Source organism: Orbicella faveolata, unplaced genomic scaffold (assembly GCF_042242905.1).
Source record: "Orbicella faveolata isolate gen_17 unplaced genomic scaffold, um_ofav_v1 contig_15, whole genome shotgun sequence".
Lineage (NCBI taxonomy): Eukaryota > Metazoa > Cnidaria > Anthozoa > Scleractinia > Merulinidae > Orbicella > Orbicella faveolata.
The window spans coordinates 10193009-10336807 of record NW_028301542.1 but is presented as its reverse complement, the minus strand read 5'-3'; the positions used below and the strand labels follow the sequence as shown (position 1 = coordinate 10336807).

General features: G+C 40.6%; 6 protein-coding genes and 1 pseudogene across 9 annotated transcripts in view; 5 read left to right on the top strand and 2 right to left on the bottom strand.

Moving 5' to 3' along the window:
- LOC110051317 (dynein axonemal heavy chain 7-like) overlaps positions 1–1451 on the bottom strand; it is a 72306-nt gene extending 70855 nt beyond the window's left edge. Inside the window, exons 1-2 of the mRNA XM_089288381.1 lie at positions 1240–1451; positions 518–586 (exon numbers count right to left, since the gene is read on the bottom strand). Coding sequence (XP_089144507.1) covers positions 518–586; positions 1240–1257 — 87 coding nt within the window. The 5' untranslated portion in view covers positions 1258–1451. The remainder of the gene's footprint in view (positions 1–517; positions 587–1239) is intronic.
- A 499-nt stretch (positions 1452–1950) lies between these two features.
- LOC110051334 (D-serine dehydratase-like) lies at positions 1951–17845 on the top strand. Of its 4 annotated transcripts, none has more exons than XM_089288376.1 (7): positions 1951–2537; positions 5755–6032; positions 9077–9257; positions 10317–10438; positions 12177–12366; positions 14543–14573; positions 14754–14865. In XM_089288376.1, the coding sequence occupies exons 1-7, from the start codon at positions 2389–2391 to the stop codon at positions 14760–14762; spliced, it is 960 nt and encodes a 319-aa protein (XP_089144502.1). In that variant the 5' UTR covers positions 1951–2388; the 3' UTR covers positions 14763–14865. The 4 variants fall into 4 exon arrangements, with proteins under 4 accessions (XP_089144502.1, XP_020613028.2, XP_020613027.2 ...); XM_020757369.2 differs by having other exon boundaries at positions 14540–14573; XM_020757368.2 differs by lacking the exon at positions 14543–14573 and adding an exon at positions 17245–17845 and having other exon boundaries at positions 1956–2537; positions 14754–14859.
- A 2093-nt stretch (positions 17846–19938) lies between these two features.
- LOC110051332 (AP-2 complex subunit sigma) lies at positions 19939–34639 on the top strand. The gene is made up of 5 exons (XM_020757363.2): positions 19939–20024; positions 20103–20252; positions 24061–24174; positions 26481–26540; positions 33947–34639. The coding sequence occupies exons 1-5, from the start codon at positions 20022–20024 to the stop codon at positions 34046–34048; spliced, it is 429 nt and encodes a 142-aa protein (XP_020613022.1). The 5' UTR covers positions 19939–20021; the 3' UTR covers positions 34049–34639.
- Positions 34640–39672: 5033 nt separating this feature from the next.
- LOC110051272 (uncharacterized) lies at positions 39673–60213 on the top strand. The gene is made up of 7 exons (XM_020757302.2): positions 39673–40639; positions 42825–42919; positions 44100–44256; positions 45810–45873; positions 55761–56053; positions 56615–56789; positions 59065–60213. Exons 1-7 carry the CDS (start codon positions 39974–39976, stop codon positions 59322–59324), a joined length of 1710 nt encoding a protein of 569 aa, XP_020612961.2. The 5' UTR covers positions 39673–39973; the 3' UTR covers positions 59325–60213.
- Positions 49188–52049, top strand: LOC149113485 (protein CFDP2-like). Its single transcript, XM_089288375.1, has one exon. It carries the CDS (start codon positions 49188–49190, stop codon positions 50478–50480), a length of 1293 nt encoding a protein of 430 aa, XP_089144501.1. The 3' UTR covers positions 50481–52049.
- A 2086-nt stretch (positions 60214–62299) lies between the features above and the next one.
- Positions 62300–141906, top strand: LOC110051316 (alsin-like). Its single transcript, XM_089288374.1, has 32 exons — positions 62300–64200; positions 66662–66758; positions 66908–66985; positions 69644–69756; positions 78441–78648; positions 82063–82121; positions 83449–83561; positions 83724–83913; positions 85265–85330; positions 86663–86720; positions 88082–88195; positions 90408–90542; positions 92271–92399; positions 92922–92995; positions 93523–93589; positions 94314–94378; positions 95248–95391; positions 96217–96282; positions 97420–97521; positions 101003–101155; positions 102486–102597; positions 105148–105225; positions 105399–105526; positions 105831–106110; positions 106812–106969; positions 108166–108426; positions 110905–110953; positions 112319–112383; positions 112468–112531; positions 112707–112795; positions 139494–139590; positions 140045–141906. The coding sequence occupies exons 1-32, from the start codon at positions 62411–62413 to the stop codon at positions 140078–140080; spliced, it is 5238 nt and encodes a 1745-aa protein (XP_089144500.1). The 5' UTR covers positions 62300–62410; the 3' UTR covers positions 140081–141906.
- LOC149113484 (uncharacterized) lies at positions 74426–74961 on the bottom strand (annotated as a pseudogene).
- Positions 141907–143799: the final 1893 nt, after the last annotated feature.

The following is a 143799-nucleotide window of genomic DNA, read 5'->3' as shown; positions in this document are numbered from 1 at the left end:
TTGAAAATTCTTTCAAATTGTAGTCACCTAAAGGCTCATGCAATTCTGAGAAAATTTTAGAGTATCACTCATAGTGTAAATCCCTAATTGCACTCACATTCATACGAATACCTAATTGAAAGTATACTAATAGTTTCTAATACACTGTACATGTACATGTATATAATTAACAAATAAAGAAGTCTAAGCCATGTAGTACAGTGTGATAAAACACAATGGGCATTGGAGAACACAAGGGAAATGTAGAAAACACAAGCCACAGGCGAGTGTTTTCTACATTTCTCGAGTGTTCTCAAACGTCCGAAGTGTTCTATCACAGTGTAATACAAGGCTTAGGCTTCTTCAATTGCTTTATGACATAGATTTTACACATAAAAAACAATAAAACATGCTTTTTCTATGTTTTATACTCTTATGAAACATGGGTTTTTGACCAATCAGAGCATGCGCAGGGTCCTAGCCATATTATAATAATTATTTTCAATAAAGCTTAATAAATATTGATCAGACGACTTACCTCCGGCAACTGAGGGAGGAACCTGACTGGCAAATGTGGATTTCGGCCTTTATTTTGACCTGATGAAAACTGAATAATGCAGATCGAAGTTTCAGTTATTGTGACAAGAATTAAGCTTAAGCTTATCTGAGGTTATTTTGACGTTCTCTTAATTTTTAATTGGTATATTTCTGAAACAATAAATACTATACTGGAAGTATAGACAACCTCTTAACCATCTGCAGTTATCTGGCAAGTGACAGTACTACAGTGACGACAAAAATTCATTTACTTTACCACTCTGTTACTCAAGAATGTTACACGACCTATGAAAGCTTGTGATGATAACTAACTGAGCGGGAAAATTAAACAAAGCTCAGTTCAACGTCATAATCATAATGGTATCCGGTCACTTCGCTCCATGGTTAGATCGCTCCAAGTCTGTTCGCTCCAACGCAAATTTTTTTATTCCTCGTTTTTTCATCCACAGTCAAGCCAAACTCGGTTAGAAGTAGCGGACTCGGCCTGTGTGGAGCGATCTAACCATGGAGCGAAATGACTGTAATCCATCATAAGCTTATATAAGCATATTCCGTACCTCTGTAAACTTAATGCTACTTTGTACATATCCGATGAAATGACCTGCACAAGCCAATTGCTTTATTCACAAAAGAGTTTTAAGTGTGAATGCCTAAGTGTGAATGCCTAATTGTGACAAACAACAGTGCAAGGAAACTCCGTACCTGAGGTTGAACATCCATAGGCTTACTGATAAACAGCCCGCGCTCAACTTAAACTTTTCTGTTAGAGTGCGATGATATCGGTAAAGGATTCAACTGCAATAATTCTAAAAACATAATGTTCGTCGACAACAAATCTCGAGAGAGATTGGACTAACCCTTCAAGCGAGCAACTTCGCCATTTTCTGGGTAACTGTAACTATGACAACAAATCCATCATGCATCGTAATCAAAACCTCAATCTCGTCCCCAGGGCCTTCTCCACTTTTCAAAATCGTCGAGGAGAAGACCCTATAGCCTGCGAACGATTTCCGGCTGTCGCTCGTCTCCGCCGACAAATAACGTCTGCGAACCCGAGCCAGGAAACGATTTCTTTGACGTAGAAATTTTAAGCCAATCAGAGTTTAGCTCAAGTAGCCCCAGAACTACTGCGCGAGGTATGCATGGAATCTGATTGGCCAAGGAGAAACAAAAGTTATTACGTTACAGAAATCATTTCCTGGCTCGGGTTCGCAGACGTTATTTTCGGCGGAGACAAGCGACACCCGGAAATACGTCTGCGTTCGCAGGTTAAAGATCCTGAGGATGAGGTTGAACGCAACCTGGTTCCCAGGCTCTCTCTCTCCTCTACCTGCTGCGGCAGGCTGCGCAGTTTTCTGCGCATCTCTAGCCCTGCTTGCGGGCTCAGGTAAAGCCTGGGGCGACAGATCAGTGGAACGACATTTTCAGATTAAACCGGGGCAGGCAATAGGAATGGCTCTTGCCATTTTTTAATTCCTTTTCCGAATTCCCTAATTAAGGCAAAGAACCGGTTTGTCAGAAATGGAACGGTGAATTTCGGTCGGAATATTCCGACGGAAATAAGTGGACCACCTCCAGAGGTGATCCCAAATATTCCGGTCGGAAGAAACCGAAACAGCTCTTTCCATTTGAATTCCGACCGAAATTTCAGGATTCTTTGGCATGATGGAAAGCACCCCCATGGTTCTCATATGCTGCCGACCCTCCGCCGGCAGGTGACCGGCAGGTGACCGTTTCTGACCTCTTCTAGCGCTCGGACCCGGACACGAGTATCGCGCCGTCTTCTGCAGGCTGGAGTGAAAGAGACACTCGAGTCCACAATATATGAAGCGGTAACTGAATGCATCAAAAATGGCGGCGAAAGAACATGTCAGCGATTTGCGAACTCCAGCCTTTCTAATTGACTTAGGCACGGTAGAAAACAATTGTAAGGCCATGATAGAAAGATGCAGAAGCCTTGGCGTCGAGTTGCGGACAAATATGAAGACTCACAGAACATTGTAAGTATCCGAAGATTCGACGGTGTGTTAACAAGGTCTATCGCATATCGCGTGATGGTTGACAAGGGCGCATTCCTTGTCAACTATCACGCATAGAAATCGAAATCGAGAACGAATAATCTCATTGTTTTAGTGTAATTCTACCAGTCGTTCAAAACTAAATCTAAATTCTCTTCAAAGACACCTCGAAAACGCAAAGACGCGGCCGTCATTTTGTCAACAAACGCACACTGATATGCTACTGACTATCTATTCTGTTGTTAGAAGTATCACATGCGATAACATCACAATAATTATACTACGAAATTATACATTACGCAATAATATCATAATTATACTACCATATAATTATGATATTAAAAGCTATAACATATACATTTAGAACATAAACCACTACAATACTTATTTGATTAAAAACACAGAAATGGCTACCAGCTGAGCGCTGATGATGTACGTTGACAGAAACATATTGTCATAACGGATGTAAATAATCAGTAGTAATCAATGATAATCAATATAAAATCGGTACTAACTCAGCTTTCAGTTATTGATTTTCATTGATTACAATATCAATCAATTAATTGCCATTGATGGATATTGATTATCATTGAATTATTGATTTATTGATTTTCATTGATATTGTCAGGAACTATCTCATTCGACTAGACTTGGAAAGTTGAAAAAAAAGTAAAAATTCACCACAAGAACAAATACTTCTTCTAAAAAACAAAAACCATGCAGGAGAAAATGTTGTTTCTTGTAACTATGTAAACACCAAATCATATGGTACAGACTAAAGTTACACTTGGGAGACTAGAATCCCATCCAGGGGGGAGTAGAAATACTCCTAGTTGCTTCATGCTCTAGAAACCAGGATAAGCTCCGGCCTGATGGGCCACTTGGCTCGCATGCAGACTTTACCTTTACTGTTAAAGTTACACTTGCAACTGAGGGGTAAATTGGAACTGGGATTGGCCTGTTAAGAGTCACTACCTGTAAATATGGAGAATCCGATGACCGGTCGGAAAATTCGGATTTTCTTTTATTGTGTCAAAAAGACCCTTTTGGTGAAGTATTTTCAGAAATACACTTTCAAAGTTCCAGCGACTTCACATTTTGTGAAATCTAGGAAAGTTTGAAATACTGCTCAATCAACCAAGATGGCCGATGGAATTTATGCAAAATTGCACATTTTCAACAGGCTAGTACAGAAAGAAGGGAACTTGCATGGATTTCATATTCACACACTTTGTAATTTACACTTTGATCATTTCTCTGGGCTAAGAGTCATCTTGAAGTAAATATGTTTTGTCTACCTCTTAGCCATTTGAAAAATACAACTATCACAATTTAATCTACGTGTAAAATTTCAAGTGATTTTAGAGGGTCATAACTCTTCTAATATACAAATCTCTCAACAAATAAAGGGTTCTAAAGGAAGAGCTATGCCATAGGTATACCATATCTAAATGGCTAGTTTGACCCGTGAAAATTAAGTGCGCTAGACGAAAAACTATGAAGGGTATTTTGACCAATTGCGTCTTTTTTAGACAAGAGAGCAAGAACTTCAATTTGGCAGTCATCTTTATGAACATAGTTTGACATGTTTCATAACACAAATTATTCGTAGACATCGTGTATTGTAGACTTAAGCAATGCTTTAAATAATACCTCAGAATAAGCCTTGGTTATAGATGACACAGTCTTCTAGAAATCAACTGGCGCCCAAGCAGACAATTTTGGCAAAATGTGGGCCCTCAAGGTAGTATGGTAATCCTGCATTCAAAACTTGAGTACCTTTGGCAAATAAATGGAGAAAAGGCACCACTACTTCTTCCTTGGTTTTGTTAGTTCTCTCTTTTTACTTAAAAAAAGGGGAACCAATCCCGACTGCAGCAATTAATAGAACGTTTGCTCGGAATGAAACGCAAGTGTTTATGTAATGTTTGTATACACAACATGAATATGTAAATTGTTCTCCTTGTCACAGTGTCACACCATGCAATTCACCACGACAGCATACCTGAGAACGCTGGCTGGCCAGTCACAGTTTTAAACCGCTGCATTTGAACTTTTCCCTTTACATTGTTTAGACAAAGATACATATGGAAAATGGCCAAAAAGGAAGTAGCGAACGTTTCTCGGTTTTATCTGTCAAATTTACAGCGATTTTGGATTGTGAAACTCCCGTTCATGACTTTCTGAGTCTTTATGGCCTGTCACAAGAGTCACGTCGTCTTCTCTCGTAGAATTCTACAGGACTTTGCCATCTATAACCAAGGCCATTAATTAGGTATGATTTAAATCATTGCTTACATGTGTGATACACAATGTCAAAGAACAATTTGTGTGATGAAACATGTCGAATTATGTTCATAAAGGTGACTGCGGAATCAAAGTTCTTGCTAGCTCATCCAAAAAAGACGCAATTGGTCAAAATACCCTTTAGAGTTTTTCATCTAGCGTGCTTAATTTTCACGGGCCAAACTAGCCATATAGATATGGTATACCTATGGCATAGCTCTTCCTTTAGAACCTTTTATTTGTTGAGAGATTCATATACCAGAAGAGTTATGACCCTCTAAAATCAGTTGAAATTTTAGATGTAGATTAAATTGCAATAGTTGTATTTTTCAAATGGCCAAGAAGTAGACAAAACATATTTACTTCAAGATGACTTTTAGCTCAGAGAAATGGTCAAAGTGTAAATTACAAACTGTGTGAATATGAAATCCAGGCAAGTTCCCTTCTTTCCGTACTGGTCTGTTGAAAATGTGCAATTTTGCATAAATTCCATCGGCCATCTTGGTTGATTGAGCAGTATTTTGAACTTTCCTAGATTTCACAAAAATGTGAAGTCGCTGGAACTTTGAAAGTGTATTTCTGAAAATACTTCACCAAAAGGGTCTTTTTGACGCAATAAAAGAAAATCTGAATTTTCCAACCTGTCGTTGGATTCTCCATATTTATAGGCAGTGGCTCTTAATGCCCTGGGAAAATAAGAATCATTTTGATCACTGAAACTAGGATTTTTTTTTCACTAGAAGCTAATATTATTATTAGTTCTTTAATTGTCTAACTAACTTGCAGATCATTATTACAGTGTATGTAAGAGGTTTCAACTTGGCTCAAATGATCCCATTTTAATATTGAACATAGTTAATGGTACATGTAACTTGTTATCAAGCATTTCTAACAATGTTTTTTGTTTCCTAAGAGAAGCTGGCAAGTACATGACTGGAGGCACAAAACGATGTATATCGGTGTCAACTTTAGCTGAGGCAGAGTTTTATGCCAGTGGAGGCTATGATGACATCACTTATGCTTATCCACTTTCACCTGACAAGGTTCCACAGGCTTCCCAGCTTTTAGTAAGACTTGAGAAGTTTCATGTGTTGGTAGATAACTATGTTATTCTTGATGCACTGACTGCCTCTCCTCCTAAAGGGAAAAAGTGGTCCATTTTTCTCAAAGTTAACTGTGGTTACAACCGAGGTAAGTTGTGGTTTTAAATGCTGACCAAGTGCAGATATTTTGAAAAACAGATGAACTTATTAATAAAGCTAAGTAATTTCAGAGGTTTCAGCCTATCAGATTACTCCATTACAATCTGTGCAATATGGTTCAATGCTCGGAGAATATTGGAGGTGGCACAGTCCTGAAAAATCCAGCATGATCACTCTTGAAGATCTTTCATATCTAAAAAGAACTTGCTTTTACTCTTTTTTTTGTGTAAGTTTAGCATCAGTCAAAAGAATATGGCTATTTGGCAGCTGTCAATCAGAGTAACTAGACTCTTGTGACTCTCAGAGTGGTGCAAATATAGTTGCTATAATAATTACAATTAGTTATATTGTAAGGAAAGTTTCCTGCTGAGTTACATAAAGGCATTTTATTTAGCAGAAAAAGTTGTATTGGATGGACAGTGTAATAGTAAATAGATTTAGCCAAGCCTAAAAGTGGAGCTCCTGATTGCAATAACTAACCATAAAGAAAAAAGAGGATATTTTGTTTTTCTTGGATCGGAAACTCAAAAAATTATCAATTGTGAGCATGTAATTGTTCAGCATGTGGTTTTGCTATTTTCCCAGTTAAATTTTAACAAACTGATGAGATGATTGTGCAAGGAATATGTAAGAAGAAAAGTCAAAAATGCACCAGGGGTAACTTTGCACCGAAATTTTGCCTTTGCACGTACTCCCTTCTCCTCCAAAGTAATAACCTGTCTTGAGCCTGTGATCCAATCAAAAAAACCAGTCCCTGGTCAGCGGTCAACTTCAAAAAAACCATATGAGCAATAAACCTGAGCCCACAGTATGGTCATATGATACTGGTCAGTGGATAGCTTGTTTTGACAGCTGTCAATTAACCATAACATGGATACCCACAATCAAAGAGATAGCTGTGATAATGGTGCTACTCTCAGTTTTCAAGGTATTAGTGTATGTATGGACGGACGTACGGACAAGGTGATGGCATACGGATGGATGTACGGACATACTTACGTACAGACAGTCACATGACTACCACAGTTTTTTAGATCAGTGGGTTCCCAAATTTTCTAAGGTATGGGACTCCGCTCATGCGCCTTCGGCACACAGGAGCTCCACTATAAACAGATGAAGCCATATCCAAAGACCTATTTCTCTGAACTACTTTTACGGTGGTCTTTTGAACATTGTATTCTCTGCAACAAATTTAGCGACCCCAAGTTCTTTGCATTATAATTTGCATTTGAGTAACTAATATTTATTATCTTACTGTGCCATCAGAATTGTAGAAAAAAAATCAATGTTAGAAGATTTTTGCATGAGTGTCTGTTGTGTAATTTTCTCTTTGTCATTGTGCATGAAATGCTCCTAGAACACCAAGATGAAGACATCAAGGAAATGTTTGAAGGGAGAGTAAACATAACAACATAAATTGGAAACATCTGCCAGAATCACAGCCTTGTGCATGTGTAACCCATTAAATCACCCCCTTAATACATGTAGCTCTGCTTACATAGCAATATTTACTTTTAACAAAACTAGAGCATTATGTTTACTTTGTAGCTTTTGTCCAATTATAAAGACATATATCTTCAAGGTTTGGACTTTTTAAGGTCATGCTCATGATAGAGTCCTTTTAAACACGGAGCGATCTTATATAACAAGGCTGAGGTGTTCAGCCTGCCAATCACAAATCCCAACAGATGACCAACACTCCCGTTTGATTGGCTTATTCACTCAGGTCTAATTTTTGCACATTGCCACAAAATTCTGGAGAGCGATGGGTGTAATTTTCTGTTTTATTTTACAAGTAAGCAATGCCTTTTGAACTAAATGAACAATAGCTTCAGGAGAAGAGTTAACAAAGAAAATTGACTTTTTTAATTTCAACTTCATAATTTTGTTCCTCCACTAGCAAAAGCCTATCATATGAATTCGAGCTGTTCACTCAAATTTATAAAATGCTGGGTCTAGTTCTTTTGATGCCAGACTGTCTTTGCTCCTTCGATGATTAACGTGGTTGAGAAATAAGTTTGGAAACTAAAACTCGTGAAAGAACCCAGATACAAGCAGACTGTGAAAGTGAAAATCTATGGTAATATGGTTATTCCTCAGTAAGTTATCTAAAAGAGATTCCATAAGGTGAACATTGGCTGCTGTTGTACTCTTGCTGCTAAAATTCAGTCGGCCTTTTATGAACGCAATTTTTGTTTTTATTGCATTCAGCCATCAGTCTTCCGTCTCCTTTCTAACATCAATATTCAGGCGAATCTCACTTTGCCATTTTTCAAGTTCTCTTGTTTCTTCATGGTACTTTTTGTTCCAAATTTCTTTGCTCTGAATTTAGAACAGTTTGAGGAATAACTCAGCGCTGTTCAATTTGCATTTTGTTTGCACCATCATAACGCTCATAAATCTGAATAATTTTAAATATCCTTTCAAAATCCGTCTGTGTTCACCAGCTAACCAAAATCACCTCAAGTTTACGAGATTTGTTTTTGTTCTTGGCATGCTGAGATAAATGGGAACAGATAGCTCATTGATCGCAGGGCTCAGCTTTGCTATTTCAGTTAGCGGTGAAATTTGAATGTTCCGTGAAGTGACGAAGATAATTCATCGTTTTTGTTCTTCCAAAGGCATCTTCTAAAGTGTTAATTTAACTTTTACTTTCACTGTATTTTTATTATTTATCTAACTTATTTTATTCTACGTAAATGACTCCGTTCTTTTAACGAAAAAAATGCAGTTAATGTTATTTCTCCACGACTTCTATGTTATGCAACTGTTATTTTGGCTTTCAACCATTGCACAGAAAAGCCAACAAAGTGCTTCAAAGGTGGTGTGTCCTTGCCTTTTATAGGATCGCTCCGTGTTTAACCTGAATTAATTACTTTCAAAGACTGTAAAATGATCATATGATTATGTCAACAATGTTGCATGTAACTGTCGGATGTATCATGTTAATATGTCAAGCTGTCACAATTAACCCAGGAATTATAATGGCATTAGATCATAAAGTTTTAATGTTGTCCCATATTAATGTTTCAGCTGGTGTGTGGTATGATGATCTGCAAAGTGTGAACTTGGCCAAGGAAATAGCTTCTAGGAGTTGTTTGACTTTTAAAGGTCTCTACATACATGAGGGAGATTCATACAAATGTCGTGGTGAAGATGAAATCAAACAAAGTGCCTCTGAAACGTTCAAGAGGCTTAACATATTTTCAAGCAGGTGAGAATTTAATCTATTTTCATGTTCTGCATTCCATTTGATTCTTTATAATTTTATACTCAGTTCAAACCCATGATAGTCTGAAATTTTTTTCTGTTAAGCATGACATGTGGCCATATTAGACAAAGAATGTGTTTTTCTACAATAATATTATATAGCTGCAGGTAATATCCTCAATGTGTTGGTTTGTTCCGGGTGGAAGTTAACAAAATGAAATAGTTGCCGTTCTCAGGCTCTGTTTGGACAATATTTGAAGAAAGGGCATGATCTGCTAACTATAGCTTGGCAGGCACACCAGGTTAAATGCTGAGGAAAGAATTGGTACAGCAAGGGCGGAGATTCTGGCAAATATGAGTAATAGGGTCTCAACAGCAGTGGTTGCTCTAGCTAGACAAGGCAGGAGTGAAGATAGTGGGCTGACAAGGTTGAAACAAATGTATGGATATCAAGCAATTAGTCAGACTTACCATGAGCCACATCCTTACAAGCTTGGACTACCCAGCCTTGGAACTCAGCAGATGGCTGACCTGGCAATAAGGGATCGGAGTTAATGGAAACTGGTATTAAAGGAGTGCTAGTGCATGGGATGTTCACATATGTCACCAGCAGATCAAGCAGGATGACGTGGTGACACATGTACAGCCATGCCACCTAGCAGTTACCGGTACCAGCCAGTCAATGTGTGCAGACATCATGAGGAAAGTACATGTAAAGGAACACAAAGGCGATGCTTCACTAAGACAATGCCACCTATATGGCAGTTTACAAATATTTGAGGTCAAAAATATAACTTACAGGAGATTTAAAATCAACTTACCGGTCCTTGTTTGATGTTGTTACAGTATGATTCAAACACCAATGTGTTTAAAGATTGAACATTGCTTGGGCAAAAAGGGGGTAAAAGCAAAATTCCAAAACAACTTATGTAATTTATAATTAAAATTCTACTTTGAATACAGTGAGGAATGATTCCAAATAAATTTAACTGCACTAAGAGTGACTTAAATGTTTCAAACATTGCATAATTTATTCTCATATCTTAATATTTTTTCCTGCCAGACTTAAAGAAGCTGGTGTAAAATTTTCTGTTGTGGCTATTGGGGCAACTCCAAGTTGTTCAAAACCTCCAGATGATATTCAAGAGATTAATGAGTTTCATCCAGGGAATTATGTATTTTATGGTAGGTCAGATGAACACTTGGTTAACTTGACATTTTTACCTACGACCTGTCAAATGCAGTGTTCTTACAACTATCATCTACAGAGTACATGTACATTTATGTCTAGTATCGTACTACAATTGGCAGTTGAGTAAGGCATGACGGAAGTTTGGTGACAAAATTTTGGTCTTAATATTACTGTGTTGTCATGGGCAACTTTACTTGTTTCCATTGGTTACAATATCAACAGCCATGGTCACCTGTCACGTTGCCTACAATTTCACACACTTTGCTGGCAATGATGTCGAAGGCCCACAAGTTGCCACTGGAAATGCAGCCAGTTGCCCGTGACAGCAGCACAATTTTCATGTTAAAACATGGTGACCAAACTTTCTTTGTGCCTTACTCGACTGATAATCGTAGTACGCTATTGTACAGTAATCTTACATTGTGACAGCCTTTTATATTATTACTGCACAGTGCAGATCTCGCATTTGACATCCGAAAACCCATCCAATTGATGAAAAAGTTGAAAACACTTGATAGAAGGATGTTAAAGTGGACTCAAATGCCAGAAAGATATAGTCAAGATAACCAAAAGCCAAAGAAACAGCAAATAAAACACACCTTTTACGTGACCTCATTTTCAAAATACTGTCATCATGAAAGCCTTTCTTAACGCAACATTTAACACTGAAGTCAGCAAAGGATGGCTGCAAAAGACAGGCCACCACAACATTTGGAGAAAGGTTACAAAAGGAGTCATCCCCTAATATACTTGTACATGTATACCATAGTGGTAAATACACAGTCAAACCTCCGGTTGCGACCACCTCTCCTTAGTGACCACTTTGCCAAAGTACCAGAAGTTTCCAAGTCAAATCACTATATTTGGAACCTCTTGTAAGAAACCACCTTTCATAAGCAACCATGACCACTTCAGAGCTACAAGTTTGACATTTTCTTTTGTTTTTAACCTCCTGTAAGCAACCACTTGACAGATAATAGAGCATAAGTTGGGTAATGAGGTGTGGTAACATTATCGCATTCCTGCATAGTACAAGAGACAGAAATTTCTCAATGGGAAGTACTAGATGTTTTTCTCCAAAATGACTTATCACATGGATAAAACATTTAAAATATGGCGTTAAGTCTCTGCAGTTACCATATGCTAATGAGGCAAAATTTTGATCCAATATGGTCTAACCTCTCTTAAGTGACCACCTCCCATAAGCGACCACCTAGGCTTGACAATATTTTGGGTGGTCGCTTACGGGAGGTTCAACTAAAGCTGAAAACACTTAATGAATAATTCAAGACGCATCTCAAGAGAAATGAGAGGCATCTCTCAAGATGGTGGTAACTTACTTCTGAGCAGTATAATTGTATATCATAGTGGTAAATATAGCTGATGTTTTTTTTTACGTGGTTATACCCATTTCACTCCTCTGAAGTCCATGCACAGCACATATTTTCTCCAAATAAGGCAAATATGGTATATAAAAAATTCAAAAGCATGCCAATCCTCCATTTCTTCTCTTTTCTTTTATCCTCTTTATTGTGCTCCTTCTTTCTTGTTACTTGATCTGCACTTGGCACAAAAATGGACAAATTTAATAAACCATGTTTTGAAAACTTCAGCCATAAATAAATAAACTTAGGAAGAGTTACAAAATAATTATAAAAGAAAATGAGAAAACTTGTCAATGTTTGTTTTTTCCAGAGGTAATCATTAGTTTTTGTTTTTTTTTATCTTCAGATTATGAACAGTTCCTTATAGGGTCATGCAAAATGAAGGACATTGCAGTAAGAGTCTTAACAAGGGTGATTGGGCAATATCCTGAGAGAGGACAAATTTTGATTGACTGTGGTTGGACTGGATTGTCACATGACAGCCTTGGAAAACTGACAACAGGGTTTTGTTACTTTGAAGGACATCCCAATCTCAAGTGAGTCATGATTGTGGGTTATTCAAGGTTACGGAATTACAAATAAATTTGTCAGTCAACTTCTCCCAAAATGTAAAGAGTTAGTTAAAGTAAGTAATGTCCAATCAAAAATATTGTTTTCCTGCTCTGGAATCATGATTAAAGTATAAAACAATTTCCAGTACTCAGAGCGCAATAATTTTTTTTAAAAGTGGAATATTTCGATTGGCTGATCAACCTAACTTCATCAGCCACGGTAAAAATATAAAAGGTAAGAAGGTTATATCATGTTCATTAGGGTGTCAAGGTGGCTAAAATAGTGTAATTGATGCTAGCTACATGATGACTGAGTGACCCCATGCCCCACTGGAGGCAATGAGGATTGATGTAATCATTGTAATCAGATCTCAATTGCCTCCCTTATGTGACGTTGAATGTGTTGCTTTCTGTGGTAAGAACTGCTGGAATGCACTGAATGTTCTGTGAGCTGGCAATATTCATGAATACATGTAGCTGATGAATTCCTCAAGACATGTACCTTTACCCCAGTTTCTAATAAGCGAGATGTTAATTGCCAACATATTCTTTGGTAATGGTTTAAACAATCATAAATATTATGCTTTCAGTAGTAGAAAAAAGTAACTCAAAATCTTTTTCTTCCCAAAGCAGTTACAATTTGTTTGTGCGATATCTCAATGAGCATCACACAAATTACCCTGGCTATAGGTGTAGGGTGATTTGTCAGCTTTGCTATATAAAAATGTACTAGTACTATGTGCTTTAGTGTCTATTCTCAGTGCTTTATCACAACACAACATTTTGCAAGCAAGCTAATACAGAACTGTAACTCTTCATTTCTTCATTAAACCAATTACCAAAATTAAAAGATTCCATGTTGCCATGCATCTTTTCAGTACTGTTATAGATTACAGCTGAAACCAGCATGTGGTAACAACAAAAAAGTGGCACACAAGACATTAGCCGAGTGTGTCACTGATGTGCTTACCACACAATTTTTAGCAAGTATGAAGAAACCAAAAAATGTTAATGATGCCATCTATATGTCTGTCCTCTAGTAGATCATACATGTAAGTAAGAACCAATCAAAATTTCAGAATGATTTGACATAATGGTATGCATTGGTTTATCAGACTGATGCAGTTCTAATTTATAAAACTGTAGCTCTGGTGTGGGGTGTAAGATTTGCTCTGCATGCTAGTAATATTTTGGAGCATGAGTTTTGTTGCATCAACCTCATTATACTTGCAGCATCACTATTTTATATGGTCTGTGCTATTACTTAGCATAATTTTATGATAGCAAGTAATATAGTCTACTCCTTGCAGAGTTTAATCACATTTTAGCATTGCTGAAGCTCAAGTAACATTCGCAGATTTATTTCGTTCGCTTTAGTTTTCCCTCCTCTCCCTCCCTAGTTACTGTGTACAGACAATTAAAATGACAGCTTTTTTGATTACTATGTATAATTACATATGATTATGTTCTCTTACTCTTCAATGTTATTAGTATGCAAATTATTTCATGTTAGTAACTAGCCAAAAAAAATCTGTGTTATCTTGTATATCTATCAGTTTACTTGTTTCTTATGCTGGAGTATTTTTACTCTATTATATTTAAAGTAGTGAATGTTTCAATACTAGAGAATTATTTAGTAAATTAAAGTATGTAGTTAATTATTAATAAAGGCTGTCTTTCATCCCAAACACTGCCTAGCTTATTGTGTTGTGTAATTTAGATATATAAGACACTGTATATGGCTTATGTGACAGGCTTTAAGAGATTCTAATGAAACAGTCATGGCAACCTGACTTCTTGCTACAGTGTGTATGCACATCTACATGAAAATTGTACATATTTTGTGATAACAACAGGAAAAGTAATGTAGAAATGTAAATAACAGAGTGGATATATCAAGTCAGCAAGGTTGATTTTTGTCACTGTTAAGGGATGTGCGCTATATACCGGTAGCTAGAGAAAATGGTATAAACATCTAATAATCTTCAAATGTAAATACATGCCCAGATGGCAAGTACTATGGCACACAATTTAAAGAGAAAATTTGTTTACTTCAAAACCATTTCACTTAGATTAGCTTAAGTGTTTCCTTGCAACAGTTTACTTATGCATAACAAGTTCCTAAAACATGAGAAGTTACATCAGTTTTGTTTTATAGCAGAACACACTTTACTGAGAAGATAAAAACAGAGGTAATATTATCATTACAATATGCCACTTATGTAATAATATTGCATTCATTTAGCCATTAATTTAAGCCAAAAAAAATACATTTTTTTTACATATTCTTGATTGTAATACCATCAACATTACTAGCAGTAGTGCATATTGAGTACTATTGACTTATTAGTAACAGTAAACTTAAATTGCAGGCTTCTTAAAATGACTCAGGAAGTTGGTACAGTGGAAGCTGTTGAAGGGTCTCTAGATGTATCACTCTACCCAATTGGCTCATTTCTGAAGATAATGCCCTATCACGTAAGTAGAGTATTCTAACTGAGGAGAAATAATATAGCAGAACTCCGACGGCCCAAAGGGCTGCCAAGTGGAGCCCCGTACTCATATAGGAAAGAAAAAGATTTTCTCATGGTCATCATGACTGGTGGCATTGCTTGTGGGTGGGTACGCACAACAGAGGTGATGGCGATGACAGCGTTGCACAAGATGGTGGTCATACTCCAGCTTTTGACAGAGACATGCAGCCTGTTAAAACAAGGTATCCACTGTCCAGCATTATGTGACCATATTGCGGACTCAGGTTTAGAGTTCATCGAGGTTACCTGTTTTCTTTAAGTTGACCGCTGACCAAGTGCTGGTTTTTGATTGGATCGCAGGCTCTCGTCAGGTTAACATGTTGTAAACAGGGTCGGGCTGTTTGGAAGGCAGCTAATGCTAACCCAGGATTAAAAAAGTTAACCAAAGTATAAATTTTTATAGTATACAAATGTTTTTCACTGCTTTTGTTTTTGTATTTTGAGATTATTCAAACTGAAAACAATATAAGAAAACCTGACTGCAAAGTTACAAAACTCAAATCAAAATTCTCGCTTATCCTGGGTTAGCTTAATTGAGCTTTTAACAACCTGGCCCAGGAGCTCTGCTTTAAGGCTTGGCTAAATCTATATGCCGGTATTATTTTACTTTCGCATTAGTATGGTGTTACATAACACATGATTTGAGACGACATACAATACCTATTTTTGCTTTTATATGTACAGTGTCTATGGTTATTAGCGGACACTACAGACAGTCCCCCCAGTGTCTTCTTAATGAAGGTTTCTTTGTAAAATGACCTACACAGTGTAGCTCAACAGTAGTTTTCTGGTCAGAGCATCGGTTTTGCAGGAAGTCATAAGTTTGAATTTAATCAGGGTCTCTGGATGTTTTTTCAGATTGTCTCACACTCATGACAAGCTGATCAACATCTTTTCATGTCAGCTCAACTCGTACACCAGTCCCAGTGGCATATCTAAGGGAGGGGCACGGGTGGCTGGCTCCCCCCTTATTTTGGGTAAAACAAAATCGCAAAAGGAAGGAAAGTGGGCAGGGCAAGCAATAACCCCCCCCCCCCCCCCCCCGCTTAGCTCAAGTGTAGATGGTGTTGGGGGAATTAGCTGACATGTAGACAAAATGTAGAAACACAACTTATATTCTGAACGATAAACAGGAAGTTCTGACAATACTCGATACTCGTAAAACGGATGAAGAAGACCTTGGTTCTCTCGCTCGATCTCAACTTAGTTCCATGTGCTCTGTCACATGACCTTGTTTGTGTCCCATGATTCCACTACACAAGGTCTGGATTTGCCACTGAGTCTACACATTTACATGTACCATCATTTCTTTTCTATCACAAACTTTACTAGTCTCCCTCGCAGCCATTTTTAGTGTCCTCACACAATGCTCCTCCCCACTAACCCTACGTTTGTGGGGAGAAGTGATGACACAAAAAACAGCTGCGAGGGAGACTAAGACTTTACTGATCATAGCAGTAAAGGTGGCATAGTATCATAGTAGTAAGATAACATAACTCGTGTAGAGTTCTCTGTAGCACATTGAATATATGCGGGCGGGTGGTCAAAGGTTTGAGAACCTAACAAGGACTTCTTTTTGTGATCTTTTCACAAACGTTATATTCTTCTACCATTCATTTAGTTATCAGGGAACCCAAGTTATGTTCAGCATTGTCACTGTTTCAACAGAGATTGTGTTCATCCGTTCAAAAGTTGTAGAAAGTAAAGATGTTTATTATATAGACACGAGTGTTTTACTGGAAAATACACCACTCGTAAAATTCATATGAAACTACATCCAGGACTCGAGTGGCGTATTTTCCATATCCTCACTAGTGAAGATATCAATGATTTCACAAATATCAGGTTTGTCTCTTAAATTGAACTTAAATTTGTTGGTGTATGATCGAAACGTCTTCGGGTCTTCCTTGAAAATCTTCGGTAATCTTCGGAAATGGTCGGGAAATGGTCGGTAACGTTCTTGTGACCCTTGGACAAATTTTGGAGAATCTTCGGAAACTTCGGAAAGTGATCGGAAATCTTCGGAAAATCGTCAAAAACGCCGTCATCAGTATGTCTACATGATAAAAAGAACATTACACGTTAGCTCGAAGATATGAATTTTATGTTCTCGTAGCAAGAACAGTATCTCAGATATTGTTCTTGTCACTTGAACATAAAATTCATATCTTCTCACCACCGTGTAATATCCTCTATATATTTTATCCCTGATACTAACGTCTTGGTTAATTTTTATATCAGTACCACGTGAGTGGAGGGTAATGTTGATAGTTGTACTTCTTGTTAAATGTTATTTGGATAGTAACAAGACTGTTTTCAACTCACCCAGGCATGTGCCACTGCTTATATGCATCCTATATACTATGTTGTGAAGGAAGACCTGGTTGTGGACAAGTGGATTCCTAATAGAGGCTGGTGAATTGTTGCCACAAGTTGGCCGATACTGAGTGCAAAGTGTAACGCTTGACTTGTTGGCAGCCAAAATACTGCAAGACATTTATGCACTCACAGTGTATGATATAATTTTATTGATAAGACATATGTTCATAATTTGCATCTGATAAGATTTTCTTGCATTAGCTTCCACTGAAGCTAGCCCCACCTTATTTCTTTAGAGGCAGGGGCTAACTGTTTACATGAATGGCCAATGGGTTCGAATTTAACACGAAAAGTGAATAATAACAGTATGAGTTTCAAATTCCTTTTCAGTTTGTTCGAAGCAAGCATTAATGCAATAACCTAATGGGAACGTCATCCTACCACCGTCAACCTAGCAACTTGGCACTCTGGTAACGTGGGCACATGAAATAGTAAAGGTTTTGGTTTTTTTGAACTAGCGCTATATAAGAATATTAGATTTATTTTTAAATTACATAAATTAGTATCAGTGCAAAATATTAAAATATTAAAGTATACGTTTCAAAAACTGATCGTCTGCTTTTACGTGATGTTTTACGTTGTTTCATGACGTGGCACAACCATGGAGGATGTCAAATGATTTGCAGGGATGGGAAGCTGGAAACACACCCTGTAAAAAATAAAGTACCCACTAAAATTGATTATTTGAAATATGACACCCAGCCTGTGAAAGGCGTGCCCAAAATACATGAAGATTAATTAAACAGGAACCTCTCCTTTGGAATACTTCCATTCAGAGAACACCTCCATTCCGGAGACACAAATTTGGGTCCCGAAAAAGTTCATCTGATCTTTGTTTTTGTATACCTCTATTGAAGAGATATTGGAGCCGGCTACTAAAGTTGTCAGTCTTCTCATAGTGTCTGAGATCGCGTGTGTGCCTCATGCTACTTTGAGCCAGATCAACCCACTCCTACTCTCAATTTCCTGAACACAGCGAGTGCATTTTACTACGAATTATTTTATCTCAGGCCATTCGCATTGTTGTATTGACCGGATGAAATTTTCTAAGAAATAAAAGCTTGGGGTTACTGGTCGTAATATGGGAATTCCAGAAAAGAATTTGAATGACGATTTATTCAGTTCTTTTTTTCTGTGGAAGTAATTAGAACGAGGTAATCAAATGGTGGAATGCCATGGTAGATTCTTGCGATGTTGTTGAATATAACATCAGAAGGTAACGGGTTGATGCTATCACTCGGTCTTCACGGAAAATCTCAGATCTCTCCGTCCAAAACTGCCTTTATTTTGTTAAAACTTGAAATGGAAATCAAAGCTGCTTTTTTTCTGCTTTGGTTTCGACTTGAGAAGATGAAATATAAAATTTCATTAACGTTTTTACTGCGCCTTTCAATAACATGCTGACCTCAACCGTTAAATAACGTCAATCAAATGTTCAGCGGCTCCTCCCAGTTTCTGACTATGCTGTCTGAACAGTGCTCAACGATTTGATTTGATTACCGCGCGCTCGGCAGTAGTCGGAAGCTTGAAAGAACCGCCGAACATTTGATTGACGGTAGCGAAAAACGCATTTCTCGGTTGAGATTTGAATGTTATTGAACAGCGCAGTAAGAATCCAAGGGCCAAAAACTCTTTCTCCCTTTGCAACTGTTGCAGTTTTGATGAAAAAAGCAGTAAGTTTGGATTATCCCCTGCTTTCTTATATTAAGAGTATTGTACAGGCCGGCAAATGATCCCGGGACCGAAACTGATTTCACCGCAAAAAGTATGGAATGGCGTGGACTCCATGAAAAGTCTTTTGATGGATACATATTTTTTTTAATTATCCAAGGTGAAGAAAACACAGGCATAAAAGCAGCAATCAAAAAAGAAACGTTTAACATACTGCGCAAAATTCAAAACTGACATGTGTTGACTGCATAAATTTTTCGTTTGGAAAAAGCACTGCAAAATGAAACATGAATCTTCGAAGATGCCTCTGCCATCTAATTAAGGTGGCTGAACACAGTTTTCGCGCGCTCTTGCCAATGCGATTCATCGCGCGCACAAGGGGAATACAAAACCACGACGGCAACGGGAAGCTAAGCAAAAGGTTTAATGAGCAGAACAATAACTGTGCACGTGCGTTATAATTCTTGGTACATTTCTTTGCCGTCCTCTGCAAAACAACGTGAAATGACCAAATTTTGCGTTGTCTGGAGAACGTGAACCACGACGGGGAACTTTTTTTGTTATTTCAAATGTTTCGCCCTGTCCCAGATTCAGTTTCTTGATAGTTTTGACACTAAGAAACAAAGGATCGCGAGATTCGGAGGTAGAATATAAAATCATTTTTTAATCGACATTGCCCCTCGGCGTTAGAGTCGCGCGTACAACTGTGTATTTATTCTATGATGTGTCCTATTCAAAACTCAACTTGGCACTGAGGAAGTGCTAGGTCCGAAAAGTCTCAGTATAGACATCATTTTTAATTTGGCACTGCGTTATTACTCTACAACTTTTTAACTGTTAACTGTGCCACCCAGCAACTGATCCTTTTGGATTACATACCTCTTACTAACGGAGTTCGAGGTCCGTACTTACGGACCGAGTTTTTTCCCCCATCGATTTATGGCCCAAGCGCGTGAGGGTCTGGGGTCGAGAATAGGCCCACAAAGCCTTGCGGTTACCTTAGCTGCCATCTTGGATCTTTGACAGGTCGCGCGGAGGATAGTTGAGTTTCCGAAAATGGTGGGTTATATATTCGCTCCAAATTTTCTGTCTTTTTTGCGATTGCTAAGGCTAACTATTTGTTTTGTTTCTTTAAAGATTCGGTTTATTCTGATCCAAAATCGGGCAGGAAAAACCAGACTGGCAAAATGGTACATGAATTTTGACGATGATGAGAAGCAGAAGCTTATAGAAGAGGTTCATGCACTGGTTACTGTCAGAGATGCAAAGCACACGAACTTTGTAGAGGTACGTGAAATGTGCTTACACCAACATCTAGAAGCCACTGAGTCGATTCTGTGATATATAGAAAAAATCCAAGATAAGCTCACGCTTTATATATATAAGTTTCAGCCATAGTAAGCTAAGCTAATACTAGTAATAGTTACCCCCCGCTTTCTTTTATTTCTGCTGATTGAAAACAATAATATTGAACATTTTTGTATGACTAAATTTTTTTATATTTTGTAAACTTTATCACTCACTGTTTCAGTAACTTAGGCATCTTTCCATGAATATGATCCAAACAATCAATTAAGTTAACTAAACCAACACATTCTGTTGAACTCATTCTATCACACGATATTCTTTACATAATACTCTCACGAAGCATTTACAGCAGAGCAGTTTACCATATCTTGTCAGAAAGGACGCAAAAAGTACTATTTACATAGAACTTTATAGGGAAAAAAGGTTAAAAAATTACAGCAAAACAAAAAATTAAGTCAAACTACTCTGCTGTTCCAATTTGATGCTGAAACAAGCCATTTGTCTTAATGTACGAGCAAACGCATCTCAAAAGCAGAACGGAAGTCAATTTTTTTTTTCTGAGACGTAAACAGAAGTATCGCATTACAGTCACCATATATGCAAATTAGAGTCAAGCTTTTTGACCTCAACGAAAACGCTGCAAAACATTTACATTTACATTTGGATCCCTGCAAAGTCACCCAGCCCACACATGAGCTCTATGCCACATAGGATTACTCAATACAAATAAGCGATCCGAATAAACAAGATGCCAAAGTTAAAACCGGCGATCGGAAGGGTATTTAGCTATTTAGTTGCAATTGAACCACATTAGCCTTGAATTTCTAGGCGTATACTTCAGAATTTCTTATGATCCCTTCTGAGTTGTTTTTCTCCCAAAATCGATCTTCAGGATCTTTGAAATCGTTTTCAATTTGTCCTAGATGAGAATCTCGGCCATTTCCAAGTAAATTTATTTGATCATGCTAAAATCGTCATGCAGGCCATATTGTAATTGGAATGTATATTTGACCTTGAAAATGCTGCTCGAGGATGGCAAAATGCGAACTCATGGCTAATAGACCTTGAAATGCAGCTTAAATATGGCGAAACGCGAACTCCTGGTTACAAGAATGAAATGCTGCTAGAAGATGGCGAAACGCAAACTCGTGGTTGCAAGAACCTTGAAATCAAGAATTACATGTACCCAACACCACCTAGACTAGGCTCAATTTCCAGCCGTTTTGTGAGCCCGTGTTCCTTGCCCCACATTATCCAGGACCACTGTGTGCGCCTAGTTTTTTTCAAATCAAGAACGCTTCGCATACTACTATACCGTCCAACACAGTTCTTACTTTTTTGAAATTCCTTGTATGTATACGCACGGGGAATCCTAGGGTGCCTCGTCGGGTTTTGGCCTCTGGGCCAAAACTCTACAGGGGCAACTACGGTAGTCTGTCCACAGACCCTCTCAGATGTCTTGAGTTCGTCATGTATTATGTTGATGGTGGGGAATTTGAAAAGCTTGAATGCAAAGGGGTAGCCCTGGGAAAAGAAAAAAAAAGAGGGTCTGTAAACTTCTTTTAAGAAACTGATTCAAAGGCATTGTCGTCATGTCATATAGTGATACTTGCTGCAAAATTTGCATAATGACTGCAATGTTATGCCATCGATAATTGATTTGAAAACAAGCTCTCTTTTCCTGTGGATTCTTTGGATCTCAAGCAGTAATACCTGTAGTCGTGTTATTTAATCATGAAACATTTTAAAACTCTAGTTGATTATCTCATGTTCTGTTCTGCAAACATGAAGATCAAGGGTGATCCTTGCACTTGAAGTGCCCCATGGGTGTGAGGTGAAAAAACGACTGTCAGCTTTTCATACAGCAAATTCATTCTGACCAGGGATTCAAATAACCATGGCAATGCAGCACTGGAATGGGTTCCTCACATATGCTGCAAATTTCAGGATTTAATAGTGATAAATTGCCACTGATCTTTTACTTATTGCCTTTTGCACAGTTCAGACAACTTTCAGTTGGCTTGTATAGGAAAAGAATCCTCAATGAAATCTCTCTTTAGACCTCCTAGAATGCCTCCAATTAAACAGTACTGTTCAGAGGAAAAGTTTGAATCCATAAAAGTGTCCTAGACTTAAACCAGTGGTTGATAAATAACCCTGATGCATTGGAACCTGGTTTTGCATCAATTAACAATGGCTGCTGCTTGACAAAAACAATTCTAATTCTGGCATCCTGTGATCAAAACAAATCATTCTTTTAAAAGCTCTCAATATGATCTGTATTCGTAGTTACATAAGCTAAAGCTACATACATCGCGAAGAAGCCAAATTCATAAAATGTGTATAGTGATTACTTCAAGTTTATTCAAACATCGCAAACAAAAGGATATTTTCACATGTCCTTTGCTCGTGGTTGCTTTTATTCTGTACTCTATTGCTCAAAGGCTTTTGAAGTTGCTTGAGCATTGTTGAGGTTTCCTTCCAAAATATTTTCAAGCTCTATAAAGCTAAACTTATTCGAGATGTTTTCAGATGCCACGAAAAGCAATGCCCAAAGGAGTAATCCGAGCCTTCAGGGTACAGCATCCAGCAGTTTAAGCCATTTCAGCAAGACACTGAAAGGGGCGTGAAGTTGTAATGTAGGGAGTGAGGGCAGAGGTGATAATGACAAGGTGGTGACATAGAAGAGGGGAATAAAAGGCATTCTTTTCCCCAAAGAAGTCCACAGATGTTTCATTTTTTGCATCTGCTTAGTATTGGGATTTTCCATTTTTTTATATGTGCGCTCCCTATGGAGGGAAAGATTGCAACACTGTAGTTTTTTGTTGTTTTCCATCCACAAGGTTCAAAATTTTGCTGGCTTCTTTGAAAAAGTATTTGGGTAGGCCAGTGCAAGAGATTGCCGTCCATAGGGATGGGGCTGGTGCGGATATACTTCTGACAAACGAAATTCAAGATCTGTAATATAGGTTACGGGCCATACATGTTAATCAGAGGGAAAAAAGAAGGATCTGTAAGTTACAGTATGACCAAAGAAGACTAGGTTTGTGTGATATCTCTACTCTATGTCTGACAAGTTTGGAAAATGATTACTAGTCAAGTGGAATACCTTCAAATGACTCAACAGATGCATGTCAAAAGCAAAACAATCTATTCAAAGGAAAACTCAATTGTACTCCAAGCTGCAACCATTTTGGTCACCATGGCAAGTGAAAAACACATTTGGAGACTAAATTGTCCAAACAGGTTGTGAATTTGGCAACTAGTACAGTATGAAAGGATGAATACTTATCAACTAAGTGTTTTGTATTACAACCACTAAGCCAAATGAATTTAACCACAATTTTTTCATGTTTGTCTTCCTCATCTGAATAGTATCTTTATAAGAAGTAATAATTACTATTTATAGAAATAATTATTATTTCTACTCAGTGTCATATTCCTGTATATAGCATATAAGTAACATTAGATATAATTCTGGTTGCCTGAATTTGACTGGTAGAGCCTTTGATTAAAATTGCATACAGACATAGATGTGGTCCATTGCTTTTGTTTGTGACTTTCTTGACTGAAATTTGAGTTCAGCCAGTGAATTTTAGAATTCTTTGTGGTACTTATGGTACTTCCATGAATTTTACCCCCAAAAAACTTCATTTGCTAAGTGAAAGATAGAATCTTCTACCCTGGGACATGATTTTCTTTGGATCACCCAGGCCTTTATTCTGCAGGAATTAAAGTGTATGATTTTTATAGTGTGTTCAATGAGTGGTGTCTTTTCTTGTTTCAGTTTCGCAATTTCAAGATTGTATATCGTCGTTATGCTGGACTGTACTTCTGTTTCTGTGTGGATGTGCATGATAACAACTTGTATTACCTAGAGGCCATTCATAATTTTGTGGAGGTGAGAACCAGGAATATTTCTTCTTCCAGAATGATAATTTATTGTACTTGAAATGTTTACTTTTCTCAAATACCACTGTTAGCCATGCCAGGCTGACTGCCTAAGGTCACATGACCTATTTCCAGGCCCCATTGGTGCATGAGAAAAATATTTTCCCTTATTTTGTTTCACTCAGCAAGTGGAAAATTACACTTAGTACAAGTTTCATTCTGAAGATTATATTTCACCAAAGAAAGTTCTATTGGGATCAAGTCAGGGAGAGAACAGAAATCCAAAAAATCTGTGTTACACAATGCACATATTTCTACACCTTTATCTTTCCAGTGATTGCCTTCTCGCCTGTAGCAATTCAACTCCCAGATACTTACATTTAAAAGCAAACTCCAACCAAATGCAATAACACTAAGCAAAAGCTCAGAAGTACGCATTGTGGACCTTTTTCAGATTTGCTCCCCAACTACTCATGTCACTATTTTCCTTTTGTACATTTCAAGGCTTCAAAGCATTGAAGAAGATCATTCCAAGTTGTTTTTCAGGGTTCAGTCATTCGGGCGTAGTTTCACTGTTTATTTCGCGTTAATTGGCTGAAGTTTTGTTTCTTTAAAGGTGTATGAAACTTGGATTTCAATCACAATTGATAAGTTCATTTTTTTCTGGAATCAACTTGGGTGTGTGTTGTTTATTCGAACAAAAACGCTCTTTCATTGTCAATTGCAACCAAATTATGTGTTAACAGTCTGAGCCAAAGGAGCTCAAATCGAACCAATGCATGTTGTGAGTACATTGTAGAGTTCTGAAATAGAAAGAAACTTCAAACCTAGATATGCGGCAGCTGTGAAGTCTTTTCAAAAAAACTACATACCCGGCAGTCTGAAATTATTATAGATATTCCACTGAACAACTCATTTAATTTTTATTAGAACAGTAGATGTTTGTTTCGCAATGTCACGTGATTCTAAGTGTTATTTTGGCTTTGTAGTTGAGGAAATTTTCAAGCTTGGGCATACTATAAAATCTCAACATTTCAATCAACACTTAAATAATTTTCAAGCTCTGACTCCAGAGTAGCCTGTGAACGTAGACCTATTTCAGCCAGCAATACAACTACGTACATTCGTAGGATAACTCCGAAGTCAAGGCTTAAAGAATAGTATCTTAAAATATTACAATAGAAACCCTCTGAGAGTGCTCAATATTTGCTCAGATATGCGAAGCAATTCTAAATAATGTTTTGGTTTTGTAGTGGACAAATTCTCTCAGCTTCGGCATACTATAAAAATCTTGGCTCAAGGTCATGGGCTTGGTCGTTCAAAAAAACGGCTAGATACCGGTATTAGGAAAAATGCTTTGTAAATGTTTTTTGTTTTGGTTCAGATAATCAGTTGCCTAGATAGTCAAAGTAAGTTCCAGATGTTTACACTATTTTCCGGCTGCCATATTAGAGGACTTAAGAGGTCCTCCAACATGGCGGCCCCATACTAGGCTCTATAATTTTGCATGGAACATTTCAACGAATATCTCAACTTTGGGACAACGCACACACCTTAAACTTGGAGAAATGTCTTCTTTATTTATCATCTATAATATCACAATTTCTTGACTTTATCCACTGAATGGTTTTTGATTTTATGTTTTATTGCGTGACAATGTACACACTCTATAGTCAAGTACTTCATGGTTTAAAATTTTTTGACTGACGGGTATCTAGTTTTTTAAACAACAATGCCTATGAGTCAAGATTTTTATAGTATGCCAAAGCTAAGAGAATTCGTCCACTGCAAAACCGAAAAACATCATTTAGAATTGCGTAGCATTTCTGAACAAATATCTACAACAAGAAAGTTGTGCTGTACTTTTATAAGAAATAGGACTTCCTTCTCAAATTCCCCTAGTTTACAATTTCTCATATTTTAATACATTTCAAACAATTTGTATTCTACAGAAAATCAAATTCCATGTCTGTTCTTTCTGTGGCAACAATTTATTACATCTACAAGTGTATATAAAATACTTGCTAAACAAGATGATTATCCTCATCAACAATGGTTCATTCACTCATTGGCATTTACCCTTAGGTACAACTAGGATGATAATAAAATTAGGCAAGGCTTAATTCTTACAGCTTACATGGTTAACTACAGAGTTTAACACCAAATAAAAACTGGTTTAACCAATGATGCATGCACATGCTTGTGTTTCTTCACCATCATATCCATCTATTATGGTTAGTTGCATTGTTAAATGCGACCACTGAGTGACTTTTGAAGAAGCAGAACTAATTTAACATGTTTCTCTCCCTTTTCCAGGTCTTGAATGAATTTTTTCACAATGTCTGTGAATTGGATTTGGTGTTTAACTTTTACAAGGTAAAACAGATGCTTTTTTCTCCTTAACCTTAACCTGGTCAAGTGATGCATGATGGTTGATGATAGGTGATGGTGGTCAGTGAAAGTTCAAGCTCATGCCCAGGCCTACTGTGTTACCTTGAATTAAATCACCTAAAGATGCCTTAAGGCTTATGCAACTTTATGTGGCCCTAGAAGGATAAACAAAAATATCCTTCTAAGTTGTCTGCCTTGAGATTATAGACCTGTCCTCCATACTCCCACTGTGGTTGTAAAATACATAGCCTGGAGGGCTGAGAACTCTGCACCTCACTTTTGAACACCTCTGGATATGTCACTGATATCTCTCACCACATGTTCATTTCATTCCCCTGTGAAAGAGACAGATGCATGTGATTAAACCTGGAGAATTACATAAGGATTACATGAAGTAGCACTACAAAGATCTTTGTAGCCTCTGAATGGTTAATCTAAACATAGCAGTAAGCAATCATGTACCAGATATAAAATGTATGTATGTAATAATCCATATTGTCACCATGGAATTTTCCACTTTAATCTCAGATATCTCTCTGAGGCTGAACCATCTCCTCAGGCACATGAGTATGTGTGACTCTTATCCAGATCCAGTCACAAAACAAGCGCAACTACCACACAATAACTATGTACATGTACTATAAATTTATTTGTACTGGTATAACTTATACAAATACGCTAAAATGACTAAAAACCTGGATTTTGGATATGAAAAACAACAGTTTACTTTGAAAAGCTGCAAGGTGTCATGAGCAAAAGTTGAATTTTGTTGTAACATACAATCATGACTAATGTCAACATTTTTTATTGATTAAAGCTTATTTAACAAAGCTTGTGGCACCGAAACTTCGTAATATAGACTGAAGTTGGTAATTGAACTGTAGTACTTACTGCACTTCATTTCTACATCTACATCTACATCTACATCTACATCTACATTTAATTGAGTTGGTAAAATCACAAAATATCACCCAAACTTTTCTAAAACATAGCAAGAATTATTTTTTGTGAATTAAAAGCCCCGGAGGTAGCAGCACTCACTCTTAACAGTTATGATGAGGTTAATCCAACAAGTTTGTTTGGTTACGATGTACAGCGCAGAAAGGAAAAAATTAGAATTTTTTTCACTGTAGGTTTAACTTACAAAATGTTCTTTAGTTCATATTGTGTAATCATCGATTGTCTGGGCGAGGGTAGTTCTGAAAAGAACTGTTGTTGGTGACTGACATTTCGACAACTTGAGCAGAAGTCATCTTCAGTCAAGTGAATAGTGTTTGTCAGTCGATGGTGTTACAGATCTGCTCCGTTGAAATTGATTGGTCAGTTTAGCCATGATGGTATTAGCTGTAAGACTCGTGTAAAGTTGTCATCAGTCATTGGTCAGTTTCAAACCATCTATTATTAGTCAAATCAGTCCTCATGTTAGTCAAATTAAGTTGGTCTGTTAGAGGTCCGTTTGTCGGTTTCGTTTATGTCGTCGATAAAGTCATTTGTAAGGTGCCAGTAGCAGACCTGCCAACTCTCCTGGTTTTCCCGGGAGTCTCCAAGTTTTTCATCAAATCTCCCAGTCTCCCGGTTAGAGCACCAAATCTCCCGGGAACTAACTACCATGGCTCTTTTTACATTTTTTTTCATTAATTTTGTTATTTTCAAGATTTCAAAAAGGAAAATAAAACAAGAAGGGAATTTGTTGCTCTTATTTGAGCTGCTCTCGATCGGAAAACGTAAAACAGAACAATCAAATTGATAAATATTTAACGAGTATCCTAACTGGTCAGAAATCAACCAATCAAACTGCACAATACATGGTACAAAATTGGCAAGATTTCTAGCCGTGTCCAGGTTTTTGTACTCTGGGGGTTGGCAGGTATGCAGTAGTTGATGACATCGGCGTTTGTTCCAAGTTAGTGTACCAGCTTTCAGCTTTTCAGCGAGTCAGTCGTTGAAAATAGTTTGTACTGTAGGTTCTCTTCAAAATGCTTCTCAGTTGTATTTATCGATATCATGGTTTATTAATTTGAAGTGATTTTATTGCTTACGGCAAAGGTGGCAACAGGATAAGACCGCACTATTCCGTTACTCATTAGATTAGTTTTTGTTTATCAGGGAAACGATAACTAGCATCTTGGAAAAAAAAATCGTTCTTGTTCCAATTTTCAATAGATATTTAACTTTATACCAGTTTTCTCCAGCAATGAGGAAAAAGCACATCGCCCCTATGTTTTTGAGAAAACAAGAGTTTCGTGTTGTATGCTCTTATGAGGAAAACAAAAGTATCAAGTTACAAACATTGGCATGAAAAGTAAAATTGTCATGTTTGCTGGTCAACGTATTATTAATTTAACTCATTTTTTACCTAATTTAGCTTGGTCTTATTCTGTTGCCAGCAATGATCGTAGTTTTTTCGGTTTCAATATTCAACGAAACCCCTTCAAACAACCAAATGCATGAAAAGCTGTATTAATTTTGTAAGACGCTATGAAATCTACAGAGTTTGGGACGTTTCCTTGTCACATTACCCTTCCCAACGCCTGAGAGTGTTTTTGGTTACAATAAGTCAGTTAGAGAAAGAGTTTTGTCACTTTATAGGAGATGTACAACTGTAAGTTAACCTTTTTGAATAGCGCAAGGAATCTTTTTCAAAACGAAAGAACCACTGTGTCCTCTCAAAGTCTACTCTACTTAATTTGCAGTTCAGCTTACCACCATGGAGTCTTCAGGAATATTTGAAGTGGCTCCATACCACAAACCTTTAAGAAAATCTCTGCTAAAAATTCCTGTTTTTAAGAATTGCCTTTAATGGAAGATATCAAAATGCCGCTGAAGACACTAAGAAAAGACACATCCAAACACTTATATCAAGTTTAAATTTCTGGACGTGCCACTAGATTGGCTTCTTGTTTGTTTATTCTGACCATGCGAACAAGAGTCACTGATTCGTCAATTTTAATTGCAACCACTCATGTGTGAAAAACAAGTGTCAAGTTACCATTTGAGACTAAGAAATAAAAATATCTTGTTACATTTACCTACAGCAAAAACAAATTTCAAAACTCAGCAGCGTTCTCATTCATAACTAGCCGTCTGTAATTTCTTTGGTTTTGCCAGAGAAAACCACTTCAAATGAGTGTCTCAGTATCGACTCCAAGGAACATTTCAACAAGAAGACAGTGTTACTCCGTGAACAGTGTTACTTAATTGAAACTTCCATTCACAAACTGAAAAATTTTGCACAAACATAAATGGTTTGGATTCAATTCTTTTTTCGTGAACTGCACATCATGCAAACAATATTGATGGGAGCCTGGCGAGTACCATCACAGACGATAGCCCCCTCACCATATTTTGCACTAAAAGCAATCGTTGATGTCCTAAAACTCACCAAGTTACCGAGCAGCTAAGACTCATTTCATTCAAAATATCCCGGCACAAAGCCTTGATGACATGTGAGTGTATTCCAAAGACTATGATTCTTCGGCTGATTATCAAATTCTGAACTCCTTTGAAACTGATCCACAAAGTTCTGGGCTCAACCATAGTAAACGAAGCATCAGAAATGTCAGAAGAATACCTGTTTCTGTTTGTAGAAAAACAAAGATGGCTGTTCTAAAATCAGGATGGAAGCTCCTCACACATGATTCACCTTAACAAGCAGCAATTTGATTGGTTGTTTATAGTAGCTCCAATCTGATTGGTGTGACATACATACATCTCTCACTGATCTATTGATCCATGATAACATACCTCAGACCCACTGACTAAGAGTTTTTTTTACAAAACATAATTCAAAAATAGATTACATATACTTAATACTTACTTGTTTGCATGAATCAAAATGAATTCAGTGGTCAGGAGTGTTTTCTGTTGTTAGATGGTCAAAATAGACCATGTTGCTGCTTTGTCTAATGTACACTTTTCTCAGTTCCAGTGTGTAATCTTAAATTGTGTGAAGTGCCGCCTGACATTGCAGAGTTTCTTCTTGGCATAGTAGCTTTTTGTTCAAATCGATCCAAGGGAATCTCTTTCTCTATGACTCTATTTATGTTTACAAAACTGCACATGATGTAAGGACATTATGTTGATATTTACAGAGTTGTTAATTATGGCCCATAGTATGTGCAGTTTCTCTTTCCTGTTTGTAGGCCATTGGCCATTGGCACAAAGCCTTGATGACATGTGAGTGTATTCCAAAGACTATGATTCTTCGGCTGATTATCGAATTCTGAACTCCTTTAAAACTGATCCACAAAGTTCTGGGCTCAACCATAGTAAACGAAGCATCGGAAATGTCAGAAGAATACCTGTTTCTGTTTGTAGAAAAACAAAGATGGCTGTTCTCAAATCAGGATGGAAGCTCCTCACATATGATTCACCTTAACCAGCAGCAATTTGATTGGTTGTTTATAGTAGCTCCAATCTGATTGGTGTGACATACATACATCTCTCAGTGATCTATTGATCCATGATAACATACCTCAGACCCGCCGACTAAGAGTTTTTTTTTTTTTACAAATAATAACTCAAAAATAGATTACATATACTTAATACTTACTTCTTTGCATGAATCAAAATGAATTCAGTGGTCAGAAGTGTTTTCTGTTGTTAGATGGTCAAAATAGACCATGTTGCTGCTTTGTCTAATGTATACTTTTCTCAGTTCCAGTGTGTAATCTTAAATTGTGTGAAGTGCCGCCTGACATTGCAGAGTTTCTTCTTGGCATAGTAGCTTTTTGTTCAAATCGATCCAAGGGAATCTCTTTCTCTATGACTCTATTTATGTTTACAAAACTGCACATGATGTAAGGACATTATGTTGATATTTACAGAGTTGTTGATTATGGCCCATAGTATGTGCAATTTCTCTTTCCCGTTTGTAGGCCATTGGCCATCCACTGCAAAAAACTGTGGAGAAATAACTAAAAAGTAAATAAATTAATTAGATGGGCAGAAAACTACTCTTTTCTGGCTCGCCCCATGGGACTTCAACTAAGGGTGGCATCAGAAATATAAAAGCTAGATTCCTTGCATCAGAACAATATGACATGTGCCACAAAATGTTTAAAGCGTCAAGAGAATTGTTAGTGTGCTTTTGTTTAGACTGAGTTTGTTTTTGTGGCAGACAACTAACTTCAGTCAACAGCTCAGTCCTGAATTTTTTGCAAGATTTGTTTCTGCAACTGATAAAGTGGCATGCACAACAAAAAAAAAAATTGCGATGATCTTTCATGCAATGATACTTCATCACTTTTACTCGAGAGTGCTCTCCTGACTGTTTACAAGAAAGATTTGAAATCATTTGCATTGAAGTAGTAGTTTTAAACCAAAAGGCTCACTATGTATTGCAGTTAGAAGGGTAGATATAAGTAAAAAGAATTGAAGTTCTTTCCATTACGTTTTGTACATGTACATATACATTGACAGCAGCTACACGGTAGATGTGAAACTGGCTCGACTTTTTCCTTTACACTGTGTATGACCTCTTAGTTGTTGCATTGTAAGGTTTTGTTACACCAGGTATCATGAGACTTCACTGACCACGCTTTATTGACCAGGAGAGCCTGGATACTAAGTAATTTATATCTGGTCAGACCAGTTTTAATGCTTCACATTGTCATACAATAATTGAGAAAATGAATGGTCTGTGATAGCTGACATCAACTAATGGCATTAATTGAATGATACAACTCTTGATGAACTCTTAATAGTGTGTGTTTTTGTGACCATTGATACAATTAATGAAATCAATAATTTGTGGGACACATTTATTGTTAATTATTGATTGATCAGTGCAGCGTGTCCAATTCCTATTTTTTAGCAGATTTCTACTTTCTCCTATATTTTAAAAATAAAACCTCCTAGTTTTCCTATTTTTTGCTGATTAACCACTTGTGTTATTTTTGGCTCCTCCATTGTAACTTGATTGTACACTACTTGAAAATGGGGGTGAATTGTTTGAATACTTAAACATGTGTAAAATGAAATCCAAAATATGTTTTGCGATTAATTTTGACTTGGAGCCAATAATGCTGGACCACATCATGTTATGCAAAATGGTATTTTAGAACCTTTGGCCCCAAAATAAAGGGTTTTGTGGGAAGGTTAAACATTCTGTCTCTGGAAATCTTTCTCTGAGTGTATTTGAAACCTATATTCTTGGTATTTAATGTTTTGGTTATATGTGCTTAAGAAAGGAAACTCTAACAACAATTTAAAGTTAAACTTTAGGTTGCTAGAATCCTGTTGTGTCCATACCCTCATGTGATTTAAAGTAACCACTCGACTAAATGTAAAGTAACTCTACATGTTTTTTGCTGTGGTTGGGTAATATACAAATATGGTATTTATGGGGATTTTTAGTTTTAAACTGTTGCAAAATAATGGACACGATGTAGTGCCCATACCCCCTTGTAGTGTCCACACCCCCTACGCCTTTAAGTGCAATTTATGACAGAAAAAGGCCTTTTTTATCTTAAGAAAGTTTTGCCATTAAGATTCTGTAATTTCAGTTAATGGATACCTTCCTGGTATCTAATAACTAGAGATACCTATCATCCCCCATTTTTGTGTAGGTACATTTTTGTACATTTGCATCACTGTTGAAGGACAGCAGATGGAGATAGCTGATGGGTTGCAGGGAGTCTATCTTTGTCCATCAAAGCAGCATTGATTTTCCTATTTTTTTTGAAAGAAAGTTCCTATTTTTCCTATTTTTTTAATCTTGCATGTCCTATTTTCCTATTTTTCTGAACAACCATGTTGTGGACACCATGTCAGTGTCAAACTTCAACGTATGTTATTGATTGATTTTAATTGACTGATTAAGAGTGCTTAATTGATCGGATTGAATTGCTTGTAGTTCTTGTTCATTTTCACTGATAACATTAGTATTGTCCGGGACCACACAAATGATTTTAATATAGCACGTTGATTAATAACCAATGTATTACAATACAAGCTCTGCCATAACCTACAACTGTAGCAACAGCCATAAGCAAATTATTAACTTACTTTGACCACACACAATTTATTAAAATAGTGCACCTGATCATGAAAGACATAATCAATTACCTGAAGATACCAAAGGATATGTTACATTATACTATTGTTTTGCCGGCCCCACTTGTAATAATAATGATAATGATAATGATAACGATAACGATAACGATAACGATAATGATAATGATAACGATAACGATAATGATAATGATGATGATAAGATAATGATAATAATAGTATTAATAATAATAATAGTAGTAATTATAAATGAATAAAACACGTTTTTTTAGTGTCAAAGTGTTTAGAACTACTGCACTAATTGGGGACACTAAAATAAGCAAACACCCATATTGTTGTATTATATTGACTTATTCGTTTTGCAATTCTTCTTTCAGGTATATTCTGTTGTTGATGAGATGTTTTTGGCTGGTGAGATTAGAGAGACAAGTCAGAGCAAAGTATTAAAGCAGCTTCAAATGCTTCAACAATTAGAATGATCTCATTTGGTATCAGTGCGCTCTCTGAGGCAGCACAATTAAACATTAAAGTCGTGACTTACTCCTTTACATATAAGTTTTAGATTAAGAAACATAGCCGGGCTAATGCAAATTTCTGTATTTGACCACCTGTACCATTTAAGACGTGATATTGAATACAAAAGCCAGAATCCTTCTCTTCATCTTTTTCACAGGCTAATTAGGGGATTTCTTAGTCCACTGAGGTTTTGAAATTTAAATCATCGTCAACCTTCTTGAGACGCATTTAAAAGGCCTGTACTGTCTTTTGCCATCTTTCAGCTTTCGCTCCCAAGGCAGGTACATGCACTTACGTTCTTTATCAGCTGAATGAAATGACTTCCTGCAAGTGTCCTGTTGGAGTCGAATTGAAAAAAAAGGAGTCCTTACATTGGTTATTAAGGCTGCTTCCCATCTTCAAGGGCACAAAAAAGTAGTTTTTTTCTTTTGTTTGACAAAATTTAAGTCAATCATTTTATCTAATGTTTACAAAAGAAAAATCTTGAAAATCTTAAAAAGCTGTCGAGTTATTTAGAAAAAACGTATTTTCAAATAAAGTTAATAAACCAGAAAGGTGTCATAATCTCGTAAATGGACGAAACCGCCAGGGGAATTTTCGCGGCAAACGCTCATTTTGGAGCTCGTATTACATGTTATTTGGTATTGTATATATCGTGCATGTGACAAATTTGTAAATAGAAACCCTTTGCGCTTGCTCTCAAGTGGAAAATTCAAAACAGAAAAACAAGAAAAGAAACAAACAAGCCTAAAGAAGAAAGAAAGGACCCATTTCTGTGTGGGAAAGAAAACAAAACCCCCTTCTGAAAGCAACAAGGGCTCTAAGCAGTCTGCCTGGGCTGTCTACTTTTATTCGTTGTCGTGCTCTCCGGTACATTTGCTGGCTTTACTTTTCTTGTCGCACAATTTATTAAAGAGTCCAAGTGGGCAATTTAAGGACTCTTAAAATGCACGATTTAAGGAGTCTTAAAGTGCGCAATTTAAAGACTCTTAAAGTGCGCAATTGAAGGACTCTTAAAGTGCGAAATTTAAGGAGTCGTCTTAAAGTGCGCAATTTAAGTAGTGTTAAAGTGCGCAATTTAAGGAGTCTTAAAGTGCGCAATTTAAGGGCTCTCAAAGTGCGCAATCTAAGGAGACTTAAAATGTGCAATTTAAGGAGTGTTGAAGTGCGCAATTTAAGTAGTGTTAAAGTGCGCGATCTAAAGAGTCTCAAAGTGTGCAATTTAAGGAGTCTTAACACAATTTAATGACTGCTAAAGTGTACAATTTAAGGACTCTCAAAGTACCCAATTTAAGAAGTCTTAAAATGCGCAGTTTGAGGACTCTTAAAGACAAATATAGGGAGCCTTAAGGAGTGTTAAAGTGCGCAATTTAAGAACTCTCAAAGTGCGCAATTTAAGGAGTCTTAAAGTGTGCAATTAAGAACCCTTAAAGTGCACAATAAAGTGTACAATTTAATAGTCTTAAAGTGCGCAATTACGACTCTTAAGGTGCGCCAATTAAGAACCTTAAAGTGCACAATTTAAGACTTGCGGGAAACTTCAAAATATAAAAATTACATAGGGCACTTTTTGGTAATTTTACGGAAATTTTTATAAAGAGCGCTTGGCCCAGATACTGATATTAAAATGATCCCGCATTTCTAAAAACTGAGAGAGCAGGGAAATTGTGTTCAATAATTTGTGTTATTTTCAATTTGTTGTGTGATCAGCTGAGTGATGAAACCTTTTATTCATTCATTAAAAGTGGTAAGGTTGCATCGAGATTGACTTTGGACGTTAATAATAACATCAGCATTCTTGACAAATCATGTGGCGTTGAAAAGTTTACATCTGAATTGAATCTCGCTGTTGAAAATAAATTCTGTAGACTTCTTCGCAAATCACTTACCTTTGCCTTGAACAAGGATATAAAATTTAAATCTAATCTGGTCATTGAATATCACATATGTAGACTTGAGATTCGTGAATCATCATGTGATATTTGTATAGGTAATCAAATGATTTCGAGTGCAATTTGGAATAAATAAGCACAAGTAAATTTTTGTAAGACTACAAAAACTGCACTCGCCCTACGAGCTCGTGCAATTTGTGGTCGTTGAAATACTTACGAGTGCTTATTTATTTCAAATTGCATGAGAAAAATCATTGGATTACTTGTTAATAATATACAAGTGACAATTTCTGTCACGCTTCAGTAATTTACGTGACAAATGAAGGGTCAAGCTACTTCAACTTTATTGGATGAAAATTTGACATGTGAAAAATTCATTCACTCTCTCCAAGTCATGTATGAAAATTGAGCAGTTTCTTTTAACTGTGAAAAGCACTCTTTTTTCACAGATGAATTGAAGAACTTACCCGAAAGCAAAAGAAAACCTCCCTGCGGTTTTGATGCGGCCTTCTTTACAACTGTTTTTCGAGTGGTTGAAAAACTCTTTGCCGTGTTCAAGTTTATCTTCGCCGAGAAGAAACTCTTCAACCCAGCAAGAGTTGCTTTAACCAAAATGCCGAGAAACGAAGCTAAAATCTACTAAGAAACGGATTTTCTTAGCAATGAAGGACATTTATTAACTTCATCTGGTTGCTTCCTGACTTTAACTTCTTCACTGGACGTTGTTCGGGTCAGATTTGCGTTTGTCGCGTTTTGTTTGTGAACTATCTAACCTGATCTCTAAGCTTTGTTCTTTCGCAAAAGTAGAATGGATGCACCTTCGTCTTCAATATTAAGACGTGGCAGGTTCTTAGGACGTCTTGTGGGGTCCTCCTTCGCGTTCTTCTTCGTAGCACTGACGGAATTTTAAAACTGACTTTTTCAACTGGGATTTTGTCATGCCGTCGCGATCGGCTCCGGCATTTCAATTCAGTCAACTCAAGTTTTAACTTATGTTTTTCTCCTCGCGGATTTTGTTTATGTTTCTTATCTGACACACTTCGCGATAACTAGTTTGGTAACTTTTGCTGAGCGTTGTATTTTGCTTTGTTACGAAGTCTTTGTATTAAAATTTAAGTAAAGAGTTTCAATCTTCGTCTCAGTTTTGTCCGCCATTTTGTTTGTCTTAGCTCAATTTTGTCGGAGCTGTCAATCATTTTTAATTTCACCGTTTTGCACTCAATTATTATTTCACTTTTTTGCACTGGTGAAATTGCACTGATCACTGATTTTGGATTAATTGACGCGTCCTCAGCCAATCAGACTGCAGAAATTGTTGCTTGTATATTATTACATTCGAAATTGATACCTTCAGACTTAAATCACGTACGAGTACATTAAAAAACAACTCAAAGATGGCTCGTCGAATGTGCAAGAGAGACAGAGAACCTTCTAGAATTCGCAAAGCTAAATTATGCCGAGTACTACAGAAGAGATCCAAGAGAAAATATTTGAATTTTTACTTGTACACATGTTCCTGTTATTTACTGTTCTTGAACACGTGTTACTGTTTTGTAATTGCGTTTATTTTCAATAAAATTTTCATTCCATTTAAATTGCGTCTTCTTTGCGTCCAAGCCATTTGGGCGTTGAGTCAAGTTTTGGTTCTTGTCCTCCCTCCAAGAGTTTTCCGGCGGTTTTCCCATCTCCCTCAAAGACCTACATTTCCAAATTCGTATTCCATTAGCCACTTGAGGAAGAACAACTTTCTGGATGTTCTACCTCTAAAATACAAAAATAATTATTTCAGTAGCCCTAACAATAATAATAATAATAATAATAATAATAATAATAATAATAACAATAACAATAATAGTAACAACAACAGCAACAATAATAACAGTAATAGTAATAATATTAGCAACAACAACAACTAATAATAATAATGCATTTCATAAACATATTTTTTAAAATAGTAATAATTAAAATTTATAGGGCGCAAATTTGCATGAGAATACCATCAAATACATCTAAGAAGGAACTGAAATACGCAACTGCAAAAATCAACAGCAGGAACCCACAGCCCCGCGCGTCTCCCTCGCTTCTCCCACGCTATCCTCGATGTCTGTTCCATCTCGCAACAGACATAGCCGCCAGCACTTCCTAACTATTGGTTACTGCTAGTCTACAAGATATCCATGCAGGTGGTTCAAAGTGAAAATTCTCAATAAAAATGGCTTACCTTATTCCATACGTGTGTTGTTTGCTCCTGGTGTGGTAATTTTGCCGATTTAACTTGATTTAAGCGACCTTTTTTGAATTCCGTTTTCCCTTTATAAAGAGAGGATTTTAAGAGGAAACCGGAGTTCAAAAAAGTCGCTTAAATCACGTTAAATCGGCAAAATTACCACACCAGAAGCAAACAACGCACGTATGGAATAAGGTAAGCCATTTTTATTGAGTATTTTCACTTTGAACTACCTCCATGGATATCTTGTAGAAAATCCCATATAAACCCTTATAATTCGATGCCATATCGTGTTACTCGTGTGGTTCATAGAAAGAGCTTAGATAGATAGATAGATAGATAGATAGATAGATAGATAGATAGATAGATAGATAGATAGATAGATAGATAACTTTATTTCAACTCGGGTTGATGAGGCTGATTAGGCCTCTAGCAAGATTATGCTAATTTACAGAGAAAAATAACTTTAAACGAAAGAAAATTAAAAGATATAAAAAAAAGATATAAATATATAATAGCTATGACTGGTTTACATATGTAAATTTACAATAGATCTAGCCGCAATCTTAAAATCTTTAAGTGTCTTCATACAACGTAGTGTATCCAGAAGTGAATTCCAGGCTTTTGAAGCAGTGTAGGCCGCGGACTTAGTCCCATAATGGGTGGTGTTAACTTTAGGGATGACAAGCTTGTTGGTGTCCCTTAGATTCTTAATGTTCTCACGAATAGTAAACAAGTCACTTAAATATGTAGGAAGAAGGTTTTTGACAGCTTTAAAAGCTAAGATTAACATATCTTGTATACGTCGATCAGCTAGAGTGTAGCCAGTTCTTTCAGTTAATTCCCCAGCATTTGTAGGCGATCGGCCACTATAAATGTACCTTAGAGCTCTATCATTTATAGTTTATCGAGCTTTTGACTGTCAGATTTCAGACAAGGGCTTCCACTGTATTGGAACCAGAAATAGCGTATGTGGTATAATTTATCATTACTTGTCCTTGTAAGGTAGGCTTTGTCGCAAACGCCAGAAAGTGTAGGGCAATCTCAATCAATCTGTTAATGCTATGTTCAGTTATATTATTCGAAGTAGTTGTTTCGCACACCATTAGTGATTCAGTTACTCATAACACATGATATCAAATCAACCCTTTTGGAATACGATAATATGCCACAAGATAAAGTTTTCACTTGTAGGTTCCAAATGTTATTGGTAATTATATTTTGCAGCTGCTTTCACAGATTAAACAACCAAAAATATTATTCAATGGTCTTTAAAACCAAGGCAGGTGTTTTACCACACAATTGCTTATCTGATAGGCCCTGTGAAAAATTAGGAAAATGATAAAGATAACTTGGACCGTTTTCGAAACAAGCGAATTATTTATTTCTCAGTCTCGATATTATTAATTTTTTTGTTTTATGTCCGTTCGTCTCAGCGCCTTGTTAGAATTTTAGTATTCTGAAAATGGCTTATCTCTGAGCCTGTTTGCACACGTAAATTAATAAGTGACAGACGAACTGGCGCACTTTCAATAGGGATTTTTTGCGCAACGTATTTGACAGTCTCAAATTAAGCCAATAGGAAATTGTTGACACAGACTGAGCTGGTTAAAATGAAAAAACCCTCACAACAGTTAACATTCAATGAAATTATTCTTTTTGTCGATAGCACATTTCGCTTGAAGTTCGTCCAAGTAGTTGAGAGGAAAAAACTTCAAGAGAGAATGAAAGATCGTGGATAGTTTCCAAGCACGAAACCTTACGAAATCATGTCGAGGCTGCAGTTAGCCCTTACCTATTTCTTTTGGTCCTTAGTTGAAGCTGATGTTCAAACAACTTCAGTATCCGTTTCTGCTCGTAACACAGTTTATTCATCAAAAAATGGTCTTTCATCGTCAGTCATTAACCCCTCGCCTGTTGGCCGTCACTACACTTCGACTATCGGTACGACAATTAACCCAACGAAGGCGCCACAGAACGGATGTGCAGGTGAGCAGATTAGCAGCTTTTCTATTTGTTGGGTCGATTATCCGCCGTACCTCATGAAAGACGAAGAAGGAAACATGACAGGCGTTTTTCATGATGCATTTAAAGACATAATCAATAAATGCTGCAGATGCTGCGGAATAAACTCTAGCAATTCGTTAAACTACAGCCGCGAAGCAATGAATTTCACGGAACTAAGTGAATGTATGAAGTCTGATGAAATAGACTTTGTCTTTCCTGTCCTTGGTAAACACGTTAAAAGAAATCCATACAATAAAGCTCGTTTCCAGGAACTTTTTCCATCGCCGGGTATAGCAGTGTCCAAGAACCGAACACACCTTGAACAAGGGGCAAAATGGAATGTTATACATGAATTCTTCCAAACCTGGACGGTGCTTGTGCTTACTCTTCTTTTAAACGCAATATTTGGAATTCTAATCTGGGCACTGGTGAGTCAAACTACATTTTAGGGTAAAATAGTTAATGCCATTTAAGAAACGTTAAGCACGGTTGTGGAGACAACAGAGAGCGATCGGAGTTTAGTTATGAAAAAATTAGGAAAAACCCCCTTCGCAAACAATCAATAAGTTCATCGGTGCGAGAAGTGACGCTAAGCTGTGAACTGTCTGACCTCACAGCTGATGAGCTAGGTTTCTAATACGGAGACACCTCAGAGTCTAGCTTGCTTACGCCTGAGCGTCTTACACCTTCTGGTATTAAGCCTCATCCCAACTTTGGCCGCCTCATACTTTAACCTCTCCGTCCTGTCTTTTCACTCAGATCACTCATAGAAGTCGAGGTTTTCAAGGAAGGTGCTGAAATTCCAGCACCTGATTGTCACTTCGTCTTCTGCTGTTCTCCTAATTATCCAGTCTAAAACAAGTAGGAATAGAAATCCCGACAAAATACATCCTTGTTTAACATCTACTCTAATTTTGAACCACTCACGCTCATCTACAACGGCACATTTTAAATCCTGAAAAATCTCCATGATTGTCCTCATCATCTTCTCAGGTATCCCATAACTTTTCATAATGACGATGATTTTCATACAGGCTGTTCCTCAAAATAATCATCTGTTCTTTTGTACCCCTGTAAGGTCTGAATCAAGCTTGCTCTTTGCGAAACTTGCTACCTCTCTATCAGCATTCTGATTTAAAGACGTGAACAGGTCATGGGTTCCTGCTTTAGCAGGGCGCCTGACTTAACTTATGACTGACAGCAACGTAATTCCTCTCCAGTTGTTTCAATCCCTCATATTGCCTTTCTTGAAAATCTTGCAAAGAAGTCGTTTCTTCTAGACGGATGGCATTTTCTCCTCACACGGGAAGTTAACAATTTTCGTCCACCTTTGGGATGTTTCCTCTATGTCAGCCTATAGGAGCTCAGCTCTCAAGTCATTTCCTGCTCCTTCGTTCTCTTCAGTGTAGTTGTTTTCTTCTTCGCAAACCATAGTCTTAGAGGGACCTCTTATATTTCGTCTAACTGCATGTGTCACATCACTGTCTTCTATATATAATGGTTTGATGGATGTGTCCGGCCACTCGGGCGTTTCTCTTTACCTCTCTGTCCCTGTAATTATAACCGCCGTTCCATCTTTTCTTTCGTTCGTTATAATCCGCGCTCTCAATTAGAGTCTGATCCATGGTTTGTCTGTTGTTTCGTTCTCCCTATGACTAATTTATCCGCCAAGTAGTGTGTCAAGTAGTGAATGACGTTCTCATGCCACATCGTACCATTACATGATCTATCTGGTAGTTTATATCAGTCTATCTTTGTGAACAGCGACCCTGTCACTACCAGCCCGTTTACACGGCAGAAATGTCACATCCTCTCCATTTTCGTTCATTACTACACATCCACACTTCCCTAGTAGTTCGTCTTCCCTTTTGCTGTTCACTTCCAGCTTTTGTGCTGAAATCTCACTTGACAATCTGGCAGCAAGTTATGCATGCTGAATGATGACACATTTTCCTTTAATTCGTCTTTGTCCTACTAAGGCGCATCGCATGTGTAAGCGCTTGCTAATGTTTCCTTGTGCCTCTGTTTCAAAACAAGTCTACGTGCAAAACCTTTCGGCTTAGGAAAATGAGTTTGATTTGCATGAAAATGACCTTGAAGCCGGAACTCATTTCCATATGAGTGGTTCCGCACTTAGACTCGTTTTGACACAGGCAACTCGGAAATGGTCTATTATGAAGATGGGCCAAGATATAATAATGTGAGAAAAATATTCCCCCTTCATAAAAAAGCTAATGATAGCGCTAATAGGATCAAAAACAGTTTGTTAAGGGAGGGATGGTGAGTCACGATATTTGAACTATGGTCGGGGTGTTTTACAGTCGAAAAACCTCGAAATGTGGTGTGATGAGAGACAGCCATGGGGCTGACTTCAAGAGAATTTTTACAGACTTACGTCTCGCATTTCGATTCGTATAAAGTACTCGTAAACTGACTTCGACTATAACCAGATAACTTAAAAGAGTACGAACCTTTGCAAGATACGTTTTTGAAGACTCCGCTCGAATATTAACATTTATTCCTCCTTGTGCCAAAAAATTAATTGTCGTTGTTTTGACGATCTTAACACATTGGTAAATATGTAACTTGCTCGCAATTTGTTGGTGTTGATAGGATTTTAGATCCAACCCAAAGGAATTTCCACCAAGTTTCTGTCGTGGCTCTTTAGAAGGGATATGGTGGGCATTCGTCACTATGACAACCGTTGGGTAAGTCGATGTAGTCAAGATGCTTTACAAAGCGCTTTGATTATCATGGCTATTAACAGATCCCTAAGTTGGTATCCGAACCACATATGCTTCTGTTCATGACTTGTTTTATGTCAATTTATCGGCTTTAGTCAGTTGAATCACAGGCATCGTTTTAATCCATGCAAATGAGCGTTTTGAATGTTTCACCTCCTATTAAACGCGGTAGTGTATAAAACGGTTTTATTACACACACAAACACACACATACACTTTATTTTAATTGCGTTTAAAAAAAAATAAATAAAGATGTAAAACTGATCCGCTGGTAGCATATATAGGTGTATTTTTATTCGCAATTTGTTCTTTGGCGAGCCCGATACTTGGAAAATAGACTTCCAGAAACGTGGTTAACACATTTTAATGGTCATAAGATCTTATAAATTGATCTGAATCTACGTGCAGGATAGATCACCAGTTTTCGGCCTATTTCAATACACTGCGTAGACCAGTGTTCAAAATGTACTAAATGTGATTCACCAGTGTTCGTGGATATCAATAAAAATAGAGACAAGCTATAGTAAGATTGCGGGAATAAAAAAACTAACAGGCTAGCAAGTTTGCCAGTGTTTTATGATCACATGGACGAAAAATTTCAGCCCAACATGATTTGCCCCCTGTCATTCGACCATAATCGGCGACTCAGGCAAGTATACGTACATGAAATTGAATAATGAAGGAGGCAAGTTGTACGTAGAGAGAATACGGAAATGATTAACCAAGCTGCCGGCAAACCTACCAAAGTCTGGTGATTATTTTCATATAACCACGGGCGAATCACGTTTTGCCAATACGGGTCTTCGCACTACAGTCGAACCTCCGGTTGCGACCACCTCTCCTCAGCGACATGTTTTCTAGAATACCAAAACTTTCCTGGTCAAATCACTATATTTGGAATCTCTCGTAAGCGACCACCTCTCGTAATCGACCGTGACCTCTTTTAGAGCTAAAAGTTTGCTAATGAGGCAAAATTTTGACCTAACATGGTCTAAGCTCTCATAAGCGACCACCTAGGCTTGACATTTTGGGTGGTCGCTTACGGAAGGTTCGACTGTACACTGAAATTTTTCCTCCGAAGGAAAATCTAGAATATGTCGCCTGTACTTGAGACCAAAAGTTTCATTTCATTTGAATCTATGTAGGTATGGAGATAAAGCCCCTAAGTTCTTGTTAGCCCGTGTTCTAAGTATAGTGTGGATGTTTATGGGCGTTGCTGTCATGGCCTACCTAACTGCGATAATGACAACCGCTCTGACATCTGGAACTGTTAAAGACCACAAAGTCATCGTCAACAAAAAGGTTAGTCGTTTGAGAGACCTACCATTAACATGCTAATGCTCTTTCAAAAAAAAAAGCTATCGCATATTTCAAGTAATGTCCAACCGCCTTAGTAGCTTTAAAGTGACCAAGCAGCACTCTCCGCATCTCAATACGCTAGTAGAGCCAAGTCCAATTACTTTCGATTTCAAGCCTGCACACCCATGCAAAGCACGGCCTGATCTTTATAAGAGCCGATTACGATTTTCCTAAATGTAACTTCAGAACATAGCCCAGCAGCTCCCCTGTTTGGATTAGCACAAATTGGCTTTAGCTTTTCTCATAACTTGACATAGAGCCGCTTTGCGGCACATCCTGTTGCACTAAACCATAAACCCGCTACGTTTCACAAAAATCAGAATCCGCCCAAACACCATCATCTTGGTTAGTAAATATACGGATATCGTGTCTCCTCTAATGCTTCGTCAGGGCTTTCTAAATTTAAAAAAAAAAAATAGTGACCTTAAAATTCTTACTGGAACCATTGACCAACCAGGAGCAACCAGGGAACTTCGTATGCTGTGGAGAGGTTTCTACATGGTGGCACCCACTGGTGTAATCAACGTAAAGAACCAGTTACTCTGCTGGAAAAAAAATCAGCTGTTTTCTCGGTATCTCTCCACACTATCCATACTAGGGACTTTCTCACCAACGAAGAGCTGAGAGTTGTTATAGAGGAAATGAGTTCTACATGGAGTACCATGGGCGTACCTCAGGGCTCTATATTGGGTCCCTTGCTTTTTGTAATTTTCATTAGTGACCTGCCTGAAGTAGTTATGCCTGGGAATACTGTGTCGATATATGCTGATGACTGCAAAACATCCAGGGTGATAAACTGTCCAGTTAACCATTCTGTATTCCAGTCAGATCTTGATCTCCCCTTTACCAAAATGGGAATCGAAGACTATACAGAAAGACCATTCTACTGTAATTTTGAATTGTCGAGTTATTGTGACTTTAGCTGAGAAAAACGTGTCTTAATGATAACGTTTGAGTTTCGTTTCCAGGCATTTGGTTTGGCTGCCTCGCTCCACACTAAACAAATTCGCATTATTTGTTGCCCTCAAGGCCGTTTTTGCTAATCATGAACTTCAGATATTTCCCAATCTCACGTGTTGTACTACTAAGGGGCTCTGTATAAGATAGCTGTCTACAAAGTAGATCAAGAGTAGTTAAAGTCAATTAGTATGATCGCACAAGGGTTCAAGGGCAGTTCACTTTGTACTGGAACACATTACTTTATTAGTGACCAGCGCAATTATTTCACAATGCAGGTGTATTTTGAGTGAGCGAGCATATTTTAGGAACGGGCGAGAGCTATCTTGTGAAAGTGATCTAGGGGATGGCAGTGACCCTCGTCCTCTCGTATTCTCTAAGTTTTACGAGTCCAAAATGGCACTCGTTTTCACATGCAAAATTATCTAACGCTTTCCCACCAAAAAAAGGCTGCACTGCAGGCTCAAGCAGAATAATTTTGTAGGTGAAGGTGATCAGTCTTGTCATATGATATGAGTTGTATTTGTTTCATCACTCAGCTTGGTGTATTAGCTGGCAGTCAAGGCCATTCAGAAGGGATCAAGCAAGGGGCTATCGTTGAGCGTAAGTAGTCTGATCTATTTTAGAATTTTAAAATGACAAAAGAGAAAATCCTCACCACGGCAATTCCAAATGAAACAGACTCGTTACTAATCTCACGATCTGGGAGGTGGTGGTTGGGGGTGTGCGGCCCGCTTCCCAAAACCCTTGCCCTATTTATGACCTGACCAAAAATTCGATATCGTATTTATGACCGTTGCGGCCGGCACAGTTGCCCTAAACATAATTTATGAAGGGCTTCTGTTGATGGTCCTATCGATGATGATGAAAAAGTATAGCTTCTTCTAAAAAACATACCCAGTTCAAGACTAGAGTGCAAAAACCATACCCTATTTACGACCAAAACCGGCGGCTGAAAAACCATACCCTTTGGGGCCGCACATACCTATATAGCAAGGGAATACCCCCGGCCTCATAATATAGAGGGGATAATATATTACTGAACCGAGACAGGGAAGTTTTAATTTTCTTTTCAAGCGGAGCAAACCCGGCGTTTATTGACTCTTATTTTAGCTTCATATTTACAAAGTAAGGCTTCAGTTCATTATTTTTGACAACCATAGAGTTTGCCATACTTACAGCTCATTATACTTGGAATGTTTCCACTAGAGACATATTTAAGCCTCCACCTTGAGAACAAGCGTTTATTAGCGACTCGGCGTTTAATCGAGAAAACCACGGTACGTTTCGATCAAAGCAAAATAACTAAGACCTTGAATAAATTAAATACATATTTTTCTCTACTCTAATTGATGCACAACCGAATTGAGAGATCGGTTGCAAAGAAACATTTCTAGGTTTTTTTTTTTTTTTTTGAAGCTTTGTGCGAATGTGTACTTGATTGCGGGAAACCATGTTTGTTTAACTCAGAATTATGGGTGATGAACAGAACACTGACCCCCAGTTTATGGACCACCCCAGTGGACTACCCAAATTAATGGACTACCCTAAAACGGACTGAAAAGAAAAAATAACGCCAGACAGTGACATTTTTTTGAACAACTCTATTTCACAAAAATTATCTCTAAATGGACATAGCAGGACATGTGCGGGTTCTGGTGACCGTGCGCTCTGAATTTTCTACTAATCAATAACGAGAAATGTGTTTGTGCGAATCGATTGGACAATATTAGGGAGAAAGTCTGTTTCTGTAAGGCTTTGCGTGGATTTGTGTTTTGTGAGGGCTCAGAATCACAACTTCATATTGTTCCTGCATCCCATACTCTTCTTCCAAATTTAAAATGTTCTCCACGTGCTTTTCTAGTTCTTTCTGTTTTTTTTTTCTTTCATTTCGCGTTTTATTTCTTCTTTGTGGTTTTCCCGATACCGCCTCTTTGCTGCGAATACTTTTTCCCTTGATCGCTCTGGTCTTATTCTTGCTTTTGCTTTGTTCTTTTCTTTCTGTTTTAGTTCTTTTTTTTCCAATTCTCCGAATTCTTTTTTCTTTAATTTCCAACAATTGTTCAATTTCAGCCACTCTACACTTAAGGTACGTATACGATTTCAAATGTGCTGTCCATGTTTTGGTTTCAAGTCAACGTCTGAATGTGTTTTTTTATAGACAATATAATGCAAATATAAGACTTCTGCCAATGTTTTTTAACATTCTTAAAGTTAATCTAGTTGGGACTATTATCAGATTAACACGAATGACGTATGGCGTATAGAAAATCCTCAAACAAAAAGCTTTACTTGGTCACAAAAACCTCCATTTATTTTCTGTAGATTAGACTATTGGCTTATCTCAAATTCACTACAGGATTTAATTAAGGATGTCGATATTATCGCCACTATTAGAACTGACCACTCGGCAATTCTTCTACACTTACAGGAACTTGAGGAATGTAAGCGAGGCACGGGTTTTTGGAAAATGAATACTTCGCTTTTGACTGATGAGATTTTTGGAAAATGGAAAAAGGAGGGTCAGGAGTTCTCAGATATTAGAGTTGCTTGGGACTGGATAAAATATAGTGCGCGCATGTTTTCGATAAACTATTCAAAAGCAAGAGCTAAAACCAAAAGGGAGAAAAAAGAAAAATTGCAAAGAAAGATGCAAATTGCGCAAACACAGTTTGAGCAGAACCCCTGTGAAGAAGTTGAAAATATTCTTAAGGAATGTAAAGCGGAATTGGAGAATTTATATGAGGAAAAAGCTAATGGTTTAATAGTAAGTGCGAGGGCAAGGTGGTATGAATATGGCGAAAAGAGTACAAAATATTTTTTGAGTTTGGAAAAAAGAAATTATACCAGAAAACACATAAGGAAGCTTTGCTTAAGTGGAGTCATTACCAAGAACTATCAAAAGATATTAGATTCCTCCTCGGAGTATTATAAGAAGTTATATAGCAGCAAATTGAATGTAAGTCAATCTGATGTATTAGATCTTTTTCTTGGAAATCCAAACATCCCAGCGTTATCAGAAAAAGAAAGATTAAGTTGTGAAAGTCATATTACCGCAGAGGAGTGTGTTGAAGCACTTGACACATTTGACGCAAGGAAAACTCCTGGAAATGATGGAATTCCTGCTGAATTTTATAAAATCTTCTGGAATCCTGTTGGAGTGTTTATGACAGAGGTCTTCAATCATTCTTTTCTGTTAGGGCAAATGCCAAGCTCCCAACAGCAGGCTGTCATCACCTTGATCGACAAAAAAGGGAAGGATAGAATGTTTTTGGAAAACTGGAGACCAATCTCTTTAATCAATGTCGATTCTAAAATTGTGAGTGGGGTCATCGCAAACAGAATAAATGTTCTCCCAGGTATAATTCATTCAAATCAATCTGGCTTTATGAAGGGTAGGTTTATCGGAGAAACCGCTCGTTCACTCTTAAATATTATCGCCCATACAGAGGCATTAAAGCTTCCAGGTGTTTTACTCTTCATAGATTTTGAAAAAGCCTTTGATTCCATTGAACATAACTTTCTTTATAAAGCACTAGAGCGTTTTGATTTTGGCCCTTCCTTCATAAGGTGGATTCAGACGTTTTGCAATAACCTCTCTAGCTGTTTCCTCAACAATGGTTTTTCTCTCCTCCTTTTCAACTTAAAAGGGGGGTAAGTCAAAGGCTCTGCCACCAAGTCGGCTGTCGCATGTCCTCGTCATAACCCCGGTAATGCAGTTGTGCTGCAGCCGAGCGACAACTGCAAAAGGCGGGTATCCGGCGCCTTTCAAATAACGGGATATTGTGGCTAAGGGAAGGACACCCTGACAGAAAACACAGACCCTCCAGGTTGGGGGTTGGGCATGGGGCCAATCCCCCCATCCCGTAAAAAAATTATCGATTACGGAAACCGGAAATTCTAACAAGCAATGTTACATGGGGAACAGCACAACTACTTGCCTAACTCCAAATGATAATTTTATCACATGGGAGGATGGGTTGATGACGGGAACAGGTGTAAGCCGAAAGGAAGCCTGTTCTCCGATAGAGTTGTTGGCTACACCCAAATCTATTATGGAGATAGGAACGTGGAACGTCCGAACGATGTACCGAATAGGGAAAACAGCAGTTGTAGCAAGAGAGATGAGGAAATACGACATCGATGTACTGGGAATCAGTGAATGCAGATGGGCTGGTTTTGGGCGGATGAGGGTACAAACAGGCGAAACGTTGCTGTACTCAGGAAGGGACGATGATGCACACCTGAGTGGTGTAGCCATGTTGTTGAGTAGGAAGGCAGCCAGCTGTTTAATTTCTTGGTCACCTGTGAATGATCGAATTATCACTGCACGGTTCAACTCGCGTTATATCAGAACTAGCATTGTCCAAGTGTATGCTCCCACAAACGACGCCGAGGAAGAGGAAAAAGATGTCCTCTATGAGCAGGTGCAAAAAGTCCTTGACAAAATCCCAAAACATGATATAGTGATCCTGATGGGGGATTGGAATGCGAAGGTTGGAGATCAACAAGATGGTGAAGAAGGAGTGGTGGGCCACCACGGACTGCATGGGGAGAGATCAGAAAATGGGGAACGCTTCGTCGAACTGTGCGCAAGCAACAATGTGGTCATCACAACCACTTTGTTTCCCCATAAGGATATCCACAAGCACACATGGGTATCACCAGACGCCCGCACCAAGAACCAGATCGATCATGTGGCCGTGTGTGGAAAGTTTAGAAGATCAGTACTAGACACCCGTGCATTTCGTGGAGCCGATACCAACAGCGATCACCACCTAATCATCGCAAAGATCAAGTTGCAGCTGTGTAGAGTTGAGAAGAACAAAAACAGATTAAGGAAGTACAACACGGCCAAGCTCAAAGTGCCTGAAGTGGCGCAGAGTTTTAAAATCGAACTTCGGAGCAGATTTAGCTGCCTAGCAGATGATGAGGCCAATAACAGTGATGATCATGCTCAAGATGTGGAAAATGACTGGAAGAAGATCGAGCAAACTTACCAAAAAACAGCTGAAAAGGTTTTGGGGTTTCAGTCAAGGTCAAACAAACCATGGATCAGTGCTGAAAGCTGGAAGAAAATGGATCACAGGAGAGAGTTGAAAAGGAAAATGGATTCCACCAGATCAAAAAAGGGTCAGGGAGCAGCTCAGAAATGCATATTCAACCAAAAACAAGGAGGTGAAGAAACAGTTCAAGAAAGACAAGAATGACTGGGTAGAGAAGGTCGCCGAGGAAGCACAGAAAGCTGCAGAGCAGGGCCACCTTAAAACAGTTTATTACGCTACCAGGAAACTGTCAACCAAGAAGGGCAAGACCATGGATATGATAAAGAGCAAAGAGGGAGTGCTGCCGACAAAACAAGACGAAATTCAAAAACGATGGAAGGAGCATTTCCTTAAAGTTTTGAATCGTCCAGCACCAGAAGATACAGGAGAGTTTGATGACGAGGATGTAATTCCTGAATCTGAAGCAATTATTGACGTTGATGCACCAACAAAGACTGAAATCTATGCAGCCTTTAAGGAGATGAAGAACGGAACCGCAGATTTGGAAACATCTGTGGATGTCTTACACTACTTCTTGCATAAGGTGTGGGAGCAAGAACAAATACCCAAGGACTGGCAATGGAGATTGATAATGAAACTACCAAAGAAAGGCGATCTCACCGAATGCAACAGTTGGAGAGGCATAACGCTTATGGTGGTTGCAGCAAAAGTTCTAGGCAGAATCATAATTACACGAATGCGGGATGGAATTGATAATAAATTGCGCCAAGAACAGGCAGATTTCAGGAAGGGCCGCGGTACAACGGAACAAATATTTATACTGCGCAATATCATTGAACAGTGTATTGAATAGAACGCCAACCTTTATGTCTGCTTTGTCGACTTCGAGAAAGCATATGATTCTGTACATCGTTCTGTACTATGGAGGATTATGGGAAGTTACAGCATTCCTGAGAAGATTGTGACAATGGTGAAAGTGATGTACAGTCGGAGTGAATGCGCTGTAATTGATGGGTCAGGTGTGCACGATTGGTTCGAGATCAAAATCGGTGTTTTAAAACAGGGTTGTTGTATGTCTGGGTTTCTTTTCCTGCTTGTTGTGGACTGGGTTATGAGAAAGACCACCAAACATGGGAACACAGGCATCAGACGGAAGTTCAACAACTTCCTAGAAGATCTTGACTTTGCTGACGACCTAGCCCTGATCTCTGGTAGTAGAAGTCATATCCAACCTAAAGTCAGCAACCTGGGACGTTAGGCCTCAAGATAAACACAGCAAAGACCATGATGATGTGCTGGGACAACACCGCAGGCAGAAAGGTCCAGGTCGATTGGAAAGAACTGGAAATGGTGTCAAAATTTGTTTATCTAGGAGGAACAGTGACGCAGGAGGGGGGTTCAGATGAAGACATCAAAAGCAGACTTGGAGCAGCATTCAGCAAGCTTAGAAACATATGGAAGAGCAGTCAACTGAAATTGAAAACTAAGCTGAAGATCTTTGAGTCCAACGTTATAGCTAGTCTGTTATACGGTTGTGAAACATGGCGTATGACTAAAAGAGATGAGACCAAGCTAGACGTATTTCTACATAAAAGTCTGAGAAGGCTTATGAAGATCTATTGGCCTATGAAAATATCAAATGAGGAGATTCGAAAGCGGGCAAACATCAGTACCATAAGTGAGCAAATCTTCCGGCGGCGCTGGAAGTTCATCGGCCACGTTCTCAGAATGGATCCAAATAAACATCCCAAGACAGCATTAACATGGGCCCCAGAGGGAAGAAGAAGTCGTGGTAGACCGAAAGAGACTTGGCGGAGAACCACAGAAAAAGAAAGAACAGCATTGGGTTTTGGCTCATGGAGCGAGGCAACAGTGGCTGCTCGTGACCGTGTGACATGGCGAAGGAGAATGCCTGGCCCTATACCCACTTAAGGGTTATGGTCAAAATCTAAATCTAAATTTAAGACGGGATGACCCGTTGTCGCCGTATTTATTCTTAATTGCCATTGAAATAATGGCTATATCTATACGAGCAAATGAACAGATCGAAGGGATTAAAATCGGGGAAGATGAAACTAAGTCTTTGTTGTATGCATATGACATGATAGCCACATTTGCCAATATTTCATCAGTCGAAAAAATAATGCAAACCCTTAACAACTTTGAAAAGTGTTCTAGTTTAAAAATAAATATTTCAAAAACCAAGGCTATGTGGATTGAAAAGAATAGAAATTCTTTAGAGACACCTCTGGGCCTCGAATGGTGTTCTGGCGTTAAGACTTCAGGTATTCATTTCTCCTGTGACCAAGAACAAGTTATACAACAAAACTTCCATGATAGACTAAATGAATGTCAAAAATTGACCAATTTACGGAAATTGAGAGGTCTCTCCCTATTTGGTAAAGTGGCAATCATTAAATCTTTTCTCATCCCAAAACTATTATATCTTTCTTCAATAATAGAAACCCCACCTGAAATTATTAAATGGAGAAAATGATGTTTAAATCTTTATGGAAATGCCCTGATAAAGTCACTAGGTTTTCTGTGATAAACACCTTAGAGAATGGTGGACTGAATCTTACAGACTTCGAAACACATATAAAAGCATTAAGATTGTCCTGGATTCCGCGTCTTTTAGATGAGGGGAAAGGTCCTTGGTTATCTTATCTAAAATACAATTTAAAGAGTTATGGAGGGTGTTTTCTCTTCAGATGCAATTACAATGTAAATGATCTTGATTTAAGTATTAGTAATTTTTACTTAGAGCTTCTTAGATGGTAGGCGGAATTTTGAGCGACCTTTTCTGATGTTAATTATTCTGAACACATTATTTGGAATAATAAGGATATAAGAATAAATAGTCAACCAGTTTTTTACGAAAAGTTCTAAGGGCATAATAAGGGCATAATTTATTTGAATGATTTACAGTTTGATGTTGATAATGTGCGTTCTTACGAGTCCTTAAAACAGAAAGGACTTAGCACTAATTTCCTGACATGGACAGCTTTGAGGTCTTCTATCATAAATATGAGTTCAAAAAGTCCTGGTAATTTTTTTACAGTGGGTAATTTCGACCCAATGAACTTCGAGTATAAAGCTAAAGTTTTTAATGCATATGTATGCAAGTGCAAACAAATTTATTCAATGTTGATATCAACCAAAGCGAAAACTCCGAATAGCTTCAAAAAGCTGACAGCTGATTTTAACTTCTCAAATCCACGAGAACTTTTTTCTATTCCATATCGAATTGCAAGTGAAACGTATGTCTGGTCATTCCAAAATAGAATGTTGAATTTTATTTTGTTTACGAATGATAAATTATTCCAAATAGGTTTAAGTGATTCGGACAGGTGCTCTTTCTGTGGAACCTGCACGGAAGATTTGTACCACCTCTTCTTTAACCGCTCCACTGTGCAGGCGTTCTGGAATAGATTCACAGTCTGGTGGTCTGATCTTGGTGGTGAAAATTTATCTTTGTCCTTAAAGGACATCATAATTGGCCTTCTTCATAGGACAGATGTACTAAATTATTTGATAATTCTCGGTAAGATAACTATTTGGGAGAGTAGAAAGAACAAGATCTCTCCAAACTTTAGACTATTTCTGCACAAGGTCGAAGCTAAACAAGAAGTTGAAAAAATAATTGCTATAAAGAACCCAAAGCTTCGCGATTTTTATAAAAGGTGGGAGCTTCTGTTATAATTTGTATAGGTTTAATTCAAGGGAAGTCATGGAAGTCCGTGGGATAATTGTTAAGTTAAATAATTTTTCTATCATTTAGTTTGGTATTTAAACTTGTAAGGGAGTTAATTGGGCATCTGCACGTCTGTATGTGACGTTTTAATGTAATTATTGTATACTTCTAGTGTAATTAGTCCAAGCACCTTATTGTAAGTAGGGTAATGTAACTGTTGTAAGTGTTGCATTGTAAGTAGCGTCCTTTTTTGTAAGTGCTGTAATGTAAGCAAATTAAAAAAAAAAAGATTAACACGAATGAAAGGACACCCCCGCTCTTTCCACACCTTTTTCTCTTTCTTTGGTTTATTAATCCCCTTCTTAAACAAACGAGACTCCTAATTTGTCTTATTTACATTTCACTGCGTGAAATATAATAAGCCGTATGCCTCGTTCATTATTACTACGCCAAACCGGTCAAGTGATTGTGTTTGAGGTCATTTAAAACAATCAACAAAAATTAAAATACGAGAGACATTACACGGCTTCTATAACACACACACAAAACACAAACAGAAAAAAAGATTATTTTAGAAGGATCACCGATATCCCTTTTATAACATTTATTTATGTGGAATGAATAAACCAGACGCTTGGCTTTATTCTCAGAGTTTTAAACTTACCCGCTACGTAATCAAAGTAAACCGCACGCAAAAAAAGAAGAAACGATCCAAGGAAAAGAATTCACAGTATATTTTTTATTTTGTTTTCCGAGGCAGTTACGGAACATAATTATAACTTTCTTGATATTCCTCAAAGTGTAACCGCTTGTTCGCTGGGAACTAGACTCTTTTCCACTCGCACTCCCTCAGACCCTTGGTTCCAGGCCCAAGAACGCGTGATATTCTTTCCTATTTCTGTTCGTTTTTTACCACGAAGTCTTTGCTTGATCCGTTCGTTGTTCTTGGCATAATAACCTCTCCAATATCTCTTTAACCGTTCCCTCTTGTTATTGCAGTATTTTCCTCGGTAATTTCTGACATACTCCTTGTTCTTTTGACTATATGTTCTCCGGCTCCTGGTGATCTATTCCACGTTGTGTTCATACTATCTTTTACGACGGGTTTTTGAGAATCTCGGCGTTCTCTGTGCGCCAGTTTTTTTGCCGAGCCAGGATTCGCTTCCTATTCTCAGCATGATATATTTTATGGTAAGCACTCCTACAAACAACCTTCTTGTCACTCTCCGGTGATTGATTATGATTGGAGCAGTTTATCTTGTGTGCCGTCTGACAAAACATGAGTAAAACCTTATAATCGCACTCTCTTAAACGAGTCACATGGCAAATTCAGGGTGTCACACTGAGGCTTCAACCTCTTTTTCTACTTCTTCTTGTTCTTCGTCATCATCCGACTCTTCGGGGAGTAACTTCTTCTACATGACTCTGATTAACAGAAATTTCCGTTTTGCCACTGCTGACTCAGCCGCTTCGTCAAAATCCATGTCGTCTTCGTCAATACAACGTTGAAGAGTCCAGTTTCATAACTTTACGGTGTATTGCGTCGTGTCTGATACAGGGAGTCCATTTTAGACGTGAAGTCGTCGAAACGTCATGTTACTTTACTTACGTTAACTTTCTTGCTCAAATGTTTTTCGAAATCGTTTGTTATCTCCTTTGCAAATGATTTTACTGCCCGCTTTGCTCCAGAGGTTGGGATATTTTTTACACTACTTTGTTTCATCCCAGGAACTTAAACATGTATTTAAATTAACCACATTAAAATAGCACCTAATGTTATCTGTTACTAGAGTACAACGATCTTGAAGCACTTTCTGCGGGTCTCTCTAACAATGAAGTTGAGGGTATACTGTTGGATGTGTTTACTACCAACTACCTTTCCAACAAACACCCAAAGTACTCAGATATTTTGGAACAAGTCAGAATTCTCGAATTTCCTTTCTCAATCGGAATCTACATGGTGCACCTGTTGGACGAAGGCCACATCCCGCTACACTACTGCATCAAAACAGAAAGTGAAACAAAGATTGAACTGGACATTTACCCGGCTGTGTTAAAATATATCAGAGCTTCAACAATTCAAGTATGTATCGTTTTTGGTTGACATGATATGAAGAATTACATTTTTTACGATAACTGCAGAAATTCTCGCGCGCTCAATGGCTAATTTTCATTGTCAATATGCGGACAAACGCATGAATTCATAATTTATGCGATGCGTCAACTAGCGAGAGCGGACATTTGACAATTTGTTATCGTAAAAAACAAATTGACGTCAGTTTTTAATGCGTCTGTCCTATTATTGACAATGAATTTCGTCATAACATTGTCAAATTAAAGTAGTCTACAGATCCACAGCTACTTTGACAATGTTATGACGAAATTTATGATCAATAACAGGACAGACCCATGAAAAACTGACGTCAATTTGTTAATTCGCAACTCTTGTAATACAATAATATCAAATGTCTATGTTGACTGCCCTCCAGTGCCGATATTTGTGGGTTTTTGTGAGACTCCCGTCATTTTCGCCTCTGAGCTCAGCTTTTTCCATAACTTATTCCAGCTGGGGGCGCTTGGAGTAAGGTCTCCTGGTGAGAAAACATAACTGTCTTTAATGTGATAATTTCTTCTATAACTGTAGGACACTGAATCGACCTGGTGGGGTACACGTTTAAACCTGTTTGGCGCAAGCCAAGTGGCTTTCCAGAAGACTCTGTATATCTTGTTGAGTATCCTAGCTGCGTTGATTGCCATGGGCTTGTTATGGGAACTGTTTTCCAGACAGAAAAGGCGTACACTCAAGTTGCGCGAAAAAGGTAAAAAGAGTCCCGCTCCTCTTATTGATTCCTGCAGTCCAGATTCCAAGAGTCACTTTATTGCTCGCTTCTGCCTGTTCACTATTTTTTATATAGTAGTTGGACAACTGTCCTTGGGGGACTGCAGACGAAGCTGAACACCTCCTAAAATTCAAGGTTAAATATGAAACTGAACAAATAAACAAGAAAGACTTATTTTAAAAAACTGGGCACTCACCCCAATATAACTACTTATGCCTCTGTTATTTTGCTGCACATTATTGTAATATGAATGAATGATGATTTGTTTGTTTTCTATCTTGAAAAATTGCCTTCTATACTGTTGACCATGTTATTTTACTTACAAAACTTAGATTCTGAGGAGTAGAAACAAGAACAATTAATTGGTTGTCTACTTACTGTATTAAGGAAATTGACAACAAGAATGTTATGCTAATGGTATCACCTCCTCTATAGTTTACATAACATGTGGTGGTCCTCAAGGTTCAATTTTAGGCCCCTTACTTTTTCTTTTTTCCTTTTTTCTAAAGTGTTTTTTTATTATCATTATTTTTTATTTTTATTTTTTATCAGAGCACTTACACTACTTAAAATGGTACAGCTACTTACAATACAAAACAAAACGTACACTACTTACAAGCTACTGCTACTTAAGATTCAATTTCGATATTACTCACAAGTTACAGCTACAGCTGCTTATAAAAACCATATCATATATACGGCTACAAACTACTTACTAACACAACTTACTTACAATATCGCAACATAACTAAACAAGCACGACGTTTGAAACCTTGCATTCACTTCGGTATGAATAGCACGGCAGGCCTTGCCTGGTGCCGCACGGTAGTAGCGCGACCTGGCTTCGAACGGCGTGCTCTTACCGTGCCGAACTGAATTCATGACCTGCTGCATCATCTGCTGTTGCTTTCTAGCATTTTATTATGTTCTTCAGCAAAGCAAACTATTTCTGATCTTCTGCGCGACTGAATAAAATTCGACGTTTGAAGTCACCGTTGTTCTTTTGCCGTGCCATTGCCAGGTCAAATTCATTCAGTTGAGTTCGGCACGGCAGAAGCACGACGTTTGGACCAGGCCGAATTCCAACCGAGGTCAGATCGCGGGATAGACAGCAAACAGTCTTACTCTATTTTTCAAAAACCTGCTTGCTTGGTCCAGCTGGACCACGTTAATAAAACCTCTTCGTGTCATTTACTGCATTTTATTAATTCGTTTTCCATCAAGATCAAAATCGAGACACATGCTAAAATTTTCTTTAAAAGACCAGTCTCCCTTCGAATATTTGCAGACTAATTGAGTGTTTATAAATGGGAAAGACTAACCCCTATATGTTTCTATTATAAACAAGTGTCTAAACCGCAACGATCATGAAATTGCAATTGGAGCTGATACATGTAGCTTGTTTAGTCTATGTAACTTGGAACTTATATTTTGGGCTTTTTCTTTAGTTTTATGTACCTTGCGTGAAATAACAAAACGATTTTGGAATGAAGACACGAATTAACTCTCTTCTTGTATCTTTCCTACGAAGATCTACCTGACCTCGCATAAGGTCTAAACCTGAAGCCACGATATGGTCACGTGATACTGGTCAGCGGATACCTTGGTTTGACGGGTGTCAATTGACCATAATATGGATGTCCAATATCAAACATGTACGCTGTAAACCAACGCTGCATATCTCGGTCGACCTATTAGCTGGAGTGTGGCCGCCAATGTTACGCGACGTCACCGTCGTCGTCGTAAGAGATCCATGCCGCTCGCCATGTTGACCATGAAAAAAAAAAAAAAAACAGTTGCATGGTTTTCCATTTCTATGCATGCAAGTGGTTCTATTCCTATAGTTATGGTGTTGCGCTTCGCGGCCATTAGGGCCGCCGGGACTCCGCTAAAATCAAGGGGGAAGGAAACTGGCCAATACAAATACAATAGTTTTACGCCCAAGCATGAAGGGGCGATGATAAACTGTCAGAAGAGGAAGCCCCAAAAGATGATGGGTTTTTTAACAGGCCCTCAGTGACGAGGAAAACCTAAGCCTGATAAAAATGCCAAATATATTCCCTCATCGGTCTTAACACTCGACAATGTCGTTAACTGTTCTTAATTTGTTGACTTATGTGTTTGGCCACTAATCGATGCACTGTGCACAATTTCATTCCTAAGTAATTTCTGCACCCTCCTTCATTCCTCACTACAAATGTAACATAATACGCACAGCAAACACATGATGATATAAACGTTTTGTTTCTCGTAGTAAATAAAGAAGATGCTAAGGAAGAAAACTGGAAACAAGATACGTTGATGAAGAGCGGTGACTTTCAACGCATGATGGACCGAATCTCTGATGTTGAAAAATGTCTTGCAAAGATTTCTGAGTTAAAAGCGGCTTACAACAGAATGGATGGCTATTCAAGTTACAAGGAGAAATATAAAGCAACGCGAGAAATTAGCACCTACGAAAATTCTGCATACAAAACTTCGCTAGAAATGACCACCCCGGGCCCGAAACACTGACACTGGAGTAAATGATTGTATTGTGTTCCGTCAAGATATAAATTGTAGCCAATCGGTAATGTGACATGCTGCGCAATAGACTCTTAACAACTGTTTTCTTCAAAAAAAAATGTGATATGTTGTAGTGGTACGGCGGTGGCGGCGGCGGCGGCGACGACGACGACGATGCTGCTGCTGCTGCTGCTGCTGATGATGATGATGATGATGACTGTATTGGATGGGCTTGAAAAGGATTAGTGAATTATACATAAAGAAGAAGAGGCAGAGAGAAAAGCCAAGACAAGAGTATAAATAAGTGAATTGTGTTATAAAGAAGTAGTATGTTCCATGCTTCTACATAGTTTCGAGTTACCTGAAAGCACGAATAAAGCTTCTGCAAGTTGTGGAGAATTCAACACGAGTCGACTTGATATAAAAGCGTATTATTGACTTAAATCTCAAATTCGAGTCCGTGTTCTCAGGTTTAGCCAACTGTAAAGTTTTCCGCTCGTACAAGCTGTCAGGAGTGCTGTGCGTAAAATTGCGCTATTGTTCACAGATGTCGATCTACAAAACACTGTTTAAGGTGGTCTTATACCCTAAAAAATTATCTTTTTATATAAAACAACTCTGTAGGGCAGTTTCGGTACAGCGTTAAAGAACTTCGCAGTCTGACTACAAAGATGAACTTTTCGAGGTCACATGCCACAATAGTCAATGAATAACTACTCCCTAAGTGTTAAAAAGTTTGGTTCATTATAAGCGCGATAGTGATTGGTTCGAGAAGCATGGAATTCAGTTCATCTTGTCCACAAGCAACTTGTCCAGGTGACAAACCTCTGAAAACAGGCTGAAGACGCTAAACAGTATTTTATGGGTTCTTTCTTGAAAATGGGAAAACGTTTACAAATAGTTAACGAATATTAACCACATTAGTAAAGGTAATCATACGGTTTCGAGTTATTTGGAATTAATTCGCACGAGAGAGTTTTTTAAAAAGTTGAAATCGCACGAACCGCTCGCATGAAAAAATTCGCCTGGAGCCGGGATCGTTCTTGAAGCCATTTTTTTTCATTCGGGAAAACTTTTTTCAAAGTTTCCGCACATTTTCGTCATCATTTTACGCGATATCATTGGCCTAGAATATTTCCTAATGTCTCTCAGCCAATCATAATCCAGAATTACGACGTGCAATTTGCAATGGTGTTACACTTTTTGCACTGGTGTTACACTTGAGCTGCACTGCTCTCAGCCAATCAGAATAGGGTATTTTTTTCATGTATATAATTAACTGAATAACAGGGAAAACATATTGTCGCGTTCAATGAGTCTTTTCTGTGCAGTTGGAGGAGGGAAGTGTTGGTGACTGAGTAGTGTATTGCAAATTGTTTTGCACGTGAGCTTTTCAATTGCATCTGGTACGTATTCAGTGACTTCAGTTGAGGGTAAACGACATTCCGGCTTCAGCATAGTTTTCCATTTCTGTGGTATTGCAAATAGAAAGCTGTAATACAGTAGAACATTACTCTTGACGTTGTATTTCTACATTTCTACATGAAAGTTTTAAAAGGCGTCAAGTCGTTACTTTCGTTGTCGAAAAGGTACGAGAGTTTTTCAATGCCGACTTTTTCCAGCTAGTGAAAAAAAGACGACTTGCATTTGTTTACTCAAATAAACTGATTATTATCGCGTTAGTGCTATTAATTTTCTGCCTGTGGGAAATTATATCTCGATAGAGTTTCGGTAAGTTTTCATTTAGGGGTAGATATTGGATGTCACAGTTGCACCGGAAAAGAATGTTGCCGCCAACATTGAAAGTAAGGACATTGGGATAAGTTTCCATGGTCTTTTATCGTTAGGCCACAAGCGCTTTGCCCATACTATCTTTAATGCTTTATCAAATAATGTACAATCTAACGTATTAAGTCTCCCCTCGTTGTTAGTTTTAATTATAGTCGTTTTTCTGAGTTTTGGATTCTTGTACCTCCATATGTAATCAAATATTATGTTGTTTACTTCAACAGTAAACCCATTTGGAGTGTCTAAAACACACTGAAAATAAAAGTTAGTTTGACCATTGCCAAAGTTTTGACTATATTTACCCTTCCACATGTAGATACATCTCGAGACGACCAAATGTTAAGTGTCTTTATAAGTTAGGCAATTTTTTAAAGAACTTTTTTTAGTGGCAAGTTCTTCATCGTATGAAAAATATTCACTCAAGGCGTAGATAGGCTCAGCGCTTAATTTTAGATTCAAAATTAAGTCCTTTCTCTGAATTAAAGATCCTAGCCAAAGTATTTCTGATTTAGACTGATTTATTCGGAGACCAGTTTTAGAATTATTGCGGTAGATCAAAAAGCCTATGAACAGACCGAATATCTTTAACAAAAACAGTTGCGTCATCGGCGTACTGAATTAATACCGATCAGCACAAAATGCTGACTGCAGACTGCAGACCGGGTACAACATGCACACTAGGTACAAAATGCAGACTGCAGTCTAGGTACAAAACGCAGACTGAGAATAAAGACTTTTTTAGTCAAATACGTTTTATATCTTACCCCGCATGTCACGCAGTCGCTTTTCCGCAGTCATCGTCGACGAAAATTTGGCCCGTTTCTTCATATACAGTATTTTGTTTTTAACAAAGTATCAAGGTCATGCTAGTTCTTAACTAGAATCTGAAGCTGTCTTCGTCTTCTCCACCGCACGCAAGGTCAATAGTCAACCCAAATAACACGCAATATTCAAGAAACAATGATGGTCAATGATCAATCAGCGTTCATTTTGTAGCTAGCCCTAATCATAACCCTAACCATTACCCTAACCCTAACCCTAACCCCAATGAGCTTTCGCGTCGTGCAAAATCAACAATTTGAATCGCGGACTTCCGGTGTTGGACCAGCCCTCTCGATCCCCGCCGCAGGCCAGAAGGATCGTGGGCTCTGGGGACGAGAATGCTACGTTTCTCGTTCCGCTGGAGATCTTGCACATGCGCAGACATTTTTCAGTCATGTTCAGGGAGACGACAGGGAGACTATATTGCATGTTACCATGAAGTGTAAACTAAACCTGTAGGCAACTGGTGGTGTAAATGTCGATAAATGAATCCGTCAAAGGAAGAAAAAGATGGCAAGGATGATTTTGCCAAGGGAATTGCATATTTCTGGAGGTCGACGAACTTAGAACCTCGCATAAGGAGCGTCGCATTAAGTACTGGAATATCAAAGGTAGCCTTAGGAAATAGCCACACTTTGCTTCTTACGTTTGATTCCCAGTTGCTTTCCGTCGGGGATAATTCTTTTGGCCAGCTCGGTCTTGGTGACCTTAAGCCTCGTCGGGAACCGGCAGTTATTCATTATTTTCGTGAGAAACGTGTGCTTGAGATTTCTTGCGGTGGTCAGCACAGTGGTGTCGTTTGTGCAAGTAATGAAATCTTCTTCTGGGGAGATTCGTCCAGTGGACAGTGTGGTATTGGAGATATAAAACTGGTTAACCAACCTACACGAGTCCAGTTTGAACGGTTTAATACCCGGGATACCAGAGAAACAAATCCTTCTACGCAGCAAGACAAAGACAAAAAGACGAGCGAACCTGTGATCATACAAATTGCATGTGGAGATTCCCACTCACTCGCAGTGTCTACTGATGGCGAGGTCTGGTCATGGGGTACCGGTTGTCAGCTGGGACATGGTGTAGAGATTGATCAAGTAACAGTACCAACCCAAATAGAGTTTTTAATTGGAAAGCATGTTACATCAGTTGCCTGTGGAGCATATCACAGTCTAGCTGTTATTCAAGGGGATCTGTCATATCCTACTTTCATGCTTTCAAAGGGCGATGAAGATTTAACGTCACTGACAGGAAAACCTCCCAAACGGGAAAAATTAAGGAAGAAGCAAAGAAAACTGTCAAAGAGATCATCCCCAAAACATCTGATCACAGGAAAGCATGAGTCGCATAGAACTTTAAAAGTTGACATGATTACTTGCTCATCAAACATTGCAAAACCTAGTGTTACAAGAACTTATCTCAGCTATGAGCCTGTTGTCACTGAGAAAAGAGCTGGGAGTACATCTGGGGTTGTGGCCAACACATGTACAGTGCTTAATTTGGGCCAGGATCAGAGTAAAGAAAAACTCTTGAATAATGAACAAAGTAAATTGAAGCCATTAAGTAGTTGTGGTGTCCATGCAGGTGCTGTTGTTTCTGGTCAAGATGAGGGAGAAGTTGCATCTCACTTATCTATTGAGAGAAGTACAAACAGCAATGATGCATCGCTAATTGTTTGCGAAAGTACATTACAGGAAGCCAGGATTGACAAATCTGTGAACATAGACAGTGAGAAAACTGAGTCTTTTCAAACACAATCTTCCACTTCCATTGAAACTACAGAATCAAATGAAAACAGTTTTTCTTCCAATTCACCAGATGAATATCTCTCTGATGTTTCTCCCTTTAGTCCTACAAGTGCTACAAGTGTTACATATTTTGCAAGCACTGATTCTGACTCAGAGGATTCTCTTTCAAAAGTATGTCAGGACAGGAAACCAAAGGAAACAGTGGGTGCAGTGGTTAGTAAGAATTCATCTGGTTTTTACAGTGCTGTTGGTAGCAGACTGATCAGACCTGACGTGAACCTCAGCAAATTGACCAGTGCTGTAGTAGGATCAGTGACTGGCATGTTTACGACTTCATTACTTGGACAAATTTCTCATTGTGATCCTCCCAGAGCTGTGATGATAAATACCCCTTGTAAACAGTGTGGTTTGCTTGGTCTTTGTCTTTGTGATGCAGCTGGGAGCAAATTTAAACTAGCTGGAGCAAACACTCAGGTGTGGTCATGGGGGAGGGGAGGCTGTGGACAGCTTGGCCTGGGAGACACAGAAGATAGGTAAAGACTATGATTTAGTATTCCATGCGATGATTCCATGAGCATATATAGTCTACATGTATGTTTTGCAACCCTCATAGCCTACATTAAAAGCAGAGCATGTTATTACTTACCAATTTGTCATCATTCTAATGCAGTCATTTAAGGATTTTATTCAGAGTTTTGTCGTAATAATATAAGTAAGTTATATACAAAATATGTTTTGGATGTTCAAAGTCTATTATCAATTGCCAAATGTTTAGAATTTAGATGAAAATGTAGAATACTATGTGATTATTATACAGCATGAAAATAATAGATGTTGAACTTCGGAATGCTGGAAACAAGTTTTCAAAAAATGATTTTTAAGAAAACCTACACTTGTCTTGATTTGGAAGCCTCCTCATTAACTCTCTAATTATGTGTTATTCTATTGATTATTTACATAGTAAAATATCAATTTTTTTGATTGCACTTTCTTCACCTCTTTTGTCCTAGACAGAGAGTCTTTGACTTTGTTCATGATAAGTACTTTTTCCAGGGCTCAAAATAACAACCAGTCAATGGACAAGGTCCAGCCAGAATGGTGACTTGAGCGGCCATAAACTTCACTTGCCAGTCATGATGATCGGTCAGTGGTGACCAGTCAATGTTGACCGGTCACATTACTCATTCTCAAATAAATGAGAAAATCCTCAACTGTAAATCTTAGAGTTTATCTCTTTGTAAAAATACAATAATTTTTATGACTTCTCATGTGAAAACGTACACCAACAGGTATCTGTTAGAATGGCTAAATGTTGTTCGCTTACGTTATGTGTTTAAGATCGATAGGATGCAGTTTGAACAGCTGGGGATATCTATTCAGAAAAATATTCAGCCGTTTGAATGGCTGCTGTAATCCGCTGGAAAAATAATCATCTGTATGAACAGCAGAGGTTTTCAATTTGGAAAAATATTTAGCCTTTTGAATGGTGTAGGTTTTCCATACAGCAAAGGGAATCTGATCCGAGTCAGCTTTTCGTGACACTTTAGTGTAACTATCACACTTTTGCCACAGAGCGCCTTTCTTTGTTGGCATAAGTCTTGAAGGTATTGCTCTGCAGATGTCAAGATGTTTGTCATTTTTTTCACTTTTGCTGCACAAAAATCAACGAAACAAGATACCAAAACAAAACGTTTCGCTCATTATTTTGTCTAGTTGTTTCCAACTTAGGCACTATCAGACCCCGGGACATCAAAACACTCATTCTGCAGTCTGCTTCCGGCTGTTTCCATCAAGCTGTAAATGTAACATTGAACACAAACCCAGTATCTAATTCAGAACCAACCGATAGAAGTTACTGTTACAAAGCGGATGAAAATAATTATAAACCAACAAAAGCTGAAGGCCTTATCAATATCTTTATCTGTAAAGTTATTTTATATGTTCACAAATGAAATTTGAGACTTTCTCAACTTTTCACTTATCACTATGATAAGTGAATGATAATTGATCATTAGTTTTTCATGAGCAAAAACTCTCTCTAAGTATGACTGCAACAGAGTTAAGGTCTTTTAGGGCTTACACTTTAGAACTTAATTTTTAGTCACATCGTTAAGAAACTTACCAACACGTGTAGTGTAATTGTAGCTGTATTCATAGTAATGCAACAAATTGTTGTGCATTGGCACAGGTGAAAATCAAGGATCAAGTTTCTTGTGCCATTTGACAAAAGCAATGAAGATTTGATTCCGAAAGTTTAATTTTAAACAGAAAAGAGTTTGTAGCTATTCTCCTGTGGAGAAATTTGAAGTGGAAGTTCCTTTATTATTATTATTATTATTATTATTATTATTATTATTATTGTTATTATTATTATTGTTGTTGTTGTTGTTGTTATTATTATTATTATTAACAATTTCGGGAACATAAATTCTTTGTAGAACATGTGAAAAAAAAGAAACAGTCATGTGATTCAACATACCGATCGCAAAATTCAAAGTTTCATCAAATGTGCATCCATTCAATACTTTTTCTTTGGCAGATGGCTAGAATTCAACAAACAGCATGCCACTTCATTGAGCTGCTGAGCCCTGCCAAGGCTGTCTTTGTTTGGGTTTTCAGCTATTCTCTGTAATGAGCCACCTTTAAAATGGTCTAGCAACAACTGGAAGAAACAAATTATATTTTTGGGTTGTTGGGCCATCATTACTTTGATTTTTTTGAAATTTCTTGACCGGTCACAAACGAGATATGACCAAGCTAAAATTAGTTTGGCTGGTCATCATGATTGGGCACAGTCTGAAAATTATTTTGAGCCCTGTTTTCTGAGCATAAGTTGGAAGGTTCATGACTGTTGCATGACAGAGGTTGATGTTATCTCCTACAGATTTCGTCCTTGTTTGCTAAAACATACTGACTAACAGGTATTGATCACACTAGATCCACCTTTAGTTACCTTTTTGAATAGCTTCACTCAAGGTAATGTTACCTTTACAGATTTTACCCATGCTGTGTGAAAGAGCTAAGTGATGTTGGAGTAATCAAGTTAGCAGCTGGAACCTTTCATTCATTGGCTCAAACAGTTTGTTCTCAGGTTAGAACTGCTGCAAAATAAATTTTGTACCTTCTCTGATGGAGAGATTTGCCTTTTTTGCTTGGATTATCCAAAAAAAAAAAAAATAGAAATCAGGAAAATACTAAGGTACTAAGAATATATAATCTGATCTACTTTCATTCTGGCAGGTCTTCTCCTGGGGAGACAACTCTTGTGGTCAGTTAGGACGCAAGAAAAGCATGGCCTTACAACCCAAGAAAATCAGGGTAATTATGGAATTAGAAGTACATGTAGTTGTGAGGTTACTGCATTGAATCTTTGTATTAGAAAGTGGCTAAATTAGCCTTTATTGTTTGTATGACCCTTATATAATGGCTTACCTGATGCATGTAAATAATGATAAATGATGTCAATATCTAAGTACAGGGTAAACATCCTTATTGATGACTCATGAAAATTTATGTTTGCTTAGTACATTAGTGGAAATGATTGGACCATTCATCAAACTCACTCAATACTGTTTCTGAGGTCTGTTTTACTGGTAGGGTTGTACTCATTACAAGTGTTTGGGTGACCTGAAATAATTAAGTCAAAATGGCATTGTGATAAAAGACAGCTGTTGAGTGAAAAATGAATAGTTCTGCGTACATTAATTTACAAGTTACCCTGATAACATCAGAGAGTAGCTGCCAAAATTGATCCTCCTTTGTCAAACACGGTTAGCAACAGTAATTGAAGGCTTTCGTGCAAAAAGGACATAATTATATAGCATTTTGGGCCAATTTTTATTTTTTGCAGGATCAAGCTAATTTTTGCCAGACTGACTTGTTTTGACGTGAAAAGCATTGTTGCATAATTGTTTTTGATGATTTGCACTTCGTTTTTGAGAAATAATGTATGCAAAAAACTCAGTTTCAATACTATCCAAACGTCTTGCCATTTTTTACACAGAAATTTTCACTTTTGTTGATTGCTTTTGTCTTGTAAGTGATAGACTTGGTGATTTTGCTTGGTCTTCACATTCCCAAATTTGAAAGCAAACACAAATCGCAAAGAAATGTTTTGTCGCTGCCCTCTTCTGGCACACAAGTTGATTGCCACAGAATTACCAGTGAATTTAATTGCTGATGTCTGACATGCATATGGCAGCCTTTTCAGATGCTCCTCAGGCTGATGAATTACACAATCACTTAGTTTTAATGTCAACAGATATCCGCACTTGACTTGGCTTGCCGAGTAAGCCTGTGCAAAAGCTATTCAGCCATCATTTCTCTTTTTCCGTTTTCCTTCTTGTCCATTTATCTGCTGATTTGATTTACAAGCTGCTGAATGTTTCATGGCAGACTTCACATTTCCTGATGTAAAGTTCTTTGTAAATATTAACATTGCACATTTAACAGGAAGAATCAAACATTTCTGATTCAAATTGGCTGAGATATCTTTGTACATCATATTTGATCAAAGTCTGGTTGAGTTTATGATGGCATCACTTAGTTAATTTGCGTATTTAAAAAACTTGAATATCTCTGGAATGAAAAGAGATATTTGAAAATAGTAAACAGCATTGTTACGCCACAAAATGTAATAATCACCACAAAATGCAATATTAACGCGAGATGCAATAAGAAACGTCGCAAAATGTAGTACTAATGCAAAATGTAATAACATTGCCGCAAAATGTAATAAAAAAGTCAACGCAAAATGTAATAACTTTTGTAATACATATTGTATTAAGGCAAAATGTAATAATTTGCGAATGACATGTACCATATCTTGAAGCCAGTATTATGACTTCGCTAACGTTATCCTAACATAGGTAATATTGTGACACGTAGGTGAATTGAATATTTGGTTCAATTTGATGTACAGGTTTTGTTTCGAAAAAAAAAAAAAAATGTGCAGTAGCTTTCAGTTTGAAAGCTCTGTGGATCGGAATCAGGTGGAATATCATGTTGTAACCCCATCATACTTTCACAATCTTCAACTCCAGAGATAGTGTTTTGAATAGGCACCGTGTTGTTGTTGAAGGGTGTGGTGATTGAAATATATGGGTACAGTCAACTCAAAACTTAAAAAAAAATTATGAACTTTAAATTGAAAGAAACTTCCATTATTACGGACTCTCGATCGCTTTTACAGACTTAACCAACACATGTTCCGGTGTCAGGACCGGAACATGTGTTGGTTAAGTCTGTAGAAGCAATCGAAAGTCCGTAATAACGGAAGTTTCTTTCAATCAAAAGTCTATAATTTTTGCTCGGGATTCAGCAGCTGTCCATATTAGTGGGGTGTTTGAAATAGCGAGGTGTCTTCAAGGTGAGAAATGACTGTACTCATATATTCCAATCACCACACCCTTCAATACCAATGCAGCGCTTATTTGAAACATATAATCTCTGGAGTTGAAGATTATGAAAGTACGAAGGGGTTACAAGCCGATGTACCACCTGATTTTGCCTGTACACCAAGTTGAACCAAATAATAGCATTCACCTACATTAGGATAACATTGGCCAAGTCATAATACTGGTTTCGAGATATCGTACATGTTGTTCGAGAGTTATTACATTTTGCGTTATTACAATATGCGTTAGAAAAGTTATTACATTTTGTGTTGAAAAGTTACATGCATTACATTTTGTGTTGACCTTTTTATTACATTTTGTTTCAGTGTTATTACATTTTGCGGCGATTCTTATTACATTTTGTGTTGATATTACATTTTGTGGCGATTATTACATTTTGTGGTGCAACAAGCATTTTTCTTCTTGTACAGATTACCTGTCTATGTTTTAAAATGGCTTAGATAGGAAAGATGCGATTTTTGTCATACATGTACAGCTGCTTTAAAATGAAAATTGATTTCTAAAATGCCATATATTTTTCTTTTGTACGTGTTTCTATGAACATTTGCACTTGATTCAGTGTTTTTCAGATGTCATGATCTGGGACGTTGCAGCTGGGAGTCACTACTCCTTATTTATTGGTGATATGGCAATTAGCAAGCCTGATGTTTATCTCTGTGGTCGTCAGCCGAGGTATGCACACAGCACTGTTGGTCAATATGTAATTTCTAAGTTAACTGACTTAAACAAAAGAAAGAATAAAAACTTAAGGTAACAGTAAATGTTTCAACCACGCTTCAGTTGTTATCATTTGGAGTTGAAATAAAACAAAGTAGCACATACACATATAATTATATATTTCTGCAAGGGTTTCATTATGGGCCAGGCATTGGGCAAATTGACCAGCTGTGAACAGAACTTTGCCTGGCTGCTTCACTGATAATTACTTCCATTAATAGTACTTTTGCTGATGAGCTGCTTTTATGTGTCTAACAGTTTTCTAAAAAGTTGAGCTTATTTCAAATCACTTCCCTTGCGTCGAGGCAATTTACCCATTGATGATGCACTGCAAAAACAACTGGTCTGCATGGAAGCCTACTTGCAATGTGTCAAAATTATGAGCAAATCCACCTGTAATGTTGACTACTGGAGAAAGGATGCAACCAACCAAAAAAAAATATGAATTGCCATATTTTTCTTCTCTACTTGAGAAAAAGGGTCTGAAAGAGGTATGCAGAGTTACGTGTGAGACACACTGGTACTTTGAGTCCTGTAATGTTGGATGGATTTATTTATTTTTTGTGTTTAAATAGTACTACATGTATGAGTGGAGATCAGTACCATTTCCAATGCACTTATGAGATATTACATACAGGCACTTCCATTACCATTCCATTATTTTTTTATTGCATGACAGGGAAAAAAATACTGTAATATAAGTATTGTAACTAGTGCATGTATAAATAGTGCAAGTATAAGTAGTGTTAGTAGCAAGTACAGTGTAAGTGTAAATGTAAGTATAATATTACTACCTTAAGTAGTGTAAGTGTTTGTCTTGTAAATAAAATCGTATTTAAAAAAAAAAGAAAGCCAACGAACACTGGGCTTTATCTACATTATGATAGTCATGTTGACCATCAATTGCTACCATACAAGCCTATTAAAAACAATGCTATACGGAGCCTATTGACTGTCATCAACTTGGTAAGCTTTCACCAACAAGTGCGAGCTTCTCTAGACCACCTTTGCAGAACTTCAATATCCAACGAAGTTAATTGATTCAACAATTAAGGCATTCATACACAACCAAACCATTGGCACCAGGTCCAGTGTGCCTTAAGAAAACTCCAGCAAGGAACCCATCGTGATCACCATTCTGTTTAAGACCAAAGATTAGCCAATAACACAAGAAATCAGCTAAAGCCCTTGAGCAGCAAAATCAGCACGCGATCACAACCAGCGTTCACAAGGCAAAAAATCAGAGACTTTCTGAAACCCAGGGAACAGAAGCCAAAAATCATCAGCAAACAATGCTCTGTGTACTATTTAAATGTGATCCATGTGATATGGACTACTGGTGTGTTGGATACAGCAACTGACAGTTACATCACCATATTGCTGAACACAATACCCTGAATTTGTCAATTGCAAAGCACATGTTTAGCACACACAGAATCTCAAAACCGGTTTTAACCCATTGAATCCCAGAACTTTTTGCCAAAAATGCATTTTGTGGACATTTTGGAGATTTTCAGGCTGGATATGGGCCAAATTAACTCCAATCTACTCAAAAAGGTATTTGCAACACGACAGCATGCTTTTCTTTCCACTAGCATCGCGTTTTACAACATGTTTGCTCGGAGATACACAGAAATCAAAATTTCGAGAAAGTGACCTACGTCGTTAGGCTTTTCATTTTTTAATTGTTTTTTTCACCTTTCCTTTTTCCCCTTTTCTTATCTTTTGCTGCAGTGATTGACCTTCTACTGGGCTTGCTTCCAGTTCAAAAAAGTCTGAGAAAGCATCATTGAGACAGGCAATTTTTACCCTGGAGTATCCACATGTAGTTGCAGGAAATTTTGCTCTGGGTTTTTCACTCAAATTTGTGAACATTTTCGTGCATATTTCAGGCTCCATTGAGCCGATCACTCTGATCTGGGTATCATTGGAAAGATCTTTTCCTCCTGCAAAAGTTGAGTATAGATGATGCCAATTTTGGTCAAAGGTGATGACGTCAGAAGTGGAACAAAGGCCAAGGCTCCTCACGGGCGGTTACGGGCGGCATGGGAGTCAATGGGTTAATTAACAAATTTGCACTATTGAAAAAATGACACAACAAATTCCATTGTCTTATCCACTAATTGCTAATTATACATGATCTCAAGCCAACTTGGCGTTGATTGTGGGGCTGACTTTACTGGAGAGGGTAACATCTGACAGTAGCAAAACTGATAAACTAATGGCCCTCGAAATAAACACAAAAAGGAAATTAATTAAAATCACTATGTACAACCTATAAATATGACTAATTTACAATATCTAAGTAGTAAAAATGTAAAACTGCTAGATACTAGTAAATGATTGAGTAGTAAATTGACTTTTTTAAAAAGTGATCCTTTAAAATGCTTTGTGCTTAGACTACGCTTAAGATCGACATTTAGCTTGTTCCATTCTTGGATTGCTCTTACAGTGAATGTCTGGCCACCTTCCGTGCATCTCTTGTAGTGACGGCAGCTTAAATTTAGATTACAGTATCTAGTTGTTTTATTATGGATGTCAGAGTTTTATGCTGAAGTGCTGGCATCTTTTACGACCATTACCGGCTAGAAGACATCGCAATGAAATGAACTTGTGCTGTGTGTTCACGGACATTTTCCTGTATGGGTGATTTTAAATGGCATATGACAAGTGTTCATGACTAGACCCGCTACCCTTGCCAGTGTGGTAAAGTCTTCAGTCGTAAAGATGTTAGACTCCGCCATCAAAGGACTTGTCCTAAGCGATCAGACTCTCAATCCCTGCAACTTGGCCCCCACATACCCGGTGAGCTGACACCCAAGACAAGTACCACACCCTTCATACTCTGGTTAGAAGCCAACCTGCAGAGTGGAATGGGTACGAACAAGACCTACGACCTATGCAAATCGTGGGACCCACCTTGAGTGGAAAGACCACATGGTTCAGGTTGTCCAAACTGATACAGGATACAGTTACCTATTTTCGAGATGACACTGGAGACTGTGTATGTTTTTGACAAGCCTTGTACTGTTATGGCTCCTCCTGGCAACTGATGTTCACAAGAATGCAAGACGACATGGGTGTTACCTTTCACCCAGGAATACCAACCATCCCTTGGGAAGAAGTGTTTCCCCCAGAACAATGTCCTAGTCTGTTAGTGCTAGATGACTTGATGAGAGAAACTGTTGACTCAGACCAAGTGATGGATTTACTCAGTAAGAAGGCTCATCACTTCAATCTCTTCGTGATTGTGGTCACACAAAACCCGCATGCCTTAGGCAAGCACAGCGTTGGAATGAATTGCAACTATCAATAAACAAAAACAACAGTTTATTTCTACTACTGTAAACAACTAAAAGAATTTACAAGATTATAATTATAAATAAATAAATAAACAGTACAGTACATACAGTAGTGGGACACCCAAAATAACTAAAAAGCTAAACTAGTTGGGTGACCGTAATTATAATAATTAAAAATGTGAGAGTCAGGAAAGAGGCACAACAAATACATTGGTAGACATAAATATCATAAACTTGGTACAAGATTAAATATACAAAATAAAACAAAATAAATAGAAACCATCAAAATATCAGTTAAGATTAATAGAGACTAATGAAATGCGAAGTTAGTTCTTTTTTAAATTGATTAGAAGTACAACACTTGAATCTTTCATCGAGTTCATTCCATAATTTAGGTCCATTAAATCTAATATTAAATTTGCCATTATTTGTTCGAATTTTTGGAAGATAGAAAGTAGATCTAGATGCAAAGTGAGTATTGACATTATGTTTACAAGATGTTTTGACTAAAAGCGAATCAAAGATCTTTGGTAGTTTGCCAGTATTAAACTGGTGCATGAAAAAGAGAGTTTGAAGCTTAATATAATCTTGAAGTTTAAGAAGGTTAAGCTTGGCAAACAAAGGATTTGTATGTGCATCAAAATTTGAGAAAGTAATTAAACGGATTGTTTTCCTTTGTATTATTTGAAGCGGTTTAGTATTATGATCATAAGTGTTGCCCCAAACTATACAGCCGTAGGAGACAAAAGGAAGAATAATGGCATGGTATAATTGAACTAGTGTTTTCGTATTAACAAAATGTCTAATCTTAGATAGGACACCAATACCCCTAGATATTTTTTTTGAAATTTGTTGAATTTGTTCTTTCCAATTTAGATGACAGTCTAGAGTGAAAACTGCTGATGCTGTTTGACATAATTCAAAGAATACGTACTTTGAATTCTAAGATATACTTTAACAGTTTTATTAAACACCTGTATTTACAAGATTTAGTGTTGTTTGATGACAATACACAATCCTTTTTAGAAATCCAGCTGACACCCGTTACGTTAAAACACTGGGGCAACAATGGATGGGTGATGTGAAACATTTTATGCCTCTGTATGGACGAGCCACTACTCAGCCCTATGGGTATTTAGTGGTGGACCATCACCCACAAACCCCAGAGGAAATACACTTTCGTTTTAATGTATTAAAAGATGAACCAGCGTATATTGGACTTCTACGACCCATCAAACAACACTAAATCTTGTAAATACAGGTGTTTAATAAAACTGTTAAAGCATATCTTAGAATTCAAAGTACGTATTCTTTGAATTATATCAAACAGCATCAGCAGTTTTCACTCTCCAGGAACCTGTTGTTCTTTAAACAGCCTGCTCAGTAGAAATCGCCTTGTGAATGGCCAGTTCTGTGGATTCTAACCAGTCATATCCCTTTTCCTCCATTAATTTGTCTCTGGTTGCCACTACTTCTCGATAGATGGGGTCCTTTCTCAAGGCACGCATCCATTTCAGATCTTCCAACAACACATCTCTCAGGTCTTCTCTGTAAAGAGTAAGCAGGCTATTGTATGCCTTAACAACTGCCACTTCCTGTGAATTGCCAAGTTTCTGAAACTTGGTTATCAAGGCTTCAAGTTTTCCCTTATGTTGCACCTCAACTTCATCTCGAATGCCTACCCATGAAATTTTCTCTTAATCTTCTCCCCCCTTTGGTTCTTCATCTTCTTCCTCTGGTTTGTCATCTTCTTCCTCTTCTGATTCATCCTCTGTTCTCCATATTCATCACCCTCGTCGTGTTTGTCCTCATCCACCATCTGTTCATCATCTCTAACGTCCCTCTCATTGTACTCCATTGTAAGTTGTATGGTCTGACCAAACGTCTCACGACATACTTCCTTTTATAAATTTTTCAGAGTGTTGTGTGTTCGTTGATAAACATATACTTCCAGTCAGTGGGTTGGCATTGATGGCGGTGGCGAATTGTTGGCGTTGATGGCGGCGGTGGTGGTGGTGGCGTTGGCACTGACAGCGGTGCTGGCAGCGGCAGCAGCGGCATTGGCGTTGATGGCATTGCTGGCAGTGGCGGTGGCGTTTGCACTGACGACGGTGCAGGCGGCAGTGGCATTGACAATGGTGCTGGCGGTGGTGGCGTGTTGCGTTTGCATTGACAACTGTGCTGGCGGCGGCATTGGTAATGGTGGTAGTGGGTGAATCCCCAGATTGTGTATGAGTTGAAAAATGTATTTATACTGAAGTGCTGGCATCTTTTATGACCATTACTAGCTAGAAGACATTGCAATGAAATGAACTTGTGTTGTGTGTTCACGGACATTTTCCTGTATGGGTGATTTTAAACGGCATATGACAAGAAAACAAGGGCAGCTAGAACCATTACTTGACCTATCTGGGATTCACTCTGTCGTCACCGCAGCACACAATTCAATTTTGAACATGTCTTTCTAAGGTTTAGAACAATCCACAAATCAGGACAACCAACAGTTGCTGAAATGGGGACGTGCTGTCTTTGCTCCGTGAATACCCATTGTCCATGGCATCTATAATGCTCGCATGGCAGTGCATTTCACATGATCACCATGTGAGCCATGAAATGATACAAGGTGGAAGACAGGTTTTCCACTTGATAAGTGAAAATCACTTGCAGATCCAGCTGGTCCACCTCATATCCGTCATACATGTATATGTGGCTGTATTTTTCTGGCATGGTCGCGTTCCGCCAAATCTGTCTCCATAACCAGTCTTTTACCATCGCGGTCATCATGTTCTGAACTGGATGACTAGTGAGTCTATTAACAAAAAATATTGCATCAGCTTTTTTTTATTCTCACCAGAGGGGTATCCCTCCTGATGTCAGCCCATGGAGGGGAAGGGGGTATCCCCCTAGCATGATGTCAGTGCCCAGCCAGGGGGAGGGGGTATCCCCTAAGGGACCCACCCACCAGTTTGGCGGCCTGACCCACCTGATGACATCATGGTGACATCACATTTTCTCGAACTTTTATTGACGGCCATTTTGAATACATTAAAAAGGTGGTCTCAGCAGGCTAATTTGGCACCCATCCTACTACCTCATAGAAACCCGTGAATCACTTTTCTCATGGTAGAAATGGCTAGCGGTATTGCTCATGGGTGCATACACACGACAACGGAGTCGTGCAAGATGGCGGCCATACTCTAGCTAAGAGGATAACAGAGACATGCAGCCTTGGTTTATAGGTCTTTCTTTGATATTGGACATCCATGTTATGGTCAATTGACAGCTGTCAAAACAACAAATCTGCTGACCAGTATCACATGACCATATCGTGGGCTCAAGTTTAGAACTCATCAAGGTCACATGTTTTTTTGAAGTTGACGGTTGACTGCTGACCTGGTTTTCAATTGCTTTTCACATCAAGTTAATTTCTTGTAATCAGGGCTAGGTTGTTTGGAAGTGGGTTAACACTAGCCCAGGATTAAAAGTTAACAGAAGTATAAATTTTTCTTGTATATGAATGTTTTCACTGGTTTTGTTTTGTGGAAAACACAAAGAAAACAAAACAAATAAAACAGAAAGTCAAACAATATACAGAAAACCTCACTGTAAAGTTATAAAACTCAGATCAAAATTCTTGCTTATCATGGCTAAGCTTAATTGGGCTTTGAACAATTAGGCCCAGAAGCTCCGCTTTTAGGCTTAGCTAAATCTATATATTATTTCTTTTGATTAATATTTTATACTAGTGGTAATTGCAGATAAGGGGAGTGGGTTTGTTTTTCTGGATTACTATAATTACAAAGTTGATGGAACCCAGCCCTCTATTTCAGAAAGACCTTTGGGTCATGCAGATTTTCTGGCAGGCAAGTTCACCCCTAGCATCAAGGGCTGATAAAGCATACTGAAGCACAGTTGAAATATTGTTTGGGTTTACCTGTAGTGCTTATTGTTGTCTTATAACCCTTGATTATTAAAAGTGTAATAAATTTTGTTTGGCAAATGTTGTGATCACTTCTTATACCTGTATATAACTGAATGTTAGTTGTTATATTACAGAGATACCAACCGAAAAAAATCAAAATCTGGGAGATCGCCAATGTTACTTTTTTTGACTTTCCCCCAAAATACAAAAATCGGCCTAAAATATGTTAGAAAAATGTATTTTATGCACTTTTATTTGTTTTGTCCGGGAGATTTGGTGACTTGCACAGGAGAGCAGGAGATTCAGTCTGTATCTGGGAGACTCCGGGATAATCCAGGAGAGTTGGCATAGATGATATTAATACTTGAACTTCACAGAATTGGAGACAAAAATTGACTATAACAATCTAACCAAGAAAATAATGTCACTGATTTTTTTCTCTTATCAGCATAGCTTTTATGGACCAGAGTTCATACTCGCAATTATAGAGTGTGTTGCACCAACTTTCTTTACTTGTCCTACAAATTTCACAATAAAGCATTGCAATAAAATTGAAAAACTTAAAACCATTTTGGTTAAAAAATTAATTACAGGGTTTCGACATTTTTTCAATGTCATTACCAAGTCAATTCAGTGAACAAGAATGCACCAAATGAATGTAAATATAAACTAAGAATTCCTAAGAGATATGAATGCAAGGAAAAGAATGATAAACAATGCTAACAAAAGCCCTCCAAGAGGACTTGCGGTTACTGGATAGTAAATAACAACAATGGTGCAAAAAGAGTTTCAGAGTTTTAGTTTTATTGGCAAGTACATGTATTGTTTTAAAATTTGAGTGCTTGACTTTTGTTTTCTCTGCATCATTGTGTGCAACATTCAAAGGTAAACATGCTGCAACTTGCTGTGCATAATGTTGCATAAAGAGTTGCACAATGTCTGGGTCTAAGGGTATTGCACATGTGCTGGTTGAGTTTCAATATGGTAGTTTTCCCAATGATTTTGTTAATAACGAGAGAACCCTTTGCTACACCAGAAATCATGAATTCTCTACTTTTTGTCCATGTGTCAGGCCTCAACAATGTATCCCTTTAGTGTAAAGCACCTTCATTACGTTTTTAGGGTACTTAGTACTATCTTTGAACTACACTGTACCAAATGTGATACGTAGAAGTGTAACGGGCATAACTAAAATTGGTTTAAATCTTTGTTTGATGTTGAAGATAATCAAAAAGTGTTTAAAGAGAACTCTTGATATTTGAAATGTTCATGTTTCATGTAATGCATATTACAAGGGTGCAGTTCAACTATCATGAGTTGGCTTAAAGAGCTTTTGATTGTCTTCCATTTTTTCTTATAAGATCATAATATTTTGTTCTCTAAAGTTTTAAAGATTGATTTTGGAAATATTTTAGTGCAATGCCAAGTGTGGCAGCAACAATGAACAGCATCAGAGAGAGCAGATCCATGCCCTCTTTAGTCAGTGATGATGACCTTGCAGCAACAGCAATTAGACCAACAGATAAAAGGGTGTTATCTCCATCACAGTCCTTTGATGACACAAAAGAACGATCACTACAGCATGGCAGGGTGGAAATTGTCAGGCTCACCATGTTTAGAACGGTTTGTTACCTATGGAAATCAGAGAGAGCATGCAATTAATTTAGTCAAAGCGATTGTCAGATTTATTGACTACACTTAAAGTGTATATGACACGAAAAATAATTTCTGCTTATTTGAAAGGCCTTTCAAAATACAGAAGAATGGCGTCTTTCTTTTTGAAATATCTTTTTTCATTTTAGAGATATTGACGTTTTTCTATTATGCAAATTAGATCAATGATGTCATATTGTTTGCAACTAAAAAGTGGAAAATACTGAATAAACAATATCTCTGGAAATATTGAAGCAGTGTTCTCGAAACTTGGCACCACAAATGTGCCTCACAAAAAGAACAAAATGACATCCTTAGTGCTGTTGCTATGACAGCAGTTTCCCAGTTTTTGTCTTAAACCAAGACTAAACCAAGAACCATCTACCCCACCCAATCTAATGATGGGAGTTAAAACAATATGGGAACTATGTCTGTTCCAAGTAGGACCCTTTGTTTCACTTTAGAGGTTGCAAATGGAGATTTTTGGTTTTTTGACAGAAAGAGACTGGAACTGAAAGATTTGCTACGGCAACAGCACTAAGGGTGTCGTTTCTTTTGTGACGCACATTTGTGGTGCCAAGTTTCGAGAATGCTGCTTCAATATTTCCAGAGATATCGTTTATTCAGTATTTACCATTTGTTAGTTGCAAACAATATGACATCATCACTGCTCTAATTTGCATAATAGAAAAACGTCAATATCTCTAAAACGAGAAAAGATATTCCAAAAAGAAAAATGCCATTCTTGTGTATTTTGAAAGGCCTTTCAAATAAGCAGAAATTATTTTTTTGTGTCATTTACACTTTAAGAAAAGTGAAAAAGTAATAAAAGAAAGTCTCTGGTGAACTTGCTAGAATTTTAGAACAAAAAAGGCTTCCACTGCTAGATAATACCTGGTCTTCCTCACAAATATACCAACATGTAATAAGGTTTCTCTGAAGAGATTTTGCATGTACATGTACCTGTTTTTTTAAGGAACTGGAAGCACCACAAAAGGATATTCCACTTTAAAGTAGCTACCATATAATTTGTGAAGAACATTATAGACCACATAAGTAGGGTAGGGAAAAAACATTGAAATTCAGTTGTCCAGTGGGCCAGTACATCTCAGTTTTCAGTTGCCCCCGTTATAATATTACTTGCCCAATAGGTGCACAATGTTCATGAATTATCAACTACATCAACTGTGTTGTTCATCTTGCAGTCTTAAGTTTTGAAATTCTTTTTGATTGGAACTCATCATTAACAAGACTACTGACAGAGACTAATTTCACTTGCCCACTGGACCACCAAACTTCCATTTTCCTTTCTCAAGAACATAATTTACTTCCTCTGGGCAATCATACCTAAGTTTATTTTCCTGCCCCGATAATGTTAGTCAACACTGGGTACTAAGGTAAAAAAACCCTACCCACTGGGGGAGGGCACACCTAAAATTGTATGAAAAGATTTTTTTTGATCAAATTCTGAAACGTCGGGGAAATAAATGTTTGGAAATATCAGGAATAGAATTGAGAAAGTTAAAAACAATGCATACTTTATATAGAGTTCCCATTTTCTGACATACAATGTTACTTAACAGCAAGTTTACTAAAATTTACTTAAATTGCAGTTATAACATAATTTATCAATGTTGGAGTAATTGACCATCTTAATGTCTGATTTCTGGCCTAGCCTTGCCTTGGGGAACATTAAGGGTCTTGGTGAAACAAAACTCCTTGTTTCCCTTGGGGTCGGCCATTATTATCCATTCTATTAGTACAAAAATGGTGTACTCTTTCTCTCTGGATGTTTTTTTTTTTTACCCATTCTTTAAGTTAGCTTGTAATGTTTTCCTGGTTTAATGGAAGCCATTGCAAAGTGGTTCGTAATTTTGTCGAGTTGCATGTTGATTCAAAAGCAAGTTATATGTGATTTCACTTCACAGAACCTTTGTTACACTATTGTACTGTGAGGATAACCAGGTAGATTGTAGCAGAAGACATTTTTTGAAAGGAGTCAAATGGTAGAACCTCGTCTGTTTTGCTACCTTGGTTTAATTTAATACTTGGTAGCATATACTGACCAATTGACCAAAAATTCCTCAAACATAGGTACTATTATGGGAACTGTACTTAGTGATTTTGTAGCCTCTTCCAGGCATTCAGTTAGTTGAGGTGCCACACAAAAAGAGGTTGAGCAAAACAAATAGGGGAGAAGCATAGCAAGGGAAAGCGAAAGAGCACCTGTGGGCAAACTTAACAAAAGGTCATTTTGGTATAGCAAGATGTGGTATACCCTCTGATTGGTCAATTTTGACAGGTTTTGTCAACCCTCAAACGTTTCTGGCACAGATGAGAAATATGGGATATTTTGATGGTCAGTGTAAAATGAGGTTGACGGGCCTACACGACACCTACAGTTTGTGACATTTGTACATTTGCCGTTCTGTTCGGTCTCTCGACTCCTCTTTGCTTCACACATGTTTATGAGGGGTACTTTTGTTTTGTTATTACAGCCTGGCTGTTTGATTAGAGCTGTTGGCAAGTTTGGTATATTGCTTCTTATCACGGATATCATATTTGACATATTTATCTTGATCTGATTTCTCTTCAGAGACTGCCGTAGCTTTACTTTGAGAAAGAATCCCCTGATTTTCCAGTCGATTCCTGTTGATCTCCTGAGTAGGTTTTAGTCCACTTTGCAGAAGGAGTATCTCTAGTTGGCAATCTAGCGTTAGTTTGTCATTTTGGCATATTCAGTGATTTTCTTTCTGCAATTCCCAACACATCTGCTGACAACTGAAAACCACAAGCTGGCGGTCATGTTACGTGTCCCTGTAGGCAGTCTATAAGTGATTGGAAGGACCTTTTGTTAAGTTTACCCAGAGGCGTTCTTTTGCTTTCTCTCGCTGTGCTTCTCCCCTATTTTTTTCCTTGCCATTTTTTGCGCTGCGCTGCAACTAACTGAACACCTGGAAGAGGCTAGTGATTTTGCAGCCTCTGTCTATTGCTGCAAACTGAGATGATGACTCAGTGATTTCTCAATGATTTTAAAATGGCAAAATTTTGAAGTGCTAAATTAGATTCAAATGCTTTAAAATGTCACTTGAAGTGAAAAGGCTAAAACTCATTTATTCCTGGAGAATTCCTTAACAATTAGCATGTTACATACGCCTCTTTCACGCTCTTTTCCTAAAAATTGCCAACCAAACTGGCCAAAACTTTATTTGAAGTTGAAAACTAACATTCCCTTTCACTTTCAGGCTATTTTTGGCTTGGATGTTTGTTTGTCCATGCATAAAAGCAAACTCTGGAGACACTTTCCCCCCTTTATTTTTCATTTTTTTTAGAGCTACACTGTTAACAGTAATAATTTGTAACGTATTATTTTTCTTCTGCTAGGTCGGGCAGCTCAGGAGTGTAACTGCTAACACAGAACACTGTGCTTGTATAGCAGGCAGGTCAGAATGAAACTTACAACCAGGGCCATAGCTAGTAACAGGCAACCTGAGGCACTTACCTCAGTCAGTTTTTCATTTTTGTGTCTTTTTCTGGAAGGGGGAAAGTAAAACACTGCTAGGAAATGAAACATTGCCTCAGTCATAATTTGGCTATGGCCCTGCTCACTATCCTGCTATTAATGATAAATAACAATAACAGCAATACTATTACTACCACTACCACTACCACCACCTCTACCGCTTCCCCCGCCGCCGTCCCCAGCCACACTGTGCCACGCCCTGGCACGCCTCCACCGTGAAGGAAGGAAGGAAGGAAGGATGGAGTGAAACTCCCATACATACCCATAACTTCGATTTTCCAAGTTAAAAAAGGCGGCCACAGAAATTGGGTGGGGAGGGGATGGGAGTATCTTTCTGGACAAGAGAAAATTACACCAGGCGAGTACATTTGGATACAACACTGCTCTCTGACAGTTCAGCGATTACACATGGGCATACCATTATTTATAGGCATTTATTTGCAGGTCATGCGACAGGCTTGCAACAACATGTGACAAGTGTTCAGCACAAATTGTTTCATGTAAATTGATTTGCCTGCGATTCTTGTAAATATTATTCTGTAGCATTTGATAGTCTTAAAACCCCAAGGAATTTGAGACCTTGGACAATGTTACACTACAGTGAAACCTTTATTAAGCGGATCCCCAATTAAGTGGACAACCTCTATTAAGCAGACACTAAGCTGGGTCATGAAATTAACTTCTTATGTTTCCCTTTATAACGAACCCCTATTCAGCAGACACCTCTATTAAGCGGACGCGGACACTAAAATAAATTGTATTTGGCTAATTTCTATTGTTAAAAACCTCTCTTAAACGGAAACCAAACTGAATTGACAAAGAGTCCATGTACCGTGCGTATTATCGTTGCTGTTTTGCTGTTATGTTTTTGCATTTAAGAAACAAATTAAAGTTGGTAATGAAAGTTATTGAACTTGAACTCTGGATAGCTTCCTTGTTAACAAAACAGAACTTTATTACAGTACAGAGTAGCCATTTAATGTTAATCGTGAACAAACATTGGGCAATTTCTACAAACCTCTATTAAGCGGATACCCTCTATTAAGCAGACACTTGGGAAGGTCCCGAAGGTGTCCGCTTAATAGAGGTTTCACTTTGTATCTAAAAAGTTGGTTTTGAGTTTGCATGAGGTGAGCAGTGTGCACTACAAGAGCTGGGTGCAACAATGTTGTAGGATCTAAATCAACTCTGAGAGCACTCACGTTGAGTTAGTATATACCAAAGAAAGTGTTAAATATATTTTTCAGTGATAAGAGTGGGAAGTTGGAGATCATAAGTGAACTTGCCAGTAAAGAGAGATTATTTTACTACCAGCTGGCTCTCATTTGGCAGGCTGTTCTGACACCATTGCTACAATCAGGTAATACAAAGCTGATGTTTATACATGTAACACTTTATTAATGGTTAAAAGGACAATTAATACTTCATAAATTTCCCGGAACTTTTCTAAGCTGAGGAAATGAGATCTTAAATTGTGTGAGAAAATTGATGTGACTTATGTTGTTATGACTTGCTGTTGTAGAAGTATGGTCATGCCTGGCCTTACAGGAGGTGGGACAAGTGTTAGCTCCTATAATAGAGTCCTTTTATGGCATCATGAAGTGTGTCTCCACAAGTCTTGTGGCTGTTACCCAACTTGTGGAATCAATGAAGAGTTTCCATGAATTATTTCAACTGTGCTGGTCAGATGAGTTTTTACAAGTATTTGAAAGGTATATGTTGCCACTTAGCACTGCTGCCAATGACATTAAGGTGGCCAAACACTGTTTTCCTGCTTCCAGCAATATTGTGAAAAAGTGGGTGCAGGTTTTCACTGTTTTTCAGAAATTTGAAAAACGTTAAGAAGGAACGTTAAGAAGGAAGAAAGGAATGCGCCAGAAGTTCAAGTAATGAGTGGACAAGAATTTTGTACTGAGATTATTTACGTTGTTTTGCAAATGGCTGTGCAGCTGTTCAAATATCCTCTCCAAAAAAATCAATTCTAACAACACCAGTGTTGAAAACAAATTTCGAAGTTCATGTGACACATTTGAAAGTGCTGGTGAAATGAAACTGATGATGAAAGTTTACCTGTGTGTGTACAATTTCACAGAACTTTGGGATTAATTTTCTTGAGTTCCCATGGGAAATTACTTCTGGTGTTATTTCAGGCAACTTCTTATATCTAGATCTTTAGCCACATGTATGAGAAAATGTAAAAAGGACTGCGAAATACCTAAAATTATTCTGGTTCTTGATTTTGGCCCATTAAAAGCTAAAATTGCTCGATTTCCTATCTGATTTTCTGATCTTAAACACCAAATAATTAAAAACTCCCGCTGTTAAAATGTTATAATTATAATACTTCAAACAGCATTTTTTTTTTTCCTTATTATTTTGGTTGGCAGATAGTCAGAACTAACAAGTGAATTTTCTATAAATTAGCATATCCAATAAGTCATATCAAATACCATAAATTATCTTAATCCAGCTTGACACACAGGTAACCAAGAAAATTTAATAACAATAAAAACCTTGATGTAGAACTTGTGATTTGCAAACTTAAGATGCACAGGCATCAGTGTGCTCAATAAATAAATAATTAGTAAATAAATCAATAGTTTGTGTGGAAAGAAATGATTTACAGATATTCCAAGTCCTATGAAAGAGCACAGTAACTTTGATGTTGGAAATTAGACAGTAAAGGTGCAATATAATAGACAGGTTTAGTTGTAGTGGGAGGTGCGGTGGCCTCATGGCTAGTTCACTTGACCCTGGAGTGAGCAGTCCGGGTTCAAGCCCTAGCCAGGGACATTGTGTTGTGTTCTTGGGCAAGACACTTTACTCTGACAGTATCTTTCTCCACCCAGATGTGTAAATGGGTACCAGCGAATTTATTGCAAGGGGGTAACCCTATGATGTACTAGCATCCCATCCAGGGGGGAGTAGAAATACTCCTAGTCACTTCATGCTACTGAAACTGGGATAAGTTCTGGCCAGATGAGCCACTTGGCTCCTAAGCAGACGTTGCCTTAACCTACCTTAGTTATTATAACTGGCATGAACTCTTATCTTTGCTGATAGGTTTTCTGAATGCTTTAGCAATGGTGTGGCATTTGGTGTGTTTACAGCATTTTCAAATGTATCAAGGTATAGTGTTGCAAACTATGACATATTATGTCAATTTATTTAGATAACCAAATCCTGCACTGTGATTGGCTATGCAAGTGAGCAAGATGGGGCCATATACAAATAATTTATCACATAATTTCTTATGGAACTCTGTAAGCTTATGGGAGGTAAACAGATAGACAGTAGTTTTAAGTAGGAATATGAGTAAAACATTTTGAGAGCTGTGGAAGTCCTTGTTTAAATGTTGGGAACAGATGATGTGTGCAAAATATCTTCAAAAAGTTCCAGTTAATAATTGAATCCTCAGCAAATGTTCACAAAACTGTCAAGCACTTTGAAAATCTGCTACCCAATGGCATCTGAGAACTTTTTGGACAAGACATTTTATGGTTCCTTCATGTATTCATTTAATGGTACTGTTAACAAATTGCGGTGAAAATTTTCAAAATTTTGTTCTTTTGCTCTTTAATTGGAGAAGGCATTTAATTTTGATTTCTTATGAAATTGTGAAAAAAACACAAGATACACAAGAAAGAGGGTATTTTTGCAGGCTAAACTTCATCTCTTACTCTGCACAAAGAAGGAAATTTGTGATGCAAAAAATTGTGGAGTAGGTCTCTTTGTAGGTCTCTTTGTAGGTCTCTTTGTTAAGTAGCCTGGATTGTCCTGTAAACCCTAATATATTACATGCAGAGAAGTTTCTATAACCTTCTTAAGTTTAGATGAGTATAAAAACTTGTAAATGCACCTCAACATCCATCATTATTGTTTTGTGTGTTCATGGATTAAAATATTGCCAACCAGAGTAGTTAACATGATGTCCGCAGTTGACAAATGTAGCCAAGATTAACATTTGCAAGAAGAAGTACAGCAAATATTACATGTAGCAATCAGTCCTAGCGTTTTGGAAATATTAAATCTCTTGACCTACAGTGGCTGAAATGGAACGAAGTTGAAGTTTGCAGTTGAAGTTCAACATTTACAAGCACTGAAACAAAACTTCATGTCAGGCCTCTTACTCCTTGTAGTTAACTATGTTAAATTATATTTAACTATATTATTTAAAATTCCAACAGGAATTCTGAGGCTTTGTGGACAAAAAGGGAAAAACAAAAGAAATCAGGGTCTTTCGTTTTGGACCTCTATGCCTTGGTGCCATGATAGCGTTTTTAATTAATACTGTATATCAAACTTGGGCTTTTACTTAAGTTCATTTTGTAAGAGATTGAGCATAGATTGCTGACAAGTGACTGCTTAGTAATCTTAATGGCTTTCATTAGATCAGTTTGATCTTAATATTTCTTTATTAATTGAGTTAGTCGATTTTTGCTCTGTCTGTCTTTTCTTTAGTGATATAACATCTCAGAGCAGAGCTGTCTTGAGTGATATCTTAGATGATACAACACAGGTAATGAGCCATATTTGCCATATAATAATATTTTACCCAGTCCCAGTACTATTTTACACTATCTGCCTAATGTATTACATAACTCTGTAGCCTCTATTTATTAGGCAAACAGAGGATTATTATGGTTAATCTAATCCTTTACATTGTGTTACAAAATACAGACACAAATAGACATATATTAAATAAAACAAGAAATTTTCAAATATTGTACCCTTCTACTGACTGAGTCTGACTATTCAGATGAACCAGTCCTATACCTTCAATTTGCGGAAGTCATCTGGTACTGGTGTCATTTATTTGTTGACTGCTAAACTGTCCAAAAGCAGTCATTACCTTTCACACCAATTAAATTATTATTATATTTGATCATTAGCAGATAAACTAGGAAACCCCATTTCAAAGCTTGCATAAACAAGCACAATAGGATGATTGGGCCAGACGTAGATACAAAAATGAAGACAAACTGGAACCTCTTAGCCCTGGACACTTTCAGTTTTGTTGTTCTGTTGAAAACTTTTCTAAGAGGAACAAATTAAAGGCAACTGTAAGGCCCAAGAAACAAAGAGAAAAAAGAGACCAACTACAAAATGCAAAAAAGAAAGAAAGAATCAATGAACCAACAAACCAACGAACCGACGAACCAAAGAAAGAAAGAGAGAAAATGAAACAATTAAAGGCCGAAGAAATGGAGTATAAGAAGCTTCTGGTGTTACTCAATGGCTATTGTATTTTTGGGAAACATAATCCCGGAAGTCAGTGAGTTGAACAGGAACAGGAATCTTCACTGGCAATTTTATATCACCTGGCTAATAAAGTTACGGTAAAGGCCCTCGTACGCAGACACCCACAAGACATGAAAGCTTCCACTGTATTACAATCTGCTTGCAGCCCAAACAATAATTATTATGTTCCCAAATAACCAGATTAAAAACACATTTTTTTAAGAGCAGTCAAGTTCCAAACAAAGTGGGGTAAAAAGCATTGTTATACAACTGATGATATTTTCTTGTTTCTTGCACATGTTCTCATATTAATATTGTAATGTAATCACATGAAACTAACCAAACTTAAGTGTATCTTAGGGGGAAATCCTTGACAACAATATGACAACCCAACAGAAGTGGTATGACAGTTTGCTTGATAACATCCATCCAAAACAGTGTAATTTGCAATAAACAAGGGAAGCAGTCATGGTTCCTTCTCCCCAGTACTCTTTTGGAGTAGATCTAGGTTTAAGTGTTCACCTGATGTCAATGTTATGCTGCTGTCGATTATTAATTTTTATGAACATGAAATGTGCTGCACATGCACTTAATATATGAATTATCAATTACTTATAAAATAATTCTCCTTTGCTTCAGGATTTTGTGAGTTATGACAATGCATTTCAGTATATGATGCAATTTCCACTGTTGAAGATGCAGCATTACCAACTAATTGTGACAAAATTGCACAGCACATTAGAAATTTCTGAGGTAAGTCTTGTCCTGAATTGTCTAAAGTAAACTACCTAAGGCTAAAAGATGAAAATATGACTAAAAGAACTATTAATAGTTATGGTTAGTTTACACATAATGCCTTATATCTGTGTTGTTTTTCTCATGCACAGAAATCCAGTTGCTAGATTTCTGTGCATGTCTGAGTGAAAATGTCATAAACCACAATGCTGTCATGTTATTATACTTACGATTATTTTAGTTTAATTTTATTCATAATACCTTATATCTGTGTTGTTTTTCTCATGCACAAAAATCTAGTAGCTAGATTTCTGTGCATGTCCACGTAAAAGTGTCATAAACCTTGATGCTGTCATGTTGCACATGCCTTTTTGAGTAGATTGGAGCTAATTTGCTCATACCCAGGCTATAAATGTCCAAAATGTCCAAAAAATGCATTTTTGCCAAAAAACTCGGGGTGCCAATGGGTTAAACTAGCCTGCTCAGAACCATATTGGGAGAATATCAATCCTTGGTATTGTGTGATGTGGCTTGGCAGATAGCACTCCTGCCCACTGACAGACGGGCATAGAGGATCTAGAGGCCAAAGGAACAAGGGCATGGTGCAATAGACTAATGCGACCTCCCTGGTGAGACAAAAGCCTGGTGCTTTCAGTTGGGATTATTTCCCAGACAGATGTGGCCACTACAGGTGTATGAAATGACTGATGACTTAAGTGGATATCATGGAACTAAGCTTTGGAAGCTACCTCAGAAAGTGGCTTGGTGTACCAAAGACCTTGAGAAACATGGCGCTGTATAGCTCCACATCAAAGCTCCAGCTCCTAATGAGTGAAGGAGTGGAAGGATGCTAATGCGCAGCTCTACATGATGTTGTGGGCTGATCCTGTGGTTAGATCCATGTCCCTTGATGCACTAACTGGGAAGAAAGAGGTTGTAGCAGACACTGTTGAGGAGGCTGAGGGTAAACTGAAGCAGGGGCTTGGCAAGGGGAAAAGGCACTCAGTGGTCTAAGAAGAATTAGTTGGTGATGTGTGATATGGTGACTGATTAGCTTGAAGGCATGGAAGATAGGAGGCAGGATTCTGTTGCAGTGAGGCAGTCCCTGCAGGTTACATTACCACTTGGGAGGCAGCTGAGAATGAGCAGGATAAGTGGTCAGACCTATTGTCAGTGGAACCCCTGAAGATCAATATGTTCCTATCGGCTCAGTGTATGACCTTTTGCCAGCCCTTGTCAACTTGTGCAACTAGGAGCTGAGTGATTCAAAGGTTTGTAAGTGTTGTGGTAAGATGGGATCTCTGGAATGCATCCTTGCTGGGTGTGAAACCAGGCTGTCAGTATAATCTGGCAGCATAACCAGGTGTTAGAAGTCCTGGTCTCTCCTGTTGAGAACCAGTGTCAAGACAAGGTGTATGTTTCATTGAGATGGGATTTTGTTTGTAAAGAAAGGTGAAAGGGCCAAGGAGAAGTCTGCCAGGAAGGCACTGTAATAACTGTGGTGTCAAGCTGTAATGACTGGAGGGTGTTATCGGATCAATACTGTCAGCCCCTGGTTTTGTCTGCCTCAGATTGCTGTGACCTCTCTTCACCCTGGTCTAATACTGTGGACTGACAGTCTTAAGACTGTTTTGTCGGTTGAGCGAATTTACCATGGGAGAGCAGCATATAGCAGGCATATGAGAGGAAAATGGCCCAGCGCTAGTATGCAGATCTAAAGAATCAGTGTGAAGATCAAGGGTGGACATGCTGTATTTATCTAGTTGAAGTGGGTTTCTGTGGTTTTGCTGGCAGGTTTGTCATTCAATTCTTGACTGATACTAGGGTTGCACCTAATGCAAAGGGATCTGTAATTGTAAGTAGAGCTACATTAGAAACAGCTGAATCTATGTCTCCTTGGATAGGGAGAAGCCATGACAGGTCCAGTTAATGCTTCTCGGGGCTTTTGTTGCCTGGTATTCCCCTGGTGGCTCCACTTTTGGGATGCTGGATCCGCCCATGCATTTAACTCCTCCCCAAATAAGCCCTGAAAACTGTGTGGTTAGCCACACTTTTTTCTTTCCATGAGATCAACACAATTTATGAGTAATTATATGAATTAAAACTGAGCCAATCAGTATTGAACCACAGCAATTTGAACTGAAGTGTTAACTGTGTTTGACACACAAAAGGGAAGCATAGAAATGAGTTTTTCTTTATTCCATCCTTTTTTTTCATTCTCCTGGCACAGGCAAACATAGAGGAATGTGCAAGACTACATGAAGAGGCTGAACAATGGGAACAATTTATCACTGAGAATGAAAATAGGCGAGCAGAAGCTGAGCGTACTCATAAGTTTTGGTGTGATTGCCCTACCAAAGTCTCTGTAAGTTACCACTATTTAGAAAGATTTCATAACTAATTCCATAAGTGATAGCTGTGTGAGAAGTTGTAGTCATAATGAGAAATCAAAGGCCTTTTGGGCAGGCTGATGTCACTTGTTTTAGATTGCAAAGAAACTCATTGCTAACCAAGTGAGTGTCATTTAAGCGTAACACTGGCTAAAGTAAACAGGAGTGCATTTTCTTTGCTGATATTTTTTTATGAATATACATATACATGTATGTGACCCAACCTGGCCCGATCTGACCCTCATTGGCAGTCAATTCTAAATTGTGATTTATAGCTGTTTTCTGATTCTCGGAAAGAGTGCATTAATTGTTACTATTAATTTGTTCTTGACTCATTGTGATTCCTATAAAAAAGGAATAATTCAGCTCTTAAAGATGTTACAAAATACCTGGTATCATTACCAGTCCAATCCCAGCTGACCTGATCTCACAAAAATTTGTTGCTTTCAAGCCTTAACACAAGTAGCATGATGATTTGGTCTAACTTATACCATGGTGGCCTCATGGTTAGTGTGCTCACCTCCAGATTGAGCGGTCCTGGTTCAGGCCCTGGCCAGGGACATCACGTTGTGTTCTTGGGCAAGACACTTAACTCCCACAGTGCCACTCTCCTCCCAGGTGTAAAAATGGGTACCTGCAATGCTGTGGGGTAACCCAGGGATAGACTAGCATGTCATCCAGCTACTGAAATGGGAGATAGCGTAAATCCTCAAATTAGCTCCCGGGGCGCTTATTTCAAATTGAAATTTTGGCCAATAGGAGAGGCACTTATCAGAAGGGGGTGCTTATTTGAGGGGAGGCACTAATTTGAGGATTTACTGTAAGTGCTGGCCTGATGGGTGACTTGGTTCATATGCAAAATAAACCCTTTAAAAGCCTGTCACAAATGCTTGAACTTTGCCAAGGTCTGCATGCCAGTCCTGTGAAAAAGGAATAAATAGAGTGTCTTGAAACTGTTCAGCATGGGCGAAACTCATCTTTCCAAAATCAATAGCCCAAACCACTGTCAAATCAACAGTTTATGCCTGTCTTATGTCGCCTGCAAGTTGCCAGTATCACCATGTAGAGGAAGTTACATTAGGAATACAAAGAATCCTTACACAGGAATCTTGCATTAGGAACGGAAAGAATCCCTGCATAAGAATGCAGCAAAGGTCAATTCAATTCAATTCAATTTTAATTTAAACTCTCACAAACATTAATTTTACAGAGGTATCAGAGAAGGTCCCCAATATCCTTGTGTCCATTATGGCTCTGGTCAGTTGACTGGAGGGAAATTACTGTCGAGTGTAACAAAGAATTGGTTCTGGAAATTCCAGAAATGACAGAAAAATGTGTGTAGTGTATGTGTACATGAAACTTGCAAGAGGGTCTTGGTTTTCCAATTTTCCTTCATTCTTTATGTACGTTATGTGCATTACTCAACATGAACCATTCACTAGCCCTAGTGAAGGGTTGTCGAAAATAGCTGGCTACCAGAGAAAATCACTAGCAGAGTAGCTGGCATGATCAAATAAATCGGCTATCCATCCAATTATTTTAGAAAAAGAAGGCAACATAAGTCACCTTTTCCAACAATGAGGATGCCTACTTCAAACCTTTGTGACAATGCCACTAGTAGTGTTTAGGTTCATTGAACTCTGACCCGCACTGTACCTTTTATTTTTAGTAATACTAAAATAATGCTTACTTTTTCTCTAAAGGAGATTTTTAAGCATCCTCACAGACGGCTGTTGAGAAGCAGCAATGTACACAGTCTTTTTCCAGCAAAAGGGACAAGGTTTTCAACACCACTCTATGTTTTATTTGATGACTTCTTTGTCTACTATCAGGTATGTTACTCATATGTAGTGGATGTATGTAGCACCTGTATTGTACAAGTAAAGACATGAGGGATCATTGGATTATTGAAGCTATGTATGCTACAACTTGGGCAGATTGGAAAATAAAGCCTGAAAACCTAAATTAAGGTGTGAATGGGATTTGAACCCATGATCAACAAGTGAGCTATCAAGCCAACTCAGGGAGCTGCATGGTTATATATGTTGTGAGTTCATACATGTAATATACCAGCAAATAGTCAAAATATTGTGACTAAACATAGGACACATATGAAATACTGAGTAAAGACATAAAAACATGAGAGATATATTGCAGCATGGTTTGCAACTTTGGCAGTTATCAGTAGTGCTGGGTCTTTATATTGAAAACATGGATTAAACTGTTTAGAGTATGTGTTGTTTTGTGAGTTCATTATATATTCATCCCCATGATATGATGCTTATTGTAATGAGTTTTATTTTTATGTAAAAAAAATTGACATATATTGTTACTGTCAATTTGCATTTAATTAGTCCTCCAAGAACTTTCAAGCCTTTCTGCTGACCACTGTGTGGGCTGAAGGCATTGATAACACAGAAGGAGTCAAGTGAGTTAAAGATATGATCATGTACACATTGCTCACAGTGTGAGCCTCACAGAATAAATAAGTGAAAATTGTAATACTGTAATCCCCCTTGATGTAAGCCTAGGTGCTTTGCAGGAAAACAATGACAAATATGTTTAAATAAAAAAATGTACACATTATTAACTAGTGAGTCAATCTTGAATAGTGCAGATCTAGAGTGCAATGTACAGCACATGTCATGTGGTAGCCACTCAGGTCCTCCCAGTTTGTTTTGACTTGGTATAGTCAGCTTGGGTTTTTTCCTTGTAGAATATGAACATACAGGAACTTCGATTGAGAAATAATCTTCACAGTGTGTATGTTTGCATGTGTGTATTTTCATTTGGGGCTGAGGTGTCGTTCATTTTTTAACCAGTTTCAGCTGCAATCATGTCAAGTTGACTTTTTATGTCATCATTACAACTTTATACTTTTGTTTTTCTTCCCACGCTACATGTGTATGGAACATGTTACTCTTGTTGACTTACCTTTGTGACCTATCACCTCAGGAATGGCATTAAAATAACAACACCAGAAGAGATTTTGCTCATTTGTGCTCCATCAACAGTTGATAAAGTAAGACATATTCATGATTTTTACATTTTAGTGAGAGAGATGTTTAACATCCCTGACAAGTTGTTATGTAGATGTAGTTTGACATTTTTTTACCAAAAGCACACCAATGCCCACAATCACTGACACATTATTAGCACGCTAAGGTCTTGTAATCTCAATTTTTTTCAAAGCTGTCTCAGAGTCCTGATTTTAGTCCTGATCTCTTTGTTTGCTTTTATGAATGATGCCTGAATGTCTTGTGTTTGCATTTGAACCACTTTGAAGCCTCAGTCTTACAATTTAAAAAGTCAAAATGTCCAGCTAGTAAAGAAAAACACCAGTCTCACCTTCTTGTAAAGTCTCACATTTGCCATTTGCCATTCCTTTCTTTACCATGCATCTCTCCCTTTTCACCTTTTGCTTGACTTCTCTCCTAGTTTCAATCCTCTTCCTCCTATCTTCGCTTGTCCACTCCTCCCTCAGGGGTCTCCAGGTATCCCAGTACCTCTTTGTATCTTTCAAAAGATGCCCTTGCAGTGCTGCCACATTAAAACCAAAAGCTACATTTCAATCTCAAAACTAAGCTTTTAACACAAAACTACAATTTACCAAAAATCGAACTTTTTCCTCAAAACTATAGTTCTAGTGGTCAAAAAAATGCACTCCTGCAAGTGTTCAACGATTTTGTTCTGTTATTTTAGTTACACAGTTAGATTACCTCTTATCTGGGTACTTTATATTCTAGGCTGATTGGTTGATAACCATCAATCAAGCAATTGCCAATGTGATTTCCAAGACAACAACATACAGGTGAGAGCAGTTAAATACTCCAAAGTAATTGGTAGAGTTTGTGTGAACTTCTACAGCTCTGTGTTACTTGCACCAAATACTTCTTTTCATCACTGGGAGATCTGCAGCTTAATAGTGCAATGAAGGTATAGTGGGAAAGGTAGACTTAAGTTCAGTTAATCTGTCTTGGTCAACAAATGCCTGTACCTGCCTGTGCCTAACTGGTGCAAAAAGGAATGGACAAAGGTCTTTAAAAAACAGGTAATATTCAATAGTTGCATTAATCCTCCTTTAATCTGGCTCTCCACAGGGCTCTTTTTCTGATACATTCACTGTTATGAGTTTCTAAGTATCATTGTGCTGGTTTCCAGAATGTTTCAGTACGGCAACTACTACTACTACTGCTGCTGCTGCTGCTGCTGCTGCTGCTGCTATTGTTGTTGTCAAGGTTCAACTTTTTTCCAACATTGTGGGAGCGAGTTCAGAGCCCCCCTTAAATTGTCCAAAAATTTCAACAATAAGTGGTTCTGAATGCTTTGGAAAAAAATGCATTTTACCATTCTAATCACAATTCGATAGTAGAAAATGGGGGTACCTGGACTAATTTTGAGTTGTAAGCCCATAAAACTAAAATTAATATTGTTTTTAACAGGTATACTATTGCCATAGTAACCTTTCACATTACAGGAAAAGGGCCAGAACTTGTTGTAAACTGTCATGAGCCACTTGCAGTTGTAGCTGCTTTGACCCCTTATGTTGAATATCTAGTGTCACAATGATCAACCCAAGTGATTTTGGCACACCTTATTTGGCACTAGGAAATAATAACACCTTGAGGTAGAACGTTTCTATATTGTAATGTGCTGTATTTGTGGTCATTCTAAACACAGACTTGGATTAGAGTCTCTCAATAAAGCAACAGGAAGTCTAGCACCAGCTGTGGCTCGAGAAGCTTCTTACACATACGAGCATGACTCTGTTTACCAAGGAGCTACTTTTCATGGAATGTGGCTACAGGGAAAGCCTCATGGACAGTAAGCTATTATGAATTTAAATTCATAGTTTATGTAAAGAAAGAATATACTTAACTATCAATGAGGTTTGAAGCAGGTGGCTACCTTGGTACAGCACCCCTGGGAGAGTGGTATGAGGAACCAAGACCAGTGTTCCTTTAAAGATTGTGATCTTTTGAAACACTGTTTTACCTTTATTGAGGAGAATGTTAGTCTCAGAGAAATCGTCATTTTGTTGTCAACAAAGTACATGAGGTCAGAGGAGTAACAGGGGAGGGGTAGGGAAGGGAAAATACACCTGCCAGCAGTCATTGTTTGTTCAAGAAATGCCATTCGTCCGTAAACAGAGTCTCTGATTGGTGTGGTGTGGAGCTAATAGATTGAAGCCTGTCAATAACCTGTAAATCGATATATTGGAGTCATACAGACCCCCAACTGCCCAAACGATTTAACAAATAAAAAAAACAAAAAAAAAACAACGTAATTGACTGCAGACCTTTTGGCGTTTGTCACGCAAGCAAAAGTTGCTTTCACCAGTGTAAGGAATTAACATGTGGACCACTCTCTGTTATGAAGCCTTCCCATGAGAAACCACCAGCATCTACTGGACAGTAGTAGTAGTAATGAGCTAGGTTTAGAAGAACAAATTAATGAACTAGGTTTGAACATGGTGAGCTATACCCAGTGATTCACAACAGAATACCTACTAGAGCCCCAGCTGGAACCTAAATTGAAAGGAAAGACCTTATTGCATATGTATGCTACATTTAGATCTGAGGAAGGGCTACTTTTCTGATAAGAAGCATTTTGAATTAAGTTCGATTTCACACTTTCTTTTGATTAAAGTGGTGAAATGCATTGGAAGGATGGTCGACACTACACAGGAGAATTTAAACATGGTGTACAGCATGGGTGAGTGGATTTTATTAACAGAATATTTAAGAATAATTTAATACCAGCCGGTTGTTCCTTCATCTCTTGGAGCTAGTTAGTGAACATTAAGGAGTTGAAGACATGGTGGACTGAACTTGGAGAACCTTGTGTTGTAATGAAGACATGGTAAATTCCTGAAGTTCTTCATTGCAACGTAGAGTACAACGTGGCTTTCCATTTTTTTGAGCAAAAGTGGTCACTTGTGGGAAATCTCAGTTCAAAATTGACAGGTCACGTATCAATCAATCAATCCTGACCACCTATCCAAGTGTCAAGTCGTCTAGCTGGCCACAGGTGATTTACTAATTGAGAACACTTGGCCTTACTTGTATTGGCTAATTAAGAAAGAGTATCAAAAACCTTAAATTTAATCACTTCAAATTTAATATTCATTATAATGCATTGTATGTGAAGTAAGCAGTTTTGGTACCTCTTAAGGAGTTCAGCGTCAAAAGGTCCACAGCAGGCTCTTTTGCGATACCTTTTAGGGTACTGAGCCCAATAAATCTGACACAAGATAATTTGTTGTTTTTAAACAACAAATTATCGTAGAAGAATTGGTACCTCCGAGTGGTGGCGAAAAAATTTGAAGTCACGCCCAGCCAGCTGCTTAGGTTGTGTAGATAACTGCGATGATCATCTATGTCTTCATATCTTTCTCTGCAGTTCAAGTATATGATCTTTCACATATCCTTTTGCATTCTTCACCATCTACGGGTATATTATGAGCTATAACAATGTGACTGGCTCCCAGTTGGCTTGATAGTTCAGATGGTAGAGCACTGCACTGGTATTGCAGAGGTCATGGGTTCAAATCCAGTTCAGGCCTGAATTTTTGTCAGGCTTTAATTTCACAGCTGCATAACTTGTGTATATAACTGTGATGATCATCTATGTCTTCATATCTTTCTCCACTGTTCAAATATATGACCTTTCATATACATCATTTGCATGTATACTTGGTATTGAGCAATTTAGGTTCCATACAATTTAGAACTTAATTTTACATTGTTGGTAGAGGAAAAGATGCGAGGATATTCATACATATTTCAGCAAGTAGCAAATAACGTCTTTGTTATGTAATGATTCTGTTATGTTACCTTTTACCCCTTGTAGTGAAGGTGTCATGATTTTCCCACCCAACTTTGCTGAGAATTCTGGAGAAAAGTATGAGGGTCAGTGGAAGGATGGCAAGATGGCTGGTTATGGGAAATTAAGGTGAATGTACTCAAATTATTATGTAAAATAATATTGCCTTTTCTTTACTGATGAAAAGAACTTTTAACAGAACTCTTATTTTGGTGGCAACATAACAAAGAATACAGATATCACTGTAAATTAACAAAGCTTGAACAGTAGAAATATTTGGAAGAAATTTGAATGCAGTGAAGGGAAAGCTAATCAAATGTGTTTCTATTGACATAATCAGATATAAACCCTATTGTTATACCTCCGACTCAAATACGTTTTCCGATTGGAGGAAAACATGTTACATGGGTCAAAACTCACTCCCTAGGGCGAACAGTGATGTCTATGTCTAACTCCCTAGGGAAGCAACAACTTGAACTTCCAACTCACACCTTGAAACCACTGCAAATCTGTGTGGCAGTCAGTCTGAGGTTAAATGCATGTTAACAGGAAAGCCAGGCAACATATCTCACTAGGGACGGCATTCATTATTCAAGAAAAGGGATTTATAATTGCAAAAAACATCAGATTAACAAAAGGGAAAATCTGAATGTTTTGTGTCTCCAAGCTTTTTATTTCGTGCCAAATATGGGTCACTCGCTCTTCAATCTCTGCCGCCACATAGGAAGATAGTTGTGTCATTTGCAACAAAATATGCAGTTCCTTGTCGTATCAGACCAGATTTCTCGAGTTAAGCATTAGAAGAACCCAAAGCAACTTTAGTATTGTCTTTATTTTTGGTAGCTGCGAAGAAGGATTATTTCATCATTTCGATAGGACAGCTCGGTTTTGACTGCTTGTACTGCATATGCAAGGGCATCAAGCAAATCATTTATTTGCAGTTTTTGTCTATTTTTGAAAAATGTTCTAATATGTTTTTCCTTTCTCTATTTACTGTTTGTACAAGTCTTTTACCATTCTATGTGAAATCTGAACAATTTAAAAGTCAAAAAATGGCCAAAATGAACGACTGAACACCTAAGCAGACACTGACCACTAGTAGGTTAAATGACACTCTTCTCAAAATCTACCCATATGACCCCACCTCAAAATGTCAGGAATTAGAAAATGGCTCTGATTAATCATTCATGCAAATTAAAACAAAAAGATCTGTAAGACAGATTTTCCGCAAACTAAGAAAATATGAAATATGCCCATTTCACAAATAGCTCAAAATCTGTCTCAGTTTTTTTCTCAATTTTGGCTCTAAATGCAATTCACCTCTACAAATCAACTGTAGGTTTTCAAACAATCCTCAATCAAGACTGGCTTTTACAACCTTGGACGGGAATTGAATTGCGCATGCCATGTATCGTGTGTGAGAAAGCAAGAGTGAATTGGAACTCTTTTTCCTGTTATTTATCGACCTTTTTTTGTTATAGTTTTTCGGTCCCATGTTTGAAAGCAGTTTGGGACTATCATTAAATACACCAAAGTGATTCAATGAGTTTCAAGTGTTGAAGTTTTTTGTTGTTTTTTCTTAGGGCTACTTGCATCATTTTTGCATGCGCGACTAATACTGACCTCTGGCAGGCAAATGTAGCACGTGCTACTGAATCTCGTAAAAACTGTTACAAGCCACCTTAAGTGCTTCATGAAAGTCTACAGTCTTATTATTCAGAATAGCTTACTGAATATGAGGGAAAGGCTACTTGTCTGTGTTTAATTCTAACATTTCATTCAAACTAATACAAATTGATGTGACCTATTTAACAAACAGACTCCATGTTGCAAGGCGTCTGTTCAGCAAAAGATCACAGGTGATGTCAAAATGTGGTAAGAACAAAGAAGTGGCACACAAACCATAAGGCGAGTGTGTCACTGATGTTCTCACCACATTTTGCCGTCTTCTGTAATCTGTTACTGAACAGATGCATGATAGCATCTGCATGGAATCTATGTGTTTTATATAATAAACAAACAAAAAAAAACTGTTACTGATACCATCTCTGTCCTCTAATAGATCATAAGTAAGAACCAATATAAATACAAGTAGCCCTTGCCCACTTATTATGCAATTCTTGTCCTACTTTTGTTAGTGAGAGGTCATACTGTAGTCGTCACTTTGATGATGATCTCTGTTCATCTCATGCTCAGACTGAAAGGCATAAGAAATCTTTTCTTTTTTAAACAACTCAGTTGTGGACCAGTCTTCCCTGGTCTCTGAGGTTCCTCTGTCCTCTTCACCCAGTAGTTCTGGGCACAATGTTTTTAAATGCATGAAATTTCCATCTTGTAACTATTCATTTTATACTGGGGATGTGCTTAGTTTTAGTGCCTTAAATTCTGACCTTTTGTAAGTGAAATTGCTCTGTATCACCTGTTTATGCTCTGTGTGATATTGCTATTGAAGATTCCAAACACTATGTTTTGTGCTGCCCAAGTTTTGCTGCCCTGCATGGATTATTGTTTTCCTGCTATGCACACTAGTTGGGAGATAAAATAATGGCTTTTTGCATCTGATAAGAGAAAAACTGACTGGCTTCCAAATGGAGTTCCTGGAATCAACTTCCAACTTAATATTAACTTGTTTTATACCGTTCAGTCTTATCTCCCTATCAAACCAACTTTTGTAATTGTTTTTTACTTTTTTTCCTTTTTTGTGCTTAATCTTGCTATTGCTCAGCCCATGGACATTACAGGAGAATAATGCCTTAGAAATAGCCAATCAGACCATGCCTTAAATTTGCAACAAACACAAGCCTCGGGGAACATTGAGGGTCTCGGGAATACAATACTCTATTCACTTGTAAGTGAAAATGCTTGCAGACTAAACTGCAGCTCTAGCTGGCTGTGTGATAGCATCCTCCATAGGCGTTCTAATGGCTTATCACACACTCCTCCCCAATGTATGAGTGCTGAAACAAATGGCACGTTCCTTTCCTTTTGTTTACAAAGATAAGCTGAAGATCATGTAGAGATAACGAAAGAACAAATCTGCCCCAGATCATCACGTATTAAATCCAGTCATAGCCTGAAAATAAGTAAAATAAATGAACAATTTTTCTAGTCCTGTCATGTGGGATTTCAGTTCACTGCGAAATACATATTAAAAGTATTAATAATACTGATAAGAATACTAATGATAAGAGCACCTGTTAAAACGGGCAACAGACTCTTTTCTATTAAGCAAGTGCCACACTCACATATAAAGTTACACTGGTTATATGGGGTCTGAATATTTTCATTTTCATTCTGTTGTATTTCTGCAGAAAAAGATCAATAAAGAGATGTTTTCAGCCATTTTTTCACACATAACATGATCAAAAAATGTTAAGCTAGACTTGCATTACTCATTTTCCTTATAAGATCTAACACTGACTTCCTATGTTTATGAATGGGCTACCTCAATGGCAGTTACCTGCAACAGTACTAGGAATGGTGTATAGATGCTGTCTAACTTTACTTCCACAGCACAGGAAAAGATATAGGTCATGGTAACTTTGTCACTAGTGTTGTCTTAAAAGGATTACTCTTAAAAATTGCGTGATTGTTGCCCTTGCTGTTGCAGTTTTTCCAGTGGTGACATATATGTGGGTCACTGGTGTGATAGTCAGCGTTCTGGCCATGGAAGTATGAAATCTGGCACATCTTCCTCACTTTATATTGGAGAATGGTTTCGTGACAAGAGATCTGGCTACGGAGTTTTAGATGACATCCTCAGGTAACTCTAGTCCATTTACATGTGTTTTTGAGTGCTGCTGTGATGTGTATCTGGTCTCATTGGGCAATATGCATGGGTACTCCTAATTCAACCCTTCAGTACGCAAGAATTCAACATCTCTTTGTATCTAGGATTAAAAGTCAATGATAGCGTGCACTTTACAGGCAATGTTGAGTACAGAGTGGGGTGTTGCTTCAGTACACTTGCTTTAGCATGAAAGCCACTTTAGTCTGTTTGTGAATCAGCTTCACCTAAGGCAGTAACTCTTACCCAAGAAAACAATAGCTCTTTTACCTTGTCAAACTCACAATTTCACTGTCACCGTCCAACCATGGAAAGTGCTAACTATTTGATTACAGTCACCATGGTGAAAAGACCGTGGCTGGGAATATTGAGAATGGCTAGCCAGGCGTGAAAATTGAAAATCCCAAGTAGTGTGAGTCTGTATCTGTAGCCTGTGTCTCCGGCATGTAGTTGATCGATGAATCAACTGATCAGAACCTGTCTAGAGATGGCTGCTATTCAGCTTCCACTGAACTGGCTGACCAGCTTGAGCTTTAAGTTTAAAAAACACACACACTGTCCACTGTCTAAATGAATATTTCCACTAACGCAAAACCCTTGGTGGGCTGTATCCCTCCACCTCAGCAAGTGGTCTGCAAGCAACTGTGATATTTTGATGCACTAGTCAGTGGAATCATTAAAACATTAACAGGAAGCTATGGAACGAGTGAAGGGTCAAAGGGTGAATCAAATGTCCCACCCACACTCAGAGATGTCATATTTCTGAAGTTGTCGTAATCTGTGATTATGCTGCTTTCTTCATCTTTTTGATCTGTAGACAAATTGAAAAAGGAATTCAGGTGAACCTACAGTAGTCAAAGTTTTTTTAATAAAAACTTATCATTGCCTCGCTCGCTGTTGGGTCATAAACATTTTGTAATTGTAGTGACCATTGCATAATTCTTGCATTACATACTTCTTTCAGATTTTTTTCTTCTTTGGAAAATGATATACAGTGGAATCCCGATTTTTCGAACCTCCAAGGGAAACGAAAATTGGTTCGAAAAATCGAATAGTTCGAGAAATCGGGGGTAAAATTAATTACAGCGTTTGACTGAGGAGGAGAAACGACTTTTGGTTTCAGTTATTGGATGGTAAAGAAAATGAGGGTTCGAAAAATCGGGATTCCACTGTGCAACGAAAATGGGTGTAAATTTTGATCAGTTGATAGCTTTGGCAGCTTTGAACCAAAGTGTTGCCTTAAGTCATATCGATGATTTCCTACAATTTCTAGAAAAGGTGGAAAACATTGCATTTGTGTTTGTAGAGGAGAGAAGTATATGGGCATGTGGGAAGCAGACTGTCGTCACGGTCCAGGATTGCTTGTAACACTTGATGGAATCTACAACCAAGGAATCTTTGCACAGAACAAACTCAGCGTATGTACTCCAGCTAAAGGTGGCTAACAACAGTTTCCAGCTCTTTCCATCACATATACTCTGATCGATCAATATACGTACGGTAGGACCTCTCCACAACAGCCACCTTAAGGAAAAAGCAAACTGGCTATTGTAGGGAGGGTAGCCCTTATGGGGAGGTAGTGGAGTAATTTGAAAAAACGCTATTATTTACTAAATAGACGATTGAAAAATGCATGCTTAGGTTCTAGAAAAACTGCTATTGGCTGCACAAGCAGAACGCAAGTGCATTCAACAGTTTTTCTAGACCTCAAATGTACATTGTTTTCTCCGAAAATGCAGGGACATCATCTTGTATTTTGTTTGGAAGATAACATGAAAAAAAAAAAAGAAAAGAAAAGAAGGAAGGAGCAAAAAAAAAAAAATAGTGAAATTAGCTGTCATACCAACACTCGAAATGCCAAGGTCATTTTCCAAGTAAATTGGGGTCACTATGCTTGTTTTTTAGTTATCAGCGAGCGCTTAGAGCTAAAATCAAGGGTTGTATTATTGCTATCATGATGAAGATGACCTCAATGTATTCATGACAGTTTAGGGCATTTGTGTGATTTTGCAAAATTGTAACATCACATATATAAAGGCATGGATGATTATTGCAGTTATGTGTGCAACTTAAGCAGCTCTGAAACTAAAGACTGAAAAAGAAAATTTCAGGATTTGGTCTAATTGAGTAATAGTTCTGGGACTGCCTGGTCGGCTTTTTGTGTATGACTTGTGTATAAGTCGAGTGCGAGTTTTTGGGCTGATGTTTGGTTCATTTAAGGTTTACTTAAACACGGGTAAGTTGTGTACATAACTGCGATGATAATAGATGTCTTTATATCTTTCCCCGCATTTCGAATACTTCATCTTTCACATATTCACTTGCACTGTAGCATCACCTAATAAAGAGTGGAAGTATTGCTCCGCCCAATTTTAAGCAGGAAAGCGCTGGAAACTGTTATCAGCCACCTTGGTTATTTAGAAACCTATATATGCCTTGTAGAGTCCAACTGTTCGTGAACGGTAAACGGAAACAGTACTCGACCAAAACACTTCAAAATCGGTAAAACGGTAAACTCTAAACGGCACAAAACTCTCTAAAAGGCACAGCAACTGCTCACTGGAAACTGTCTAAAACTCTGCCGATAAACGTCCACACAACTTAAATTTGTACGCGCAACTAACGTACGCGTAACTTAAATTCAAAATGTTTCGTACGCCTCGTACGCGTAACTTAAGGACGGTGCCTACTTTTGTTAGTGCGCAAACGTTCTGCGCATCACGCAAGGCATGGTTTAAGCGTCACGCGCGCGCAGGGTTGACTTGGTAGCGAATCAACTTCGCTACCAAGTACATGACTAAAGACGACTAAATTGAAAGCAAAATTTTCCTAGTGTGACCAAATCAAGTTTAATGAACCTGTACTTAAACCAGGAACACCAGAACAGCAGCATATCGCCAACCACGGACTGTTAACGTCTTCCAGCTGAAAAACTAGCTGTTATCTGTCGAAAATTATACTGAAATCCAACTGTAAGCATGTACCTGCAGATGGCGTAGTGCGCGCGCAAAACAAGTGAGAGATACGCAAATGTTTTACTTACTGGGGAGGTGACAGGGAAAATGTAACGAGCACCGTAAAAAGTTTCAAAAAGGATCAATAACTTTAAAAAACGCGTGGTTACCCCTATATTTTATGTTATGAAATGGAAGTGGCAAGCCTATTCTGCACGTGATTAGTTTTTGGGTGTGAGCAAAAGATATTTAGACTGTATTTTAGTTAAAACAGAGGAAGGCTGTCAGAGAAGCTAAAAGTGCTGTTGCAACAATTTTGTTATTTTAAAAACATACCAAAAATGGTTTTTATGTTACCATTTACCATGTAGTTTTCAGATCTTTATAAATGTATTTGCTTTTCTGTATGTAAAGGCGAATTCTAAAGGAAGCTGTGAAGAAATATCCTCTCCTTCTTTTTTCAGAAAAATGCTGATGTTAGCATTTTTGTTGAGATTCAAGGCTAATTATCTCGAAAAAATGTGTGGCTACCCCCCCCCCCTTTTCTTTGTGGATTCCAATGGCCCTTGTAAAGATCTACTTTTTCCGTGTGGTCCTACCCTGGCGCAGAAACCTTTGTACTTAGTAGACACTGTCCTTAAATTCAAAATGTTTCCGTGCGCGTGCGCGCAATTCGCGCGTCACGCCACTTCGGAACTGTCTTCTTAACACTAACCTTTTTGTCTGTTTTCCCAATTTGGCTTTGGTAACAAATACATGCATTGATAATTTGTCAGTTAAGGTAATCTTTGATTTTATACTGAAGAATCTTATTCAGGAGAGGTACAGGTGCTACGATACTCAGAGGTCCTTCACGATTCTCAAAACCAGACTGCAGTGTCAACTGCTATCTCCTCTGTCTCTTAAATTGGAATATAGATCATGCCTGTTAACTTTTGTTCTTCTTTCGTAGTTACGATTGAGCTAAATGTTTCTTTCGTGGATACCATTAAAATTATTTCCTTTATTTGTTAGGGTGATGGTGTTCTACTGTCTGATGATAACACAAAATTTGAAGGAGAATTTGTTGGGGAATGTTTGTTGTCTGGCAAGGTATGTTTTGAAATCTGTATAAATATTCCAAGTAACAATATTTTGACAACTCACAGTTTTCATAGTGCTTTGACATTTTGGCTTGTTTAAATACTCTTCCACTCTATATACTGAAATATTGTTATCTGAACATTTCAATAAACAGCTAAGTTTTTTTTTTTTTTTTTTTTCAGGGAGTACTTACTATGCCAAATGGAGATTACATAGACGGTACATTTACTGGCCAATGGGGAAATGGAATACGAATTAATGGCACATTTCATAAGTTAGAAGCAACAGGCAAAGCCAGCAATTCACCAAGGTCTCTGCTAGCATTATTTTGTGTGACACGTGTGGTTTCTTGTTCTTAAGATTCTGTGGTCCTCCTCGTGCCTTTGAAAATAATATACCTGTTCAACATTAACATTGGCTTTTAAGCATTTAAGCACCCAGGCACTGTTATGTTGTGTTTTCTTGTGACATCTGGCCTCTTTTCTATCAATGTGTTTCTCTTATTATGTATCACATATATTTCAGTTGTAAAACCAAAAGGAGGTATGCTATTTCACAGTTCTGTAATGATGCCTACTGTATGAGGTATTTTAATTTTCTTTTTACATTCACAGATCTACCATGACAAACACCAAATACACCATTCCACCTGAGAAGAAGTGGGTGTCATTATTTTCCCAGTGCCGTGAAGCCCTTGGTTGTTGTGGTGACCGGGATCCTGACTTGACAGTTGTGTGGCAGTCTATATCAGCTGCCTTAAAAAGCAAGCTTGACTCTAAACTGTCACGCGGTGAGCAGGAAATTATCCAAGAATTGTTGAACATCAACAATGAGATGGCACAAACTGCCAAAAACACTGTGGACTTGCAGAAATTGCATCTTTATCTAACAAAGGTAAGCTTGGCGAGGATATAATGGAAAGTGTGTATGTATCAATGTAATGTTGCTGTGTAAGGCGTGCATGAGTTATTTATTTGTGAATTAAAAGCCTCTGGACGTAGCAGCATTCAGTACACTCTTAATAGTTGTAATTAGGTTAATCCCAGAGGTCTGCTTGGTTATGATGTACAGCAAAAGAATTTCCTTCACCTCAAGAAGTTTAATATCAAGCCTAGTTTTATCAAGGTTTCATTTTGATAATTCGATCAGTAGCTTTGTTTATAAGAACTTCAATGGAGCTGTTCCCAGTAAGACAGGTAAACGTCATACAGTCTATAAGCTAAAGGTAGCTAAAGGTAAAAGTAGATTGGTGGGTAATTTTTTTGGACTCATTCTGTAACAAGAACTAATTTAATGGAGTTCTACTCGTATACTACTGCAAATGCTGCAATATGACTAGCTGAGTTATCATTTACTATTTAACAATTAGATTATGAGCTCGAGATTTCTGTGAAGTGATAGTTGATGATAGTCCTTATCGTTAAACATCTCAAGCTCATTTAATTGTTTATTAAATTCAACGTCCAGTACCTGAAGTTTGTCTTTGCTTTGATTCATAGATAGCACCTCTTTTTGGTGCAATACTATACCATTCAAAATAAGTCCTGAAAATTTAAGATTCCACTAAATATCCTGCATTCTGTTTCCTTCTGCAGGCATTTGACGTAAGGCAGCACCCTTTGGGACAACTTGTAAATGGCTTGATTGATGTGTTTCGAGCCAGTTATGTTGGTATGGGCACTCACAGGAGGCTGCTGGCTCACGCTGTAGCTGAGGTCAAATCTTTTGTTGAAAGGGTATACAACATGGTGCGGTAAGATATTCGTATTGTTTTATGTTACACTGGTGTTTAAGAATTGCAACTCACTGTTACACTTTACCTGTTGGGGTACTTTGTTTCGTTATCTTCGTTTTATAAGCGTGTTGTGATGTCACGGTCATAATGTGTGTTTTAGTGTCTTGTAGTAAATTGTACGTTACTTGTAATTTTTTTATATCTAGTGTGTTTGTATTTTTACTGTACGCAAATGCTATGAATAATCATTAAGCAAGTTAAAGTTTTACACTCATCAGATCAGTAGAGGTTTCACATTAAAAAATTTCTTCACCGTTTATAATACTAAGTGTGAAATAAACTCGAGACATGCCTCCATCATTTTATTGCAAAGTGATAATAGGTACTTGCCCACCCAAACTAGGAAAACGGCCAAAAATGCTTCTTATCGACCATTCATGTACACTAAATGCCCCACTGAAGTTCTATGCGAGTTCCGTGACAAATGATACCATTGTCGCAAGAGACAATGGGCGATGGTCTGTTGTGTGTTTGTGTAATACCTGTTCCCAAGAGCTCACCATGGTTAGAGAATTAATCCCCCATATAGGCTTTATACCCAAGGTAATCCGTGTTAAGTTATTTTTAGACATGGTACCCACTTCTTCCGTGAATATTTCGAGGAGGATTTGTTTATGTTTTCTTTACAAAGCGAAGGAAAATCTCCAACGCTGTGAGGATGCCTTCTTTGATATTTCAATATCAAAGAAGGCGAAGAAGCAAGGGAAAATACATGAATCGTGGTCATTTGATGCTTTTGTTTTGTGGAGAACGGCAAAGAAATGTACCAAGTATTAAAGCGCACAGCCTTTGTGCTTGTTGCTGCTGCTGTTGTGGTTTGCTTGCTCATATGCGGGGAGGAAACGGGATAATAGTCTTTAAAGGGGCTCAGTCGCGGTATTTTGAGTTATTTTGGCCACATACAAAATAACATTTAAACGGTAGGAAACCTGAAAATAACAGCTTAAAAAGATAGAAAAACACCAAAGAGATAATGATAAACCATAAAGGAACAAGGTTGGCTAACGATGGAGAAGATTAACACAGATTACAAACAGTGAATTTGAAAAATTGAGGCTAAACTTTTCGATATGCGCAAACCGTGGCTCCTCTAAGAGTGTACTAATTTAACCTGCAAGGTCAAGTCAAGTAATGCTCTTTGCTTATCTTTGCAGGCTTCTATTCCCTGAGCTACCCAATGAAGAATATGTTCTTTTACATACAGACACAGTTTCAGGTGTAGCCAATCACGGTACAGAAGAAAGTTTAACAAGCAGCATGGTGATGCACCCCCTGCTCTTTCCCAGACTCTTTCCACCGCTCTTCACATTGTATGCATTAGATAACGAGCGAGCCGACAGTGCATACTGGGAACGAATCCAACAGCTGAACAAGCGCTCTGACTGGGCACTAATGACGTATGTGGGAATGCAAAGGTAAGAAAGACAAGAAACTCAAGCAGGAGATATTTTAATAAGGTAAAAGTCTGCATACGAGCCAAGTGGCCCACCAGGCCGGAGCTTATCCCGGTTTCTGTAGCATGAAGCGACTAGGAGTATTTCTACTCCCCCCTGGATGGGATGCTAGTCCATCGCAGGGCTACCCCCAGCATTAAGTTCGCCGATACCCATTTATACACCTGGGTGGAGAGAGGCACTGTGAGAGTAAAGTGTCTTGCCCAAGAACACAACACAATGTCCCCGGTCAGGGCTCGAACCCGGACCGCTCGATCCGGAGACGAGCGCACTAACCATGAGGCCACCGCGCCTCCCACCAAGATATTTTAATGCAAAGGTTTATTTAAGTTTTCCTTTAAGACATTTTCAGAGAACCTGACATGATTTTCAATGAGTCAATAGTTTTGCAAATTCATAAGCGTTCATTACCAGTGACATCCTTGTCTAAAAGCCATAAGGAAACAGTGGCTGTAATCTATTGCATTGATTGGCTGTTCAAGCATTTTCTGATCGTGAACAATGGAGCACTTGTCATAATTGAAGATTGGATTTTCCCCATTTATGTTAACAAAATGTCAGAACATTACCCTTTTTAACGTGGAAAATCCGAATTGTAGGCATGGATGGGAGATTCACTTGATCACTTCTTCGCTTCCTGTTAGACCTTTTTGCAAAATTATTATATTCGACTTGGAGGTGAAACGATTACCTCACAGAGAGAGTAGTTTATATTTAAATACGTCTGGATAGTAAGAATGGGCTAATGCGAAAGAGAAATGGAAAAAAGAGAACTTGTATGTGATTATTTCTCTGAGTTTTAAGGAACAGAACGTCTGAACAATAGAAATTTGTTATGCATGTTTGCACTCGACCTTTTAAAACCTGAGTAAGTGACGCAAATTGCATAATCAGGATTTAAGAAGAATATATAGAAGGGGCTACGAATTCTTGAATTCATCACTTTTTACCACATGGCATTTAACCAGAGTACGCTGTGCCACATTTTACCAGAGTGCATTGCGCCACGAACAACACGAGGACGTCGAGCTGTCCTTTTTCGTGTGGATTCCAGTCAGAATGATTAGTGGTTATGCTTTACTCTGATTTATATGTAAAACGATGTGAAGGAGATCGTGCTTGACTTTTACAACTCTTGCTTTTGTTCTTAGTGCGGTATGTGAAAGTTTGTAAATCTGGACGATTAATTTTGACATCTTAATTTTTAACTTGGTATGTCATTTCTTAGCACTCTCATCTCCTTGGTCGAATTCTTATATGAAGAGAAATCGTCGTTATTAAAGCTTGTAGAATAATTAAAATAAACGAAAACCGTAGAACTCGCTAGTTTCATATATGCTGCGATCTATTCCTTTTCATCCAAACATGAATTGAAGCTTAAGCTTTAATATTTTCACACATCGCGATGGACGCGTCATCGACACAATCTGTCAACACTCCAGAGACATTTAATGCGGATCAGTACAGAATTAATAAGTTAGAGTTTTGCTTCTAATATTCCCACATCTTTCGATTTTCGCGATCTGGTAAAGTGGAGGTTGATGAGTATCGTTTTCTGTCCAAACATAGTTCAGATCACTATGTGCTTTTTTGTCACGATCCCTTGTTTCTGCACTTAAATCGCATGCGATGCGAAGTTCACAAACATGCAAAGTCGATCAAAATAACTGGGGCAATTTCATATCCTTGGGCTACACCAGCTATATGACTGAGAAAATTGCGAACAGGCGCGCGTTAATTTGCAGTGCAAATTAAGAATTAACGATAAATTGGCCTGCTCTCAGCCAATCACAATGAAGTAATTTTCTAAGTCATGTAATGTCATATAAAGTTTTCCATGTCTATAATAAGACATGAAAAACATATTAGTAAACTGAAAATAGACAAAACAAGACGACCAGCGAATGGCCAAGACGCGCTTGTAGGTAACCAAGGTAGTTGTATTCTTCAAGGTAGTTGTATTCACAGGGGGAATCCTCCTTAGGAGAAAAGATGGCGACTGGTACGTTTACCCATAATTCTTAGCGCACGAAAACTTGAGCAACGCTTATAAAAACGTACAGAAAAGTTCTAACATCTTCAAACCTAGCATACAGTATGTCGTAAGTACAGGGACGAATATTGCAAAAATATTGCTTTCCTTGTACTTTAAGGGCAGCTGTGTAAGGTTCGCGTGTAATTATGGTAAAATGTACAGCTGCTATCTTTTTTCCTATTGGGAATACTTGGCTTATTTTTCAAGATGTGCTGTCCATAACATAAGCTCTTAAACAATTGCTTGACGAATTTAATTTGTGGTCGTTGATCATTGTGAAAATGAGGGTTATTATATAGTGTTAAGGTATTAAATATTTCTACTTATTGTTGACACCATAGCTGTTATAAAATTCCTGGGATTTCAACATAATTATAAAGTAAAATAATCATTTTGTTTCTCAGGGAGTTTTGGCTGACAAACGAACAAGATATTGGTAGTCGCTCAAACGAGGTATAATCGTCATAATATTTTTCGTGATCATGCCCTCTTTAACCAGGGTATAGCTGTAGTTGGTCTTGTGGAGTTGTCTTTGAATAAGCTTTTATGGCAGTTACTTGCCCACCTGATTAGTAAGTTTTGACATAATGTGTTTTGCTGTAATATGATTAAGTTTTTGTGTTCAGCTAAGGAAGCGATTGGTAAGTCTACGTGGAACAAAGTTTGATCTCTTTATTACTAGTCATATTCTATTGTCTTTGTTTGATAGCACGCTAATTCCGTCTGTTCTGTCTGCCTGTCTGTCTGTCTGTCTGTCTGCCTGCCTGTCTGTCTGTCTGCCTACCTGTCTGTCTGCCTGCCTGTCTGTCTGCCTGTCTGCCTGCCTGTCTGTCTGCCTGCCTGCCTGCCTGTCTGTCTGCCTGCCTGTCTGTCTGTCTGCCTGCCTGCCTGTCTGTCTGCCCGTCTGTCTGTCTGTCGGTCTGTCTGACTGTGTGCCTGTTTAAATGCCTGCCTATCTGTCTGCTTGTCTTTTTGTCTTCCTGTTTGTGTGTCTTTCCATCTGCCTGTCGGCCTATCTATCTGGCTATCTGTCTGTTTGTCTAAAGTCGTTTTAATAATGATGATGATGATGATGATGATGATATTAATCATAATGATAATAATAGTAATAATAATAATAATAATAATAATGGTTTATTAACAATATCCATACAAAAAAGGGCTCTTCATCTGTTACTAACCAATAAATTACAAAACCCACTAAAATTAAATCCGACTAACGAATGAATAGACAAAACAGTGATTACGTGTAGACACTAAATGTATGTACAAAGTTAAAGATATTTACAATTAAAATGTATAAAAAGGTGATGTGTCTCACAGGAATATTTAAAAGAATTTTTATTTAAGATAATACCATGCAATGTTAGGAATTTATGGTTTTAGCCACCTTTGTAAGTTAGCGTCTCAGTTCTCTAGGAAAAGAACCAGCTGTAGTCCCAGCTTCTATTTCTAATTTGTCATTGGCGTTCAGCAGTATGTTTATTGTCGCCTTTCATAATCAAGTGTTCAGTGTCTTCAGTTGCCACTTTGTTCGTTCAGTTGCCATTTTGTTCAGGTATACGGGCTCGTAATTTGATTTACTTCCGCTAGTCTTATAACTTTTTCGTTCAAAAGTCTTATACATTTCGGGTTCAAACTCTAACGAACTCCAAGGCTGCACAAACCAAAAGAGCCGTTACATTTGTGCGTTTGACCGCTGTAAAATTCTGTAATGCTGCGCGGTCATTTCTGTAGTCTCGGGCGTTCCCTTGTTGCAGGATGTTCATTCAGTCACCAACTTTTTACCAATTTGTGTTTTGGGTTGTTGTTTATTAGGTGAAACTGGAAAACAGAGAGCCTGAGCATTACATCAGTGCTGTAGAATCCCTTCAACAGATTAGGTAATTTTTTCCTACTTCAATATCTACCATTTCATTCATTATCTATTATTTACTAATAAACCAGATGTATTACTTTCCTTACAGTACAAAATTTAGTCCAATGGAGAAGCTTGGAGTTCTAAAGACAACTTTTGAACAGATAAATAAAGTAGGTTGCATTCTTGTTTACTCTTGTTGCGAACACTTTCCAGAATTGCAGTTAAAATTTCTAATTTTCACTTCCCTTAATTCCCCTGTCCTTAATTTCATACTTGTGAGATGCACTGAAACCTTTTGTGTGTTTCAGCATTCAATAAAGTAATTTGTTATAATTGCTTGGCTAGGACGTTAGTTCATTCTGGCAAGGAGAGAGAAAACTAGTGTCTCTGGACGATTTGTTCCCAGTCTTTCAGTTTGTGGTCATCCGGGCAAGGTAACACACATTCATTCACTTGTGGTGTAGTTTACTTAGCTAAAAGTTGTATTCTTTGACCTACCCTACCCTTCTTGTCTCTTTCCTTCCCTACACTCTCCTACCCTTTTCCCTTTGCTTCCCTACCCTTTCTCTCCCCATCTTCCCTACTCTTGCTTTCCCCTACCCTTCCTTACCCTTCCCTACCCTTTCTTTCCCCACCTTCCCTAGTCTTGCTTTCCCTTACCCTTCCTTACTCTTCCCTACCCTTTCTCTCCCCATCTTCCCTACTCTTGCTTTCCCCTACCCTTCCTTACCCTTCCCTACCCTTTCTTTCCCCACCTTCCCTAGTCTTGCTTTCCCTTACCCTTCCTTACTCTTCCCTACCCTTTCTCTCCCCACCTTCCCTAGTCTTGCTTTCCCTTACCCTTCCTTACCCTTCCCTACCCTTTCTTTCCCCACCTTCCCTAGTCTTGCTTTCCCTTACCCTTCCTTACTCTTCCCTACCCTTTCTCTCCCCGCCTTCCCTAGTCTTGCTTTCCCTTACCCTTCCTTACCCTTCCCTACCCTTTCTTTCCCCACCTTCCCTAGTCTTGCTTTCCCTTACCCTTCCTTACTCTTCCCTACCCTTTCTCTCCCCGCCTTCCCTAGTCTTGCTTTCCCTTACCCTTCCTTACCCTTCCCTACCCTTTCTCTCCCCGCCTTCCCTAGTCTTGCTTTCCCTTACCCTTCCTTACCCTTCCCTACCCTTTCTCTCCCCACCTTCCCTAGTCTTGCTTTCCCTTACCCTTCCTTACTCTTCCCTACCCTTTCTCTCCCCGCCTTCCCTAGTCTTGCTTTCCCTTACCCTTCCTTACTCTTCCCTACCCTTTCTCTCCCCGCCTTCCCTAGTCTTGCTTTCCCTTACCCTTCCTTACCCTTCCCTACCCTTTCTCTCCCCGCCTTCCCTAGTCTTGCTTTCCCTTACCCTTCCTTACTCTTCCCTACCCTTTCTCTCCCCACCTTCCCTAGTCTTGCTTTCCCTTACCCTTCCTTACCCTTCCCTACCCTTTCTCTCCCCACCTTCCCTAGTCTTGCTTTCCCTTACCCTTCCTTACCCTTCCCTACCCTTTCTCTCCCCGCCTTCCCTAGTCTTGCTTTCCCTTACCCTTCCTTACCCTTCCCTACCCTTTCTCTCCCCGCCTTCCCTAGTCTTGCTTTCCCTTACCCTTCCTTACCCTTCCCTACCCTTTCTCTCCCCGCCTTCCCTAGTCTTGCTTTCCCTTACCCTTCCTTACTCTTCCCTACCCTTTCTCTCCCCGCCTTCCCTAGTCTTGCTTTCCCTTACCCTTCCTTACTCTTCCCTACCCTTTCTCTCCCCGCCTTCCCTAGTCTTGCTTTCCCTTACCCTTCCTTACCCTTCCCTACCCTTTCTCTCCCCGCCTTCCCTAGTCTTGCTTTCCCTTACCCTTCCTTACTCTTCCCTACCCTTTCTTTCCCCGCCTTTCCTAGTCTTGCTTTCCCTTACCCTTCCTTACTCTTCCCTACCCTTTCTTTCCCCGCCTTCCCTAGTCTTGCTTTCCCTTACCCTTCCTTACTCTTCCCTACCCTTTCTCTCCCCGCCTTCCCTAGTCTTGCTTTCCTTTACCCTTCCTTACTCTTCCCTACCCTTTCTCTCCCCACCTTCCCTAGTCTTGCTTTCCCTTACCCTTCCTTACTCTTCCCTACCCTTTCTCTCCCCACCTTCCCTAGTCTTGCTTTCCCTTACCCTTCCTTACTCTTCCCTACCCTTTCTCTCCCCACCTTCCCTACTCTTGCTTTCCCTTACCCTTCCTTACTCTTCCCTACCCTTTCTCTCCGCGCCTTCCCTAGTCTGTCTTTCCCTTACCCTTCCTTACTCTTCCCTACCCTTTCTCTCCCCACCTTCCCTAGTCTTGCTTTCCCTTACCCTTCCTTACTCTTCCCTACCCTTTCTCTCCCCACCTTCCCTACTCTTGCTTTCCCTTACCCTTCCTTACTCTTCCCTACCCTTTCTCTCCCCACCTTCCCTAGTCTTGCTTTCCCTTACCCTTCCTTACTCTTCCCTACCCTTTCTCTCCCCGCCTTCCCTAGTCTTGCTTTCCCTTACCCTTCCTTACCCTTCCGTACCCTTCCCTACCCTTTCTCTCCCCACCTTCCCTAGTCTTGCTTTCCCTTACCCTTCCTTACTCTTCCCTACCCTTTCTCTCCCCGCCTTCCCTAGTCTTGCTTTCCCTTACCCTTCCTTACTCTTCCCTACCCTTTCTCTCCCCGCCTTCCCTAGTCTTGCTTTCCCTTACCCTTCCTTACTCTTCCCTACCCTTTCTCTCCCCACCTTCCCTAGTCTTCCTTTCCCTTACCCTTCCTTACTCTTCCCTACCCTTTCTCTCCCCGCCTTCCCTACTCTTGCTTTCCCTTACCCTTCCTTACTCTTCCCTACCCTTTCTCTCCCCGCCTTCCTTACTCTTGCTTTCCCTTACCCTTCCTTACCCTTCCCTACCCTTTCTCTCCCCGCCTTGCCTAGTCTTGCTTTCCCTTACCCTTCCTTACTCTTCCCTACCCTTTCTCTCCCCACCTTCCCTAGTCTTGCTTTCCCTTACCCTTCCTTACCCTTCCCTACCCTTTCTCTCCCCACCTTCCCTAGTCTTGCTTTCCCTTACCCTTCCTTACCCTTCCCTACCCTTTCTCTCCCCGCCTTCCCTAGTCTTGCTTTCCCTTACCCTTCCTTACCCTTCCCTACCCTTTCTCTCCCCGCCTTCCCTAGTCTTGCTTTCCCTTACCCTTCCTTACCCTTCCCTACCCTTTCTCTCCCCGCCTTCCCTAGTCTTGCTTTCCCTTACCCTTCCTTACTCTTCCCTACCCTTTCTCTCCCCGCCTTCCCTAGTCTTGCTTTCCCTTACCCTTCCTTACTCTTCCCTACCCTTTCTCTCCCCGCCTTCCCTAGTCTTGCTTTCCCTTACCCTTCCTTACCCTTCCCTACCCTTTCTCTCCCCGCCTTCCCTAGTCTTGCTTTCCCTTACCCTTCCTTACTCTTCCCTACCCTTTCTTTCCCCGCCTTCCCTAGTCTTGCTTTCCCTTACCCTTCCTTACTCTTCCCTACCCTTTCTCTCCCCGCCTTCCCTAGTCTTGCTTTCCTTTACCCTTCCTTACTCTTCCCTACCCTTTCTCTCCCCACCTTCCCTAGTCTTGCTTTCCCTTACCCTTCCTTACTCTTCCCTACCCTTTCTCTCCCCGCCTTCCCTAGTCTTGCTTTCCCTTACCCTTCCTTACTCTTCCCTACCCTTTCTCTCCCCGCCTTCCCTAGTCTTGCTTTCCCTTACCCTTCCTTACTCTTCCCTACCCTTTCTCTCCCCACCTTCCCTAGTCTTCCTTTCCCTTACCCTTCCTTACTCTTCCCTACCCTTTCTCTCCCCGCCTTCCCTACTCTTGCTTTCCCTTACCCTTCCTTACTCTTCCCTACCCTTTCTCTCCCCGCCTTCCTTACTCTTGCTTTCCCTTACCCTTCCTTACCCTTCCCTACCCTTTCTCTCCCCGCCTTCCCTAGTCTTGCTTTCCCTTACCCTTCCTTACTCTTCCCTACCCTTTCTCTCCCCACCTTCCCTAGTCTTGCTTTCCCTTACCCTTCCTTACCCTTCCCTACCCTTTCTCTCCCCACCTTCCCTAGTCTTGCTTTCCCTTACCCTTCCTTACCCTTCCCTACCCTTTCTCTCCCCGCCTTCCGTAGTCTTGCTTTCCCTTACCCTTCCTTACCCTTCCCTACCCTTTCTCTCCCCGCCTTCCCTAGTCTTGCTTTCCCTTACCCTTCCTTACCCTTCCCTACCCTTTCTCTCCCCGCCTTCCCTAGTCTTGCTTTCCCTTACCCTTCCTTACTCTTCCCTACCCTTTCTCTCCCCGCCTTCCCTAGTCTTGCTTTCCCTTACCCTTCCTTACTCTTCCCTACCCTTTCTCTCCCCGCCTTCCCTAGTCTTGCTTTCCCTTACCCTTCCTTACCCTTCCCTACCCTTTCTCTCCCCGCCTTCCCTAGTCTTGCTTTCCCTTACCCTTCCTTACTCTTCCCTACCCTTTCTTTCCCCGCCTTTCCTAGTCTTGCTTTCCCTTACCCTTCCTTACTCTTCCCTACCCTTTCTCTCCCCGCCTTCCCTAGTCTTGCTTTCCTTTACCCTTCCTTACTCTTCCCTACCCTTTCTCTCCCCACCTTCCCTAGTCTTGCTTTCCCTTACCCTTCCTTACTCTTCCCTACCCTTTCTCTCCCCACCTTCCCTAGTCTTGCTTTCCCTTACCCTTCCTTACTCTTCCCTACCCTTTCTCTCCCCACCTTCCCTACTCTTGCTTTCCCTTACCCTTCCTTACTCTTCCCTACCCTTTCTCTCCGCGCCTTCCCTAGTCTGTCTTTCCCTTACCCTTCCTTACTCTTCCCTACCCTTTCTCTCCCCACCTTCCCTAGTCTTGCTTTCCCTTACCCTTCCTTACTCTTCCCTACCCTTTCTCTCCCCACCTTCCCTACTCTTGCTTTCCCTTACCCTTCCTTACTCTTCCCTACCCTTTCTCTCCCCACCTTCCCTAGTCTTGCTTTCCCTTACCCTTCCTTACTCTTCCCTACCCTTTCTCTCCCCGCCTTCCCTAGTCTTGCTTTCCCTTACCCTTCCTTACCCTTCCGTACCCTTCCCTACCCTTTCTCTCCCCACCTTCCCTAGTCTTGCTTTCCCTTACCCTTCCTTACTCTTCCCTACCCTTTCTCTCCCCGCCTTCCCTAGTCTTGCTTTCCCTTACCCTTCCTTACTCTTCCCTACCCTTTCTCTCCCCGCCTTCCCTAGTCTTGCTTTCCCTTACCCTTCCTTACTCTTCCCTACCCTTTCTCTCCCCACCTTCCCTAGTCTTCCTTTCCCTTACCCTTCCTTACTCTTCCCTACCCTTTCTCTCCCCGCCTTCCCTACTCTTGCTTTCCCTTACCCTTCCTTACTCTTCCCTACCCTTTCTCTCCCCGCCTTCCTTACTCTTGCTTTCCCTTACCCTTCCTAACCCTTCCCTACCCTTTCTCTCCCCGCCTTCCCTAGTCTTGCTTTCCCTTACCCTTCCTTACTCTTCCCTACCCTTTCTCTCCCCGCCTTCCCTACTCTTGCTTTCCCTTACCCTTCCTTACTCTTCCCTACCCTTTCTCTCCCCACCTTCCCTAGTCTTGCTTTCCCTTACCCTTCCTTACTCTTCCCTACCCTTTCTCTCCCCGCCTTCCCTAGTCTTGCTTTCCCTTACCCTTCCTTACCCTTCCCTACCCTTTCTCTCCCCGCCTTCCCTAGTCTTGCTTTCCCTTACCCTTCCTTACCCTTCCCTACCCTTTCTCTCCCCGCCTTCCCTAGTCTTGCTTTCCCTTACCCTTCCTTACTCTTTCCTACCCTTTCTCTCCCCACCTTCCCTAGTCTTGCTTTCCCTTACCCTTCCTTACTCTTCCCTACCCTTTCTCTCCCCGCCTTCCCTAGTCTTGCTTTCGCTTACCCTTCCTTACTCTTCCCTACCCTTTCTCTCCCTACCTTCCCTAGTCTTGCTTTCCCTTACCCTTCCTTACTCTTCCCTACCCTTTCTCTCCCCGCCTTCCCTAGTCTTGCTTTCCCTTACCCTTCCTTACTCTTCCCTACCCTTTCTCTCCCCACCTTCCCTAGTCTTGCTTTCCCTTACCCTTCCTTACTCTTCCCTACCCTTTCTCTCCCCACCTTCCCTAGTCTTGCTTTCCCTTACCCTTCCTTACTCTTCCCTACCCTTTCTCTCCCCACCTTCCCTAGTCTTGCTTTCCCTTACCCTTCCTTACTCTTCCCTACCCTTTCTCTCCCCGCCTTCCCTAGTCTTGCTTTCCCTTACCCTTCCTTACTCTTCCCTACCCTTTCTCTCTCCGCCTTCCCTAGTCTTGCTTTCCCTTACCCTTCCTTACCCTTCCCTACCCTTTCTCTCCCCGCCTTTCCTAGTCTTGCTTTCCCTTACCCTTCCTTACTCTTCCCTACCCTTTCTTTCCCCGCCTTTCCTAGTCTTGCTTTCCCTTACCCTTCCTTACTCTTCCCTACCCTTTCTCTCCCCGCCTTCCCTAGTCTTGCTTTCCCTTACCCTTCCTTACTCTTCCCTACCCTTTCTCTCCCCACCTTCCCTAGTCTTGCTTTCCCTTACCCTTCCCTACTCTTCCCTACCCTTTCTCTCCCCACCTTCCCTAGTCTTGCTTTCCCTTACCCTTCCTTACTCTTCCCTACCCTTTCTCTCCCCACCTTCCCTACTCTTGCTTTCCCTTACCCTTCCTTACTCTTCCCTACCCTTTCTCTCCCCGCCTTCCCTAGTCTGTCTTTCCCTTACCCTTCCTTACTCTTCCCTACCCTTTCTCTCCCCACCTTCCCTAGTCTTGCTTTCCCTTACCCTTCCTTACTCTTCCCTACCCTTTCTCTCCCCACCTTCGCTACTCTTGCTTTCCCTTACCCTTCCTTACTCTTCCCTACCCTTTCTCTCCCCACCTTCCCTAGTCTTGCTTTCCCTTACCCTTCCTTACTCTTCCCTACCCTTTCTCTCCCCGCCTTTCCTAGTCTTGCTTTCCCTTACCCTTCCTTACCCTTCCTTACCCTTCCCTACCCTTTCTCTCCCCACCTTCCCTAGTCTTGCTTTCCCTTACCCTTCCTTACTCTTCCCTACCCTTTCTCTCCCCGCCTTCCCTAGTCTTGCTTTCCCTTACCCTTCCTTACTCTTCCCTACCCTTTCTCTTCCCGCCTTCCCTAGGCTTGCTTTCCCTTACCCTTCCTTACTCTTCCCTACCCTTTCTCTCCCCACCTTCCCTAGTCTTGCTTTCCCTTACCCTTCCTTACTCTTCCCTACCCTTTCTCTCCCCGCCTTCCCTACTCTTGCTTTCCCTTACCCTTCCTTACTCTTCCCTACCCTTTCTCTCCCCGCCTTCCCTACTCTTGCTTTCCCTTACCCTTCCTTACCCTTCCCTACCCTTTCTCTCCCCGCCTTCCCTAGTCTTGCTTTCCCTTACCCTTCCTTACTCTTCCCTACCCTTTCTCTCCCCGCCTTCCCTACTCTTGCTTTCCCTTACCCTTCCTTACTCTTCCCTACCCTTTCTCTCCCCACCTTCCCTAGTCTTGCTTTCCCTTACCCTTCCTTACTCTTCCCTACCCTTTCTCTCCCCGCCTTCCCTAGTCTTGCTTTCCCTTACCCTTCCTTACTCTTCCCTACCCTTTCTCTCCCCACCTTCCCTAGTCTTGCTTTCCCTTACCCTTCCTTACTCTTCCGTACCCTTTCTCTCCCCACCTTCGCTAGTCTTGCTTTCCCTTACCCTTCCTTACCCTTCCCTACCCTTTCTCTCCCCGCCTTCCCTAGTCTTGCTTTCCCTTACCCTTCCTTACCCTTCCCTACCCTTTCTCTCCCCGCCTTCCCTAGTCTTGCTTTCCCTTACCCTTCCTTACTCTTTCCTACCCTTTCTCTCCCCACCTTCCCTAGTCTTGCTTTCCCTTACCCTTGCTTACTCTTCCCTACCCTTTCTCTCCCCGCCTTCCCTAGTCTTGCTTTCCCTTACCCTTCCTTACTCTTCCCTACCCTTTCTCTCCCCACCTTCCCTAGTCTTGCTTTCCCTTACCCTTCCTTACTCTTCCCTACCCTTTCTCTCCCCGCCTTCCGTAGTCTTGCTTTCCCTTACCCTTCCTTACTCTTCCCTACCCTTTCTCTCCCCACCTTCCCTAGTCTTGCTTTCCCTTACCCTTCCTTACTCTTCCCTACCCTTTCTCTCCCCACCTTCCCTAGTCTTGCTTTCCCTTACCCTTCCTTACTCTTCCCTACCCTTTCTCTCCCCGCCTTCCCTAGTCTTGCTTTCCCTTACCCTTCCTTACTCTTCCCTACCCTTTCTCTCTCCGCCTTCCCTAGTCTTGCTTTCCCTTACCCTTCCTTACCCTTCCCTACCCTTTCTCTCCCCGCCTTCCCTAGTCTTGCTTTCCCTTACCCTTCCTTACTCTTCCCTACCCTTTCTTTCCCCGCCTTTCCTAGTCTTCCTTTCCCTTACCCTTCCTTACTCTTCCCTACCCTTTCTCTCCCCACCTTCCCTAGTCTTGCTTTCCCTTACCCTTCCTTACTCTTCCCTACCCTTTCTCTCCCCGCCTTCCCTACTCTTGCTTTCCCTTACCCTTCCTTACTCTTCCCTACCCTTTCTCTCCCCGCCTTCCCTACTCTTGCTTTCCCTTACCCTTCCTTACCCTTCCCTACCCTTTCTCTCCCCGCCTTCCCTAGTCTTGCTTTCCCTTACCCTTCCTTACTCTTCCCTACCCTTTCTCTCCCCTCCTTCCCTACTCTTGCTTTCCCTTACCCTTCCTTACTCTTCCCTACCCTTTCTCTCCCCACCTTCCCTAGTCTTGCTTTCCCTTACCCTTCCTTACTCTTCCCTACCCTTTCTCTCCCCGCCTTCCCTAGTCTTGCTTTCCCTTACCCTTCCTTACCCTTCCCTACCCTTTCTCTCCCCACCTTCCCTAGTCTTGCTTTCCCTTACCCTTCCTTACTCTTGCCTACCCTTTCTCTCCCCGGCTTCCCTACTCTTGCTTTCCCTTACCCTTCCTTACTCTTCCCTACCCTTTCTCTCCCCACCTTCCCTAGTCTTGCTTTCCCTTACCCTTCCTTACTCTTCCCTACCCTTTCTCTCCCCGCCTTCCCTAGTCTTGCTTTCCCTTACCCTTCCTTACCCTTCCCTACCCTTTCTCTCCCCGCCTTCCCTAGTCTTGCTTTCCCTTACCCTTCCTTACCCTTCCCTACCCTTTCTCTCCCCGCCTTCCCTAGTCTTGCTTTCCCTTACCCTTCCTTACTCTTTCCTACCCTTTCTCTCCCCACCTTCCCTAGTCTTGCTTTCCCTTACCCTTCCTTACTCTTCCCTACCCTTTCTCTCCCCGCCTTCCCTAGTCTTGCTTTCCCTTACCCTTCCTTACTCTTCCCTACCCTTTCTCTCCCCACCTTCCCTAGTCTTGCTTTCCCTTACCCTTCCTTACTCTTCCCTACCCTTTCTCTTCCCGCCTTCCCTAGTCTTGCTTTCCCTTACCCTTCCTTACTCTTCCCTACCCTTTCTCTCCCCACCTTCCCTAGTCTTGCTTTCCCTTACCCTTCCTTACTCTTCCCTACCCTTTCTCTCCCCACCTTCGCTAGTCTTGCTTTCCCTTACCCTTCCTTACCCTTCCCTACCCTTTCTCTCCCCGCCTTCCCTAGTCTTGCTTTCCCTTACCCTTCCTTACTCTTCCCTACCCTTTCTCTCCCCACCTTCCCTAGTCTTGCTTTCCCTTACCCTTCCTTACTCTTCCCTACCCTTTCTCTCCCCACCTTCCCTAGTCTTGCTTTCCCTTACCCTTCCTTACTCTTCCCTACCCTTTCTCTCCCCGCCTTCCCTAGTCTTGCTTTCCCTTACCCTTCCTTACTCTTCCCTACCCTTTCTCTCCCCACCTTCCCTAGTCTTGCTTTCCCTTACCCTTCCTTACTCTTCCCTACCCTTTCTCTCCCCGCCTTCCCTAGTCTGTCTTTCCCTTACCCTTCCTTACTCTTCCCTACCCTTTCTCTCCCCACCTTCCCTAGTCTTGCTTTCCCTTACCCTTCCTTACTCTTCCCTACCCTTTCTCTCCCCACCTTCGCTACTCTTGCTTTCCCTTACCCTTCCTTACTCTTCCCTACCCTTTCTCTCCCCACCTTCCCTAGTCTTGCTTTCCCTTACCCTTCCTTACTCTTCCCTACCCTTTCTCTCCCCGCCTTCCCTAGTCTTGCTTTCCCTTACCCTTCCTTACTCTTCCCTACCCTTTCTCTTCCCGCCTTCCCTAGTCTTGCTTTCCCTTACCCTTCCTTACTCTTCCCTACCCTTTCTCTCCCCGCCTTCCCTAGTCTTGCTTTCCCTTACCCTTCCTTACTCTTCCCTACCCTTTCTCTCCCCACCTTCCCTAGTCTTGCTTTCCCTTACCCTTCCTTACTCTTCCCTACCCTTTCTCTCCCCGCCTTCCCTAGTCTTGCTTTCCCTTACCCTTCCTTACTCTTCCCTACCCTTTCTCTCCCCACCTTCCCTAGTCTTGCTTTCCCTTACCCTTCCTTACTCTTCCCTACCCTTTCTCTCCCCACCTTCCCTAGTCTTGCTTTCCCTTACCCTTCCTTACTCTTCCCTACCCTTTCTCTCCCCACCTTCCCTAGTCTTGCTTTCCCTTACCCTTCCTTACTCTTCCCTACCCTTTCTCTCCCCGCCTTCCCTAGTCTTGCTTTCCCTTACCCTTCCTTACTCTTCCCTACCCTTTCTCTCCCCACCTTCCCTAGTCTTGCTTTCCCTTACCCTTCCTTACTCTTCCCTACCCTTTCTCTCCCCGCCTTCCCTAGTCTGTCTTTCCCTTACCCTTCCTTACTCTTCCCTACCCTTTCTCTCCCCACCTTCCCTAGTCTTGCTTTCCCTTACCCTTCCTTACTCTTCCCTACCCTTTCTCTCCCCACCTTCGCTACTCTTGCTTTCCCTTACCCTTCCTTACTCTTCCCTACCCTTTCTCTCCCCACCTTCCCTAGTCTTGCTTTCCCTTACCCTTCCTTACTCTTCCCTACCCTTTCTCTCCCCGCCTTCCCTAGTCTTCCTTTCCCTTACCCTTCCTTACCCTTCCTTACCCTTCCCTACCCTTTCTCTCCCCACCTTCCCTAGTCTTGCTTTCCCTTACCCTTCCTTACTCTTCCCTACCCTTTCTCTCCCCGCCTTCCCTAGTCTTGCTTTCCCTTACCCTTCCTTACTCTTCCCTACCCTTTCTCTCCCCACCTTCCCTAGTCTTGCTTTCCCTTACCCTTCCTTACTCTTCCCTACCCTTTCTCTCCCCGCCTTCCCTACTCTTGCTTTCCCTTACCCTTCCTTACCCTTCCCTACCCTTTCTCTCCCCGCCTTCCCTAGTCTTGCTTTCCCTTACCCTTCCTTACTCTTCCCTACCCTTTCTCTCCCTGCCTTCCCTACTCTTGCTTTCCCTTACCCTTCCTTACTCTTCCCTACCCTTTCTCTCCCCACCTTCCCTAGTCTTGCTTTCCCTTACCCTTCCTTACTCTTCCCTACCCTTTCTCTCCCCGCCTTCCCTAGTCTTGCTTTCCCTTACCCTTCCTTACCCTTCCCTACCCTTTCTCTCCCCGCCTTCCCTAGTCTTGCTTTCCCTTACCCTTCCTTACTCTTCCCTACCCTTTCTCTCCCCACCTTCCCTAGTCTTGCTTTCCCTTACCCTTCCTTACTCTTCCCTACCCTTTCTCTCCCCGCCTTCCCTAGTCTTGCTTTCCCTTACCCTTCCTTACTCTTCCCTACCCTTTCTCTCCCCACCTTCCCTAGTCTTGCTTTCCCTTACCCTTCCTTACTCTTCCCTACCCTTTCTCTCCCCGCCTTCCCTAGTCTTGCTTTCCCTTACCCTTCCTTACTCTTCCCTACCCTTTCTCTCCCCACCTTCCCTAGTCTTGCTTTCCCTTACCCTTCCTTACTCTTCCCTACCCTTTCTCTCCCCACCTTCCCTAGTCTTGCTTTCCCTTACCCTTCCTTACTCTTCCCTACCCTTTCTCTCCCCACCTTCCCTAGTCTTGCTTTCCCTTACCCTTCCTTACTCTTCCCTACCCTTTCTCTCCCCGCCTTCCCTAGTCTTGCTTTCCCTTACCCTTCCTTACTCTTCCCTACCCTTTCTCTCTCCGCCTTCCCTAGTCTTGCTTTCCCTTACCCTTCCTTACCCTTCCCTACCCTTTCTCTCCCCGCCTTTCCTAGTCTTGCTTTCCCTTACCCTTCCTTACTCTTCCCTACCCTTTCTTTCCCCGCCTTTCCTAGTCTTGCTTTCCCTTACCCTTCCTTACTCTTCCCTACCCTTTCTCTCCCCGCCTTCCCTAGTCTTGCTTTCCCTTACCCTTCCTTACTCTTCCCTACCCTTTCTCTCCCCACCTTCCCTAGTCTTGCTTTCCCTTACCCTTCCCTACTCTTCCCTACCCTTTCTCTCCCCACCTTCCCTAGTCTTGCTTTCCCTTACCCTTCCTTACTCTTCCCTACCCTTTCTCTCCCCACCTTCCCTACTCTTGCTTTCCCTTACCCTTCCTTACTCTTCCCTACCCTTTCTCTCCCCGCCTTCCCTAGTCTGTCTTTCCCTTACCCTTCCTTACTCTTCCCTACCCTTTCTCTCCCCACCTTCCCTAGTCTTGCTTTCCCTTACCCTTCCTTACTCTTCCCTACCCTTTCTCTCCCCGCCTTTCCTAGTCTTGCTTTCCCTTACCCTTCCTTACCCTTCCTTACCCTTCCCTACCCTTTCTCTCCCCACCTTCCCTAGTCTTGCTTTCCCTTACCCTTCCTTACTCTTCCCTACCCTTTCTCTCCCCACCTTCCCTAGTCTTGCTTTCCCTTACCCTTCCTTACTCTTCCCTACCCTTTCTCTCCCCGCCTTCCCTACTCTTGCTTTCCCTTACCCTTCCTTACTCTTCCCTACCCTTTCTCTCCCCGCCTTCCCTACTCTTGCTTTCCCTTACCCTTCCTTACCCTTCCCTACCCTTTCTCTCCCCGCCTTCCCTAGTCTTGCTTTCCCTTACCCTTCCTTACTCTTCCCTACCCTTTCTCTCCCCGCCTTCCCTACTCTTGCTTTCCCTTACCCTTCCTTACTCTTCCCTACCCTTTCTCTCCCCACCTTCCCTAGTCTTGCTTTCCCTTACCCTTCCTTACTCTTCCCTACCCTTTCTCTCCCCGCCTTCCCTAGTCTTGCTTTCCCTTACCCTTCCTTACTCTTCCCTACCCTTTCTCTCCCCACCTTCCCTAGTCTTGCTTTCCCTTACCCTTCCTTACTCTTCCGTACCCTTTCTCTCCCCACCTTCGCTAGTCTTGCTTTCCCTTACCCTTCCTTACCCTTCCCTACCCTTTCTCTCCCCGCCTTCCCTAGTCTTGCTTTCCCTTACCCTTCCTTACCCTTCCCTACCCTTTCTCTCCCCGCCTTCCCTAGTCTTGCTTTCCCTTACCCTTCCTTACTCTTTCCTACCCTTTCTCTCCCCACCTTCCCTAGTCTTGCTTTCCCTTACCCTTGCTTACTCTTCCCTACCCTTTCTCTCCCCGCCTTCCCTAGTCTTGCTTTCCCTTACCCTTCCTTACTCTTCCCTACCCTTTCTCTCCCCACCTTCCCTAGTCTTGCTTTCCCTTACCCTTCCTTACTCTTCCCTACCCTTTCTCTCCCCACCTTCCCTAGTCTTGCTTTCCCTTACCCTTCCTTACTCTTCCCTACCCTTTCTCTCCCCGCCTTCCGTAGTCTTGCTTTCCCTTACCCTTCCTTACTCTTCCCTACCCTTTCTCTCCCCACCTTCCCTAGTCTTGCTTTCCCTTACCCTTCCTTACTCTTCCCTACCCTTTCTCTCCCCACCTTCCCTAGTCTTGCTTTCCCTTACCCTTCCTTACTCTTCCCTACCCTTTCTCTCCCCGCCTTCCCTAGTCTTGCTTTCCCTTACCCTTCCTTACTCTTCCCTACCCTTTCTCTCTCCGCCTTCCCTAGTCTTGCTTTCCCTTACCCTTCCTTACCCTTCCCTACCCTTTCTCTCCCCGCCTTCCCTAGTCTTGCTTTCCCTTACCCTTCCTTACTCTTCCCTACCCTTTCTTTCCCCGCCTTTCCTAGTCTTCCTTTCCCTTACCCTTCCTTACTCTTCCCTACCCTTTCTCTCCCCACCTTCCCTAGTCTTGCTTTCCCTTACCCTTCCTTACTCTTCCCTACCCTTTCTCTCCCCGCCTTCCCTACTCTTGCTTTCCCTTACCCTTCCTTACTCTTCCCTACCCTTTCTCTCCCCGCCTTCCCTACTCTTGCTTTCCCTTACCCTTCCTTACCCTTCCCTACCCTTTCTCTCCCCGCCTTCCCTAGTCTTGCTTTCCCTTACCCTTCCTTACTCTTCCCTACCCTTTCTCTCCCCTCCTTCCCTACTCTTGCTTTCCCTTACCCTTCCTTACTCTTCCCTACCCTTTCTCTCCCCACCTTCCCTAGTCTTGCTTTCCCTTACCCTTCCTTACTCTTCCCTACCCTTTCTCTCCCCGCCTTCCCTAGTCTTGCTTTCCCTTACCCTTCCTTACCCTTCCCTACCCTTTCTCTCCCCACCTTCCCTAGTCTTGCTTTCCCTTACCCTTCCTTACTCTTGCCTACCCTTTCTCTCCCCGCCTTCCCTACTCTTGCTTTCCCTTACCCTTCCTTACTCTTCCCTACCCTTTCTCTCCCCACCTTCCCTAGTCTTGCTTTCCCTTACCCTTCCTTACTCTTCCCTACCCTTTCTCTCCCCGCCTTCCCTAGTCTTGCTTTCCCTTACCCTTCCTTACCCTTCCCTACCCTTTCTCTCCCCGCCTTCCCTAGTCTTGCTTTCCCTTACCCTTCCTTACCCTTCCCTACCCTTTCTCTCCCCGCCTTCCCTAGTCTTGCTTTCCCTTACCCTTCCTTACTCTTTCCTACCCTTTCTCTCCCCACCTTCCCTAGTCTTGCTTTCCCTTACCCTTCCTTACTCTTCCCTACCCTTTCTCTCCCCGCCTTCCCTAGTCTTGCTTTCCCTTACCCTTCCTTACTCTTCCCTACCCTTTCTCTCCCCACCTTCCCTAGTCTTGCTTTCCCTTACCCTTCCTTACTCTTCCCTACCCTTTCTCTTCCCGCCTTCCCTAGTCTTGCTTTCCCTTACCCTTCCTTACTCTTCCCTACCCTTTCTCTCCCCACCTTCCCTAGTCTTGCTTTCCCTTACCCTTCCTTACTCTTCCCTACCCTTTCTCTCCCCACCTTCGCTAGTCTTGCTTTCCCTTACCCTTCCTTACCCTTCCCTACCCTTTCTCTCCCCGCCTTCCCTAGTCTTGCTTTCCCTTACCCTTCCTTACTCTTCCCTACCCTTTCTCTCCCCACCTTCCCTAGTCTTGCTTTCCCTTACCCTTCCTTACTCTTCCCTACCCTTTCTCTCCCCACCTTTCCTAGTCTTGCTTTCCCTTACCCTTCCTTACTCTTCCCTACCCTTTCTCTCCCCGCCTTCCCTAGTCTTGCTTTCCCTTACCCTTCCTTACTCTTCCCTACCCTTTCTCTCCCCACCTTCCCTAGTCTTGCTTTCCCTTACCCTTCCTTACTCTTCCCTACCCTTTCTCTCCCCGCCTTCCCTAGTCTGTCTTTCCCTTACCCTTCCTTACTCTTCCCTACCCTTTCTCTCCCCACCTTCCCTAGTCTTGCTTTCCCTTACCCTTCCTTACTCTTCCCTACCCTTTCTCTCCCCACCTTCGCTACTCTTGCTTTCCCTTACCCTTCCTTACTCTTCCCTACCCTTTCTCTCCCCACCTTCCCTAGTCTTGCTTTCCCTTACCCTTCCTTACTCTTCCCTACCCTTTCTCTCCCCGCCTTCCCTAGTCTTGCTTTCCCTTACCCTTCCTTACTCTTCCCTACCCTTTCTCTTCCCGCCTTCCCTAGTCTTGCTTTCCCTTACCCTTCCTTACTCTTCCCTACCCTTTCTCTCCCCGCCTTCCCTAGTCTTGCTTTCCCTTACCCTTCCTTACTCTTCCCTACCCTTTCTCTCCCCACCTTCCCTAGTCTTGCTTTCCCTTACCCTTCCTTACTCTTCCCTACCCTTTCTCTCCCCGCCTTCCCTAGTCTTGCTTTCCCTTACCCTTCCTTACTCTTCCCTACCCTTTCTCTCCCCACCTTCCCTAGTCTTGCTTTCCCTTACCCTTCCTTACTCTTCCCTACCCTTTCTCTCCCCGCCTTCCCTAGTCTTGCTTTCCCTTACCCTTCCTTACTCTTCCCTACCCTTTCTCTCCCCACCTTCCCTAGTCTTGCTTTCCCTTACCCTTCCTTACTCTTCCCTACCCTTTCTCTCCCCACCTTCGCTAGTCTTGCTTTCCCTTACCCTTCCTTACCCTTCCCTACCCTTTCTCTCCCCGCCTTCCCTAGTCTTGCTTTCCCTTACCCTTCCTTACTCTTCCCTACCCTTTCTCTCCCCACCTTCCCTAGTCTTGCTTTCCCTTACCCTTCCTTACTCTTCCCTACCCTTTCTCTCCCCACCTTCCCTAGTCTTGCTTTCCCTTACCCTTCCTTACTCTTCCCTACCCTTTCTCTCCCCGCCTTCCCTAGTCTTGCTTTCCCTTACCCTTCCTTACTCTTCCCTACCCTTTCTCTCCCCACCTTCCCTAGTCTTGCTTTCCCTTACCCTTCCTTACTCTTCCCTACCCTTTCTCTCCCCGCCTTCCCTAGTCTGTCTTTCCCTTACCCTTCCTTACTCTTCCCTACCCTTTCTCTCCCCACCTTCCCTAGTCTTGCTTTCCCTTACCCTTCCTTACTCTTCCCTACCCTTTCTCTCCCCACCTTCGCTAGTCTTGCTTTCCCTTACCCTTCCTTACCCTTCCCTACCCTTTCTCTCCCCGCCTTCCCTAGTCTTGCTTTCCCTTACCCTTCCTTACTCTTCCCTACCCTTTCTCTCCCCACCTTCCCTAGTCTTGCTTTCCCTTACCCTTCCTTACTCTTCCCTACCCTTTCTCTCCCCACCTTCCCTAGTCTTGCTTTCCCTTACCCTTCCTTACTCTTCCCTACCCTTTCTCTCCCCGCCTTCCCTAGTCTTGCTTTCCCTTACCCTTCCTTACTCTTCCCTTCCCTTTCTCTCCCCACCTTCCCTAGTCTTGCTTTCCCTTACCCTTCCTTACTCTTCCCTACCCTTTCTCTCCCCGCCTTCCCTAGTCTGTCTTTCCCTTACCCTTCCTTACTCTTCCCTACCCTTTCTCTCCCCACCTTCCCTAGTCTTGCTTTCCCTTACCCTTCCTTACTCTTCCCTACCCTTTCTCTCCCCACCTTCGCTACTCTTGCTTTCCCTTACCCTTCCTTACTCTTCCCTACCCTTTCTCTCCCCACCTTCCCTAGTCTTGCTTTCCCTTACCCTTCCTTACTCTTCCCTACCCTTTCTCTCCCCGCCTTCCCTAGTCTTCCTTTCCCTTACCCTTCCTTACCCTTCCTTACCCTTCCCTACCCTTTCTCTCCCCACCTTCCCTAGTCTTGCTTTCCCTTACCCTTCCTTACTCTTCCCTACCCTTTCTCTCCCCGCCTTCCCTAGTCTTGCTTTCCCTTACCCTTCCTTACTCTTCCCTACCCTTTCTCTCCCCACCTTCCCTAGTCTTGCTTTCCCTTACCCTTCCTTACTCTTCCCTACCCTTTCTCTCCCCACCTTCCCTAGTCTTGCTTTCCCTTACCCTTCCTTACTCTTCCCTACCCTTTCTCTCCCCGCCTTCCCTAGTCTTGCTTTCCCTTACCCTTCCTTACTCTTCCCTACCCTTTCTCTCTCCGCCTTCCCTAGTCTTGCTTTCCCTTACCCTTCCTTACCCTTCCCTACCCTTTCTCTCCCCGCCTTTCCTAGTCTTGCTTTCCCTTACCCTTCCTTACTCTTCCCTACCCTTTCTTTCCCCGCCTTTCCTAGTCTTGCTTTCCCTTACCCTTCCTTACTCTTCCCTACCCTTTCTCTCCCCGCCTTCCCTAGTCTTGCTTTCCCTTACCCTTCCTTACTCTTCCCTACCCTTTCTCTCCCCACCTTCCCTAGTCTTGCTTTCCCTTACCCTTCCCTACTCTTCCCTACCCTTTCTCTCCCCACCTTCCCTAGTCTTGCTTTCCCTTACCCTTCCTTACTCTTCCCTACCCTTTCTCTCCCCACCTTCCCTACTCTTGCTTTCCCTTACCCTTCCTTACTCTTCCCTACCCTTTCTCTCCCCGCCTTCCCTAGTCTGTCTTTCCCTTACCCTTCCTTACTCTTCCCTACCCTTTCTCTCCCCACCTTCCCTAGTCTTGCTTTCCCTTACCCTTCCTTACTCTTCCCTACCCTTTCTCTCCCCACCTTCGCTACTCTTGCTTTCCCTTACCCTTCCTTACTCTTCCCTACCCTTTCTCTCCCCACCTTCCCTAGTCTTGCTTTCCCTTACCCTTCCTTACTCTTCCCTACCCTTTCTCTCCCCGCCTTTCCTAGTCTTGCTTTCCCTTACCCTTCCTTACCCTTCCTTACCCTTCCCTACCCTTTCTCTCCCCACCTTCCCTAGTCTTGCTTTCCCTTACCCTTCCTTACTCTTCCCTACCCTTTCTCTCCCCGCCTTCCCTAGTCTTGCTTTCCCTTACCCTTCCTTACTCTTCCCTACCCTTTCTCTTCCCGCCTTCCCTAGTCTTGCTTTCCCTTACCCTTCCTTACTCTTCCCTACCCTTTCTCTCCCCACCTTCCCTAGTCTTGCTTTCCCTTACCCTTCCTTACTCTTCCCTACCCTTTCTCTCCCCGCGTTCCCTACTCTTGCTTTCCCTTACCCTTCCTTACTCTTCCCTACCCTTTCTCTCCCCGCCTTCCCTACTCTTGCTTTCCCTTACCCTTCCTTACCCTTCCCTACCCTTTCTCTCCCCGCCTTCCCTAGTCTTGCTTTCCCTTACCCTTCCTTACTCTTCCCTACCCTTTCTCTCCCCGCCTTCCCTACTCTTGCTTTCCCTTACCCTTCCTTACTCTTCCCTACCCTTTCTCTCCCCACCTTCCCTAGTCTTGCTTTCCCTTACCCTTCCTTACTCTTCCCTACCCTTTCTCTCCCCGCCTTCCCTAGTCTTGCTTTCCCTTACCCTTCCTTACTCTTCCCTACCCTTTCTCTCCCCACCTTCCCTAGTCTTGCTTTCCCTTACCCTTCCTTACTCTTCCGTACCCTTTCTCTCCCCACCTTCGCTAGTCTTGCTTTCCCTTACCCTTCCTTACCCTTCCCTACCCTTTCTCTCCCCGCCTTCCCTAGTCTTGCTTTCCCTTACCCTTCCTTACTCTTCCCTACCCTTTCTCTCCCCACCTTCCCTAGTCTTGCTTTCCCTTACCCTTCCTTACTCTTCCCTACCCTTTCTCTCCCCACCTTCCCTAGTCTTGCTTTCCCTTACCCTTCCTTACTCTTCCCTACCCTTTCTCTCCCCGCCTTCCCTAGTCTTGCTTTCCCTTACCCTTCCTTACTCTTCCCTACCCTTTCTCTCCCCACCTTCCCTAGTCTTGCTTTCCCTTACCCTTCCTTACTCTTCCCTACCCTTTCTCTCCCCACCTTCGCTAGTCTTGCTTTCCCTTACCCTTCCTTACCCTTCCCTACCCTTTCTCTCCCCGCCTTCCCTAGTCTTGCTTTCCCTTACCCTTCCTTACTCTTCCCTACCCTTTCTCTCCCCACCTTCCCTAGTCTTGCTTTCCCTTACCCTTCCTTACTCTTCCCTACCCTTTCTCTCCCCGCCTTCCCTAGTCTTGCTTTCCCTTACCCTTCCTTACTCTTCCCTACCCTTTCTCTCCCCACCTTCCCTAGTCTTGCTTTCCCTTACCCTTCCTTACTCTTCCCTACCCTTTCTCTCCCCGCCTTCCCTAGTCTGTCTTTCCCTTACCCTTCCTTACTCTTCCCTACCCTTTCTCTCCCCACCTTCCCTAGTCTTGCTTTCCCTTACCCTTCCTTACTCTTCCCTACCCTTTCTCTCCCCACCTTCGCTACTCTTGCTTTCCCTTACCCTTCCTTACTCTTCCCTACCCTTTCTCTCCCCACCTTCCCTAGTCTTGCTTTCCCTTACCCTTCCTTACTCTTCCCTACCCTTTCTCTCCCCGCCTTCCCTAGTCTTGCTTTCCCTTACCCTTCCTTACCCTTCCTTACCCTTCCCTACCCTTTCTCTCCCCACCTTCCCTAGTCTTGCTTTCCCTTACCCTTCCTTACTCTTCCCTACCCTTTCTCTCCCCACCTTCGCTAGTCTTGCTTTCCCTTACCCTTCCTTACCCTTCCCTACCCTTTCTCTCCCTGCCTTCCCTAGTCTTGCTTTCCATTACCCTTCCTTACTCTTCCCTACCCTTTCTCTCCCTGCCTTCCCTACTCTTGCTTTCCCTTACCCTTCCTTACTCTTCCCTACCCTTTCTCTCCCCACCTTCCCTAGTCTTGCTTTCCCTTACCCTTCCTTACTCTTCCCTACCCTTTCTCTCCCCGCCTTCCCTAGTCTTGCTTTCCCTTACCCTTCCTTACCCTTCCCTACCCTTTCTCTCCCCGCCTTCCCTAGTCTTGCTTTCCCTTACCCTTCCTTACTCTTCCCTACCCTTTCTCTCCCCACCTTCCCTTGTCTTGCTTTCCCTTACCCTTCCTTACTCTTCCCTACCCTTTCTCTCCCCGCCTTCCCTAGTCTTGCTTTCCCTTACCCTTCCTTACTCTTCCCTACCCTTTCTCTCCCCACCTTCCCTAGTCTTGCTTTCCCTTACCCTTCCTTACTCTTCCCTACCCTTTCTCTCCCCGCCTTCCCTAGTCTTGCTTTCCCTTACCCTTCCTTACTCTTCCCTACCCTTTCTCTCCCCACCTTCCCTAGTCTTGCTTTCCCTTACCCTTCCTTACTCTTCCCTACCCTTTCTCTCCCCACCTTCCCTAGTCTTGCTTTCCCTTACCCTTCCTTACTCTTCCCTACCCTTTCTCTCCCCACCTTCCCTAGTCTTGCTTTCCCTTACCCTTCCTTACTCTTCCCTACCCTTTCTCTCCCCGCCTTCCCTAGTCTTGCTTTCCCTTACCCTTCCTTACTCTTCCCTACCCTTTCTCTCTCCGCCTTCCCTAGTCTTGCTTTCCCTTACCCTTCCTTACCCTTCCCTACCCTTTCTCTCCCCGCCTTCCCTAGTCTTGCTTTCCCTTACCCTTCCTTACTCTTCCCTACCCTTTCTTTCCCCGCCTTTCCTAGTCTTGCTTTCCCTTACCCTTCCTTACTCTTCCCTACCCTTTCTCTCCCCGCCTTCCCTAGTCTTGCTTTCCCTTACCCTTCCTTACTCTTCCCTACCCTTTCTCTCCCCACCTTCCCTAGTCTTGCTTTCCCTTACCCTTCCCTACTCTTCCCTACCCTTTCTCTCCCCACCTTCCCTAGTCTTGCTTTCCCTTACTCTTCCTTACTCTTCCCTACCCTTTCTCTCCCCACCTTCCCTAGTCTTGCTTTCCCTTACCCTTCCTTACTCTTCCCTACCCTTTCTCTCCCCACCTTCCCTAGTCTGTCTTTCCCTTACCCTTCCTTACTCTTCCCTACCCTTTCTCTCCCCACCTTCCCTAGTCTTGCTTTCCCTTACCCTTCCTTACTCTTCCCTACCCTTTCTCTCCCCACCTTCGCTACTCTTGCTTTCCCTTACCCTTCCTTACTCTTCCCTACCCTTTCTCTCCCCACCTTCCCTAGTCTTGCTTTCCCTTACCCTTCCTTACTCTTCCCTACCCTTTCTCTCCCCGCCTTTCCTAGTCTTGCTTTCCCTTACCCTTCCTTACCCTTCCTTACCCTTCCCTACCCTTTCTCTCCCCACCTTCCCTAGTCTTGCTTTCCCTTACCCTTCCTTACTCTTCCCTACCCTTTCTCTCCCCGCCTTCCCTAGTCTTGCTTTCCCTTACCCTTCCTTACTCTTCCCTACCCTTTCTCTTCCCGCCTTCCCTAGTCTTGCTTTCCCTTACCCTTCCTTACTCTTCCCTACCCTTTCTCTCCCCACCTTCCCTAGTCTTGCTTTCCCTTACCCTTTCTTACTCTTCCCTACCCTTTCTCTCCCCGCCTTCCCTACTCTTGCTTTCCCTTACCCTTCCTTACTCTTCCCTACCCTTTCTCTCCCCGCCTTCCCTACTCTTGCTTTCCCTTACCCTTCCTTACCCTTCCCTACCCTTTCTCTCCCCGCCTTCCCTAGTCTTGCTTTCCCTTACCCTTCCTTACTCTTCCCTACCCTTTCTCTCCCCGCCTTCCCTACTCTTGCTTTCCCTTACTCTTCCTTACTCTTCCCTACCCTTTCTCTCCCCACCTTCCCTAGTCTTGCTTTCCCTTACCCTTCCTTACTCTTCCCTACCCTTTCTCTCCCCGCCTTCCCTAGTCTTGCTTTCCCTTACCCTTCCTTACTCTTCCCTACCCTTTCTCTCCCCACCTTCCCTAGTCTTGCTTTCCCTTACCCTTCCTTACTCTTCCGTACCCTTTCTCTCCCCACCTTCGCTAGTCTTGCTTTCCCTTACCCTTCCTTACCCTTCCCTACCCTTTCTCTCCCCGCCTTCCCTAGTCTTGCTTTCCCTTACCCTTCCTTACTCTTCCCTACCCTTTCTCTCCCCACCTTCCCTAGTCTTGCTTTCCCTTACCCTTCCTTACTCTTCCCTACCCTTTCTCTCCCCACCTTCCCTAGTCTTGCTTTCCCTTACCCTTCCTTACTCTTCCCTACCCTTTCTCTCCCCGCCTTCCCTAGTCTTGCTTTCCCTTACCCTTCCTTACTCTTCCCTACCCTTTCTCTCCCCACCTTCCCTAGTCTTGCTTTCCCTTACCCTTCCTTACTCTTCCCTACCCTTTCTCTCCCCGCCTTCCCTAGTCTTGCTTTCCCTTACCCTTCCTTACTCTTCCCTACCCTTTCTCTCCCCGCCTTCCCTAGTCTTGCTTTCCCTTAGCCTTCCTTACCCTTCCCTACCCTTTCTCTCCCCACCTTCCGTAGTCTTGCTTTCCCTTACCCTTCCTTACTCTTTCCTACCCTTTCTTTCCCCGCCTTCCCTAGTCTTGCTTTCCCTTACCCTTCCTTACTCTTCCCTACCCTTTCTCTCCCCACCTTCCCTAGTCTTGCTTTCCCTTACCCTTCCTTACTCTTCCCTACCCTTTCTCTCCCCACCTTCCCTAGTCTTGCTTTCCCTTACCCTTCCTTTATCTTCCCTACCCTTTCTCTCCCCACCTTCCCTAGTCTTGCTTTCCCTTACCCTTCCTTACTCTTCCCTACCCTTTCTCTCCCCACCTTCCCTACTCTTGCTTTCCCTTACCCTTCCTTACTCTTCCCTACCCTTTCTCTCCCCGCCTTCCCTAGTCTTGCTTTCCCTTACCCTTCCTTACTCTTCCCTACCCTTTCTCTCCCCACCTTCCCTAGTCTTGCTTTCCCTTACCCTTCCTTACTCTTCCCTACCCTTTCTCTCCCCGCCTTCCCTAGTCTTGCTTTCCCTTACCCTTCCTTACCCTTCCCTACCCTTTTTCTCCCCGCCTTCCCTAGTCTTGCTTTCCCTTACCCTTCCTTACTCTTCCCTACCCTTTCTCTCCCCGCCTTCCCTAGTCTTGCTTTCCCTTACCCTTTCTTACCCTTCCCTACCCTTTCTCTCCCCGCCTTCCCTAGTCTTGCTTTCCCTTACCCTTCCTTACTCTTCCCTACCCTTTCTCTCCCCGCCTTCCCTAGTCTTGCTTTCCCTTACCCTTCCTTACCCTTCCCTACCCTTTCTCTCCCCGCCTTCCCTACTCTTGCTTTCCCTTACCCTTCCTTACCCTTCCTTACCCTTTCTCTCCCCACCTTCCCTAGTCTTGCTTTCCCTTACCCTTCCTTACTCTTCCCTACCCTTTCTCTCCCCGCCTTCCCTAGTCTTGCTTTTCCTTACCCTTCCTTACTCTTCCCTACCCTTTCTCTCCCGACCTTCCCTAGTCTTGCTTTCCCTTACCCTTCCTTACTCTTCCCTACCCTTTCTCTTCCCACCTTCCCTAGTCTTGCTTTCCCTTACCCTTCCTTACTCTTCCCTACCCTTTCTCTCCCCGCCTTCCCTAGTCTTGCTTTCCCTTACCCTTCCTTACTCTTCCCTACCCTTTCTCTCCCGACCTTCCCTAGTCTTGCTTTCCCTTACCCTTCCTTACTCTTCCCTACCCTTTCTCTTCCCACCTTCCCTAGTCTTGGTTTCCCTTACCCTTCGTTACTCTTCCCTACCCTTTCTCTCCCCGCCTTCCCTAGTCTTGCTTTCCCTTACCCTTCCTTACCCTTCCCTACCCTTTCTCTCCCGACCTTCCCTAGTCTTGCTTTCCCTTACCCTTCCTTACTCTTCCCTACCCTTTCTCTTCCCACCTTCCCTAGTCTTGCTTTCCCTTACCCTTCCTTACTCTTCCCTACCCTTTCTCTCCCCGCCTTCCCTAGTCTTGCTTTCCCTTACCCTCCCTACCCTTCCCTACCCTTTCTCTCGCCACCTTCCCTAGTCTTGCTTTCCCTTACCCTTCCTTACTCTTCCCTACCCTTTCTCTCCCCACCTTCCCTAGTGTTGCTTTCCCTTACCCTCCCTACCCTTCCCTACCCTTTCTCTCCCCACCTTCCCTAGTCTTGCTTTCCCTTACTCTTCCTTACTCTTCCCTACCCTTTCTCTCCCCGCCTTCCCTAGTCTTGCTTTCCCTTACCCTTCCTTACTCTTCCCTACCCTTTCTCTCCCCGCCTTCCCTAGTCTTGCTTTCCCTTAGCCTTCCTTACCCTTCCCTACCCTTTCTCTCCCCACCTTCCGTAGTCTTGCTTTCCCTTACCCTTCCTTACTCTTTCCTACCCTTTCTTTCCCCGCCTTCCCTAGTCTTGCTTTCCCTTACCCTTCCTTACTCTTCCCTACCCTTTCTCTCCCCACCTTCCCTAGTCTTGCTTTCCCTTACCCTTCCTTACTCTTCCCTACCCTTTCTCTCCCCACCTTCCCTAGTCTTGCTTTCCCTTACCCTTCCTTTATCTTCCCTACCCTTTCTCTCCCCACCTTCCCTAGTCTTGCTTTCCCTTACCCTTCCTTACTCTTCCCTACCCTTTCTCTCCCCACCTTCCCTACTCTTGCTTTCCCTTACCCTTCCTTACTCTTCCCTACCCTTTCTCTCCCCGCCTTCCCTAGTCTTGCTTTCCCTTACCCTTCCTTACTCTTCCCTACCCTTTCTCTCCCCACCTTCCCTAGTCTTGCTTTCCCTTACCCTTCCTTACTCTTCCCTACCCTTTCTCTCCCCGCCTTCCCTAGTCTTGCTTTCCCTTACCCTTCCTTACCCTTCCCTACCCTTTTTCTCCCCGCCTTCCCTAGTCTTGCTTTCCCTTACCCTTCCTTACTCTTCCCTACCCTTTCTCTCCCCGCCTTCCCTAGTCTTGCTTTCCCTTACCCTTTCTTACCCTTCCCTACCCTTTCTCTCCCCGCCTTCCCTAGTCTTGCTTTCCCTTACCCTTCCTTACTCTTCCCTACCCTTTCTCTCCCCGCCTTCCCTAGTCTTGCTTTCCCTTACCCTTCCTTACCCTTCCCTACCCTTTCTCTCCCCGCCTTCCCTACTCTTGCTTTCCCTTACCCTTCCTTACCCTTCCTTACCCTTTCTCTCCCCACCTTCCCTAGTCTTGCTTTCCCTTACCCTTCCTTACTCTTCCCTACCCTTTCTCTCCCCGCCTTCCCTAGTCTTGCTTTTCCTTACCCTTCCTTACTCTTCCCTACCCTTTCTCTCCCGACCTTCCCTAGTCTTGCTTTCCCTTACCCTTCCTTACTCTTCCCTACCCTTTCTCTTCCCACCTTCCCTAGTCTTGCTTTCCCTTACCCTTCCTTACTCTTCCCTACCCTTTCTCTCCCCGCCTTCCCTAGTCTTGCTTTCCCTTACCCTTCCTTACTCTTCCCTACCCTTTCTCTCCCGACCTTCCCTAGTCTTGCTTTCCCTTACCCTTCCTTACTCTTCCCTACCCTTTCTCTTCCCACCTTCCCTAGTCTTGGTTTCCCTTACCCTTCGTTACTCTTCCCTACCCTTTCTCTCCCCGCCTTCCCTAGTCTTGCTTTCCCTTACCCTTCCTTACCCTTCCCTACCCTTTCTCTCCCGACCTTCCCTAGTCTTGCTTTCCCTTACCCTTCCTTACTCTTCCCTACCCTTTCTCTTCCCACCTTCCCTAGTCTTGCTTTCCCTTACCCTTCCTTACTCTTCCCTACCCTTTCTCTCCCCGCCTTCCCTAGTCTTGCTTTCCCTTACCCTCCCTACCCTTCCCTACCCTTTCTCTCGCCACCTTCCCTAGTCTTGCTTTCCCTTACCCTTCCTTACTCTTCCCTACCCTTTCTCTCCCCACCTTCCCTAGTGTTGCTTTCCCTTACCCTCCCTACCCTTCCCTACCCTTTCTCTCCCCACCTTCCCTAGTCTTGCTTTCCCTTACTCTTCCTTACTCTTCCCTACCCTTTCTCTCCCCGCCTTCCCTAGTCTTGCTTTCCCTTACCCTCCCTACCCTTCCCTACCCTTTCTCTCCCCACCTTCCCTAGTCTTGCTTTCCCTTACCCTTCCTTACCCTTCCCTACCCTTTCTCTCCCCGCCTTCCCTAGTCTTGCTTTCCCTTACCCTTCCTTACTCTTCCCTACCCTTTCTCTCCCCGCCTTCCCTAGTCTTGCTTTCCCTTACCCTTCCTTACTCTTACCTACCCTTTCTCTCCCCGCCTTCCCTAGTCTTGCTTTCCCTTACCCTTCCTTACCCTTCCCTACCCTTTCTCTTCCCACCTTCCCTAGTCTTGCTTTCCCTTAGCCTTCCTTACCCTTCCCTACCCTTTCTCTCCCCGCCTTCCCTACTCTTGCTTTCCCTTACCCTTCCTTACTCTTCCCTACCCTTTCTCTTCCCACCTTCCCTAGTCTTGCTTTCCCTTACCCTCCCTACCCTTCCCTACCCTACCTCGAATTGCTTATGAAAAATAAAGGTAATTATAACAGGTTTAGGCACATGGAAAATGATGATAAATACAAAAATTAGTATATAAAACCTGTATTACTACAGATCACATCATTTACACGTGAAAATTCTCTGATTTTTACGCGTAATTTTTAATCTTAACGCGCGTCCTTTTTCAAAAGTCGAGCTAATCAAATCGTGGGAAAATGGTTCAACGTGATTGACCAATGAACCTAACTTACCAGAGATGTTCACTTCTAGAGATATAAACTTCTCTGCATCGTCATCATTTGACTACAGCTACCATATTATTTAAGATTTAAAACTAACAAGGATTCTGGTTGTGTAAACGACTTACCATGTGTAATATTTGATCTGTTATGAAGGATACCTCACCTGGGTTCAGAAATTCAGTTCATCGACGACATGGTGGACAGTCACGTGCATGTAGGAGAACAAGGACACATGTTTACAACGCTAAAGGTGACACAGAATATGAAATATGGAATTCCACAGCAGCAATTTTGGGACAGTATTACTGCATTGCTCGACAGTTAGCAACGGGAATTAGAGGTGGAATTGAGTTCACAATGGGTGATAGTGCATGATACCTACTTAGCTCATTTTTGTCCCGTGTCTTTCCACGTAACAAGTCACAACATTGTTTTAATTTCGATTCCAGTCATACATTGATACTTTCCACCAAATATCAGATCGAAAAGTGTAATATTCGAGCTGTATGTATAACTTAATAATTTTATTTAGTTATTTATTTATTTGTTATTAAGTTTTCTTTACTCTCTAATAATAGTGTAATTGTCACACTGTAACGGTAACAAATTTCGTAACCTTAGGAAAGTTTCCTTGCTTATTTACTTTGTTTTGTAGGTTTTTCCTCTTTCTTTCTTTGTTAATATTTTTGTCATTTTGTCCACAGGCTTCCTTTTTTCAGATTCAAAATGAGAAAGGCTGATGGTACATTGTAATCATTTAGAAAGATATCAAAGACGATATATGAGCAGTCCAAAGACAACTAAATGCTGCAGTAAAATTTGCTGTATAAATCTTTGATTGGTAACTTCAATACTAGATTACTTTTCACACAGTATGTGTTCAGTTAGCACAGTTGTTGCCATTTTCCAGTAACTACTCTTTTACATTTCTGTATCATTTTGTATAGAAAGGATCCGATATTATATACACAAGAGCTATTTAAGGAAGGGAACCCGGCCTCGAGAGTCCTCATGGGCCTGATGAGGATGAGTGAGAGAGTGAGAGGAAGGAAAACATTTTTAGTGACCGTACATATCTGAAAGAAAACATATCTGAAAGGGTTTGGAAATTTTGTTGCCCCTCTCTTGTGACGAAGGAAAAAGAACTGAGTCCCCAACGAGCTACAGGGAGATTTGCGGCAAGATTGGCGTCCTGCACACTGATGTCAGCGATGTCGAAAAGAGAAAGATGAAATTTTCGGTTACGAGCGCAATTTTTTTAGTATATTACGCTAGTAGTATTTGGTAGTGTATAAGTGGTACTGTGGGTAATGGCAAATCTGACGTTTATTATTATCAGAAAGGGTATTTATAAGCTGAAGACTCTTCAAGAACTCTTTTGATAAAAAATAGAGCAGTTAGCCAATAAACTATTCTTAATAAAGTTGCAATTTTATTGTGAAGACACTTGTTTTCACGCTTGGGTTTTGGTTTGCTTTTCCAGACAATTAATTGAATGAACTGAAATAAACGGCATACAGTGTATGGATAGGTGATAGTGAGTGGTTCCACTTTATGTATTGTCTATTATAGTTTAGGTTATCTCTATTTTTATTAAGTTCAAAATCTTAAAATTTGGAAACGTTTTCAAACTTCAAATAGGTAAAGTTATGTATCTTTGCAAAAAGCGATTTCTTCCTGAAAGTTTCAATGATATGTTTTTACTTCGCCATGACGTTCATAAATACAATACTAGAAGTAAGAATTCCTTCCGTTTGCCCTTATGGGCCGGGTTGTTCGAAAGCCGGTTAACACTAACCTAGGATAAATAGCTAACCGAAGTAACAATTGTTCTTGTATGAAAATGTTTTTCACTTCTTTTGTTTTTGAATAGTTTGAGACTCAAGCTCAAAACTGAAGGACAAACAATATAAACAGGAAACCTAACCGAAAAACCACACTGAAACTGAAATTAAAATTCTCGTTAATCCTGGGTTAGCTTAATCGGGCTTTGAACAACCTGGCCCTGTAGGACAAACGTAAGGACATTCTCAGTCCGTTTTCAAGGTCCCAGAACTGAACTTCAAAATGCCTCTAGTATTGCTGTGTTCACTTCTTAACTTAAGTCATCCTTCTTCAAGAAGAATATACTTACACCAAGAATCTTGGTATAAGTATATTTATTTCTCTTAGTGTGCTTGTGTGTTGTTGTTGTTGTTGTTGTTGTTGTTGTTTTTTTCGCTTTTTTTGTCTTCCTTTGCTTTTGCGCTTTCGCCTGACTACTTTTTATCCTAAATTATGATCATTTTGTGTGCCGATGACAGCATTTTTATTCTTTTCTTTTTTTGTCTAGGGTATCTTTAAGAACCTCAAAGGTAGTCCCTTGGATAACGCTTATTGGCTTCCCTGGGCTTCCTTGCTTTACACGTTAATATTTTGTAAATATGTTTGTCAATGGCAAATAATAATAATAATAATAATAATAATAATAATAATAACAAGCAAACAAACAATAATTTATATGAATTATATCTTGAATCTTGGCTACCGAAAAAATTGTAACAAATAAACTTTCAGTTGTGATTCATCTTGTCGCAAAGTCTTTCCATGTGACAGTTGTACCGTCCAAATCGACCCGAGTTACACATTCTGTGTGTTGAAATGTTTATGCTTCTTACATCAATATGAACATGCGTTTTGCCTTTTGTGCAAAGTGGTTAGGTATATACCTCCTTCGTTTGTTATGTGATGCTCTGTCAGTACATACTTTAAATGTACATTTTCACGCGTCTGTTGATCCTCTTGCCTGTTGTACACACCCAGTTCAGGCAAGACAACCGTATCGGTTGCCTGTATTTGGTTTTGTCGCCTATAGTGGGTGGGGCAACTCGTAAATTTGTTAAACCGTAGGCGGCTCGGCATTTGTTAATTGAGGTTAAATTACACACCATTATAAGCGAGCGAATTACTAGACAAAATTGTAAGCCGTAATTTATGCTCAAAACATGTTCCTCCGACGAAAAGCTCAACTACTACGAAGGGGCGTAGCCAGAGGGGGGTGGAGCTGGGAGCCCGCCTCGCTCCCTTTTGTGGTGGATAGTTTATCTCTACGTAAAAAGCAGTCTTAAATAAGCGTGTACGTTTTTTACGAGAGTCGCTTTGAAAGTTGCGATAGGTAAAAAAAAAAAAACCACATTTTTGCACTTTTGTCTCCACCCACCTCATGACCATCAAGTCTGAGACCGCTATTTGAAGGGTTTACCCCGACTTTTCGAAAAGAGAAGACATGTGGAGACCCATTACGACAGACCGAGTTTCGCAGAAAACGAAAGCGTGTTGATAGCCTCAACGATATGTCTCATCAGCCAGTAGCGGATTGGACGCTCTTCGAAGCTGTTGTGTCGTATATTTTTCTAACATACACATGCTGTTTCGAATCCTGTGCACTTTAGCGGTAACTTCAGCTGCGAGCGAGCGGTCCTTCAGCCTTCTAAAGCGGCTGAAAATATGCTTGGGCAATACAGTGAATGCCGAAAGAGAATCTTCACTGGCGCCTATGAATGTACACTACAACAGACTATCTATCGACGTTGATGCTATCATTAATGTCTTTGATACGTAGCAGGCCTCGCTGCTTATTATTTGCAGAAATTTAGAATGATAAGGGAGACTCGCTATATAAGCAATGGTAAACGTGCAGCGTGCAACTATCGAGTTTTTTTACAATAACTGCAGAAATTCTAGCGCACTCATTGGTTAATTTTCATCGTCAATAAGCGGACAGACGCATGAATTTATAATTTACGCGATGTTGACGCGACGAGCGAGAGCGGGCAATCTGACAATTTGTTATTGTAAACAATGTAGTTGCAACGGTAACTTTATCTGACACCTACAAATTCGAAAAAAGAACAGCAAAATTTAAAACAAGAACGATATCAAGGCACGTATGCATTACGGAATATTTTATCGCAATCCTGAAAACGGTATTTGGGCCCACCCCAAGGCAAAATCCTACGCCCCAATTTACGATGAGTAGAATCTTGCCTTTATTATCCTCTCGTTTATTAGTGACCAATCGATTAAGGCCTTTGGTGTCTAATTTCTAGTGCCATCAAAACTGTTTCACCAGTGGTAAGTTGCAGTCCAACTCCCGGTTTCTGCTAATCGGCATTCACTAATTCCCATAATTTATATCTTCATCTCTTTCGATCATCACTTTCGCCATTTGTTCTGATTTTTTGCAGTATACATAGTTTTCGCATCCAGTTTCAGGCTAAGTTGGGCTCTCGCGATCAGTATTGGTTGGGGCGGCTCTAGGTTTTATCATTATTTCAAGAGATAGGGGCATTGTTTGGATCATTTATGTATTGTTTCGTGAGCCAACAACAAACGTTGTTTGGACAGCTTAAGGCCTGCCCGGTTTTTATACCAAGTGGTCATATGTTGCTCACCAAGGCAAGGTACCATGAGGGCCCCA

Excerpts from the sequence above, each read along its gene's own strand:
- LOC110051334 (XM_020757368.2), top strand. The coding sequence starts at position 2,389 with ATGGCGGCGAAAGAACATGTCAGCGATTTGCGAACTCCAGCCTTTCTA. Across the intron at positions 2,538-5,754 it reads ATGAAGACTCACAGAACATT|AGAAGCTGGCAAGTACATGA; the intron begins GTAAGTATCCGA and ends TTGTTTCCTAAG. Across the intron at positions 12,367-14,753 it reads GAAGGACATCCCAATCTCAA|GCTTCTTAAAATGACTCAGG; the intron begins GTGAGTCATGAT and ends CTTAAATTGCAG.
- LOC110051332 (XM_020757363.2), top strand. Across the intron at positions 20,253-24,060 it reads AGCACACGAACTTTGTAGAG|TTTCGCAATTTCAAGATTGT; the intron begins GTACGTGAAATG and ends TTCTTGTTTCAG. Across the intron at positions 24,175-26,480 it reads CCATTCATAATTTTGTGGAG|GTCTTGAATGAATTTTTTCA; the intron begins GTGAGAACCAGG and ends TCCCTTTTCCAG.
- LOC110051272 (XM_020757302.2), top strand. The coding sequence starts at position 39,974 with ATGTCGAGGCTGCAGTTAGCCCTTACCTATTTCTTTTGGTCCTTAGTT. Across the intron at positions 40,640-42,824 it reads GAATTCTAATCTGGGCACTG|GATTTTAGATCCAACCCAAA; the intron begins GTGAGTCAAACT and ends TGGTGTTGATAG. Across the intron at positions 56,054-56,614 it reads TCAGAGCTTCAACAATTCAA|GACACTGAATCGACCTGGTG; the intron begins GTATGTATCGTT and ends CTATAACTGTAG.
- LOC149113485 (XM_089288375.1), top strand. The coding sequence starts at position 49,188 with ATGGGGAACAGCACAACTACTTGCCTAACTCCAAATGATAATTTTATC.
- LOC110051316 (XM_089288374.1), top strand. The coding sequence starts at position 62,411 with ATGAATCCGTCAAAGGAAGAAAAAGATGGCAAGGATGATTTTGCCAAG. Across the intron at positions 78,649-82,062 it reads GGCTCACCATGTTTAGAACG|GTCGGGCAGCTCAGGAGTGT; the intron begins GTTTGTTACCTA and ends TTCTTCTGCTAG. Across the intron at positions 112,384-112,467 it reads GAATCCCTTCAACAGATTAG|TACAAAATTTAGTCCAATGG; the intron begins GTAATTTTTTCC and ends CTTTCCTTACAG.